This window comes from Clytia hemisphaerica, unplaced genomic scaffold, assembly GCF_902728285.1.
Source record: "Clytia hemisphaerica strain Z4C2 unplaced genomic scaffold, Clytia hemisphaerica genome assembly, whole genome shotgun sequence".
NCBI lineage: Eukaryota > Metazoa > Cnidaria > Hydrozoa > Leptothecata > Clytiidae > Clytia > Clytia hemisphaerica.
The window spans coordinates 29693-165173 of NW_027104309.1; the positions used below are offsets into that span (position 1 = coordinate 29693).

A 135481-nucleotide genomic window follows, 5' to 3' on the forward strand; every position below is an offset into this window, starting at 1 on the left:
GTAGTACTCGGTGATAATCTTTAACTGCCCCAATAGAATGTTCATAAAATTCTACTGCCGTGATGTTACTAACACATTTGTTAGCACCTTGGTGGACGGTCTTTAGTGCCAGTCCAACTGCCCATTCTTCTAGTTTGTTCTCAGGAGCATGCTTAAGATTTAAAACTGGATCCAACATTTGCCCAACATCAGCAAATACCACCTTCCTGCCATAATTTAGGTTGAGATTTACCGTTTTGCTAGTGGTGCTTGACGATGATTCTTTATTTCCTTTCGTTGATGATCCAGATGACTTTCCTCCGTCTAAATTGAAATAAGATTTTCTCACTAGGGTATAAACACGGAAAAAATGTTAAAAACCCAGGCATGGGTTCCAGTTTTGGTTGGGAAAATGGAACAATCACAGGCCATTTCCCAGGCCTGGGATTTTCTGCCTTGAATAAAACCAAGCATAGGAAATGGCCTGTGATTGTTCCATTTTCCCACCCTAAACCAGGCCTTCTAGGTTTTGAACATTTTTGTGGTACATTTTTTGAAAAGATTTATGGAATTGAAATGAGAAGTCAAATAATATATACCTTTTTTTGATGTTTTTACTGGTTTGCAGATTTCACTAATCGGGATAAAACTTTGTGGTTTTTTCTTCTTCTTCGGAACAGGACTCTATGAAAAAAATACATATTATAACAATATTACAATGAAAAACATTATATTCTTGCTTTCAGGACCTGTTAGTTAGTTAGTTAGCTCGTTAGGGATCCTTAGATTGGTCCTCACTGACCCTTCAATTTTTATACTTTATAAGCTTATTCTATATACATAAGTAGAGAAGACGTTTTAGAGGAGCTTATTACCTCAGCCACTCCCTCCTTTGGTTTGTGACATTGGTTGTAGTGAAGTCTTGGTCGTAGAAGCATTCTCCTTGCATTAATCACAACGGTTTGATCAGGTACATTGGGCAGTATACATCCAAGGATGTCTGAATTATTCCAAGACAATCCAAGAGTGTCCCACTCAGCCATTAGATTCTCTACTTTCTCCTCACCAGAAAGTTTATCTTGATATTTTTCCCACAGTTTTGGTTAAAGTTTCTTCTTCACACACGTGACAATAAAGGTGGTGAAAAGATTCAAACTTCTTGTCATCTAAATTTGAGAGGTTAATATTAATCAAAAATAAAATAAATAATTTCGTTTCCTGGCATTTATATCCATGATTTATTGTGGAAGGCAATCAAAAGAGTTTTAGTAGGAAATCCATCGAGTTTATTATAAGAAAATGTGTAAATATGTTACAGAAAACAATGAAGAACTTACCATCAAATGATACCTCTACTTCAAATTGACCAGAAATTTTCTTTGGTGACTTGGAAATAGTCGATTACAGACACTGGAAGGGAATCATAGTTCCTTCCTGCAGCAGTTTGGAGTTTGTGCAAGAAGTCTTCCATCCCACAGGGTAGGGGAGTCTTGATGGTAAAGCAGTCATCCTCTAGACTCCACGTTAATCTGGCTGTTCTTTCCTTTATCCTAATCTTTCTGTCCCTCCTCCAATCTCCTTTATGTGGGATCCTACTCAAACTTTTCAGTCTTTGTGGAGTTTGTGATTCAGAAAATCCTGTGACATCCGATCTCCTTTTCTTTGTTTTTTCTTTATTATTATCACTCATTTTTCACATTTTACACTAAAGAAGAAGAAGAAAACCTGAAAATAACTTGCAACAGAATATAAGATTAGCAAAATCTGAACTGTTGATCCCAACATTCCAAACTCAAAAACTTTTAGTACAAATAATACTGTCTCATAAAAACCTTAAAAACTATGATGAAAAGATCCTACATGGAACGAATCTTTGTCTTCATGTTTCATGCAACCTTGATCAATTCAATGCCAACAAAAATGTTCGTTTTTCCTGAAAGCGGGAAATTCGAACGTCATTCCAATATTCGAACGGAAAACATAAACAAATATGGTAGACTAGAAGTGATTAGTCAAAATTCGATTATCAAATAAAAAACAGAAACAAATATGGCAGACTAGACTGTTTTGATAGTACATATTTTTTTAACTTTAAAACACAAACTGTGACAATTTGTATTTGATTAGAAAATTGACCAAAATTTCCAAACCCCCCCTTTTTTATTTGACCCCCCCCCCCTACATTCCCATCTCCCCTAGTTTTTTCGGCAGATCTCGGTACCCCCCTACAAAGGCCCTCCAGAAAGTTGGCATCCCCCCCCTATTAAAAAGGGGGGTGCAAACTATGAAGGGGGAGAAAGAGTCACATCAAATATATCGTTTTTTACGTTCCCTGACAATGCAAACAGAGTCAAATACTGGTGCTCTCGTATCAAACGTGTAAATGGTAAAGACAACTTCAAAGTAACCAAAACAACTGTACTGTGTGAAAATCATTTCAGACCAGAAGAAATATATCGTCCTCCAGGAGGTACAAAGAAGAGACTTTCAAATAAAGAGACTGTTATCCCTTACTTTTCTGAGGATGAAGCTTTAGATGCCAGCTTATTAACAAACACGACAAATTCAAAAAAGTGAAAGCCACCAACTTCAAGAGCATCCCCACAATAAAAGTGTAGAGAAACCCAAGAACCTTTTCCTGCTTTTCCTGAGCCACAACAGGATCCAGTCGTTGAACCAGAAATGGAAGAATCAATCGATTGGAAGGCAAAATACCATGAACTTTTAGAGGAACACAATTTATTGAAACAACAGTTAAAATCGAGTCAGTTGTTGAAACGTCGGTTTATTGACCACGTTGTGGGAAGTGACAAAATGTGTAAACACTATACCGCCTTTCCGACGGTGGAGATTCTTAAATCAGTGTTTTTCTCACTTAACATGGGAGAGAGCATTATTCTGTACAATAACCAATCTGTCAAAGGCGTACTTTATCTGCTTTTGAAAGTTTTCTTTTAACCGTTGTTCGCCTTAGAAGGAACTTTGATGTTGAACATTTGAGCTTGTTTGACATCTCAGAGGGATCAGTCAGCAATACTGTGATTACGTGGATAAATTTTATGTATTCGCAATTCAGTTCAATCTGTATCTGGCCAACGAGGGCCTAAGTTGATGCCACAATGCCAAAATCTTGTAAAGAAAAATTCCCTAAAACAAGGGTTATTATTGATGGTGTTGAATTTAAAGTGGCAGTACCCTCTTCACTGATTAACCACAAAATGATGTGGTCTGACTATAAAAGTCATACAACAGTTAAAGTGCTTGTAGGGATTGCTCCAGGAGGAGGATTCACGTTTATTTCATCTGCATTTCCTGGGAGTATTTCAGATAAGAAAATTGTAATAAAAAGTGGACTACTGTACCCAGAACTATGGGAAAAAGTGGATGCAATAATGGCTGATCGGGGGTTTACTATTGATGACTACTTAAAGCCCATTGGTGTTGATTTAATTATACCTTCTTTTTTGAACGGACGTGAACAGTTGGATGCAGAAGAAGTGGTTCGAACTGAACAAATTGCTAGCGAGAGAATTCATGTTGAGCGAATGATTCAAAGGTTAAAATGTTTTCACATCTTTGATCGGGTTATCCCTGTGAACATGTTGGGATCTTTGAATCAAATGATTTCTGTTTGTGGTTTTTTGTGTAATTTTCAAGAACCTATTTTGAAAATTTTATAAAGATTTTTACAAATTTTTCCTATATGTTAAATATGGATTACTTTTTTAGAAAAGAAAGAAATATTTTAAGCTACTATGTTAAAAAGCAAATCTACTGTGAAAACTTATAACACTAGAAGGCTGCTTTCATTATCTCAAAATAATGCTGGAATGTAAATAAAGAATGATTTTGCAACTTTCCTATCCTTTTTAAACTTGTAGATCACATGAATTATTTTATTATTTCACTCTTTGAGATACATATTTCTTGGTATGAGAGGGACTGTCATTTTTTAACTAGGTTATATTTATTATTATATTTTAATTTTGACATTTTTTCCACTGTATAACTAGCTATTTTTTATTTTTTCATGTATCATTTGTTTTCTTATTGTATATATTAGTATAGTATTAGTGCTCATTATACCAGTCAACTGAGGTCCTGGAAATATATTGTTACATATAATTTGTATTCAAGTTGTCTCTCTTTACTTGCTGGGTCTAAATTAATGATTTAAAAATAAGCTATTTTCAATCGAATTTTTGCCAAAATTTCTTCACTTTCAAATTGGCTTTTCCCAAAAGGCTTCTTCCAGGAAAAAAAAGTTCATCTTTTATAAATGTTGTTTGACCCTGGATCTAATAAACCTCAAACATTTTAACATAATAACAAAGACTTCGAAAGACTTTCTTCACTTTTAAAGGTTTTTTCATTAGAATGGGAGCATACCGTAGTCTCTTGGAGGAACTGGAGAGTAAGAATCTTGATTCAATGTTAACTTTCTTAAAATACTAAAATAGTCCTGAAGTAAATACCCTAGTGGAATTAAAAATAGAAAATGTTTTGCAAAAGTTACAAAAATAAAATACTAGATTGCTCCTTATATAGTAAACCTTACGCTATTTTCTCATTTTTAAAAGTCAGAATATGAAAAAAGAACCTTTTCTAGAAGAAGTAGAGAGAGATCCAAACACTTTTGTTTAAAACACCAGGATAAAGCTCAAAGTTTTATCATGTATACATAAAAGGAAAATGATTTTAGACTGTTTAATTTTACTTTCAAGCCCAAAAGACAAAAAACCTATAAAAAAGAAAAATAATATCTATGAATCTACAATTTCAGGCAACATACGTAATATGTACGGTATATATATACGATATATGTAAAATAAAAATCTAAAATCTTTTTTTGTAATACTTCCCAGTACAGGGGATCAAATTTCACCATGTCAATAATCAGTCCTTGAGATGTATATAAAACAAAGTCACGCCAAGTCTGACAAGTAAGTGCCAATTGCATCTGTACTTGGTTATAGTAAGAATGCTCCTTACTAATTCGGAAAATACCGTCTTTATCTTTTATCACCATGGGGTTTGGCGAAATTACACATATTGCTTTTGGGTCAATATCTTTGTACTGGTCAGAACAAAAACCCCATTTCACCATCACAAGTGACTTTACCATCAGGTGTTGCACCTAGAATGTAATTGGTCTCATCCAACACTAAGCCAGAAGCCTCGACATTGATTTTGAAACCAGAAAGTTTCATATAAGTTTCATAATGTCTTATGGCTATCGGTTCATCAAAGTTTTACAATTTTGTTCACTTCCTTTGGATGGACAACATTTTTAGCCAGAGTTGTCTAACCTCTGGGGGTTTTCGGGGCATTTCTCCCTGTAAGGCGATTGCACAACGACGCTGTAAAACGATTTTTTCAATATTCGAACCATTTGGGATTACTGGCTTGCTCTCTGGTATCCTCTTCGATTGATTCACTCTCTCTCGCACTGATCTTTAAATTTTCCAAAAGAGTTATTTTCTTTATTTCAACAATATGTATGTCCCCTTTATAACTTGCCATTTTGTTATTTATTTCTTTAAACGGAAATGCTGGATAGTAAAAATTTGGCTCACAGTCAACAGGTTCACGTTCAATGCTACAATACACCTTAAAATTAGGTGGCATCAACGGGCATTGGTAACTCAACATTGATCCTGATGGTGCATCACCAAAGGTCGTTTTGCGGTAATATTCCGGGCTGGCATTAATCAGTTTTGGACCAGGAATGTCGATTTTTCCACCTAATAGGTTAGAGAGGACTGCAAGATTTGGTGGACATGCAGCAGGGTGTTTTCGAGATTTGTACAGAGATGAAGTTATCCCTTTTAATTATTTTGATGGTCCTGGCCCCTCCTGGTCATCCTTATTGACAGATCTCTTACGCTTTAAGCATGGCGGTGATTTAAATGTCAGTTCACTAAGTGGCATGCGATTGATATTTTCCTCGTGTTTCCTCATTTGGACCTGGTTCCAAGCACATCGTTGCGAAGTGCAAGCTTTCTCCTCAGGGATTATGGTGCAGCGATCAATAACCCACTTCAAAATTGTTTTCATTAGTGCATAGCTATGTGAACATGTCCCAGCTTTTCCAGCAACAGAGGCACAACTAGCAAATTTTATCTCCCGATCTGTTTTTGACAGAGCGACAACAGCCCAGGGACAATCTTTTTTCAAGCAAGCGCCAATTATAGTTTTTACACAAAATAAATCCTCGTCTGACTTGGAAAATGTAGAGGGTAAGTCAATGAATCTCTCCTCTGAAAATTGTGTTCCTCTAATGAAATGTTTTTTGAATGCTGTCGATTTTTGACAAAATAATTTGGTGATTTTTTCATTATACGCCTTGATATTGTCAACCGTAAAATTTGGCATACCATCAAGAGATTTGGACCATCCATCCATATTTGTTTCAGCTGCGTTTAGCTTTTGATCAGCAAGTATAGACGGTGTAGATGGTAAAGCCTTAACCTTCCATATGGGGCTCAATATCACTCCCATCGAATCTGCTTTCTTTCTGATCCATTTTTTGTCCGTTGTTGGATCTATAATTATGCCGTGCGTATTGTTTTCAAAATATTCCAAAACTCTGACTTGGGCACTTTTTAATGTTTCAATGTTGTGGAGTTTGTCACCACGATAGAGCAGCCACCTTTTTAAATGTTCAACCTTGTATTTTGATAATACTGACATGTCGACATGACCGTGTGGATCGTCAATATCTACTTCAGTCAACTTGATAGACTCAGCATCTGTAAAAAAAGAGAAAAGTAGTGTTTGTGTTATGTACATCAGTCAAACAAACCTTACCCTGAGAAAAGAATCAGATCATAACATTAGAATCAGAGATCATTCAGACAGAGTCCAGAGGAGGGGCTTCCCTTACGGAACTTCCACGCGTTTTAAATGCATCGAATTTGTCATTGAAATTTGAGTTTAATTGCAATTTAATGTAGTGAAACCTGGACCTAGACAAAAATGTTAAACGAATTTAAATCGCATTGCTAGAGTAAAAACTTTGTAAACAAAATGCATCATGGAATAGCATACAGTATGCACTTTAATTGCATTGAAATAACATTTGAAAAAATAGGATATATAATTCATTAGGATTTCATTTAAAATGCATTTACTTTTTTGAACAATTTTTTAATTTTATGGTACTCCAAAATTGTAAATACATTTTTTCTATGAAAAGGGGAATTGTGGAAAATGTTAAATACATTTTTAGAACGGCGTCAAAATTAAAATGCACTTTAAATAGCGGACAAGATTTCAAATGAACTGAAAATCCAAATTTAAAATGCCTTTTTAATATCCGAAATATTTCTTATAGGAAAGATTTTTCATAAAAATTTAGAATTTGTAATGCATTATTTTTCTTTTCTTTGTAAGAATACCACTACCAGTATTCGGGTCCTTATCCCTATAATTTATATATATATTTTATCGGGGCATTTTCTGATTATTTTCCGAGGTTTATCGATGCTTGTGAGGGGTATACATTGTTGAGCTGTATTCGATGGGTTATTGGCTAATATTCCACGAGTTTACCTTTGCGGCAAACAAGTTTCTGTGTTCAGAGTTTTGTGTTTTGAGTTTTAAGCATTGTGTTTTGTGTTTCATAACATTGTGTTTTATGTTTTAATACATTGCACTGCGTTCTGTGTTCTGAGATCAGAGTTCCAGACAAATTCAAGAGTAGAAGAAAAAATCTTTTATATAATGAAATAAAAGACCAGACAGTAAGAAAAATTACTAAAACGTCACAAGTAAACAAACCAATATAACTGAAAAAGAAACGCCCTGTATAATAGGCCTAATAGGAGGGCAGGGTCAGTCGTCAGTTGGGTTTTATCAAATTTTCGAAAAACATATCTCGCTTCCTAAGCTCCCTAGTATTGCATCGGTCGGTCATAACTGCTAACTTTTCCTCCGTACTCTTTTGTGCTTACTTGAAGGAGTTGGTGGAATAAGCAGGTGTTAGGCCCCGTGTTAGGTTTACTCCTCGAGAAAATCTTTAGAATGGGGGCTCATTATAATGCTTTGGGTTGATCTTTTCCCTTCAAGCAAAAAAAAAAGAGTGTTCACTTCTTTTGATTTGCCATTCGTCCCTATTCTATTTTTTTTTGGCAATTTGGCATTCCCTAGTCGTCCCTATTGTATTTCATAATAAGTAAATAGAACGTTCTGAAAGTGGCGAAAAACGTGAACAAAAACATGATGCCTTATTGGGGAAAAATAAATTGGGAGTAGTCCGGGAGAAATCTAATCACCTCAAGTCATTTTTCTTCGAACAAAAAATATAAATTTGTTAAGATATTCCTCTTGCAAAGAATTTCTACCCCTTCGAAAGCTTAGATTTCACTAAATTAAAAAAACCCGACTTTTTTTACCCGTAACTTTAGAATTCAATAAAGTTAATGGTGGATAGAAAAGAAGGTGTAGGCTTTTATAATTTTTATAAAATTGTCAAGGAAAGTCAGGGAAAGTCAGAGAATTGTTTGCCCAATTTTCGTTATCACAGGGGAACTCGGGGAATTATATTTTCCAGATTCCTCATTGTAGAATATCTTCATTTCAAGGTCTGTAGTTCCTGATTCACAAATACTTCTTCCTTCCGGGCCAACCATGGTGGCCTCTAAGTTCCCTCATAATTTATTGGGATGCATCTATGATGTATAATAAAAATGTTGTTTGTATCAAATTTTATGTGAATATTGGGGCCAATATTGTGCAATTTTATATCTACTCAGGAAATTTATTTTTTCAGGGAAAATAATTTTGCTCCAAAACTAAGGGGAAGTCACTCATTGATTTTTGTCTGAGCCCTAATATCAGAATTCTGAGGTTGAGACCCTCATTTCTGGTATAGCCCGGTATATCCAAGGTATACTATAGTTTCAATGTATCTGGGCCAATCCAGTCAAAATCCACCTTTATTAATATAATAAAGCTCGACAGTCACTTTAACTAAAAAACACATTTAACCTTACAAGTAACCCTCTTTAGGAGGTAAAACGCCCAGTCTGAGCTAGAAATCGTGATTTTTGGTCAAAGTTGTAGGAATGGATGGGATTGTGCCTAATGGTCATGAAGGAAAAATTTCAAAAATAATTCTTTTTGGCAAAAATTTTTGCTTAAAATAAAAGAAAAAAAAATGCTTTTTTGAGACCTTTTGAGACTTTTTTTAACCGTCAACGGGTGATCCAAAAACCTTAAAATTTGGCCCTGTTTTAGTTTATTCTGTCCTCTAAGCGAATTGATTTGACTACCACTCGGCACCTCTCCGTTAATTTAGGGATCTAGAGCTATTCTAGAGCTTCTAACTCCCTCTAGTTTCCGGAAGATTCAAAGGGTTTCAATTTTAAGCTAGTCGATTAAAAAAAAAAATCCGGTAGTTAAAGGGTTACAGTAATGGCTTTCCTAGTTAAAATTTATCCTGCATTTTTCACCCTCTACGGTTCTACGGTAATGCATTTTGAAATTTCCATAGATTGGTTCTATCGACAAAAAGCTCAAACGCTCCGATATAATTTCATATTTCATCAATTCCAAAGCAACTCCCAGTAAACTTTTAAACTTTATTGGGGCAATGAGACATTTTAAGTTCATACAGTCGATTCTCCGTAACTCAAACCTCCATAACTAAATAATTTCTCTATATCTCGAACGATTTTCTAGTTACCAGTGAGTATCTTAGGCTATTTTACCTATCTACACGTTTTTTTCTTTTTATTAGAACACCTTAATTTTGGCTGAGCCTGGATGTGCTTATTTTTATGGCAATTTGGGCCTTAAATGTTCTTACTAGCGTTCTTGAAATCAACTAGCTCAAATATACAAAATTAATTTTGATATTAAAAATTGGCCTTAAATTCGATCAAATTTGCTGTAAATTAAAGTTGATAAGTAAAATAATTATTACAGCTTTAATAAAAATTTCTCATGAATTCAGATAATTTTGAGCAACTTTAGTTAATTTCTTAGATTTTCATGCTGACCATGTTCTTACGATGTTCTCATTTTTTTCCCTAATTTCAGCTTAAATATTCTTATAAACTGGGTTCTAATAAAAAGAAAAACGTGTATTACTCGAACTCTCTATAACTCGAACTCTTTTTAACTCGAAGGAATACTTACTCCCCTTGACGTTCGAGTTACAGAGACTGTAAACAAACCCAGAATTTCTGCAATCAGTAACTGTAAGTTTGTAGTTTTGAAAGATAACGTAATTGGGCTGGAATTTCGGTATTACGTAAATCGAGCAAAAAATTACTAAATGACAGAGATCAAACCGAAACGAAACGTCTATCTACATATACTTCTTTAAGTCACACATATCTTAAAGAATTCAACATCTCAGACACGCAGTTGGGGAGGGGTACTATAAGAATTTAACCCTAGGGGGTACTAGGTTTGCAAGGTGTCTGAGCCGAAAATCGAATTTGAGAGACAAAGTTTTGATTTTTTTTGGACCCTTTGAGAGACTAAATTTTGGTCTGATTTCTGGTCGAAATTTCTAAAATGTGTGACCCTTTGAAAGAAAAAATTGATCTTCGTGATTTTGGGACCTTCTGATAGGGATCCATGTATAAAACACCTTCATAACATTTGATAGGAACATTTTCAAGGCATGTTTTATACCTCAATTTACATCAGAATTTCAACCACTTTCTGCTGCTACTATCAGTTTTTGAATATTTTCAAAAAAATTATTTTTTGCCCAGCCAACTGATGACGTTATCTGGCAGGTGGCCAGGTGACATAATTTGGTGTTACTGTTTAAAATTAAGTTTTTGACCCTCTAAGGGTCATCTCTACCAAATTTCACGCTTTTATCACTATCTGAAGTATTTCTGTGCTAACAGACCTCACTATAGGTACACCCCCGGATTAAAGAAATCCACCGGAGTTTTTGGATCGTTAGTATACGTGTAGAATGTACGAACCCAATGATACACAAATGAATCCCATGAAATAGGCTCGTGTAACCAAGGAGAAAGCACGCTTAATAACTTAAATGCTAGGAGTCAAATCTACTATCTTTCCCGGGCAGAACAAAGAGATTTGAAAGCAGCCACTGAGTCGTCGCCTTAAAAGGATAACCAGATAAAAAAATGAAATTCAGCCCAGAGATTCCTTCCATAGTCATTAGCAAAACCTCCAAATTTTATTGGCTAATTATTTTTATTTAGGTTCGTAATTAAAAAAAACGTGATGATTGAAGCACTGTTCTATCAGCACTACCCCCGTTTCTTGTCAAAAGTTAGAGATTTTATCTTTCACAGAAAAGTGCTACCAAGGGGTATATTTTTTTAAATTTTTGTTAACCTGAAGATGGCATAAGCCGAAAAGCTTAGGTAAACAAAATTGAAAGTTATTGTTTATTCCTTTTTTGAATTTAAACTTATATATATCTTGATAATTTTTCAATAGATTGCAGTGAAAAGTTTTATAAAAAATAGTGGTTAAAACTTTGATAAATTACAGAAGAAATGATAAACAAAAGATAAAGAATTACCTATTTACATGAAGATATCTACTCTAACTCATCTTCAGTAGAACTCTCGTCGGAAACAAGATCGCTTAGACCCGGAATAAACATAGGATTTCGTGGAATCGGAGTTTCGCAAGCTTCACACGCATGTTTCTTTCGGCAGTTTGGACAAGCATCTAGACGCTTGATACAATCGAAACAGCCAACATTGATCCCACAAAATAGACAGTTGATAAATTTGGACGGTTTTCGTCTTAGACACATCATGCATTTAAAAAGCGGACCGATAAGCAGGCCGATTTTTATTTTTACTTGTGTTTTCGTCAAACTTTTCTTTAAGTTGGAAGTCATTTCATCGAAGACTTTTTTCATGTCTTCGACGACATCAGCATTACGAGAACCAGAAGAACTGCTTTGGCCTTCACGATGAAGCTGGTCATTAATTGACGGGATATAAAGTTCGTGATCGTCGAGTTCGTCGAGGTCAACTTCCAGCTCCGGGTCATAAATCTCGTAATCTGCTGTCAGATATTTATACGAGACAGGATTATAAATTTTATAGTCTCGGCTGTCCATCGCTTTGTACTGCATTCTATTATTCCAACAAACCATACCTGAAAGAATTATACATTTTATAAAGCTATATGTTGGATTTTGAATATTTTTAAATGTGAATGGTTTTAAATATTTGAAGAAGTCTTTACTACCAACAAGACAAAGGACTACTGCCTACCGGACTACCTCCAAGTAAGGCTCGCTCCTTTCACAAAAATGCCAGTCTTAGTCTGAGTAAGCCTTAAGTAAGTTTGAGTACGGAGGAAAGCTGAACTATTGAACTATATGAAATTTAAATATTACACCCTCAAACAAAGAACATTTAGGCTGAAAATCGACGTAAATTTAACATCGTAATAAAAGAAACGTCCGTACCTTTCGCGGACGATGAATCGGAGACAGCGGTGCCCGATCTGTGGAGAATTATCAATCTCCCGTTATGTCTTGTTTCGGATTCAAGAAACCTTGCAACATCGACCACGCCAAAATCTTCTTTTTGACGAGCCAACGCTGTCAATGACATTTTCATATCTTTGTTATCGACCATCGATACAACGTCATCTTGGACCTTGATTTTCGTCAAAAGAAAAGACTTGTACGTGATATCACTAAAATAAAAAGTAGAAATACCAATCAAACATGAGTTCATCACTCCATGCTATTGTATTATTATACGTCGTAGTATTACAAATAGTAATAATAAAAGTTTGCTAAATAACGAAGGCTACACGTTTTTTACATAACCTGTAAATTTTTGTGAACCCTGAATATGTTTATGCTATATGCTTGTAGTACACACAGTAAATTGACTCAAATTTGTAACGATGATGTGATATTGTTCAAAGTTCAAACTGAAAAGGTAAAAAAAACTTATGTTTAAATAATTGAAAAAATAATGAAAAAATGACAAAGTCTTAATTGACAAATGAATTTGAGGCTAATTGAAAGTCCTAACTTAACCTAAGACACACCTAAAAAAAGCAAAACAAAATGGCTGACACACACAAAAACAAACATGAACCTACCAGGTGAGCCAAAGTTGAAAGCTGTGTGAAGTGTGTGTGTTGATACTTGAAATTATTTGAAAGTTGAAAAGTTGAAAAGTTGTTTAATCCTTCCAGTCTGAATGCATAATTCTAATGCACATGAGGTGTGTTTGAAAAAATGATTTTTTTATAAAGTATATGAAATTAATTAAAAAATACTTCTATTCCCTAGAGGTAATAAAAAAGTGATGTCATGAGAATTGACAATTCATAATTACCCTAATTAAAAACATGATAAGCTAGTTGTAACAAAAAAGACAAGTCACTTGAGATTGAAAAAGGAGTGACAAACAAAAGAGCAAAAACCTGAAAAAACACTGTGAAGGAGAGACTGAAAAGAGACAAATGAGGCAACAAAAACTAAAAGGAATTTTTTTTTTGATTTTCTAATGAATAAAATAGCCAAGGCCAATTCTGGTTGCACTACATTCCCAGCCAAAATCAACAAAAAATTGCTTTCTCATTTGAAAGTTCATGAAAGTTCAATTGTTCAACTTGAAATCAATATCGACATTTTTAGCAATGTCTCCCAGTTCTTTCATAATATCACAATCATCCACCGAGTGGATTAAAACCAAATTACGTACCGATCTCCTTGTTTCACGTGAAACCTTTTCGTTTTCGTTTCGATACTTGACAATAACACAACGAACTTTGCCATCATCACCAACTTCAACGTTTGATATGATTCCATACGTATACGATTTGGATAGCTTTGAATCGATCTTGGTGAAGAGGACAACGTCACCAATCTGAAGGTTTCGTTCGTGGTTGAACCATTTCGATTGTGACATGAGCTTGGGAACGTCGTTTAACAGCCATGATTCGAACCAAGCATCATAGATTCGTGCATTTCGGTCCAATATTTTTGTTGGGTTGGATGAGATGACGAAATTGCCTGATGGGCTTCGATCGTTGTTTCGTCCGAGGAGTAATCGATTTGGTGTTAGAAGATCCATATTTTCGACGTCGATGACGGAGCCAATGGCGATTGGTAGATTGTTGATTGAGTTGGATATCATGGAGCAGACTGTCTCCCATTGGAGGATTGATAATCTTTCGTTGTGAACAGTCCTTTCCAATGATGCGTTGACTTCCTTGATTTTGCGCTCAACTTTACCGTTCATATTGTGGGAGCCGACAGGACATGTTTCGAATGTGATTTGATGATCTCTGTGAAGTTTTGACTTGATGTCTGTGAAGCTCAATCTCATATCTTTGGATCCTTTGATTAGTTGTGTTCCTTCATCGCAGAAGACTTTGTTTGGAAAACCATATCTTGAGGCGAATCTTGTGAACGATTGAATGAATGCAGTGGTTGAGTAGTCATCCATAATGTTGATGAATATTGCTGATGTGACGCAGCAACAATAAACGACAAGCCATACTTTGATCGTTGTTCTCTTGTTTGACGGATTTTGAGCTTTGTATGGTCCACTTAGATCGAATTGGGTGTTGTAAAATGAAGGAGCAATTGTGATACATGCTTCTGGTAGTGGTCCCATAGCAGCTTCAATGGTTCGCTTGTTGAGGAATCTACATCGTTGACATGACTTTTTGATCAATTTGACTAGTGAGCGTCCTTCAATGATGTAAGTCTTTTTCATGATGTGACGTAAGGTTGTCTCGATGCCAGCATGTTGCACAACTTTGTGATTCCAATGAACGTCTGACGCGATGCTGACAGCAACTGGCGAGTTCTTGTCAATAACAGGAACGCAGAATGTTGATGAAATGAGGTCCAACATTGCTTCTGTGTATCGACCAACAATTGTGATTGAGTTGCTTGGTAGAATTCGACCATTGTAGAGTAGGATACCATCCTTTGATGTGGTGATTGGTTCAAATTTCTTTGGAGGAAGAAATTGTCGTACTTCATCGGCTGCCTTCTTGAAGTAATAGTGTTCAGCAGCAGATATTTCCTCGTCAGTGAGTTGTGGCACTTCTTTGATGACGATGTTTGGAGTTGATGTTGAGTACTTCTTTGAACGTAGATTTTTGAAGTAGCGGATGACGTAAGCCATGATTCTGGTGACTTTGGTGAAGCTTCTGTAGTTTGGATCTAGAAGGTAATTTGAAAACGTATACCTCTTTTCGAATTCTTTCGTTGGGCACTCTGCATGATGGATGTTGATTTGGACTTCTTTCTGCACCTCTTCCATTTCACGTTCAGTTAGTTTGAGCTCCTTGGCTGATTTGATTGGAAATGAGTTTTGGTCGAGATGCATCCAGTCGTGGCCATTTATCCATTTGGAATCTTTGTCGACTTCGTTGAGTTTGGATCCTCTTCGAGTTCCGATGTCTGCTAACATGTTTGATGTGTCGACGTAATGCCATTGATCGTTGGATGTAAAACGTTTGATTTCGACGACTCTGCTTCTGACCCATTTCTTCAGAGGTTTTTCGTCATTGTCAATCCAGTGTAGGACGATTTGGCTGTCAGTTAACTTGATTGATGAGCGGTGCCATTTGGAGATGGATCGTCTTACTATCTCACCGGTGTGACAGTTGATGAGGGCAGCATACAGCTCGGCTCTTGGTTGAGTAAGATCTTTGACCGTTCTTGTTCGAGCGAATATCAGTTGGGATGAGTATTCTCCATTTTGTCGAAGGAATCTGGCGTATATTGCAACACAGGCCATTGATTGACTAGCGTCAGCGAAGTCGATTGTATTGATATCTGTGTTGACGGCGTCTTCAGGAATGATGGCTCGTTTGAATTTAAGTTGACCAATCTCTTTCATCATTTCGAAATTGGATTCCCAAAGAGGTCGAAGGCTGTCTGGAATTTGGTCATCCCAGTCCAGTTGATGATGTAGTAGGTGTTGAAGATCTATCTTCATTGATGCGATCAGTGGTGCAACCTTGCCAGTTAAATCAAAGAGTTCAGCTACCTTGGAAGCACAGTGACGACGAGTGAGACGAGAAGGTATGATGTTTTGTGAATTTAAAGGTTTCTTACCACGGTTCTTCTTGGCAAAGTTGAGTTCTCCGACATGAAGTGATAGCATGTCTTCTTTGACGAACCATTTCATGCCAGCGACAAAGATGGTGTTGTTGTCTTCGCTGAGTGAGCTTGGCGGTTCCTCCCCCGAGAAGGCAACACCTTTGAGTTGAAAACCACCACGATTGAGGACGATTTCCAATTGATCTGATCGAGTGTGGGCCAGTTGACGAGTAGCTTCTCCGGTGAGGCAGTCATCAACATAGACTTCCTTGTGGACGATGTCGTGCACTTCTGGATATTCTGATTGTGAAACTTTTGCAACCTGACGAAGAGCATGCTCAGCTTGATTGCCAGATGATTTTATGCCATAAATTAACGTTTTGATGACTTTCTCCTCTGGTTCCTGTCCTGGTTCGAGTGTTGGATGCCAGAGATAGCGTTGATACGTCCAGTGATCTTCATGGAGTCTGATTGTATTGTACATCTTCTTGATGTCAGTAGCAATGGCAACAGGTTGGACAGTCCATCTAAGAAGGATCTCCTGAAGTTTGTTAAGATTATTGGTGCCTTTTTCTAAGATATCATTGAGACTTTCACCGGTGGACGTTGGTTGGGATGCATCAAATACTATCCTACATGGGGTACTGATCGAATTGCCTTTCCAGACTGCTCTCCATGGGATTGTATATTGGACTTGTTCATTTTGAAGATTCGCTTGAATTCTAGGGGATAAGTTTGTGACGTAATCGACATACCCTAATTGATGTAGCTTTCCTTCTGATTCAAGGATGTCTTGCTTGTCTTGGAAGTTCTTTGGATTGTTGAGCTTTTTGATCTGTTGTTGGTACACTTTCATTGCCTTCTCACGGTTGTTGGAGAGACGTTTGGTTGGGTCAGCAGTGAATGGTAGATGAGCTGTTGTGATGCTTTTGTCGAAGTCGATTGTTACTGACTTGTTGATGATTGTTTGTTCGACTTCTTCTCTGATGCTGATGGTTTCGTTTGAGTCGTGCTTGCAGTCTTTGCATTCTCTGCACTTGGGGCATCTGTAGGATATTTCACTGCCAGCTGCTTCTACTTCTTCGAACACTCGCATTGCTGTTGACAGGTGAACTTCAGTGTTGATTGGTTGAGCTGGATGTGTTGGTTTGAATCCAAGAAGAGGTGAATCTGGTCGACTGCGGATTCTGATGAACTGATCTGTGAAGAAGGTTGTCATTGATGATGACAGGAAGTTTTGATGAATGGCTGTGAAGGTTGGGTGAGGTCCACCAACGAGTCCTCGTCCACCAGAAGAATTGAAAAATTTGGATTCGTAGATGACAAGTCCAGATTCAAGTTGAAATTTCATAATGGGATGAAGTGAAAGATGTTTGACACCGATCATTAGATGAACATCTCCACCGATGGATGGTGCAAGCTTTGGAAGGTTGCCAGATTGATTTGATAAGCTGTACTGATGATTGATATCTCGTTCAACTTGGTCCAATGGATACATCGGAAATGTTTCAGTGATTTTCTCAAGGCAAGCCCCAATGAGTGAGACTTCAGTACCATCGTGGTTCTGTAGAAGGTAGATGCCTCTCTCATTGCAATCATTGTTGGAAGCTTTGTAGAGGTGAATTTGACGAGCAAAAGCTGGTAGTTTTGGGCTTTTGATGAAACGATCTACATACCTCTTGAGCAGTTGTTGATTTGATGGTAAGGCTTTGTGATCTTCGCAGAGTAGGACGTGCTTCTTGATTGGATCTTGATGATGTGTGGGATGTGGACAGATGAAATCATGTTGGCATCTTCCATCTTGATGTTTACCTGTCGTTGAGCTGGCTCCTGGGAAGAGAAATTGGATACAGAAGCCTTTGTTGTTCAGGATCTTCAGACGTTCGGCTGGAGACAGTGTAGCAAACTCTTTGCAGGTGTAGTATTGCATGATTCTGGTTGATTTCGGACCAGATGTTGATACGTGCTCGTTAAATCCTTCAGGTGCATTGCAGATGGTGCAGACAGGATCTGTTGGTGGAGTTGGAAGGTTCGAGTGATGAGATGATGGGCCACGCTTCCCACCACCTTGACGGTTGTCTTCCTTCTTGGCTGGATCATTCTTGATTGATAGCAATTGTTTCTGTTCGAGGACTTTCCTTTCTTTTGTCAGAAAGTCGATGAATTGATGCCACGTCTGCTTTGGTGTGAGTGTGTCATTGCAGATGCTTGATATGAAACGAGTAGATCTCCCTTCACCAATTAATTGATTGATCTTTCCAAAGGTGTCCCCATAGTATAGGTATTCCTCAATCTGGTGCTTCTCGGCTAATGCTGATACCTCCTTCATGATGTTGATGATTTTGCTCAAGGTGGAAGGTAATTTCTTGGTATCTCTCTTGTGTGTTTCGAGTGAATCGATCTCTTGGACTTTCTTTGATAACATGAGTCGTGGATTGCCAAATGCATCTTTGAGGCGTTGCCAGATTTCAGTTATTGATTCGAGTGATTTGACCATGGTGAGTGCTTGACCTGCCAAATAATTGTTCTTAAGCAGATCTGGTAAGAGGTTAGATGGTGTTTTATCATTGTACATTTTGTCAAAGTTCAATTTGAAGGTGTAGTAATCAATTGGTCCGTCGTAACCATGTTGAGTGATGCTTTGTTGAATTCTGTAAGTTTGTCGAGTTCACGATCTTTGATTTCTTTGACCAAACTGTTGTTGTATTTTTGTTTCAGTTCGTCAAGTCTCGAATAGCTTGCTTTGGTTTTCGTCATGGATGCACGAAGTGTTGCACTTGAAATTGGAGTTTCGAGACATTTTCTGTAGTTGTCCCGAATCTTTTCGTAGGTAGAGTTGATTGATGGAGTTTCGGTTCGCCAGTTGAGAAGTATGTTGGAATCAGCAGTTTCAACATCACGATTGAAAATTGTTTCAATTTCTTTGATGGATTCATTAACACAATCAAGAAGGAAGTTAACAGTTTCCTCCTTTACGGTGGCTGCACTGGCTTGTTGGGTTTGGTTGATAGATTTGTGATGTTGAGTTTGGACCTCATAAACTTTGGTGTGGAAGTCCTTTATCGATTGTACTGCAGTGGTGACTATCTCGTCGAATTCGTCTGGTAAGACTTCTTTTCTGAGTTTGATGGTGAGTTGTAATCGATTCATGTCGAAACGAATTTTTTCGACTTTATCAAAGATAGCAGTGACCTGATCTGGTTCCATGGTTTGAATTGGAGTTTCATTTGTTATATCCGTGACAGCTTGAGACATGAGGACCAGCTCGACGGCATCTTTACTGGGGTCGGCCATCTCAATTGACTCTGTTGATGAGGTATCGTTGATTAAGTCTTAATTGACAAATGAATTTGAGGCTAATTGAAAGTAAAATACATGAAAAGAATTTAAGTCTGAGTAAATGAAATTTGTGAAAGAGAATCTAAGTCCAAAGTAAAGTTGAGTAAAAAAAATGATGAGAAAAATGAGTGAAATATTCTAAGTCCTAACTTAACCTAAGACACACCTAAAAAAAGCAAAACAAAATGGCTGACACACACAAAAACAAACATGAACCTACCAGGTGAGCCAAAGTTGAAAGCTGTGTGAAGTGTGTGTGTTGATACTTGAAATTGATTTGAAAAGTTGTTGAAATTATTTGAAAAGTTTGAAAGTTGAAAAGTTTTTTAATCCTTCCAGTCTGAATGAGGTGTGTGAATGAAAAAATCTTTTTATACACTATATGAAATTAATTAAAAAATACTTCTATTCCCTAGAGGTCATAAAAAATGTGATGTCATGAGAATTGACAATTCATAATTACCCTAATTAAAAACATGATAAGCTAGTTGTAACAAAAAAGACAAGTCACTTGAGATTGAAAAAGGAGTGACAAACAAAAGAGCAAAAACCTGGAAAAACACTGTGAAGGAGAGACTGAAAAGAGACAAATGAGGCAACAAAAACTAAAAGGAATTTTTTTTTGATTTTCTAATGAATAAAATAGCCAAGGCCAATTCTGGTTGCACTACAATGCTTATAATGGTGCAAAGCACATTAAATAATTTTAAATTTTGTAAATTGAGGCTCAGCATATGCGTAAGTTTTTGTTAGATTTGAGCCTGGATATGCTTATAAAATGAAAACTTGTACGTGGGTGTCGTGGGTTTAACTTGTTCACGAGTCAAAATGCCTCGTGGGTCCGTAGGTTCAGAAAAGTTAGATTTCCTTATAAAATTATTTGAGCTAAACGTTTTTATAAGAACAAACTATATAGAAACATTAGACCTCGATAAGAACATTTTAGGGTTTGAGAAAGATTAAGAGCAACTAAATGCCTCATCAGAATTTTTAAATTTTCGTATAAGAAACCCGGGGGGTACTAGGGTTGCGAGCTGACCGGTATGTGCCGTCTGAAATTATCAAAATTGCAACACCATCCACGAACCATCCCTAAGCGTCCTAAGCCCGCTGAATCGAAGTAGTAAAGACTCGGTTCCGTAGAAATTTATCCTATTCTTAATAAAAAAACCACATTGTAGACTTGATAGTTGAGTTTATATGATTCTCTTCTTTGTTTTTTTTTTAAAAGCACAAGTTTTAAAATTCGATTACTTTATATGTTCTTAAACATTTTTCCGAGCATTTTTCTTTTTTACAAGAATAACTGTTATAGTCCTCATCGTGTTCTTAGCAAGTAAAAGTATATTAATAAAAGATCAATAGATTTTATGACAAAAAAGCAAAAGGGAAAGTACTAATAGTCCCCCCCCCCCGTCTTTTAAAAATTCAACAAGTGAAGGAAAGTTTTTTAAAAACACCTGTTATGACGTTAAACAGTTTCCCTCTTTTTCACTCTTCCCTCTCTCTATTTTTTTCGAGACCACATTTCAACGAAAGATCATATATCCTTGACATTACTCGAATAAACTCTCGTCCGACTTTCAACCCTCGGACCCTTAGCGGGACTAAAAAGGAGGAAAAATAGGAATTTTTATTGAATATTGCAACCTTATTGGAACTAATTTGACCAAAATTCGATCTTTCAAGGAGCAAAAAGTTTAAATTTTCCTATTTTTCCGACCCTTAGTGGGACTGAGATTTAATTTTCTGATTTTTCCAACCCTGCCAGGTTCCAAAAAAGGCACCCTTAAGGGCGGCACATACCTGACCTGCACCCTTCGATTGCCTAAGTACCCCCCCCCGCCCCGGGGGTAACATGTACACTAACCTATTAACTGATGACTTTCTCTTCGGTGGAGGAGCGTTTGACTTTAAACTTGGGATTGACCGCTTTCCATGAACGTTTGACGGTGAAAAAAGCGGAACTGTGGCGTTTCCACGTCTTGAAGAGGACCACTTCTCCACAACTGGGGCCGTTTTTTTGAGCGATAATGGAAAACCAATCTAAAAGGATAGAAAAATAAGAAAATAGTTTCCTTAAGCCATGTGTCCACTCCGGATAATTTTCAACGGATCGGAACGGTTTCTATTGTTCTGGGGATTATCTTCAACCCATTTGCTTCATATTTGTTTCACGTGAACGGTTCGAATGTTCACGTGTTTTTGGTCCAAACGGATAGAAAAAAAGTTGGATTTTTTCAACTTTTTTTGCGATCCGTGCCGGATCGAAACGGTTCTATTGATTTCAAACAATAGAACATCTGTAGAAGATTAAACTAATTAGATTTTCATTGTATAAATATTGTAAACGAAGTGGATATTGCAAAACTGTCCGGATCGGTTTTCCAAAATATTCCGAACCGTACCGATCCGTTGAAAATTATCTGGAGTGGACACATGGCTTTATACTATTTTGGCTAAATTTATCTTTATTACGGAAAAATAATTTAGTTTAAAATCTTGCAAAATTGTTCTTATTGGCATATCGTAGGTTCGAATAAAAATATTGTCCTTTCTCTACTCGCCCAATTGATAATTCTTACATTTGGAAATGGGTTACGTCACTTTTTGGACCCCCAACATGGACCACCAAAATGGACCCCCATATGGACCCCTTTATGGATCCCCAAATGGACCCGTGGAAACGAAATGCATTGTGGATCTTTCCAAAGTTTATAAAAACGAGGTGCAGTAGCTAGTCTCACGCACGGGGAATACAAGTTTGTTCGAGTTATCGAGTGAGGTTTATACGGCATTTTTTTTAAGAAACTAGTTTTACCACCAAGCAGCCTTAAATGTTTCTAAACCTTTTGACATAAATGCAAAGAAAAAAAGCATTTGTTTTGATTAGAAGGTTCTGAAAAAAAACGAATTAAAAAATGTTATTTTCTCATTCTCAGCCTCCGCTTGTTTCTTAGTTTTTAGACATTCTGAGCCTCATGTTTCTTAAGTGTGTTTCTTATAAAAAAAAGGTGTATTTCGCGGATATGCAAAAAATTGAAGGATTGTCAAAAACCAAAAGACTACCTAAAACCGTCTAAAACTAAACGTCAAATCATCCATAAAATCCCAGCAGGTCCCAATGGACGCGAAATTTCCAATAATTGAGAATTTTCAGGGTACTGTCCAAAAGGGTACAAAACTCGGCCTCTTATCCACAAGAGAGTGGTACCCGCAATACATAATGGAAAGGTTGATGATTTATATTGCTTGTATGTAAAATATATTTTCCTTTTTAAAACAAAATTTTGTACGTAAAAATCGGTTCAATAATCGTATATAAGGTAAAACTTTCTGATGCCAAGGATCTAGGGCCTAAAGCAATATAAGACTATGTACAGATAAAAAAAAGGTAAACATAAAATTGCTACTACTACGTACTAGAGCACCTCATCGAGGGAGTAGAAACGATATGTACAGATAAAAAAAGGTAAACATAAAATGGCTACTACTAGAGCACCTCATCTAGGGAGTAGAAACGATTTGTACAGATAAAAAAAGGTAACCATAAAATGGCTACTACTAGCGCACCTCATCCAGGGAGTAGAAACGATATGTACAGATAAAAAAGGTAAACATAAAATGGCTACTACTAGAGCACCTCATCCAGGGAGTAGAAACGATATGTACAGATAAAAAAAGGTAAACATAAAATGGCTACTACTAGCGCACCTCATCTAGGGAGTAGAAACGATATGTACAGATAAAAAAAGGTAACCATAAAATGGCTACTACTAGAGCACCTCATCTAGGGAGTAGAAACAATATGTACAGATAAAAAAAGGTAACCATGAAATGGCTACTACTCGAGCACCTCATCTAGGGAGTAGAAACAATATGTAAAGATAAAAAAAGGTAAACATAAAATGGCTACTACTAGCGCACCTCATCTAGGGAGTAGAAACGATATGTCCAGATAAAAAAAGGTAAACATAAAATGGCTACTACTAGCGCACCTCATCTAGGGAGTAGAAACACAATATGTACAGATAAAAAAAAAAGGTAACCATAAAATGGCTACTACTAGCGCACCTCATCTAGGGAGTAGAAACAATATGTACAGATAAAAAAAGGTAACCATAAAATGGCTACTACTAGCGCACCTCATCTAGGGAGTAGAAACGATATGTACAGATAAAAAAGGTAAACATAAAATGGCTACTACTAGCGCACCTCATCTAGGGAGTAGAAACAATATGTACAGATAAAAAAAGGTAAACATAAAATGGCTACTACTAGCGCACCTCATCCAGGGAGTAGAAACAATATGTACAGATAAAAAAAGGTAAACATAAAATGGCTACTACTAGCGCACCTCATCTAGGGAGTAGAAACAATATGTACAGATAAAAAAAGGTAAACATAAAATGGCTACTACTAGCGCACCTCATCCAGGGAGTAGAAACGATATGTACAGATAAAAAAGGTGATAAAACTCAAAAAATAAAAGATTTTCACTCGAAGAAGTTGTAGCACTGTCGTTTGTGAGGATTAAACAAATAAACAGTTAATACAGTTAAAAAATGAAACAGATCTTGTGACGATTTACAAGAAGTTTTGATGATGAAAAAGTTGTTTTTTTCGACGGTATTTAACTTGATACACGTTTTTGATAAGGACATCAAATTTCTCTTAAAAGAATTATAAAGTATTAAATAAAATTGCGCTTTATTAAAAAAAAGCTGTCCTGAACCTGAACGCCCTTAAAAGTTTTGCAAGAAGACTCTAAGAAATCCAAGAAATTGTAAAAAAAATAAAAAAATGAACAAAGAAATATAACGAAATACTGTATAAATGTAACGAACATTGAAAATTACAGCCAGCCATTATAATAATCTTTCTTTTAAAAAAGATTTGACGGAAAAGTTAATTTGTTGCTTTTCGAGGTGGTTGGTAAGTACATCATTGACGTTGAAATGGGGGTTTCTACCTTGCAAACAAAGCTTCCAAACATGGTAGTGCTTGTTTTCCATTTTCGGGATCCATTCGTCTCGGTGCTCAAGATAAAAATGGTCGGCCTCTTTGTGCCTGATACAAATTTTGCGATCGAACTCGTCAGGCATTGCCACCGCCGAAGGACCATCAGCAAGATTTCCCCGACAACCAGCACATTTGGAAATATTTCCTTTAATATCTACCAAGCAGAATGGTGTCGACTTCGTTGGGACAAATTTCTGTTTTTTTGATTTTCGATTTCTCTGAAGTTTCATCTTGAGATTGCTGGAGGTAGTGATGCCGTATGACCCCGTTGCGATCTAAGAAGAAAAGTAAACTCACGATTAAAATTCTTTCCTAGATAGCTTAATAATAATTTCAAAATATTACAAACTTTCATTCAAATTGAAAATTTTTCTATATTATTGGTAAGAAAAAGACCAGAAAAGACAATATTTTATCAACAGTACAGCAAGAAATTTGATGTCACGAACACAACAGTATTATAAATTGGAGACATCACAAAATCGTCAAAAACTGTCACCACTTGATTGGACCAATTAAGATCCACTCTCCAGAGCAGCAACAAGAAAATCTTAAGTTTCAAACCCTACCAAGCCTGATTATAGGGAGATACCTAAATCTTTTTCTTTGAAAATCACCCGAAAAGCTCTTGCATTTTGATCTGCTGAAGGCCCCAAAATAAATTTAATCAAGTATCACCTCTTCATCACCAGGTGTGTTTTGCAAAATCTCTCCAAGTGTTTGTCGCTCATTTAGGGATACCAGTGGTTCAGTGTGTTTTCTTTTGGGTCGTCTTTTGGTGTTTGGTTTTTGTCCTGCATTTTTAGACGAGCCAGATGTTGCTGATGGGGTGAGCTTCCTAACTTTCGTTTTTGCAATTTGAAGAAATTCCTGAAGACAGTTGTTGTCAATCGCAGTGGCAATGGTATGTGAACAAAAGTGGTATGATTTGTAACTTTTGCACGGACAACTGAAATCGAAACCATTGTTGATCGATTTGACAGTCAATATTTCATCCCCAGTGCTAGGAACAATCCTTGATTTCGGTCCATCATATCCAAGTCTCAGGTTCCCTAAAGTAGAAAGTAGAAGTAAAATCAAGGCGTATCAGGACACTGTATAAATCAAAATATATTCTTTTTATTCACTAAGTTTTTTTATTTGCCAACCAAACACTCCTAGCAAGGAAGAACATAATGTTGTCTGAAGATAATGTCTAGATTCAAGACAGACAAGCATCACCAACTAATTTCTGTCAGTAATGCTTGTCTGTCTTGGGGAGTTGATAACCTGTTGTAAAGGGTTAAAATACAGATTATTTTGACACGACTTGAACCAATTTGCTTGATTTTTGGTACCTGTCAAGAATCAAACCAAGATCTCCCAAATTGACTTAACTGGAGCAAAAAGATAACCAAATGTCAATCCTGTCAGATAAATTTCTCAAGACTGCCCTGTACTCATATTTTCCCAAGCCACCAGGGTTATGCACATCTTTTTATTTCGGCATAAAAAATTTGTTACCTTTAAGTCTTTTGACTTTCATTTCAAGATTCTTTACAAAAGTCTCAGAGACAACGCCGTGTAGTTGTGTGAGGTTGATATCTTCAGATTTTGAGGCAGATTCTTCAATTGTAGATGTCAAGCCAGTTGAGGGAGGAAAGTCAATTGGAACAGAGTCATCTTTGAGTGGTATCTTATTTACTTTGGCCAGCATACGTTTCTTCTCTTCTCCTGATCAGAAGTAATATAAATCAATAAGTATATTAATGATTTGAAGGAAAGAACCTTAGAAGTCAAATATCAACAAGCCATGCCTTTTCCTGTTTATCTAACTTTCCAGAAGTTAAATTTAAAAAAACGAATTCATTATCAAAGGGGATAGGAAGCATCAACAACCTCGTGTAGTAAGATTTTAAGTACCTGAACTGTCCCAATAGCCATATTGAATGTGCTCACGGTAGAGCGGATTCACAATTAGTTCACAGCTTTGATTGAGAAACGGCTTCTTCATTCCGTTTGTTTGATGTTCGACGAAGTTCTTAACAGCAACGATAAATTCTGCCATTTCCATCTCTTGATGCTCTTGCCATCCCTTGACTGCCTTATTGATGCTTTCTGTAGCATTTGTTGTGAACTTCAGCAAATGGTGGAACACATTAGCGTCAACAAGAAGCATCTGTCGGCAATAACTATACAATATTTCTGCTTTATTTTTAATGAAGTATTGGAAGAACTGAGGTTTGTCGGATAGTTTGAGCTTCTTCCTTTCTTCGGTCTCCAATTCATTCCATCGTGTCTTCAACTTTGCTAAATTGAGGTCAAATTCAGTGCGAGAGGGTGAATGGTAGAGACCTTCAGCTGCTGAGGATCCAAAAACATCTTTAACTACGCAACTGTAAAACGAATCACCCAAATGTAGAGTTGATTTGATATATTCTTCAATGTTGCGGGCAATGTGAACAGAGCATATGAAGCTCCAGGCAAATGGAAATTCATCAATATGCGCATCTAAAATGGCCTTCTCCCCATCTTGTCCGAAGGCACGAAGGGTTGTCTTCAGTTGAGGTAATTTGTTTGTAATAGCTTGAAAAAAAGACAAGTATTGCTGCTTTGTCTTTCTCTTGCAAAGCATCACAGGACCCATCGCAGTTACAGGGCGACCAGTTCTTTTTGAAAAGACCATGAGGTTGCTATATGTTGTTATTACAACCCAAAAATCTCCAAGTTTGAAGGTCATGTCACATGAAAATATAGAAGCCTGCTGATTCCGCTCAGGTGAACAAAACTTCTTTACATTAGCAAGTTGCTCATCGGTGAATAAAACAACCGTTGGAGAGCTATCTTCAATGGAGACCTAATAAGGAGAAAAATATTGATAGCTGTCAATCACGGTTTGCAGATTAGAGTATAAGGACAAGTTTTTAAAATAAAGAAGTTTTTGTAAGATTTTTTTTCGAATTCTAATTCGGGTCATACTTAAAAGGAAAGATGATGATTGAAATAAAAACTTAAGTTAAACTGATTGATTTGATAATTTTTTAGGGCAACGACTTAAAGGGATTATACGGTGTTATATACACCCGACTCGTCTGAAACTGATGTCAGCAAAATTTTAATAAAAGAGTCCTTTCAAATTTGTAAATAAAAGGAAGAAAAGAATCTTGCTCCACATTTTTCTTTATTCATTACAAAAGATTCTATTTATTTCAATCTGCTGAATCAACATACATTATAACTATGTAAAAGGTCAATGGCTTTAAATCGTTACAAAGTTAAAGCTAACCCAAATAGCTTTTTTTTCAAAATCCCCGGACTGAATTTCAGACATCCTGAACACCAGAATTCTTCAAAAAATTTAAGACAACTTTATAAAAAGCAATTTCTGAGTAACTCCCACTTACCTGTCTAATGAATTTAGAATCTTCTTCTTGTTCTTGTAAGTGGGTGACTTCAAGGAAAGGATCATATGCTTTTGTTTTTGTCGTCTTTGATCGAATATGTCGAACTTGTCTTTCATTTCTGGGAAAATCGCCAGGTGATTCAGCAAGAAGACCACCACTTTCACTTTCCAACGTGTGAATGATTTTTTTGTTGGACTTTTGCATTTTTACTTCACTTGAGAGTCTCTCCAACACACTTTTTTTTGTTGGGTAATGGGGTGTTGAGCCTTTTGAATTTCCATGAGGCTTAAATTCGACTGGATGAGGGCAGCCATCGAAGCGGTACTGAACAACAGCAAGTTCACTTTTCACATTATGGTTATTTTCAACTGTGATTATTAGTCTGTGAAAGTCTTTAGCTGATGAGTTCACTGAGCGAACCCTTGTCACCTTGAACCAATTATTTATATCTTTTCCAGGTTGTATTTTCCCATCTTTGTCAACAAAATAAAACTTGTGCGTTGCTCCCTTTTTCATGCGCCAAGAGTATCCATCGTACAGACTGTCAGCAGTGTTTTCATTGGTTTGCATGTTGAGTAGAAAGCAAAGATTCGATTGGGGCCTATAAGGTAATGCATCTCTTCCACTTGATGGGTCTGCTTTGATGATCATATTCAAAGCTTTCATTCCGTCAACAGGAACAACAGGGGCGTCAATAGCAGTCCTAAATTGAATTAATGTACTTTGTATTATACTAAGATAAAGTAATACATTTGTTTTGTAGCAATAGGGACAGTGTTGTGAAGAGGCATTTATTGGTAAGTAGCGCAGGAAAAAGTCATCAGATCCCACAGGTGGGAAAACCCCATTTCCAACCTGGAAAATTGTAAAATTATTTGTTCCGGGTAAATTTTCTCAAGCTGTGAAGTGGAATTTTTTAAGCCCTAGGATTCGCAAAATCACAATGCGGACTTTTTCCAAAAGATATCATAGTCTATGAAGTTTAGACGTGTAATATGGAAATAAACACTTCTAACTACAAAAAGTACATCACGCGAGTGTGAAACGTAATTTCCTCCATTGGAATTTTCCAGTATAAAATTTAAATCTTTAGGATTTCTGATTTCACACCCTGGACTTTATCTGAAATATTTTGATACATCGATACATCGGTATTACTAATATCATACTGCGGAATTCCCTTAAAAGTATATTTGATACATAATCTTAGATGTGAATCTGTGTGAATTTCAAATAAACACTATAGTCGACCAAAACTTACACTACAAAACTCTAAAACGTTGAAGGTCAAGACGGACAAAGGAAAAAATCATTAGTTCCCACGGGTGGGAAAGTCGAATTAATAGGGTGTGAAAGTCAAATTAATAGGGTGGGAAAGTACAATTAATAGGGTGGGAAAGTACAATTAAATACCCATACTTGTACTACGTATGCGTAAAAAAAACCACAAGTGAAAATTGGGTCAAAACTGTTCAGATTGTATGCAAATCATTAACTTTATAAGGGTGTATTCGATCAGTGTGTAACACAACGCGAAAGGTGAGGCGTCCCGCAAGGGCGGCCTTGTTCGTTCGTTCCTTGTTTATTCTCAAAGTAGCGCAAGTACATGACAGAGCGAATGGGAGCTATCGAGCCAATGCTCACGAATGATCGAATACATTTAACAATTTATCAAATAATTGGTAATAGCTAGGTGGGGAATTGAAATTTCGGCATGTGATTTTCGATTTGACCTTTTGATAAGCTGGGTGTGAAGTTCAAATTTAGGCGTGTGATTTTCATTTTAACTATTCTCAGCACAATGTCGACAGCAACCACCTCTTGCATGTTAATTTAGTTTTAAAAATTTGTTTTTTCAGCGTGGGATTTTATAGAGTGGTATTTGGCACTTCCCACCAGAGTAAAACATTGCAGGGTCCCACGCGTGGGAAACATGTACTTTCCTACCCTTTTAATTTGACTTCCCCACCCTTTTAATTTGACTTCCCCACCCGTGGGAACTAATGACTTTTTCCTGTACTTTCAGCTTCTTGAGACCTCAGTAGCATGTCTCTAAGAAATATCCAGACACAAGCTTTTCAATTGAAGTTTCATTCAAGAACCCATAATAAGAACCCATAAGAAGTACCCAAGCCTACACAAACGATTTAAGTTCGGGAAAAACACAAATATAGTGTTCAAAAATTGTATGCTGATTACAAATCTGCAAATCCAGAAATAATTTGACAAAAGAAATAAGTATGATAAATAAAATACCTTTCATTCAGATCTTGCTCGTCATTAGGGGAAGAGCTACGAATTTTAGCAGGCTCCTTTTCATTTTGATTCATATTGAAGTCGATTGCCCCATCAGGTTCCTTGTCCTCCCTAATGTTACATGCAATAGCGAGATTTATGAGGAGAAAAATATAGGCGTATTTGATGATTTGCTAATCCCTTGGTATAAGGGAATGAAACCATTCAAAAATAACAAAAGATGGAGAAATAGCTGGTAATCATGGGCTAGAGTAAAATCCTCAAAGAAAAAATATCTAAATACGACGAGGTAAGCTTGGACAATAGTAGTACTTACACTTCATTGACGTTAAATTGACAGGCAGGGTCAAATGACTGGAAGAAGGTTCTAGAAAAAAAACAACCAAAGTTTTATAGGGGACCATTAATACAATAAGCTTTGACAATAGTATGTCCATTATAAAACTGGTGTGACAAATTCTTCCTTATGAACAATTTATGTGTCAAAATAAAGTGTCTATTAAAAAAAAACCCATGAAAACAATCATGACTGAAATTCAATTTTGCAAAATTTTAAGCATTCAGGCATTTCTCACTCAATTCTCATGTCCTTGTACACTTTGCAATATTAGTGAATCCGATTGTATAATATACATCACACATATGTACATACCGTAAGGAGTTCTGGTCACTGACTTGTATTCCATCAGAATTTATGCTACAAGGAAAATATAAGGAAAAAATCAATAAAACTGTTTATACTCTAACAAAATCGAATTCACAAGGAATTTTATCCCTTAAACTCTATTTTAACTGTTTGGGGTGGGGATTAAAAACATCTTCCCTGACAAACTTGTGTTCCTAGTTTAGGGACTTCAGCTAATGCCTTGAAATGTCAAAGATTTTCCTAGTAATTCGCAGTTAGCTTCACTGTCAGGGAAAATTTTTTCGTTCCTATCTTCCAAAATTTGATGACGTCAGCAATTTTTCCAAATTGATTGAAATTTTATTTAGCTAGAATATCAAAACATAATTAAAAAATCATCCCTAAATTAAGAGTTACAACCGTTTGAAGCTGGGTCAATGCTTCACATTTTTTGCAAAATTTCTTATTAAAACTGCTGATATCATAATAGATGTACCAAAGAATTTTCTTTGAGTTCTATAACAACCTTTCCAATCATCCTACCAAGTTTCATGACTATTAAAATTTTTTAAAGATTTTATGAAGGATGGGATGTTTTGTCCCCTGGACTACGATGATTTTTTAAAAAGACTTGGGCTAGGTAGGGTTAAAGAATCTGAGTATCTGTACCTTCCTATTTTAGCAGAGATTTCATACTTAATCTTAAAAAGTTTTATGTTAACTATCCAAAGAAGTTTCTGCTATAAAGGGTTACACAAATGTATAGACGGTCAGATTCAAGTTTAACTTTGACCAAGAAAAGTCTGATGTATAGAAAAAGTTTTGTAAACAAAATATTTCTTGACAAAAAATTCTCAAAGTTGACTCACTCGTCATTTGATGGTGTTGAAAACATCTCATCAAGATTGATGTCAATGTCATCTGATTTACTAAAATATTGTTTAAAAATGTTATTCAATATATGTGTTTTAAAATTCTATTGGAGCATTTACTTAAAGCCAATTGCAAGAAATGTTAATTTTCCCTAAAAATTACAAAATGAATTTCCCCAAATAAGAAAATCTGATTTAAAAGGGCTATTGCAGGGCTATTGTCAGAAATCAGAATGAGTCAGCAAAAGTTGTGAATTCATAAGGCAATAGAAAAGCTTTATTATGTAAAGTGCGAAGCTATAGTTATAACTATAAAAAATGACGAATGAAATGATGTCGAAAAATTACCTTTCACAAGGTAGAGACATTTGAAATTGAGACATTTGCTGAAGGTTTGTATCGATTGGTGGCTTTTCATCTGAGACAGCTGATGTACTAAAAGGAAAAGTTATTTTGTTAAAGGGTATCAGAATATTCAACAAGAATATCTACCAGACCAAACTATAAAGGCAGGGAAGCATTCCCTACTTTGAAAAGGCTTTTTGTGCAACAATTTTTCGTTTTTTAGGCAGAGGCTAAAATGCAGGCTTTGTCATTTGAAAATTCCAGGCGTGTGGTCAATTGCACTCCTAAAAAGTACTTTAGGCGAGTGATAAGGAGTGCTATGCATAACTTTACATGCATAACTGTAAATAGTAAAATCCAAATTTATGGCGTGTGATTAATCACTCTCCTCGAAGATTTTAAGTGTGTGTGGAGGTGTGCGCGTGCTATCACACGCCTCAAACGATGCAGCCTGAAAATGCCACGGTAGATTATCTGTCTACACAAAGTAGTTACCTCACCTGTTTGTTTTAATAGCATCTGTTTTCCTGTAACGACTTTGACTGATAATAACTCTACAGTCATCTTGTTCTTCACTGAATAGGTAAAAAGAATAATTTTATATTCCCTATACCTCTATTCTTTTCCAATAAATACTGCGCTCAATTTCTTTAATTTTACTCAAAATTCTTCTGCAATGGCATTTTTTTCTATTGAGTTGGCATTTGTACCAAGTTTTAAGTTGATTGCATCATTTTCAGGAAGTTATGGATAGTAATTATAAAAAAAAACAAAAAACGTTTTGACCTCAACCGGTTCCGCCACTATGAAATCTTGACTTCTTGTTAAATTTGTGAGAATAGTTACAAAATTAGAAGTCAAAAACTTACTTCTACAAAGTCTTATTGTCTTTTGAAAATATAGTTTATTTTCCCCAATTTTATCAAGTTCTCAAAATATTACAAAATTGTTTGTTACGTTATTACCATTGATAATAATCATAAACAATAATACATACCCAAGGCTGAGTTGCTGCTCTTCGTCATAATTAAGCTGGAGAATGAAAGAAATAGTGATGGTTATACTTTTGAAATTATTATTTCTGACCAGATTGGTTTCATCATTAGGATTATTTAACAACCCTGTCGTTACATACAGTGGGCAAAATTTCAACCGAATAAAACAAACTTTAAAGTCTCCAGCGTGCCCCAAAGCTTTTAGCCCCGCTAAAACTTGTGACCATGCCCCTAAAAATCAAAATTATGAAAAAAAGTTTGAACGTGTGCAACGCACTGGGCTTCAAATTAATCATAGGCCCAATTGTAGACCCCCAGATATTCACCCAAGAAACAAGTGTGCAAAATTTCAGCCAAATTTCCGACAATTTTGGAGGCCTGTAGGCTGCTCCAAAGTTTCAGCCTCGTTTTGGCAAAAAACTCGTCCCCAGGCCCCAAAAATCAAAATTTTTGAAAAATGAAAAAAACAACCCCAGGATATTTACCCAAGGAACAAATGCGCAAAATTTCAGCCAAATCGAACAATTTTTGAAGTCTCCAGGCTGCCCCAAAGTTTTAGCCTCGTTTTGGCGAAAAACTCATTCCCAAGCCCCAAAAATCAGACTTTTTGAAAAATGAAAAAAGCACCCCCAGATATTCATTCAAGAAACAAGTGTGCAAAATTTCAGCCAAATCAAACAATTTTTGAACTCTCCAGGCTGCCCCAAAGTTTTAGCCTCGTTTTGGCGAAAAACTCATCCGCAGGCCCCAAAAATCAGAATTTTTGAAAAATGAAAAAAACAACCCCAGGATATTTACCCAAGGAACAAATGCGCAAAATTTCAGCCAAATCAAACAATTTTTGAACTCTCCAGGCTGCCCCAAAGTTTTAGCCTCGTTTTGGCGAAAAACTCATCCGCAGGCCCCAAAAATCAGAATTTTTGAAAAATGAAAAAAGCACCCCCAGAGATTTATTCAAGGAACAAGTGTACAAAATTTCAGCCAAATTGAACAATTTTTGAAGTCTCCAAGCTGCCCAAAAGTTTTACTGTAGCCTCGTTTTGGCGAAAAACTGGCCCCCGCCAGGCTCCAAAAATCAAAGTTTAAAAAAAAATCCCACATATTCACCCAAGGAACAAGTGAGCAAAATTTCAGCCAAATTGAACAATTTATTACACACACACAGAGATTCTCAGATTCTAGCTTAACGTAAGTTGAGAATTTCCATTTTGATTTGTCAAAATTTATAATTTTTACCTATATTTTGCCCACCAATTACCAAAATTTTGTCGAACGCAATCGAATCGCAATCGAATATTACCCAGGATTTGCTATCCGATTGCTTCGATTACGTTCGATTGTATTCGATTACGTTCGATTGTATTCGATTACGTTCGATTGATTCAATTGTATTTGTATTAGATTTTATTCGCTTTGGTATATGGTACTTAAAGCGCTCGGCCGCCCACTCTAAAAAGAGATCCAATTTAATTTAATCGCAATCAAACTCATCGAACATAATCGTAATCGAACGAAATCGAAGATTAATCCAATGTAGGTAATTGATAGGCTACGTCATATCTTCCTTCATTTCGAGCGTAAAACTCCTACTCTTCGGGCTATGAGCACTGCTCTTGTTTTGAATATTGAAATTCTCCAGATAAATCGCATGCGCACTGAGGTTTTAATGAAACAATAGAGAGTTTCGAAACCTAAGCCAATCAGCTGTGTTTTAAACATTCTTTTATTTAAAATCTCTATTGATAAACATCTTTTGTGAATGTTGTCTATTATGTTTAAACCTGTTAATACGCAATTCCCGGTGGGGGTCACTAGTGGCCGCCTATAGCAGTGCCTATAGACCAAGAGTAAGGCCTAAAAGCCTGGATCTGTCTATTGTGTAGACTAGGTAATTGACAAATCAAACCAATCGCACATAGTCAACTATCAATCGAACCAATCTAACCTTACTCGAATGCAATCGAACACAATCGAATATTACCCAGGAATCAGCCGTTCAATTGAGATTCGATTACGTTCGACAATCGAATCACAATTATTCGATCGCGTTCGATTACGTTCGATTGGTTCGATTGCGATTTTTGTTCGAAGTTGTTCGATTGACACCGTCTGGGCATGCACCAGAGCTAACCCTAACCCTAATAGTGGTACACGTTGACAGGGTTGCATTATTTACTACTTATGCAGAGAAAAGGAAAACAAAGTCTTCTTATAGGTATCTATGTAAGGGGAAGTGTCCTGTCAGAAAAAATTTAGAAAAAAAATCATATCATATGGGATGTAGGGTCTTGTAAATATTGAAGCGTGACATTTCCAACAGCAGGCGGGCATTCCACACCAGGAAACAACGTAAACCAGTCAGGGGACAACTCAACATCATGGTCGAAAATGATCATATTAGGCTGGTATACATTAAGTTTTTCAGCTTCTTCAAGAATGATACCAAAGTCAACTCCATTGTGTACAATGTAGTAGTTGAAGTGTTTTCCCAATAGAGACTTGTCCACATAGCGATGAAGAGGACCAAGTGGTGGTCTTTGCAGCTGTAAAAGAATTTTTCCATTTAAAAATATGACAATGAACAATGTCTTTAGACAAATGTGCACACTGTACTTGGCAGCAGCTCGACCTTAAATTTTGTATATGAATGAAATAAGACATTATTTTCAGAAAGGCTGATAATTTCTCGGAATTAAGTTAAGTTACTCATGTCTAATAATTAGATGATGACGTACCTTGTCCTTAGCAACTTCTAATATTTTTTCCATGTAGTCAATGTATTGTCCTCTCCGTGACGCCATGACTTGACAGCACGTGGAAAAAGAACGTTTATAAGACGTTCGCCGAATTTCAATAACTTGATGGCTTGTTCGGCTTCCGTAAACTTCGACTCTCGGCTACCGTATGCTTCGCCGTTTCCACGGGTCCATTTGGGGATCCATAAAGGGGTCCATATGGGGGTCCATTTTGGTGGTCCATGTTAGGGGTCCAAGAAGTGTCGTAACCCTTTGGAAATATTTAGAAAACAATATTTTGACTTCACCATAGAAAAAATACTTTGAAGAACCAAAAATATCATACGCTTTTATGAAAATTAAATAAAAGCTATGCAATAAAAAATTCACAAAATAATCACGAAAAAAAATCATCACAAAAAAATCACGTAAAAAATTAAAAAAATCACGACAAAATAAAAAAAAAATCACAAAGAAAATCAAAAAAATCTCGTAAACCTTTATTGGAGTAGTTTACCCCTCGTGATAGAATAGATTTCGAAACAGGTAAAGCAATATCTGTGGAAGAGGAATAAAAATAAATAAAATATTAAATTCTTACTACGTAACAAAATTCGCCATCTCCTGTGTAGAAAATGCCATCATTATCTGGGAGTGATTCTCTCCACGCACCATTGTCGCGAATCTTGAGGTAAACGCCCTTGCGTTGCAGGATAAACAAAGCAGTAACGTCGTCGATACTGACACAATCTCGTGGAAGGTGTCTGGCCGTGTTTTAATATCACGGTCGTATTGTCCGACATGACTACGTAGTCGATGATGTCAAAAATGTTGTAACAAAAACACACGAGGTCTGAACACTTATACGGGATTATATAAACCTCTTTCCCAGACTGGTGAGATTCTTCTCATTCAGTCCTTCAAGTTGTTTTTCTCCCGAAGGTTTGGGGACTAAGTTGTATGATGTATTGTTCGTTTTCCATTTTCCATTGTTTCTGTTGGTGTTTTTCTTTTGTCTTCAAAAAGTTTTTCTTTGTTTGTTTTTCAGAATGATAAAAGCATGGTCGACGGACATTTCTTCAGACAATAGGTAAAACACAATGAATCAATGAATGAAATGAGGGTAGAATTTTTTACTTCCCATTATGACGCAAATGTGCAAAAATTCAACAAGAAAGGTTGAGCCAAACTTACGTTCTATTTTAGTCAAAGGGTTGAAAAGTTTATTTTTATGCCAGGGGGAGGGTACGGGTATGTGCGCACGGTACACGTTTTTCTTTTTATTATAACCCAGTTTATAAAAACATTTAGGCTGAAATTTGGGGAAAATAATGAGAACATCGTCAGCCTAAGAATCTAAGAAATTAACCAAAGTTGCGCTAAATCCCAGGGGGGGTACTAAGTTTGCGAGGTGACAGGTATGTCCGAGCCGAAAATCGAAAATCGACCCTTTGAGAGACAAAATTTTGGTGATTTTGGGACCCTTTGAGAGACTTTCTCCTAAAATTTGGTCCATTTTTTCCAAATTTTGGTTTGATTGTCACCAAATTTTGGTCAAAATTTTTGGAATTCGTGACCCTTTGAGAGAGAAATTTTGATTTTCGTGATTTTGGGACCCTTTCAGAGACTAACTTTTGAATTTGTACCCCTTTGAGAGACTTTTGAGGAATGAGAAAAGGTACCCTTATGGCTTGCACATAACCGGCACCCATTTTGAATTCATAAGAAATTTTTATACTGGTAGTGATTATTTTACTTTAATCAACTCTAAACTACAGCAAATTTGCTCGAATTGAAGGCCAATTTCAAAACAAAGGTCATTATTCATTTTATATACTTGAGCTAATAGATTTCAAGAACGCTAATAAGAACATTTTAAGCTCAAAAATTGCCAAAAAAAAAGCACATCCAGGCTCAGCCGAAATTAAGGTGTTCTAACAAATTAAAAAACGTGTACCTTTTTATACCTCCAAAATCTCTCTACGGATTACAAAAAACCGATCGATTCTCTGAAAGAGAAAATGCGGTCTAGGAAAAGATATATTTTTATTTTTTTTTGCCTGTTCTTACGTAAGCCTAGTTTGTACCAAATTCTTACTTACTTCACAGAAAGATAACGCTCAGTAGGGTTTGTGACGTTTACGTAGATTCCGTGACGGAGATTTCTACACGTTTTTTTATAAAAGCAAACTGCATTGTATATAAGAATATAAGGTTTTGATGGCCAAAATATTAAGAACATTTAAAGGCTTTACGGACTCATAAACACCCATTTAAGAAATGGAAATACTCACAAAATGACGAAAATAAGAACATTTATAGGCTTAAAACTCAAGGAGTCAAGAACATCCGCAGGTTTCATAAATTTTTGACGTTCTTATAAAAAAAACGTGCATGATCTAAACCGACTCAACTAAAGTGACGTGACGTCAATTATCAAACCTCAATGCAAAAACTTCCACTCCCACCCCTACCAATGCTTTCCCAAGAAAAGTTGGAAAACGTGTGTCATGAAATCTGGCTAAACCGAAACAGACCAACCCACGGCAAGATTTTTCAAAAATCGGTTCGAGTATGCGGGGTGGAACAGTCTAATTTACCCCTGCATTGCTACAGTTTGACCCAAGTAGTAATTCGTAATTCGAACTTTTTTATAGAACCCCGTTTAAATGGGGGTCAATTCAAGGGTTTTTAGGACGTAACAACACTTTCTGGGAAGACAATGTGTTTAGCGAATTTTTTGAGAGAGGTAAATCTTAAAGGCCCGGCAAAAATCTCGATAAGTTCAATCTATGAATAATATAAACGTTAAGTCTTACTATTTGAAATATGAAGCCTTTTTACTTAAAACATTTTTACTTTGGCCATTTTTTAAAAGTACTGATTGAGTGAAAAAAATTTTCTTGGAAAATTAAGAACAATAAAAAGTTAGGAAAACTAGGAAATTTCTAGGCAATAGCTTAAAGTAATAAATCTCCAGGAGAAAGAATTTGTTTTATATTGCAGGAAGAATTTTATTTTTGAGATGAATTCTATGGCAAATCTAGTTCAATGCACTTTTTTATTTTTCCAGTCTTCGTAACTTAGGGCTCAAATTCGTGAAAAATTAAGAATCACGACGCTCATCTCAAGTCAATTTATGTAATTTTTATTTAAAAAAAACTTAGCTAAAAAATTGAAGCACCACTTTTTTAAAGGTTTTGAGAAGAAGAAGGGTTTACAAAAATTTTTCGGAAATATATTTTGAATTTGGCTAAAGATACACCAAAAACGCAAAAATTTGTTCTTTCCCTTCACTGGTGCTTAGCTCCTTAAGTTGAATTACTCCTCTTAGGAAAAGTTTTCATTTCTTCGTCATTAATTTTTTATTCGTTGTGATTCTTAAATTTTCAGACAGAAGGAAAATAATTAACCAAACAAAAAATGTATAAATTGTTACAGTTCCTCTATTGTCTAAGTACACGGAACAGAAATTTTCACAAAAACGAAGTTTTTTACCTTTCACTATTTACACAAGATCAAATTACAAGGTGATCAGAAGAAAAAAGAAAATGTTAAACTATTTTGCCCTTGTCTGTAAACAGATCCGATATCTACGGAAATTTCAAATTTCATTTATGTAGAGGTAACGCTACGTTTTACGTGAGATACACTCTGGTACAGAGTAAGCTTGTCCGGGCGGGGCAAAAGTCACTTTGTCCTACCCCCTGGATCACTAAAAATTGTTATATCCTCCACTCCCATACACGTTTCTTTTTTTATAAGGAACACGTTTATAAGGAACTCGAGGCTGAAAGTGGTTCAAAAAATAAGGAATTGTTAAGGAACTGCCCAGGCTGAGAATAAGTGGATTTGAAAATAATGTACCTTATTGGGACTAATTTGACCAAATTTTGATCTTTCAAGGGGAAAAAAGTTCAAAATTTCCTATGTAGTAAGGAACTCGATAAGGAACTTTGAGACTGAAATTCTCTGTAAAAATAAGGAACTCCAGGCTCAGAGCAAAGTTAAGGTTCCTTATAAAAAAAAACGTGTATACAATATTTTTTCTGGAAGACCCCATTATACGTTTTTGATCATATTTTTCCTAGCCAAAGTTAGTGTGAAATTGGTTGATGGCACCATAACATGGGTTTCTAGGCAACCACTTACCCTCCTGTAACTTCTTTTGAAGTCTGAAAAGAGCTGAAAATTTACATGTTTTGATACAATTTTGATACTTTTACGTAATCGACAGAGCGAAACATTTTTTCTTTGGTAACCCTTTAGTAACGAACACATAGAACAGGACCCTATAGCAACAATTGAGTCTTTCCCCATAGCAAACCTCTTAACTTTGACCCTTTGACTAGAAAAATGTGATCAAAAATGTTGATTAGAATTTTGTGTTCTTTCCCACCTCTAAAGCATTATGAAAATTTTTTGTTTGTCCTCCAACTATTATCCTCCCGATGAGCCATTCGGTTTTTTCACTTTCCTATACCGATAAAACGAAGACTTTATTTAGTCAAAACCAAAACAATTTTATTTTTTTGGAAGTTGATTAGACTACCCTATGCAAACACTCAAGAATATCGTTTTCAAAACACTACATATACCATTACAAAATTGTTGTTAAGTGGTGGAATAATCTTAAAGCGTGTTCCAAGCTTTCATAATCACCATGGACAAGATCTGAAAAAATAGTTTGAGGGGGCGGAGTATTTGCCACAAAGATTCTTTGACGAGACTGATAGAGGTCTGCTGTAGCACAGAATGGGTCAATACCAAACTGTGGATCACGAGTAAGTTGACCTCCCCTTTCTTCGTACATTCGAACAAGCTCAGGGGTCGATGGAACCAAAAATTCTTCAACTTGCGCCATGTGCATGGATTGCTGCTGCATGTTCTCTGCGGGTATGCAACCATTGAAACCGGGTACTCGATGATGGTTCCATGAATTGAGCAAATGTTCCACTGCGTCTTTTGAAACATACAACGTAAGCCAGGATAAAAAAAACTTCAATACAGGATCACTTTCATCAAGAGTGTCCGTGATGTCATTAGCTATAATTGTGTTCAATAGGATAGTTTACGCGCGCATTCATCTCGGGCCAGAAGCGTTCAATTACGTTGTTTTCCGTCGAAGTTGTCATGCGAAAAGGTTCAGAAGTACCCACAAGTCTATGATGTGACATAAGAGTTTGAGCAAAACTGACAAGACAGAATTCTCGACCATGGTCCATACGTACTTGTTCCCATACACCATAAGTCACCATAGCTGGTCCAAAAACAAATTCGTAAATTAGTATAGGGTTTTTTAATGGCATTGAAACGCAGCCTGTTATAAAACGAGAACATCCATCGATCATTGCTACGTGCGTGCATCCGTATCTTTGACCAATTTTCTCGTTTTGGTCAAAATGGCATTTGAAGCCAAAGTAAGGCGCAAAGTAGGGCACAGGATTCGTTCTATCAAAAGTATCTCCTGCTCTAGCTTCAAAAGCGACTGGTGCAACATTGCGCAATGCATTTGAAATACGTCTTTGACTAGCAGCACTAGATAATATACCAAGCTTGTGTCTTATGCTTCCCTGCATCATTTTACGACCGTATGAGTGCCCGTATAAATTTACAAAATTTCTGACTATTGATTCAATATCTTCATCTGATATCAAGTGAATGTCATTTGTCTTGCAAAAGCGACGCACGCTTCTCGGGCTCAACCCTCTCAAACCTGGATACAAATTTTTATAATGTTCAGATATTGTTTTATGACTTTCGCCTCGGTAAACCATATAACGAATTTGTTCAACATCAGCAACTCGTTCAAATGAAGTCATACCAATAGATTTACTGAAGTTTAAGATATTTTGTGTTTGTCATCTAAAAATAAGAATTTATATATATTTATTATATTTAAGGAACTAAGTTATGGGGAATTTATATGTTTTTTTCTCAAAAGTCTAAAATTTTTGGCTACGGTATACATCTCTCCCTCTATCCGTAAAAAATACTCGCAATATCTTTGTAAAGACTTTCTCTAAAATAAAAATAACACACCCAGAAGAAAAATAAATCTAAAACTAGAGAGAGATAGCCAAAATGAGACCTTTTAGATCCAGCCACTGTAATAAAATGAACCGTTCCCGGGATGGAAAGAGATCCAAGGTAAAAATCTTAAAAACGATCATAAGGAAGAAGGTAACTCATTGCGAGTTAAGAATGTTTGAAAATATATACCGTGAGTGGTCCTAAATATGACAGCCCTGCCTAAAGCCGACGTGATCTTTCAAAGATACAAACTAAAATAAAAACAAACCTTTCCCTGTGACGCAACAACAACGTCACAATGTTTTGTTTCGACAGTTCTTGCAATAGTTTATCGTTTAACTTGGAGAGGGAATGTTTGTAAACATAAAATTTTTTTTCATAACCGTTATTTGGGGGGGGGGGTGGAATTAGGCAGGGCTGTTGGATTTAGGACCACTCACGGTACCAAATGCAAAAAAAATACAACTTATATTTTTATTTTCAAAATTGCTTGCAAGTGTCAAAATAGCACACCTAAATCAGACATTAGTATAAATTTATTCTGATCAATGAGATACAGAAAAAGTCTGAAGAATGTTCCTTCTAGATTTGGTTAAAACGCAATGACAAGACTTAGTTAGACAAATGAAACCTCACAACCAACCCAACCAATACCAGCTACAACTATCATCATGAGTTCGCTCAGACGGGTGGCCTCAGTGTAGAGTAGAGTAGATGAGTAGAGGCCGAAACTCTGTCAAATTTCCTCCTTACGACATGATGGAGGTATCCAACCAGCCACGTGCTGGTCAGCAGGTAAACTGTTAAACTTCATTAGGGATGCTGTTAGCATGCGAAACGCTTTCTTCATTGCCCCTGAAATATCTGACCAAAGTATGTAGTTTTAAATTAAAACTTACATCAGGATGTGAACCAAGTGCATTGCCAAGATGGTTGGTAGGCAATTCCGAAAGATCAGAAATATGTTTGATCGCAAAACAACCAGCATCTTTGAGTGATGAGGTATAGCCATCTTGAAATCTGAGCTTTAACTTCACATCAGTTTCTAAAATTTAAAAGTTAAGATTCAAGATTAATACAATTGAGTTTGCTCTTTTATGGTATAGCTTTTTTCTCGATCCCTCTGGTGACCATGAAAAAATGTTCGGGTCTCACCACCTGCCCGCCCGACATACAGCCGCAATAAAAAAACCCAGGAATTTTTCCGTCCGTCCCCACATACATTTTTTGCGACGCCCGAACAGAGCAATTTTTGGATGGCCGCCTAATTCTGTCATCCACAGACTATGTATAAAAAGGGCTAGCTGTCAAAAAAAATTTCCGACATTATTGCATTGCGACTCAGCCGACTGGGAAATTAAGTTTGAAAGTGAGTCAGTCGGGCAAAACGCAAACATAACATATATATTATTGATGGTAGCCATAAGCAAAAAGCTTTTACCCAAAAAAATTAAAATTGATAAAAAACGATAGTCCTTAAATCTTCAATTAAGTCAAGACAATCTCAATCGAGCGGAATCGACGATCGAACCAATCCGCAATCGAACCACATTAAAAACACAATTGACCGAATCATCGAAACTCAATCAAATATTACAGCAATTTTCAGATTGAATTGGTACAGCTTTTTGCTTATGGGCTGGTCACGTTATCGAACTCGTAACCCATATTGATCAAACTTGATGGACACAATTTTTTTCACAATTTTTAAATAAATCATATTTATATAATCACAGTTTGTTCGTTGTGCAGAAATACTAACCTTCAACAAGCTCAATGCGACGTTTGACGCGAATTCGTTTACTGCTGCTACTACTGTCGTTGTTCATAATACTAGTTATTTAATCAAAAAGTGAATATTTTAAATATAAAAGATCAAAAAGTATACAGTAACGTAACAGTTTCCTTCCTTTCTGCTTTTGCCAGTTTTGACGACTGCGATTTTGTAACGCGGGGACTAGAAACCAACAACTAAAGTTTCCCGCCGTAAGAAGACAAACTACTGGTTGACGAAAATTTGCGAAGTGATATTCTCGAAATGGTAGACAAAGCTGCAAATGGTCAGATGCTGAAGGAATTCCGATGCTGAATGATGGAGCTGGATTGTAACCAATTTGACCGTGAAAGCATCTTCGATAGCTATTTAGAATCGATAAATTAACCTTTGTTTCAGGATGTTTTACCTTCTAATGATGTTGATTTTGATATGCAGGATATGCATATGCAGCACCAGGAGGAGGGGGAAGTTGTTCGAAAAGAAGAAACTGCTAACAATGATGATGATAAAGTTGATGATGATTATCAAGATGATAATGATGGCAACAATATTAACAATAATGATTATAATCACCACAACAATTATCATAACCAAAATGACGATTTTCTTTTGACAAAGGAACCATCTTGGGATAACTTGACTGCAAACATAGAAGAACTTCATGAACATGAAATGAGTAAGTGTGTGTACGCATACCAAAAGCAAATACAATTATCTACAGTATAAGTATAGCAAGCATGCATGCAGTCTTGCTCTGCTGACAGTCATGCAGGAGGTGCTTGGCACTATATTAAATGTAATGTCACATCGTGTTGGCAGTATGTTATAATGTATTGCCACATACATTAGATTACCAATAACAACAATTGTTGCACAAACACTTGTAATTTATGGGCGCGAGCACCCTGTTGCTAAGAGGTTGGCTTGAAATCGAAAATGAAACCACTGAAAATGAAAGTAAAATTGGCTCGCACTCGAAATCCCGTAATCTTGATATACTAGTTTCCATTCCACTTGTCCGTTAATTTTTTTAATCAAACTTTAATCGTTCGATGAAGTTAGATTAGCTCGATGGTTCGATTGGTTCCACGTTTTGATCGGGTCTGGTTTAGTAGGTCTTTACTGTCTGGACGACCCTGTCGGGGCGCACTGGACAGTCTGGTGTTTTTGTCCGGTGCCAAAAAGTATCCTTTCTTTACACCGGGCGGGGTGAGTCCAGTGTCAAATGCCGGGAGCTCTAGGCACCGGACATGCGTCAGAAGAAAATTAATGCGCACCAGACACATCGGACTTCGGACTTCCATAAGTCCGGTGTTGGGGTTGTCCAGTGGTAAAAAGTATTCTTATCTGACACCGGACATCCACTATGTCAGACGTGCCGTCGAGTCCGGTGCGCCGGCAGGGTCGTCTGTCTGGAAGTGCGAAAAAACAGCACTTTTTGCTCCAGACGTTTCCAGAGGGCACCTGAGGGTCCTCATAACGATAATGTACCGTGAGAAAGGGTAACTTGCAACAGTGGAGGCTAAAATGCAAATCAAAGATCTCGTTAATGGTCATTAAAATACAAAGTTAAAAATCAAAACAAACCTGATTTTAAAAATGTATACCGTGAGAAAGGGTAACTTGCAACACTGGAGGGAAACATGCACATACTCCAATTAATTGACCAACTAAATCAGTAAAATTTCAAAACAAATGTTCCGCTCACTGCTCTGCTCTACCATTTTAGAATCTCATATTTTGCCGCACAAGTATTTTTTCAATAAAATCGCAAGTAAAAAAAACAGCATGGTTGGATAATAAAAAATCATAAATTTTCAGATGGCGGGAGTTCAAATGTTTCTCAATGGCTGCTGGACATGCAATCTCCAGTTACGAACATTTGGCGCGAGTTCCTGTATAATCTAGGTAAAAAACGTTATAAATAAGAAAACATAGTAAGTATAAGCAGACTGTGTATTTAATTGCCTCTAAAACTCTTTGCACTGGTAGAAATTTCTCAAACTTTCAACAATGAGGTCTTGATTTAGAAAGGGCTGTGCATTTTAGCCTCCACTGTTGCAAGTTACCCTTTCTCACGGTATTAGTCTGTACTTTGAAAAATATATTTAAATTTTTCCTGTTTTTCAGGCAAAATGTTTGACACGTTGAATGTTAATGTTGATGATTGTGACATCAATGAAGAGGACTTCTTTACTGAGACAAATTCATATCCATACGACGAGCCAAAGCCATTGTGCAGAGGAGTAAATATGTCACTTGAAAATTCGCTGCTTCTTCACATGGCATTTTCCAGGAGGCACAATCTTACAAAGGCTGCATTGAAAGATCTGTTATCCTTGACATCATTGCATTTATGTAAACCAAATGGATTCCCAACAACCGTCGATCAAATGTATAATGTACTTGGTTTGCAAGAAAGTGAAGTAACAAATGTATATTACTGCAGTAATTGTAATATATCGTTGGATAAACCAAGTGACAAATGTATTCATTGTCCAAGTGAAACAAGACCATTTTGTATACAATAATGTTCAATCCCAACTGAAAAGGATTTTAAAAAGTAAGGACTTTTGTATTTGTATCAAGATTTATGTACTGACTTTACATGTATGTAATGGGAAAAACTTTCGTGAATTTGAATAATTGGAGTATTTATGAATTTTACATTTTGTGAGGATAAATTTTTGATTGTGTAATAGAAAAATAAGGTTTCATTAATTATATTTAGAACCAGGTGTAAAGAAATCGTTGTATAAGCCAAAAATAAAAACACAACCAATTTACAGAGACGTTTATGATGGAGAAACATACCAGAATCTCATCAAAGCAGGATATTTTAACAAGAGCCTGAGTTTAACATGTCAAATGAACACGGATGGTGTTAGTCTTTTCAATAGCAGTTCTTTCTCTGTTTGGCCAGTATATCTCCGCATCAATGAGCTGCCACCTAAAATGAGGTTAGAGTTTTAATAAATCAATTATGATTAAATTGACTTTTCAAAGATCCTCATTCTTTTAAGGTTTGAAAAATATGTATTTTTTTATCATTGCTTTAGCCCAGGTTTAAAGTTCCCCCTAAAATCGTTTTGTGTAATTTACGATGCCCAATCCAACGATTCACGATGCACGATGCACGATCCATGCATATATTATGTTAATTATTCAAATTATGCATTTACAGGTTTTAGTAATCACATATTTTAATTCCTTCTTTTGTATTCCTGGAAAATCAATGTAAAATATGCGTGTATATATATTTTAACCTCAACAATCAAATCAAATCAAAACATAAACTTTTTTGCCCATGCTTTGAATTGAATATCTTGTAACCTTTTTATTTAAAAAAAAAACGTTTCTCCGATTAAACCAACCAAATGCATTGGATTGAGACAGGGTTATAAACAAAAATTTACAATGTTGTGGTAAAGTAGGGAAGACGTTTTTTAATGAAGAGCACGTGTATAAACTCACTTTTTTTGAGAAAGATCAAATGAATTAACTTGATCATCAAACAAAGAAAAAGATCAAATAAATAAGGGCACCAGTTGCAATTCAGTTGGTGAAAGGCTTTTATAAGAACATGCCAAAAGTAATAATGTAGCCAATGATTCCTTATTTACATTATTCACTGTTCTTAAAAAAATAATGAACATACAAAAATGAGTTTGTGTCTTACTAAATTTTTCGCGCCAAAACTTTTCTATGACGTTAAGGCTTTTTCTTTCATTTTAAAAACGAGTGAGGCATGCGGCGAACATTTTCTTTCTCTCGTTATATCAATTTTTGTTTTTTTCTACACAGAAGATATAAGTTATTTTAATCATTCTGATTATGATAAATTATTTCCCCTTCTTTTTTTAATTTTTTTTTTCGTTATTGTTATATGATGTTTGTAGCTAGCATTATGAAAACTTATTCGTGCATAATTAGAATGATTAACATAATATATGCATGGGTCGTGCATCGCGCATCGTGAATCGTTGGATCGTGCATCGTAAATTACACAAACCGCCCTAAAATTTAGTCGAACCCTTATCGTATTTCCTGAATAAGAGCCACTGTTTATTTTAATAATTTTAGGGGCGACACTTATTTTGAACTTGAGATTTAACATTTCTATTTTTCTTCAGAAAATCAAAGAAGTACAGAATATTTGCAGGTCTTTGGTTTGGATTCACTAAACCATACATGCGCACGTTCCTACGGCCATTGGTTGACGAAATTAAAAAACTAACATTTCAAGGTGAAAATCTGTTTGTTTTCTCTGAAAACAAAATTGAATCTGAATTTGAGATCAAACATGTTTCTGTCTAAAATAATTAAGTTTAAAGTTAAAGCTAATTTATTGAGAATGATTTGAGATATTATGAGATTTTGTTTTGAAATAAAATAACAAAATGATGTAAGCACAATTCAAATAAAATGATTCCATTAATTTTTTTTTACTAAGTGAGCAAACAATCTTTTATCTTAGCAACAGTAGCCAAGCAATTAGAGTGTTTCCCTTGGTGGAACAACCCCAATTGGGGGTTTGCCTTGCGAGTTCAACTAACGGTTTCAGCCCCAGAAATCTGAAGGCCCTAGCCAAGTTTAGGGTGGGAGGTATTTTGTTGCACTTTTGCACTTTTAATATTGATTTTAGATATTTATATTTTTTACCCACAGCACTCAGCTTCTCATCCAATTTTGATCCCGTTTCCCGTTTCCTTCAACATCATCTTTTGCTACATTTTTCAATTGTGATTGTTTTGATTTACAGCCACCATTTTTTAACATAATAACAAACCAAACCACCCCAAAATTCAGAGAAAGGAGTGGCGCTTTTCACTACCTTTGGGCAGATAGCTATCGAAAAGAGAGCCTTTGGGTCGCCTCAACTGTGATCGTAAACTTACAACTTACGTTTGTTCAGGCTTTTCAGTTCAGATTGATGACGAAGAATTTGATGGAAAGTTAACCATTATTGGTGGATTATTTGATTTACCAGGTAGTAATTTTTTATCCTGCATGATTTGAATAGCTTGCTTTCGTATCGTTTTCTTATATGAGATGAAAGACTTTTTACCAAATCAAACATGATTAATTTTTGTAGGTCTTTGGATCTTTAAATTGANAGTGAAGCAAGAATGAGTAAAATTGTAAATGGGCCAAATGCATTACTGAGTATCAAAAATAACCTTAAAGGTATAGGCTACAGTATATTTCTTTATCATGTTACACGCAAATTTTATAAGAATAGCTTCTACAAGAACATAAGGGTTAAGATTGGCCAAATCTTAATTAAACTCTAGGAATACCCCCAGGGAAACATTTATGGAACATAGAGTATATTCAATTTGTAACAAAAATGCCTGAGCTTTTGAATACGTTAAGCATAGTTCACCTTGGATTTTGTCAAATTCTTTAGAATACTTTATCCTAAATCTATATTATTCTTATAAAAAAAGAGTGTATCAAGTCTCAGAATTCTTCTCCAGTAGCAGCCTTCGAATAGCCAACACCGGACAATTGCACTCTTTTGATATCGTGCGAACCATCAGCTAAATGTAAAAAGCATAAGTCTCAGTGGAGTGGTAAACTGTTGTAGGGTATTTCAAAACATTTTTTCCCGAAGAATTTACTGGAATTTTCTTTAGGTAAAATCGACAATTTAAAAAATCTTTGGAGTTGTCTCGAAAACTTAATTTACAATTTCCTCATTATTTCTACAAAAAGTTTTCAGACCCAAACTATTTCTTGTAAGTTTTAAATAAAAGGTGAAGAAAAACTTGAAGTATTGCTTTACCTCTGGAAGGAAAAAATCTTTTAATAATTTGGCATCTGCATCGGGTAGCACTTCCTTTAATGAACCTTCTACATAGTCAATCTGAAAATACAAAGATACACAGCTATGATAAAGGTTCCAAGAGTTCGAAATCGAGTTAAAAATACGAAAATTTAGAAATAAATCAAGCAAAGTGGATGTGATTAAACATAATCGAAATATTTCAGGGTTTCTCAGAACTTTTAGCAGGATTAAAAACCCTGAAGTAAAGAAAAACAGTTATGTAGATTATAGAAAATTGAATGTAACTATTCTGTCTATTTTATTCGAAATCTTTCCAAAACATTCGATGTGCCTTGGAACAGTTTGTCAAGAAGCAAAAAAGCATTAAATAGTCTTTTCCTGATACTTACAATATATGGTTTAAACAATGGTAATATGCTCAAGGACAGGGACTCATGATATCCATCATTACGTTGCAATATCTAGAAATGGATTCAAAACATGCTTTTACTAAAGTCTTTCCAGATATAAGAATGGCTGTAACTATTGAATTTGTTTGAATGAGAATGCGATTTTGTGACCGTTAAAAAGGTATTTGCCAGTAGAATATTATCAAGTGAAATTTGTTTGAAATCTTCTACTATTGTGCTATTATCACCATTTTTATGAATTTTCAAACTTTGACCATTATCACTAACACCATTTTCAAAAAAACTTATTCAGTCAAAAATAATACAGCTCACAGTTGATCACTGGTTGACTCAGAAAAACGAAAGTCAACCAGCCAGATATCTAAAGCAACAACAATGATAATTCTCATTTCTTTCCTAGAAGTACAATATTCAATTTATATATTTATATTGAGACAGACTTTAGTAACTTACTATGTGTTTTATGCTTTCAAGGTGAGTTCTTAAATATCTCTTTTTAAACTCAGCGAGATCTTCCAACCAAGATAGCCTGTTTGAAATCAACACAAAACTTTCGTTATACAACTGCAGCAAATAAAATTTAAATTTTAGCTTTTTAAAATGATGACTTTTCAATTTTTCATTCTTAATAGTCTCCTAGCTTTAGGGCGATCCAATAAAAATTATCCTCTTCTACTTTGAGAGAGATTTTCATTTAACCCCTTGTAAACCCCCCCTCCACCTTTCGGTACCAGGGCTTTTTTATCAGAAAAAAACGCGATGGTATACGCGATGGTATAGTCACACCAGAGACTTGATTTGAGTTTCCTTGCAGAAAAATTTTACAAATTTACCCTTATCGCTCTTGTAAAATCTTTTTCAGGAAATGCAGCTGTGAGATGAGACCTTAGGAAATCTTTCCCTCTCAGTCTAATGATAGCCCTTACTATGAGAGGAGATATCCCCGTTGTCAAATTTATAAGATTGACCATAAATAAACACGTATATGAAATTAAAATTATAATTAAAGTCTCAGGAACCTTTTCTTTTTAAAAGCCTCAGAGGTACACAATTACCGTTTATGCTCTACGATCAGAGGTGTGATTAAGTGACATCCACATGATCGGGGTTGTGACGTCCCAAGCTCCACACATTTACTATGAAAAGTCTTGAGGCACTTGTCACAAGTAAACGTTTGGGAGTATATCGGTTTAACTGGTTTCAGACAAAAGTCTTTGCAGCAGTCTAAAACAAACAATCAACAAATATAACGGACGAGGGATATCTTATCGGAAAGGGATCGGTTGTTCAGTAAAAAATATAGAGTGTCAAAGAAAAACTGTGACAAGCAAATATATACCTTTTATCAAAAAGTATGTAAAAACTTCGTAGATTGAACCACGAAATAAATTTTTTCAATTTTCAAGAAAGTTCTTTAGTTAGATCTATCGTATTAACCTTTTGGTAATTTACCCTAATAAATTATCGAAATGTGCGGTGAAAGTTTGTTTACTTGTTTTAGTGTGAAAGCTATTTTCTTCAGCTTTCTTTTCTTCTTTTCTCTTTTTTGCTAAAATAGGATTCAAATATTGTTTTGATTACAGTTTGTCAACGAGAAGTTACAAAATGTAAATCTGTTACTTGCCAGCTTTGATAATCTACTTCCCATCCTATTAACGTTTCCAGAGCAAGTACAAATTATCTCTACAAATTATAGAAATTATTTTGAATTTCAGTCATTATAACAAGGAATTTTTTCTTATTCAAGTGAATTGCTGATAACATTTTCTGCAATAAATCATATTTACTTATTTCAGTCGAATGGTGATTTATTCCAGTTTTCCTTTTTGTTTTTCTTTCTTTTTTAGTAGCTGGAATATAATTATTACAAGAAATGGATTAACTCAAGGATTCTAAAAGGATTACATTACATTATATGAAAGCTTAAAGATTTTAAAGAGAAAACCACTCATACCACAAATATTTGTTTTTCTTGAAACTTTCTTCACTTCCAACTTATCTGTTTAGTAGAAATATTGTAATATTACAAGGGAGTCGTTTCTTTTCTCCTATCCTAAATTTGATGATTACTATTTTGCTATGAAAAAACTTTTTATTTTGCCAAAACTTTAAAGAAAATATAAAATGGCAATAAAGAATTTTACATATGCAGAGTTTCCCAAATAAAGCGGTCAGAATCCTTTTCCAGCCAATATTTTCAAAAGCGGTCAGAATTCTACCATGCATAGCAATCCTCATAAGCCATTTTCATAACTCTACTTCTAAATATAGAAAAGGTAAAAAAGCACCAGAATTCAATGGAAAGAAAAATAACCAAGAGTGATCAAATACAATACCTGTGAATGTACAATATTCCTTTAGAATCGTCAGCACTCGTTCGTCATTTAGAAAATTTACCATTGACTGATTATTACCTTTGAAATGAAAAATGGATTCTTGGCTCAAATAAAACAATTATAATCATATTTTGATAATGCTAATGTAACGAGAGGAGGTGACGTCTGCCCCCCCCCAATCTGCCGTCAGGTTTTAACTTTAAGTTGTAGAACAATTTTGTTGTTTTCTTTTATGAAACGCCGGATGATTGACAAAGGCAATATTTTACGACACGGTCCACAAACCATTTAAGCAAGTCGGTAAAAAGTTAAGAGTTTGAATCCTACCACTATAATGTATTTTTTCCTCATAAATTGCAACAAATCCAACTGTAGTTTTGCAATAAACATTCCATTCATGAGCCTGACGAAAATAGTTAACATAAATTTAAATCAAAGAAGGTTAGGAAAATTTCTCCACAACCACACGAGTACTTTTTTTCTGAGTAAGAAAATTCGGTAAGTAACACAAATTTTTAAAATAAATGAAACTATGCCTTCTAAAAAACTTCTGAGTAGTGAGTCACTGAAGCTGTCGTCATTTTTACCTTCGTTTTTACTTGTTCTATGTAATCTCGGTTTCTGCGATTACGATCCTTTTTGGATTCAATCAATTTTACCTGAAAAGAATAAAATGGCCAATTTACGGAACACTACAATTTTTGGATATTTTCTTTCTTTTTGGCTGAAAACCAGTGAAAACTGCTAATTTTAAGATAAGGGGCGCCAAAATTAGAAATCACAGACGCCTTTTGGTGCCCCTTGTCTTTCAGCGTCCCTAAAAAATCGGCCGCTGTCCAGTAAATACAATCCAAATTCGTTAATTGGCATGAAATATATTTGCTGAGATTCTATTTTAAATTATTTAAAACACAACACTGCAATTCAAGGCAGTGAAATAGGAAAACAGTAATAGAACCATAAAAAATACTCTAACAATCTTGTAAGAATCCAAAATCAGCCTGAAATTTCTGATGAAACAAAAATAATTTAGTTAAACTTCAATATAATTATGGACTTACAGTTTTATTCCAATCAAGCCCATTGCTTCCTCTACGTTTGGTTGACATGATCTATCAATTCCTAATATTTAACCTTTATGTATGTTTCCTTTAACAAGAAAAGAGAAATGAAACCGATCAATGTTACAAAATATAACCAAATACCTTATGACTGACTCCTTTTAGAAGGTTAAAAAGATTAATCAGCAAGAATATCTAATTATTATGATTGTGTCAGAACGTGCCATCACGGTACGATTTTAAAAGATTGAAAACGAAATTAATATGACTTATTAAATATGATGTATAAACTTTCTGATTTGTATGTATTTTTGTGGTCATTAAAGAAAAGAAGTACTTGATTTTCGACAAATCATTGATTGATTATTGACTATCAATTGGTTGAATGTTGACTATCGAATGGTTGCTTTTGATTAAAAGGACACACTAAGTAGCTATAGCTAGTTAAATTTAAGTGAATAAAAATCAAGGTAAGCAAAGCATCGCATAATTTTTCATTTCTTTGTTAATGTTATACTGCGAAATAATAAACACTGATGAAGCATTGACGATTACCATTTTCCCAACTTTTTAAAAATGTCGAAAATGATTTGACTTACCAGTTGTTTGGTTTTGATATTTTTAAGTTTCTTCCTACGCTGGGCATAGATTTTTCCTAATAATTTTTGCTTGATTGTTGGATAAATTTGGTGAAAACATAATGTTGAATTAGAAAAGAATACTATTTGAGCCTTTGAGCAGGCTTTCAAAGTAAATCAGGTCATTACATGGTGTCCTTAGCTATTATATAGAAAATTATTTTGGTAATAAAGATATGGTTAAGGAATAAATCATTCTCTAAATTTTCATCAGTGCGAATAAGTAATGAGGCAAATAGTTCGATATTATATTGTTGTGTTGAAGTAAACAAGTTTTTACATTGCTGTGATTACGTGAATAACATTCTCCTTGGTTGTTTTGTTTAGTGTGATTAATTTTTTTGGTGGTAATTGTGTTGGTAAACCATCGGGGACATGTCCAACTATATGCACGTGCATCCCTGAAAAGTAAGAGAATAATGAAAGTAAACTAGAAAAGCACGGCTTACAAAGGATTCCTTGTCCTTTAATCTCTATTTGCCTCCTATTTCACTATGAATTAAGTCACACCGTTGCTCAGTACTTATTTTACTTTTTTGTTTCTTAGCCTGTAGGTCTACGTCAGCTTTACTTTACTAAAAGGATTCAGTGTTTTCCAAGAAATTAAGTCGAGGAATCCGAAAAGGTCCTATCTGAAAAATCTGAAAGTGAATGACCACTTAAATCTTCTTTTATTTTCGATCAAATTATTTGCAATAAGGGATTCTTTCACTCCTATATTTCCTCCTGGTTAAGGGTGACATAATCAAACAGGGTAGCTGCACAGTGTGTTATTGTTTGATAACATTTTCTGGTCAATTCAAAAAGTATGATCAAAACAACCTGACTTACAAAATTGTAATTTCAAAAAAACCTAATAAAAGTAATGTCATGCATAAATCAATTGCATAATGATTTCTCTGATATTGCCTTTTAGCAACTTCTGAGTGGTAACTTCACCAAAATCATTTGTGTAATTTGAAAATAGTTGACCAAGAGAACAATCATTATTTCATGGAACTTGGTTAAATACACATTCTGTTTAATTGATATTACTGCTTTGGATGGTCTGGGATTAGGAGCTGATGATCATTACCCAGAGTGTATAAAAGTTACCTCAAACATAAGTAAATAATCCTTATATATATGTAAGGAAAACTAGACTCAAACCTGAAAAATCCTAAACATTTCCAAACCATTTTTACTTTCTGACTGACAAACCATTTATTATACTTCCCAACAGTTTCAACAAGATACTACCTTCTGAAGCTGTCTTTGAATGTAAATAAGAGATATACTTTTCTATTTCTATTTGGTTGAGTTGCAGGAGGCTTTAAGGCCTATTTTCGCAACTATCGACACTTTCAATGAGCGCCCCGTCAGCACCTTGGATGACTACCCAATTCCCCTCACATGGCATGGGTTACCCGGGCGAAGGTTCATTCACTTGCCAAGTAAACCCCAGCGAGTGGGAATCGAACCTCAGTCGCCTGTGTAACAACCAAGGTCAATGACCACTATACCACAGCTCCTTAAACAAGAGAAGGAAAGGAAAATTGTATCCAAGTTAATAATTCCTATTGTATGTATCCTATTATATGAATTAAATTGGTTGCTACCATTTGTTTTAGTAACAGCCAAGAAGATGACCAAAAATAAATTAAAAAAAAAAGATCAAAATCAAATGCCGGATGTGGGACGGATTGATGAACGACAAACAACTATGATTATGCATTTGAGTCCAATCAAGGCCATCCAATTAATCAATTTTAAAAAAGAGGGAAAAACTTTTGATTCATCTGAAAAAAGCATTTGTATTGTATTATATTGATCATTTAATGGAACCTTTTCTAGCAGATGGTGTTGCTGGCTGGATTACATAAATTTCAGGATTTAGTCAAATGTTTTCCTTTTTTTTCCCTTTTTGGTTTAGTTACAGGAGGCTATCAGCCTATTCTTGTAAATGTGTAACACGATTAAGCATCCTGTCAGCAACCCTGGGACTGGACTACTCAATTGCCCTCACATGGCATGGGTTGACCTGGCTGAAGGTTCGTTTATATGCCGTTATGAGTGGGAATCAAAATTTGGTCTCCCGTACAGGAATCAAGGTTGATGAGCACTGTACCCCGGCGCCTTTTTAATAAGATAGGACAAAGGTTGTCAATATAAACATCAATTAAAGTTTATCAGAATTATAAATTGCTAATTACATTACATAGTAGTTGGTATATTTCACATTCATAAATCAGAATTTTTTGTTGTACTGTTGTCAAAAAAAGTAACCAGGCAATGTCAATCAAACTGTTTACCATTAACTAATAGAACTTTATGGAATGTAATTGAAAGATACCATGAAAGTGGGTAACTTGCATCATTGGAGGCTAACATGCATAGCCCTCAAATAGACCTTTTTTCAAAGAGGCCACCCTGTTGAATAATTATGTAGTCCAGCAGAAAAATAATGATAAAACCATGCATACTTATTACAATATGCAATGATACAGTAATTTTATGGCTGGACTACATAATTATTCAACAGGACGTCCTCTTTGAAAAAAGGTCTATGACTGACCAATCAAAGCAGCAAAATTTCAAAACAAATGAATTACGCAGCTCAGCTCGCAGCTCTACTCTACCATTTTTGTTTTGATTTAACTTTGTATTTTAAGGACCAGCCAGGTCATTCATTTGAGGGCTATGCATGTTAGCCTCCACTGATGCAAGTTACCCGACTTCACGGTAGGTGTTCATTTCAATTTAGCTAACTGTATTTTTATACAACATTAGGCCTGTAGGTAGGCCCATTTTCGCCACATAATTACCAAACCAAATTGAAGAGTAATTGAACCAAGAAATTCTGGTAAAGTTCCATTGGGTTTGCAGAAAAAAAAGCATATTATCCCCTAGTGGATGACACAAATTTTAAAAATCACATTTGTTAAGTAACTTCAGCCAACTTTTAAGCAAAAGATATCAGAATTCCATAAATTTCACCCAATTTTGTGGCCGAAGTATCGGAATTCCATGAATTTTTAGGAATTTTTGGGATTTTACAACAGAAATTTTGCAACTTTTTCTAAACTTTTTGCTAAGGAAATTCCATGTCCACTAGAGGATAATAAGCTATAACTGGAACAGCACATTACTGTTCGATAGTAATCTGATAACAGTTCTATTGGTTCGATATTTATTCAATCAGATTCAATCGCAGTTCGATGTGTTTGATTTTGATCACCTGAAATCCAGATTATGATTGTTTTCTGCCCTACATGTTGAAGCATGAGGCTTTCAGCGGCACCTCTGATCACGCAATCACATCAATTACAATTAATTTTTAATATCCTAACTGTAATACAACTAAATCGAATCAATCAAGAGGTTTTTGCGGTAAAGTTCGATAGGTGTTCGATCTGGTTCGGTAGTTGACCATCTGTCGTTCCCAAGCGTTCAAAAGAATTTGATGGTCCAATTACAAAAATCAGTTCAATAAGGTTCAAATGACATCACCTGGAAGTAAATAAAGGTGAACAATATAAAATACAGTCAATATTCCAACCCCACCCTGGCCGATCAAACCACTCAGACATCTGATGCTGACCAATCAATATTGCATCATTCAGAAATGAAATTTAATTACAACTAAAATATGTTCAAATGAAATCACAGCAGAGCATTTGAAAGAGCAGTGATGTGACTTGACTAGTGATTCAACTGGTGCCATTTTTTTATTCATTTAACGCAAACGCTCACTGTGGCAAATGGCAAATTGACCATATATGGAAAATAGTCTATATTTAGCACAGCAATAAAACGAGCCGTAACACACCACAACGAAGGTTTGTTTGCTATCAAGCACCTGTATAAGTGTAGTGAAAACTTTTTGAAAGGAGGTTAGACATCACACCTGACACTCTGGCTATCAAAATGCAAAAACAATTGTCTAAATTTCATGTTTCATTAAAATCAATCCTTTTATTTTAGGTGGGGAACATTAAAAAGTACGACTCTGCCGACGCACCCAATAGTCGGGTGCTTGAAGTAAGAAACTTTTACACCCAACAGTTGGGTGTTCATTGTCGGGTGGTTAATATTGGACGCTTTAATAGCACCCAACAAATCCACCAGACAATCTCAATCGAACGGAATCGACGATAGAACCAGTCGAACCAAATGGAACGCAATCGACCGATTGAAATTCGATTGTCGAACGCAATCAAATCTCAATCGAACGTCAAAATTCTGGATAATATTCGATTGGTTCGATTGTTGTTCGACTGGTTCGATTGTTGTTGTTGATTGTCGTTGTTGTTGGGAAACGTTGCCCGGTTCAGAAGCGTATTGTTGATCGGACCATACTGCTTTCTAACCGTCAAAACAAAGATGGCTGCATAAAATAGACAATCAACTCTAGACGATCTCAATCGAACGCAATCGAACGCAATTGAACATCAATCGAACGCACAATCCAATATCAATCCAATCTGAAAATTGCGGTAATATTCGATTGAGATTCGATTGCGTTCGACAATCGAATTTCAATCGGTCGATTGCGTTCCATTTGGTTCGACTGGTTCGATCGTCGATGCCATTCGATTGAGATCGTCTGGAAATGGACAGCGACGTGGACAACACGGGCAAACTACACTGTATAAAAGTATAGCAGGTGGATGGAAAACAGCAAAAGTTTCTGTCAAACGCCTATGGAGCGATGTCGGGTGTTTTTGAAAATTTAGAAATTCTAGCACCCCACAAAACACCGACAGCAGCACCCGACTGTCGGGTGTGCGTCGGGCAGACCAGAATGTCGTTGGAAATTCAACATTCAGGTGGCTGGGAATTTCTCGAGAGTGGACCTGAATTTTTAGGTGGGACCTTGATAACCAATCCCCCATTGCACACTATGGCCCCTTACAGACAATCAAAGATTTACAGATAGCTGCTTTGACTAGTAATTTTCATTCTAAAAGAAGAAATTTTTAAACAGAAAGAAACGTACCTTCCAGTCGGGTTCAACTGATCTTGTTAAGGGCATTTGTATTGGATATTGGTACTGTGAGTGCCGACTGAGCAGTCTGGTTTGTTCACGGGATATGCGGACCGACAAGGACACACCTATTTAAATCTGATTGGCTATTTTTCCGAGTGCGGAATAGATCATTTCTCTAAGTCCATCATGACATATCAAATGAAAGCTCTTTTTACGCCCTTTTCGGGCGTCTAAGTCAATACCGCCTTTTTTCCCCGGGATTTCTTAATATGACGTAATTAAAGATGGTAACCAAAGAGGTGGTATTTTCAAAAACATTCACATTTTGGAGGCAATCAGCTGTGTTTTTGACATGGAAACTGAGCTTATGTATTGTTTTGGATTGAATTATGATATTATTGAATGTTTCATTTCATTTCTCACATCTGGGAAAGCTTTGGAAGCCTATAATTTGAGTGAAAGCAACAATTTGATTCTGCGAACTGATGTTTTCGAGCAGTAAAACTTGTACACCGAAAAAAAACTTTTCAAAGTGATGGACTATAGACTATGAATAAAAGGAACCAAACGTATTCAATGATGTATCCATTGTGAGTCTTAAATCCATTGGAAATCTAGTCTTTGATGAATCATGGCGCCAGAGGCGATCCTGGAGAATTGAGTAAAACTATGCATTGCATCATGATTGACGTTCAACCCGCCGAAGACACGTTTCCCTAAGATCAACACTGAAATTCACCTGTAAATGATATAAACAGATTTGAGAGAGCACAAGGATGATATATTTTGTTGGCAATATGTTTTTTGATGAGAAAATGCACTTTTATTGACTTAAAGCCATGTTTACGCGTCGTACGCAGAGTTGACGCAGAATACTTGGAGATTCCCGGAGCATGGGGAAGGCCATTTTTTTCAAAAAATTTGGACTATTTTAGTATTTCCAGTACCTTTTCAACATTGAAAGTAATGTGTCAATCCATTTTAGTCAACCACAGCAAAAATTTTGTAAAACGGTCTATGTATCGCAGAAAAATTGAGAAAAACCTCTATTTTCAACTTTCTGCGCCGTTTTCTCAAAACACGTTTTAGGGGGTTTTCGCGGACCTTGTCAGCCTTTTCTCAGGATTGAGAAAAGCTATCGACTTGAAATTTTCAGGGTAGTTTTCCATTATGGTAAGACTCAGGATGAATGAAGCAGTTTTTAAAAAAAATCATTTTTTGACTTTTAAACTGAAAAAGTACAAATTTTAGGTTCCAGACCCCCTGGCTTGAAATTTTGAAAAAATTTTCCACTCATTCTGGAGACTTTCATAATACTAACCTTCCCCAAAAGAAATTTTTTGAATAGCTTTCTTAGCTTTTCTTAAAAGGTTGACACAATATTTTTATAGCTTTTACCCCCTGGACGATATTACCCCCGTCTTTGCTATTTTTAGAATTTTTTTTTAATTTTTCAAATCCTTTATAGTTGTGCTACAATTGTGGAAAGTTTCATTGAAAAATATTTACTACTTCAGAAGATATAACAAAAAGTTTAAAAAATGACATTTCAAATTTCTCATATGACTACCCCCTTAAGAATTTTCAAAGACATTTACTTCCACGAAAAAGGCCAAAACTCGTGAAAATCCCGAAAGTTTCTTCTCGTGAAAGTTTGTACGCCTAAAGTAGTCTACATAACGCCTTTACTCTTAGGTTCCAACCCCAAAATAAGGTAAATATAGGCTAAGATCAGGCTATTTAGAGCAAAATAAGGGACCTTATCTTTGACAGCTGAAAATTTTCTTAAAAATTAATAAGCGGGGGGGGGGGGGTTCTAATAAGGTCCGCCGGGGAGGTTGGAAAATTTTCGAAAAATTAACAAGCGGGGGGGAGGGGCGTTTATTTGGAACCTAAGAGTAAGCTATACCTCGGATACTTTATCGGGTATATGAGATACACGTTATGTGAACGGATTTTGGGCCATTTCAGACCATTTTAGTAAGGAGTCTTTTTTAACGAAATTATAAACAAAATATTTTTGAAAAAAGGGGTTTGCATTGAAAATTTACCTAATCATAATCACATTTCCGATTTGATTGTGTGTTTTTTTCTGGTGACTCTAGTAATCATAAGAAACCTTGCCAAATTTTAACCACCTCTTATTTTTCCAAGGTTTACACTTTACACTACCATTTTACTATCATGGACTAAAGGCAGTAAATGAATCAAAAGACAAGAATTTAAATTTTTCTATAATTTGATAAAAGAATCTTTTAAGTACCTAAATACGGATCTAAAATATAATTTACAACATTTTATATCTACAAATATATCATATATATGTATGTACATCAGAGCATTGATTACAATGTTTTAAGAGCTTCCGGGAAGAGGAATTGGGCAAAGAGAGGTACGGATCGTGTAGTGTGCCGAATCCGCTGTTGCCGGACAGGGGGGGGGTCACGATTGGATCACGAAAAACATTTTTAGGGATTTGAGTCTCGCTCAGATTCCCTTTTAACGGAAGTATTGCTGAAGATTAAAAAAAAGTACAATGTATGGTAAATTGTTCAAACAAGCTGTTTATCCCTCCTATCCGGTTTATAGGCAAAATAGAAAAAAGAGATAAACCTCATCACAAGCAAACCTTTCAATAAAGAATCAGACCTTACTGGAAATAAAGTATGTTGAACTGTTAAAAATTCCGATACTTAGATTGCCGATACAGCTCTTTACTTAAAGCATTATCAGGCATTATCTCATATTAAGTATAGGGAGGACTTAAGAGGGTCAATGATAGGATGAAAGGTAAAAAAAAATAATAAGAAATGGAGAAACATAATAATCAACATAAACGGATTCATCTAAAAACCAGAACATCTTTTTTACCAACATAATGCTCAGCAAAAGCTCGGCCATTAGGTGTTGGGTCAGAGAAAGCCAAATTGTTCTTTTCGATCACGCATCCGTACAAGAAATTACGTCTGAAAAAGAATACATACACATTCTTGACAAAGTTTCCACTTTAGTGAGATTGCTTGAAAGTGTTTTAAGTGGTTTCAAGTGGTTTAAGCGTACAAAATCGGACGTCAGATTTTTAAATCAAAAATATTAAAAATTCGTTTACGCTCTTAGTAAGTCGTTTTCAAAAATTTAGACTCGGGTTCGAATTTACTGTTATATTTTATACTTCTGGGGCTAGAATCTAAAATGCAGAGGTCATCCATAAAATACGTACGCATCAGGCTATGAATGTATTTTTTCTACTGTTCTCTGCAAACAAGGGGCAGGGCTGTTGAATATTTGAAAATCTTTGCATACATGATATATGATGACCCCGTATTAAAGGTCGGTCATCGGAAAGCTTAGAGCTTCTTCTTAGAGCAAATTTGGTAGCCTTCAATATTGCTTGTTGAGGTTCAACTGTCTAAAGTAATGATAGCTGAACGTTTCAATAAAACTTTGTGTAATATAACGTAATGTCTATATAAAGGTCCTACTATATAATTTCCAAGCTACCTAAAATATAGAGGTGGTGTTTATTAGACGATCCTATCGTCTGAAGAAGATCATCACCAAAAAGGGACTAGTTCAGGAGGCGGGATAAATTTGAAAACGGTGGTTAGTCCGGGGCGGAGTAAGCAGTGGCGGAGGTATTTACAGTGCGTTTATTCCAAACTCTACCACCACTTTTTCCCCCGTAAACCGCCCTGACTCTGCGCATATATCTTTTCCCGCGTTTACTGACCCTCTAACGGACGATAGCATCGTCTAAGGTGTTTATATGACTTTCAAAAGATAAAAAATCTTTTACCTGATACATTCAACAAGCCTAGTTCCAATTTTCATTCGACGACTTTGTGAGAAAACCCAGATTCTACTGATCCCACAAATTGCTTTCACTGGTTGCGTGCTAGAAAGGTGGAGAAGAATATGAAAATTTCATTGAATGATAACTTGCCTTTATATAGCAATTCGCTACAACCAAAGAGCAAAATCGAAGCCTAATACACATTTTTTATAAGAACAAACCATATAAGAAGATAAGGCTTCGATGGCCAAATTATTAAGAGCACGCTATCGTTAAGAACATTTTAAGACTATTTTATAGACTCTGAAACACCCCCATTCCTTAGGAAAATGGACAAAAATACTCACGACATGGCGAAATTAAGAACATTTTCAGGCTTAAAGCTCAAAAAGTCAATAACATCCGACGGCTTCAAAAATTTTTGATGTTCTTTTTAAAAAACGTATTAAGTATGATCTCAGTAAAATATTTCCCACAACTCAATATCTTACCTGCAACACCACGATTGAATTGGTGAACTTTCTTCCGTCGCGTTCGTATTTTCGTCCGTCAGAATTGGGAAACCCTGTGATGGGAAAACAGATAATTTACTTTTAAATTGGATAAACTTTCACGGGGATTAAATTCCGCGGATTCCGCAGATTTGGGTGTCATCCACAAAAATCCGCGAAATTAAGTCCCAATGGAAATTTGGAAGGGCCTCAAGTCTGAAAGATCATAGTAAAAGAAGGGGATCTAAAGTCTATCATGCTAGACGACTAATTCAGACATATGTAGTAGAAAAGAAAAAAATGGAAGGGACTATAAATTGTAGTTTATACAAACTGATATTATCCATTAACAATTATCATATTATCGTATAACACCCATATTACTGTATTACTTAGATTATAAACGACTCCAGAGGAGAGTTATTTATTACTTTTTCGATATCTTGATGACGGATGGGGGAATGAATAGAGCAACTTAAATTTGGCGGGAATTTAATTTGGGGGATGACGGAAAAAATACAAGCAATATGCTGAATGGACCTACCTGATGATGAAACTTAGATAGCAATAAGGAGAAAAACAATCATTTAGAAAATATAGCAGTTAGCGACGAAAATGCATTAAATTTTATCATTGCCCCGCAGGGGCTTTTGTTGCTTCACGTAGCGGACTTGCTCGCCAGAAAAATATTCATGTTGTTTCTTCAGATTTTTTTCGTGATATTTTTTTAACTTTCGTGCATTTTACACAGAGCACTTGTGAAAGCGAGAAATCGAAAGTCCCGTTTGCGTGTGGGGAGACGATAATTACAAGGTCTCAAAAGAAGGTTGTCTATTGCTCATTCCGACATTTTAAATTTTCCGGGGGGTTTTGTTGTTTGGAATTGATTGCTAGTAACGGCTTGTGACTGTGCCGGGTGCATACTCGGCACCTTGGGCCCCGCAGGGTTGCTAGTAACGGCTCGAATTTCAGTCAGGTTAAAAGTCGATGTCGGAATGAGCAATAGACAACCTTCTTTTGAGACCTTGTAATTATCGTTTTCCCGTTTGCACTGCCAGTCTACACAGCTTTAAAGGTTTCACAAACAACAAACAGCTCACAAGATTTTTGCTTGGTTAATATCAAACCTTATACGATTGTCAGAAATGGATGACATCTTCAATGTACAATGACAGTGTGTTTTACACACACAGTCTGACAGTGTCTGGACAGTTTTATACGCTGCTCTACCGAAACCCTACTGAACCCAGTACCCTATATGGATATTGCATGCGCCGAAAGTAATTTTTCAAAGAGTAATCCTTGCGCCAAAACGTGCCAAAAACTGGTACCAACATTGAGTTTCTTACAGAAGGTTTAGTGAGTGAGACATGCCAATGAGAATATACTATGACTAACATGAACTGATTAATTCTCGTGGACATTTGAAGCACAGTGTTACAGCAAAACAAGCCGTATATATATAAAAGTTGCGAAGCGATCGAGGCAGGTCACTAAATTCGCAAGTTGCAAGCAAAAAGATAGAAAGTATTGAATGAGCCCGATAAGTTCTTTTTTCTAACGTTACAGGGGTCTCACCAAACAAAAATGATTTATACCTTATTATATGAATATATAAGTATGGAATTTAACGGCCTTGAAATTAGCATGAAATTTCTCAATTCGTGTTAATTCACTTAATTACACGTCTCCTAATACTCATGTAAGGTAAGTAAAAAATAATCGAAGAAAATTTTAAAATCGCGTCTTTTGTTCGGGAAAGCTTTTCCACCTAAACCTAAAAAGTAAATTATTTTTAATTTTGGTTTTTATTTTGACTAATTTTACTTCCGGTTTTAAATTCCTCGTGTTCGAAAATCGAACTTTCGAATTTTTCGAATTTCGTATGTTTCAATAAAAACGAACATTCGAATCCCCTCCTGCCATAAATAGTTTTTTATTTGTTAGAATTCCAGGGTAGACAGACTTTCCTCAGTAAATGATTGGTGATTCGATGATAGTATTCATGGTTTCGAAGATTTTTACATGTAAATGTTGATATCAAATATAGTCTTTACCAAAACCCAATCAAAACTAAAGAATCCTCGGGGTCAAGCACTATCCGGTTTAAACACCAGTCGGTCTATTGAGACAGGGATGTGAAATACTGTACTGAGGAATTTAATCTTTAATAATCATACCCAGTTACGAGTTAGAAATATTGTATCAAGTTACATCATTATTTACACAAAAATTTAAAAGTTTAAGTTCTATAATTATAATAAAACTATTATAGTGGTATAAAATCCTAAAGATAAACATAAAGAAAAACCAGAGAAAAATAACTAAAATTTAAGAAGATTCCTACAATTCCTTCAACAGGGTTTGATTCAACAATCAAGCAAAAAACCTCAACATTTTTATAATGGCTGAATTTTCCAAAGTGGTGAAGCCTATAGGGTTTTTAATCTTAAATCTGCTGGAGACAAATGTTTGACAGTCTCACCATTGATTTAGGAGCAAATTCTTCACATTAAAATAATTTTATCAGCCGTAGTACAGAAATTTAAAACAGTTAAAAGTACATCATAGATATCCATAATATCATGTTTTGATAACTGTCAAGATTTGTTCATGGACACATATTTCGATATTTTACAAGTCATTTTCATTTCCAGCAATTTCTAAAATCCTTTTTACAATCATATGTTTCGTCAATAGTTACTTTATCCTGGCCATCAAATGCATATTTATAACAGCAAGCAACCAGAGCCCACATATTTTCGAGCAGCCAAGTCAAGATTTCAAGAACAACGACAAACAATCAGTTCTCTTTTCCACTGAATAAGAGGAGGGATAAATTCTTCCAGATTATCCATAACTTGAATATGTTCGTCCCCATTTCAAAGCATGTAAAAAGGCCAAGTTCATGTTCTTGCTCACTCTCTTATAGTTATATTCGCTTTGCAAAAAAGGTTTATTCACCACGTATGCAGGTCATTTTCAGCTTTCCTTTTCAAGAAAATGACACAACAACTCTGTTGAGCCTGTCTTGAAACCAGACGAAACAGTAAAAATTTCCATCTTCTTTCTTCTGGTCTTTCTCTTTGCTACAGTTTCAGCTTTTTCTTTTCAACCAACATCTTACACCTCTTCAACTTTTTCAAAACATTCAACGTTTCATTTTTATTTCTCACAAAAAAGTAAACATTCGAAAGTGTCTGTGTTTTCAATGCTCGAGTTGTCGAGTCAATGCAGCGACTTCTTAAAAGGGAGCACCATGAGAGCAGAGAGAGAGAGTTTGAGTTTTTTGAACGCTTCGATTCGACCGCGCGCTGGTTTTCCGAACCAATCAGCTTTCTGATATTTGAACGTTTTGACCGCGCTTTGGTTTTCCAAACCAATCAGCTTTCTGATATGGAGCGGGAGTAAAGAAGCTAAAAATGTACGGGAACGACGGAATATCTTTTATGGAAGTTGCCCTGACTCGGAGATTTTCGGCGCCGTGGAGTGGTTCTTTTTCTCGACGAAGCAATCCTAAATACAATCTACCAGTCCGATATTGTAACGCCTCTTACCTGGACGAAAACAACCGGGATCTGAATACTTAACCCACATTTAACAGATAGGAACTAAATTTTCGTTTTCGTCTTGCGCTCGAATTTAAAGGTACATGCACACTATAGCAAAACTGCTTCGCTCATGTATATTCGCTTCGCAATAATGGTTGAGCATGGGCAAGTTGAGCAAACTTTGAAAATGACGTTTATGCCACTGTGCCAGAACGGTACTTCGATGTGTATGTACGCCGAAGATTTTCAGCCCTAGTTACCTGAATTCCAGACTGGGACAAAACATTTCAAGCTTCTAAGAAAAGCTTATTATTACACACGCTATTGGAGTAATTTCAATTTGAATTGTTTTGTCACATATTATGAACAGACTCGAACACTCTCTCTACTATTACCACCACTGCACACTGTACCGTGTTGATGTTAAACGTAGGAGCGTACTTTGCTCAAATCAAAACTGAACAAACTTTTTGACTTTTTAGAACCAGACGTCCAATAAAATACAAACACAATGTTGTACCCACCTGTGAAGTGAAAAGGTTTTAACCATGTTGACAGTGGTTACAACGGGACACGGTGTCTGAAATAACAGTCATTTCGTTGAAGAATCTCCTCTTTATTGCTTGCCAGGGAAGTGGAAGTGGATTACAGCGGTAGAAAAAAATTGTGTACAGTGGCGGATTAGATGATGTTTTAATATTTTCATGGTGACCAATTTTTGCTGAAGGCCCCTTTTCAGATTTTCTTAGGATTTTATTTTATGGTCTTTTGTAAATAAGAACAAAGGCTGTGAAATCCGGCAAATTTAATCCCTGAAAATTAATACCTTTATTAAAATTATTTGATTCAACTGCCAATTTTAAGAGCAACTATCAAATTTATATCTTTAGTAACCATGAAGAAATTTTATTCAAGCTAACTGAAAACTTTTTGCAGAAACACGTATAAACATTGTTAAAGTTTTTCAGATAATTTTCAGTAACCTTTGATACAAATAGATTATATCTACAGTATGCCACCAGTCCAAAGTTACTTACTTTTTAAATTTCAAATCAAATGAATGAAATTGTATTCAATTTCATTTTGGAATTCACCTTTAATCTGCATTATGTATTCTTTATGGGAGGGAAGCACTTTCAGTTTCACAGTACACATTCTTATGTTTGGGTTTTCAAAAGATTTTTATCTGGTGATTGAAGAAAATCAACTTTGATATCATTTTAGGTCCTAACATGTTGCGAAACCTGTACAGTAATGGTTTTAATTCAGGTCACTTTGCATCAAAAAGTGTAGATTTAACATGTTTTTTTTTTTGGATTAACACTATCGTTATGTATGGATCTTATTGAGGAAATTTTAACCGCATCGGCTCGTGTTTCTTAACTTTAAACAGCTCTAGTAACATTGAGCACTTTCTATGAAGACTCATTTCACCAATTTATAGTCTTCATGGCTAAGTTCCTCTGGGCTAATATCTGCTATCAGCGGGGCATTCATAGCGACAGCTACTTGCTAGTTGATATTTGATGGGGGGGAGGGGTTTAGGGAAAAAAGAAATAGAAAGTTCCGGTTGCAAATTTGCAAAGGTTTATGTTGACAATTGAATCATGCTTGATGGTGTCATTGTTATCAATAATTTTTTTAAGTGAAAAAACAAAGAAATATATGGAAAAAGCCCAATTCAAATCTGCAAAAACGGCGATTTCCGGCACACTTCCGGCATGACAAGATTCTCAAAAATCCGAATCAGCCACACTTAGGGCATTGCTGATACACATCTTCATGCAAAAATCGGGAAAAACGATTAATGAAATCTCGAGAAAATGGCAACAAACCGGTTTTGACGGCATATTATCGGCATTTTTGGCCGAAATTTTTTTTCTTCAAAAATCAGGCTCCGTCACATTTCAGGTATTGCCAATTTTCATCAGTCTGCAAAATTTTATGAAAAAATATAAATTACAGCTCGAGAAATTCAAGAAAAACTGTATTTCCGGCGATATTCGGCTATTCCGGCGGTTTTTAGAAAGTCCGGCATCAAAAATCAGTTTTATTGACAATTGAACCATGCTTGATGGTTGGCATTGTTATCAATAATAATTTTGCGTGAAAAAACAAAGAAATAATAGGAAAAAGTCCAATGAAAATCTGCAAAAACGGCGATTTCCGGTATATTTCTGGCATTTTCGGCAAGAATAGAACTTTTCTCAAAAATCGAACTCAGCCATGTTTTGGGCATTGCTATTACGCATCTATGTGCAAAAAATCAGAAAAAACTAATGATGAAATCTCGAGAAATTGCCAAAAAAACGGTTTTTCCGGCATATTTCCGGCATTTTCGGCCGGAAAAAATGTTTTTCGAAAATCAGGCTCCGTCACATTTTAGGTATGGTCATTTTGCATCAATGTGCAAAATTTCATAAAAAAATATAAAGTAGAGCTCGAGAAATTCAAGAAATACTGTATTTCCGGCGAAAATAGGTTGTTCCGGCGATTTTTAAATAGTTCCGGCTTCAAAAATCAATTTTATTGAAAATTAAAACATGCTTGATGGTGGGCATTGCTATTAATAATGTTTTTGAATGAAAAAACAATCAATTATAAGGAAAAAGGCCAATGAAAATCTGCAAAAACAGCGATTTCCGGCATATTTCCGGCATTTTAAGCCGGAAAAAATTTTTTCTCAAAAATCGGACTCGGCCATGTTTTGGGCATTGTTAATACGCATCTTTGAGCAAAAAATCAGAAAAAACTAATGATAAAATCTCGAGAAAATGCCAAAAAAACAGTTTTTCCGGCATATTTCCGGCATTTTCGGCCGGAGAAAATTTTTTTTCCAAAATCGGGCTCCGTCACATTTTGGGCATTGCCATTTTGCATCATTGTGCCGAAAATCAGAAAAAACTAATGAGCCAATCCTGAGAAAAGCTGGCAACAGACGAACGAACGGACGAACGAACGGACGAACGAACGGACAAGGGTTAATTTAAAGGACTACCTTAGGTAGGTCCAAAAATTTTCTTTCTTTAATCCCACCTTTAATGTACTCTTAGGTGCCAAATAAACGCACCCCCCCCGCTTGTTAATTTTTAGATTTTTTTCCAACCCCCCCCCCAGACCTTATTAGGACCCCCCCGTTTATTAATTTTTGAAAAAATTCCCAGCTACAAAAGGAAAATTCCTTGTTTTACTCTAAAAAGCCTAAATTTAGTCTATTTTGACCCTTTTTAGGGTTTTTAAAGGTCCACTTTCCAACCCCCCCCAGTAATTAGGCCCCCCCCCGTTTATTTAATTTGAAAAATTTTCCCATCCCCCTCACCCATTTATTCGAACCCTCCCGTTTATTTGGCACCTAAGAGTATTCGTACTATTTACAGACAAAGTTTTAGTCCGCACTTCTTTAGAATACTATTGCTCGAGGTTTTGAGTAATAAGTAAATAACATAAATGAACGTGAACAGGGCATTTAACTGTTTTCATTGATTAGAATTATATTAGAATTATATACTATCATTGCTACGATAAAGATGAAGAAAAAAGCGAAGAACATCAGAAACACCCAGTGTACACAGAAAATCCTTTTCTTATCAGAAAAATGACTGTCTCGTAAAAAGTCAGTAGGATTTTTCAAAAATGTTTTTCCTCTACTTTTCCAAATCGACGATTCTTTGTCTTGTAGATTATGTTGCTTTATACGAGCGACGATTCGATCCATCCAATCTACCACTATTTTATATTTATGGTTGATAGATTGTATTGTTTGTGCCGCATGCCCTGTCGCAGAGAAATATCCAAATCCGAAATATATAATGCAACATCCATTTAGCTTCTCATTACTGTCTAACTCAATTAATGCTAGATCGCTAATGTACAACAAGAAATCAGCTTCTTCGATTTGTGTTCCATCAAAATGGGAATTAATTCGTACCAAATTCCGAAACGGTCCTTTGACATCGTCTGTATATTTATGTGACAACAACTCCAGCGTAAATGTTTTGACACCCGTAAATTTTTTGGCACCAGCTTTTGATACTACCATATCATAAATCGTTTCCATAATTTCGAAATATGTAAAGGCGAGACAAGACAGAATAGCGTCATCATTGCTAATGCTAGTCATAGTGAAGGACAAATCTCCCCGATCCAAATTGGGCATATTTGATAAAGATAGATTCCTAAAGATCTTATTTATTTCATCTAGCTCTGCTCGCTTGATTAATAAGCATAAGTTTTGTCCGGGAATAAAAAAGTTTGATATACACTCTTGTTCTATCATTCTCTCTACATTTTCACAAAGCGTTTCATGAAACTCTTGTGTATTCCATTCTGTTTGAGGGTGCTCTTTTTCATAAGTAGCTGATAAAGATAAGAAAATGGTTTTCAACAAATAGGTTGGTATCTCTTTAGCTGACATCAGGGAATGTTTTAAATGCAAAAATGCTTTACGTTGATAGTACGGTAAATGGAGTAAGATCTCCAACTCAACTAACGAAAATGAAATCCTCCATTCTAACTTGGTAAGTGAGCTACCGGGAAAACTCTTAGCAATAAGAAATAAAGGTACATTTTTTAGTTTGCTTTTAAGCTCATGTATGGGGAAACATTCCAAGAGCTCTTTCGGCCATTCAGCCAGTCGTAAACCAATCACATAATCTTTGTCAGAGTAAGTAATAGCAGCATTTGTTTTAGATGTGTCTTCAAAATTATACCGATGCCTCTTATGAGGCTCCTGACCCGTCAGAAACAAAGGAGCCAGTTTCTGCTGGACAATATGCGAATACAAAAATCTCCCGTTCGTATCCTCAATAGTATAAAAGCCTGGGTTCTCTGTGGGCTTCCAATAAAAATCTCCTGTTGGATCACCATGGCGTTTCTCACGAAAATCACGAACCAGACCAGGACCAATTTCATAAAGATAATCATAATCTGAACGATTTACGTAAAGAAATTCAGCACGACTTCCTGTGAGATATCTTTGCACCAGGGTAGGAAATAAAACATGAGAAGGTTCATAGCCCTCTACCATGAAAAGGATAGTTTCTGATCTCTTCAGTGTTTTATATGCAACTTCTGCTTCATAATTATCTTGTCTTTGCTCTGGTTGGTTAGTAAGAAGAGGGGTTGCTTCGTCTGCAGTCATAAACATTTCTCTCTCGTAAGCCATGATCACTACTCACTACCCTCCAACAAAGTGTACAAATCTAGCGTTTATTGCTTGTACTACAATAAACTTTGAAATAAAAAGGGTCTGTTTATAGACACACGTCTTCAAAACACAGTTCTTACATCCTTCTTGTTATAACATGTCTGATGGCATTGCAAAATTATTTGATCATCGACTAAAGTAAATAAGAGTCAATTGACCATCAACGGTCATAACCATTTGATAACAAACTACACGTTCTTTTACAAGAACATCCAAAATTTTTAAAACCTTCGGATGTTCTTATCTTTTTTAGTTTTAAGCCAAAAAATGTTCTTAACATGTTCTTAACATTTTTTAACATAGTTTGTTCTTATAAAAAGAACGTGTATTTAAAGTGTTTTGTTTGGCAAAATAGTTTAGAGTAATATTGTTTTCTTTTTTGGGTATCTAGCTAGATACAGGCTTGAAAGACTGGCGCAAATTTATACCCAGATCCATCCATTGAGTTTAATAAAGCCCCGAAGGGCTAAAGAAAGAAGAATCTTCAAACTTTCTCAAGCAAGAAAAAGTAAAGCATTAAGATTTACGCCCCATTTAGAAAGACGTGTTGATCTTTCTTTTCGCGCGACATATTTATCAAAATCTGGTAATCAATTTTACTTTCAATCTGACATTTGTGTGAAAAATACGCGGGTCACGCGTTTTAAATGGAAAATAAGTGGCTTTATTTCCAACCCAAGAGTTTTAGATGTAGCTCCTTCGGGGCTTTGAAATCAATGGATCCATCGTCCTCCCCTATCCCCCTCATGGCCATTGTAGTTTTTTTACGCTGAAGAAACATTTTTAGTTCCTAACAAAGAAGAAATGACTGACCTTGGTTATAGGAACAGCGATGACACAACCAACCACTTTCTTTGAATGGATGAACAAAAACGCCTAAAATGAATAACATTTCGTTATACAAAATACTGCAAGGTTTCAAGCGTAATATAATCAGTTTAAGAACTTTAAGCAGTGCAAAATCTTTCATAAGTAGATTTTTTTTCGAATTTCGACCTCGAGTGCATTACACGAAGCATCATAATAAATACAATAGCATCAGTGGTATCAAGAAATGAAAAATATTGAAAACATTCAATTCTAACAAAGCTCCCAATACTGATATCGCGAAAAAAATGGTCAAGACCATGTTCAAGAAAATGACATATTAACCCTATTCTTCGCCACGACATGACGTCAGAACTGGGGTACAGCAGAACACTTACTAAAGATTAATTATGTGTTTTCAGTAAACATAATCTTTTAGTGAGTTAAACCATAGTGTTTTTCTCAAAATTATTAAATCTTATTGGTTGAAAAAGATGTCACATGACTTTCTGTGGCAAAGATACTAGGCTTTTAGGGGCGTGGGGGGCGGGCTGTTCCTGTACCACCCCTTAATCTAGTTGGTCTTTTTGATGAAATTTGGCACACATGATCCTTGTCATATAAGGTAACTTTTGACAAAAAATTTTTTTTGATGACGTCATTCATCATGCTAAAAGTGAGCAAAACCCGAAAATTTGCTTTGCTCTTATAAATAGCAATTCATACTATGCAACACTGGAGAGTCTTCTGAGAATTTTCAAAAAGTTCAACCAAATTCGTCACTCAAACAATAGAAAAAGTGACGTGTTGGGTCGAACTTTTTAAAAATTCTTGGAAGACTCTCCAGTGTTGCATATCACGAATTGTATTATAACAAAGGCTTTAGAAGTCCAAAATGCTTATTTTATCCTAAATATTCAATAAATTACAGTTCAAACGATTTGACATAACTGTCAAACTTAACCTTACTGTCAGAAATGTTCAATTTTTTTTTATTTTGAAGCTAAATAAAAGTTGGGAATTTACAGAAAATTTCATGCCAAAAGCTCTTATTACTTCAGGAGCTATTAACATTAATTTCAACCCCGAACAGAAACAGCCCCCCCCCCCTCTAGTACGAATAGAGTCAATGCAAACATAATAAACGTAATAGCCGAGTCTAAAAGGTTTCCTACCTGTTCATATTGACCAAGGCTCCTTTTTTCTTGTGAAGATGCAAACCCCAACTCACCGTCTACCACTTCTCTGATCTCGTTCAACTGGAAAGATGAAACGCAAAATATCATTATTAGAAAACTCAGTGGTCAAACCAAAGTTTGAGACGGAAAACGGATTTTATTAAATAGCAATTTAGCACATGATTCTGAAACTTCGGTGGATTAAACAGAACTTTGAGATGGGAAAAGCTTCTTTATATACTTCACTGAGACGGAAATCCGTCTGAGACGGAAGAACTTTTACCGCTGAAAACTGGAGCCTTAAGAAGTTGAGTTGGTTTCCAATTGGTTTGTAAAAAAGGTTTCATTGAAATTTCAAGGATGGACTAACTTTGTTTTAGATATGACGAAATTGTATAATTCTCACATCAAGAAATTCAGAGCTAGAAAAGTTACATCTTATGATAGCTCCACCGCCGTATTAATATGAAATGGAATTCATCTCCAAAGGTCGATAAAAACTAAACCTTTTTCAAGTGCATAAAATTGTCCGAATCTTTTATTGAAATGATTCTGCCGTCCGGAAATTCTTCGAGAATTCTCTCTGCCTTCCAACCCTAAAAGCGAAAAAAGCAGTTGTGAATCCGTTTACCTTATCGGGAAAAAAAATACCGGAGTTTTATTTTGTCGGGGTCTTTTTTCGTTGGTGAAAATTTCGTCACCTAGAGGCATTTTCGTCACTTTCCCCCGACCAAAATTTCAATTTCGTCACTTTTCCCCGACCAAATTTATAATTTAGTCACTTCCACCCGACTAAGTTGTCCAAATGAAATGGTTTCCTTCACTATCTCGAAAATAGATCTTGTAATTCGACGTTTGAAGCACTAATTTCGTTTAATAAAGGCGTAAAATATTTGGATTTGAATTTTGGTTAGGGGAAAAGAAATCGAGTAAAAGTTTTGGTCGGGGATAAAAAAATCAGGTTAAAGTTTTGGTCAGGTGATAAAATGTCGGGGATAAATTTCGTCGGGGAAAAATTTCGTAACCCCCTCAAAATTTTCGTTGTTTTCCTCCGACGTTTTTTTCCCCGATAAGGTAATCTGTAAAATTTTTGAGAAACACAACGTTAGATTTTAATAGAGGAAAACACTCAACCAGGTGAGGTGATTGGGTATCAGAACTCTCTCTACTGTGGCCTAGGTAGGCCTGAATGAGAGTGATCTAACAATCTTAAATGTAAGAGGGAATATTTTAAGATATTTCTTTGGGCCAATAATTTAATGGTGAAAAGAATAACCAGAAGCATTATGTTTTTATTTAAAAACTATATATTCTACCTTCACTACAAGAGGTCATCATCAGAGTGTAAAAATCTATCAACAAGAAAAAAAATTTAAAAACATTTTAAAAACAAATCTATGATTGGTTAATAAAATTACAATGAAAACAGTTTTGAAAAAGACAAAGGAAAATTTTATTAGCCAATTATAGATTTATTTTTAAATGTTTTTAAAAGTTTTTTTTTTCTTTCACCATTAAGAGTGGATAAAAAACGAGAAGATTAAAAATCGGCTTACATTGAAGCGAAGTTTCTGCACAATCTTTTGATGGTACTTAGCATGCTGTTCTTCATCTTCTTCTTGACTTTTAGTGTAAACCATGCCACAACTTTCACATTTGACGTGGCCGAAATCTTTTTGACCGACATCCTTTAAAAGAGAAAGGAGAGGAGTGAGCGATGGTTGAATAGACGATATCGACTTTACCGAATTCTCCCCGAATGATTACCCATGATGCATTGCGCAAAGAAATTCACGGACGATAACCCAAACCCTAACAATGCATCATGGGTAATCATTCGGGGAGAATTCAGAAAGCCGATATCGTCTATTGTCCAAAGGTGCCAGGACCACAAGTGAATGGACAAGCCTGGTCAATTGGAAAAGAATAATGAAGCTTTTTGAGTGTATCGGGAAATGAATTGTCTTACAATATACATTTGCTCTTTGGCAGGTGTCACTTTCTTTTTCATTGGCTTCTTACGGTTTTGAGGAGTTTTTCGGACGGACGTTGGTAAATCAAATAATAAGTTGTTCTCATCGCTAAAAAGAAAAAGAAGAAAAAGTGAAAAGAATAAGAAATGCAGTGGCGGATCTGAGGAGGTTCCAAATCTATAACGCAGAGTTTTCATTTCCTTATTTCTAAAAGGAACACTCTCCGTCGTAAATTTTGATCCGCAACTGCAATACACACGTATTATACTCTACTGCAAGTTGTCCATACAGGTTTTCAATGCGCTCCTTTTTAGAGAGGAGCAGGCCAGCTCCAAATTAATATTTCTTTATACATCTTATGCAATATTGAACCAACTGGTCGAGATTTAAAAGATAGCCCCAATCATTATCAGTAGCCAATAGGCTTATAAATCTTAATTCATCTGACAAGCGCTAATGAAGATTCCTGAGCAATCTATAGAAAAAAATTGAAGCAAGAATCATACTCATTTTGGATTTGTGGAGAGAGTCCAGTTTTCGAAAACTGCATCTGTCGCTTATTGGTCTTCTTTTCATCAGCAGAATTATCTCTTTTTGGAGTCTTCTTTGTACTGTTCTGTTTTCCAGGATCGTTCGTCCTTTCAACTTTCGAAAAATAATTTAGTAGTGTTTTCTCACGATGCTTTTTCGGTGTCTTTTTAGACGGTGAATGACCGGAGCTGGACTCAGATAAACAACTAGTGTCCATTTGACTTGAAGTGTCCAAACTAAACATCTGATACGGCTCTTCCTCACCACCATTAGCGCCGTTGTCGGAAATGGGATCTTCACCTTTCTCCATATCTTTGTCTTTGGAATCAGGTGTCAAGATCACTTCACATGAGTCATGAGTTTGAGGTGATTTTACACCACCGCTTACAATATGAGTAACTGAACTTGAAGTTTTTGATACTTGAGTTTTTTCGATACTATTTTTTTTCAGTGACTTTTCAGTGCTTAAAACATTAACAGTTGATGGAGTCACGGGTTGCCGATGATGGTGATTGATAGGATCCTCATCTTTCATTTCAGTGGATTCGTTAACGAGGTCTGCCACCTGTGAGGGATCAACGAACGGTGACGAGCGAGCGGACATACGTGGAGTAGTGTTAGCAGAATCTGTATCTAAACTTGGCGAAAAATATGTTTGAGTTTCTATGGTTTTAAAATTATCGTTCGTTTTCGATTTTAAATTTCTTGGTGAGGACCAAGTTTTCCTCGGCGACGAACGAGCCTTAGTCGGCGATAAACGAGTTTTTGTCGGCGATGAACAAGTTTTCGTTGGTGATGAAAGACTTTTACTCGGTGACTCATTTTTACGTTTCTTGCCATAAATATTTGAAGTCCAAAACATATCACGTTTATAATATCTCCGTACGGGTGGATCTTTACAAGGACTATTAAAAGGTGACTCCCTATTTGTACTTTCGTCTTTCTTGGGAGAGTTTCCATTAAATTTGACATTGTTTCCTGTAGAACTCATGAAATCATGTGAATTCGTAGATATTGAAGTTTCACTATCCTTACATATATTTTTGGAATTTTTTTCTTTAGAGCCGTTTCTACTGTCTTCAGACAACTCCTTTGACTTCTCATCATTGGAGGTGCTATCAGCTACTAAAGAACATTTTTCCTCGGTCGATTGTTTTGGTTTATATGTAACAGCTGCAGTCCACCTGGAAGGTCTGTTCCCATAAAAACTTCTGACGCTACATTTGATTTTTGTGTCACTGTTACATGACTCTGCAGTAGAATCAAGAACGAGTGTTTTCGAAGGTTTTTCATCATTTTCCTCTCCAGCACTGTCTCCATACATTCGTTTTACCATTTGCAGAAAATACTAAATATATTTCAACTGTTTTTGTTTGTTTTATTTTTCTATTCTTTTGTATTGTATCTAAAATGACAAAAAGGTGAGAAAATTTCAATAACAAGGCCAAATAAAAAAAATGTCATCAACCGCACCACCATCATCTCAAAGATTTCCCTAAACGGATAAAGAAAGTCAGAATTGATCAAAAAAATAACTTACAGAACGAGAACTTAAATATTATCAATTATTTGGTATCTTGTTTATTTAATACCCAGTTAATGTTCAATATATTTCATGACAGACATTTAAAATTCCGACAAGATTCAAGCAATAAATTAAAATTATTATGCAGTTTGTATAAAAAATGTTGAATAAAATTTCAACAAAAGTCATATCAATTTTTTAAATGCAATTAATTAAAAAAATTAAATTAATTTAGGTTCCTTGATTTTTGGTTACATGAAACAGTTAAAAAATAAAAGAAAAATCGGATAAAGAAGTTCAAGATTTATGTATTTCCATTGCTTGAAAATCAGTCAATAATATTTGTTGAAAGTTTTATTATGATCAACATATGGAAACTTGGTCAAACTTGATAAAAAAATCACATTCAACTGTTTGCTGTTTCTTGTGGTGGGTATGTAGTCGGTTTTCGTTTCTGACAAAAACATCCTTTGATCGAATCATCATTAGCCTGTAACAGTGATAAATAGACTGGAGTGTCAGCTCCCTCTTCTGGAGTCTGGTACCAGCTCTTTTCATGTTTTCCTCGAGTCATGTCCGTCTCCACAAGACCTGGACAACACGAGTTAACTTTTATATTTCGATTTGGTTCTTCAGCATCAAAGCTTTTTTGTTGAAGTTGTGTAAGAAAAGAGACACCCATTTTGGAAACTCCATATGCACTTGTTGGCCATCCAGTGGCTTCGAAAGTGTCCTGGTCTTCAGTTGCGGTAATAAACTCGTTCATGAGAATGCTCAGTGCTGAAAAGAAAAATCATAGGAAATGTATAGGATGATAGTTTCAGATGATTTTTGATATTTGGCTTACTCAGAGATACCTTTTATGGTCAGGAGAGACACCTCTCTCAATTATTTTCCAAAGCTGAGATATTCGACTTTGAATTTTCAAATTTTTACTTGAAAACAATAGAAATTTAACGTAAAGACTGTGTAAAGACTCATTTTTAGAGATTTCAAAGTCAAACATCTCAGCTTTGAAAAGAAATTGGGTCAAAAGATTTAGAGGTGTCTCTCTGGACCATGAAAGGTATCTCTAGGCCAAATATCAAAAATCATCTGATAATCCCTTTAAATAGATGGACGAATTTGAGATTTCAAAGAGACAAAATCCTTCCATTTTCGGCAATTTTTTTCCCCTTTCCTTTGTTGTGTCGACAAAAGAACTAAAACATGTGAAGAGCCTTTTCAAATTAGCCATTGCAATGATATTAATTAAAAAATAACGATTGAAAAATGTTCATACCATCTACAGTCAACCCAGAATCACTGAACCTTCGTTTCAAACCATCCGACAACCGTTTGTACGCATGGACACTCGAAACACTGGAAATATTAACAACAACTCCGTTCTGTTTCAACAAGGGAAAAAACGAATTAAAAATATTCATCAATCCAAAATAATTACAGCCGACAGTGGTCTTTGCACCATGTAAAGGGGAATCTCCTCTAAAGGCGACACCAGCATTATTAACCAATACATTAAGTCCACCATGCTCACTTTTCAAATAATCATGTAATCTACCAATACTGTTTTGATCGGTAATATCCAGTTGATGAAATCTTGGTTTCAAACCATTTTGTTCAAATTCTTTGACTGTTTGTAATCCAAGCTCTTCATTTCTTGCAGTGAGATAGACAGTCTTTTCTTCTTTATCTTGTAATAATCGTTTGACTATTGATTTTCCGATACCTTTGTTTGATCCAGTTACAACAAAAACTCTAGGTTTGGAATCCATGATAGTTATTTGAATATACTTTTATAGCTTATGATAACTTAATCTGCCTGAAACACAAAAATTTGGAAAATGTTGATGACTTTAGGAATATCTAAAAAACTTTTAGATAATAACAAGAAATGGAAGCTTTTTTCAGAAAACAAGGATCGGTAATTCCTAACAATATAAAATCTCATGATGACTCTAAAACTCCAGTAAAATGCGACCCTATTTTGATTCGTACCAAAATCTCTAGAAAAGATTGCATAATTGAAAAATTAGGCAGGTAGTATTCAACGGCCTTGAAAATTGCACGATCTGAAATTAAGACGAATTTTTCTGGTTTTTCAAGGAAACAATGGCTGGTTTTAATTAAGCAAGGGGGTTTTTATTAACACGAAATTTTTCAATTTGTAAATGTAATATTCGTGTAATAAGGTAGTTATGAAATGGTATGAAATGGTCTGCTAAAAGATGCATCTATTTGTTGACATTTCATAAAGAACATTTTCATTCAATTGGTTGGTGGAAATGCCTCAACTTCTCTTGACCTCAAAAATTTTCCTCTAGGTTCTTTTACATCAGGAGAAAGAAGAGCAAGATATACAGGGGTATCTGCTCCCTCGTCAACTGTTTTTTTATTATTAGCAATCATATGTTGAGTCATGTCAGTATCTACAAACCCTGGTGTACAAGAATTAACAAGAATATTTTGCTCGGGTTTGTTACTGTCAAATTGTCTTTGTTGAATGCTAGCCAATACTATTTGACCGAGTTTGGAAATACCATATGCATTCTGTTTGAAACCTTTCTCAGTGACTTGATTGTCTCTGGCAGCTTGCACAAATACATTGATCAAATCTTTCAGATCTAAAAGAAATTAATGCATATCAGAGATGGGGTGCAGCATAAAATAATAAATTTTGAACACAAAAACACTGGCATGAAAGTCCATCATTTGGAAGAATTTAACAAGAATGAAACCCAATAAGCGATAAACATTTCTGCATGCAATATCATCAAATACTATGACTTCAGAGAAAGAAAAATGACATATCATTATCATAAAAATAATTTACCTTGAATAGGGAGGTTAGGGTCACTAAACTTTCCTTTCATCTCCGCTGACAAGGCCTCATAACCCCTGGTACCAGCCCCACTTGATACATGAACCACTCTAGCATTTCTACGCAAAAGTGGGAACAGTGCCTCACATACACTTAAAGTTCCAAAGAAATTGCATTTAGTTGTTGTGTCTGCTTGCTCACCAAATGGTATAGTACTTGCATTAGAATATGCTATTCCAGCATTATTAACCAATACATCAATGCCATGATGCTCCTTTTGCAAATGATCACGTAATCTATCAATACTGTTTTGATCCGTAATATCTAGTTGACGAAACCTTGGTTTCAAACCATTTTGTTCAAATTCTTTGACTGTTTGTAATCCAAGCTCTTCATTTCTTGCAGTGAGATAGACAATCTTTTCTTCTTTATCTTGCAAAAATAGTTTTACTATTGATTTTCCAATACCTTTATTCGCACCAGTTACTACAAAAACCCTCGGTGAAGATGACATGATAATAGTTTTTCTTTAATTTCCTGAAACAAAAAAGAATCATAAAGAATGAAATAAAAGTCTTCTGAATTTTTCAAAACAGCGAGAAGTGAGAAATTTACAAATTGTGGTGGTTCATGCCTATTTTAAAGGTAGAGAAAAATATTTTGAAAACGAACTAATACAATATTATAAGATATGTAGACATAAAACAAAAAAGCCCCTACAAAAAATACAAAATATTGTGAATTCTACGTTAAAGTATTATGTGAATGAAAAAAGTTCAAGAATATCAGGATCTAATGCTTCGATATTATCTGATATAATCCTTAACTTCAAATCATGACCTTTATGCGTAATTACAACGTACAAAGGCAAAAAACTCCCATTTTGAAATGAATTGGTGCTGTCTTTGAGTTTACAAAGTTATAAAAAATTGAATTCTGAAAAAAAACTCCCACGGTTACAATTTATTCAGTCAGCTTGAAGGTGGAAATGGGCAAACCTTACGCAATTTACAGAATTTCCCTCTTGGTTCTTTGGCGTCAACTGGTATAAGAGCAAGGAATGTTGGTGTGTCAGCCCCTTCGTCAACTGGTAATGGATTTGGATATTTTCCACCTGTCATATCAGTATCAACCAGGCCAGGACAACAAGAATTGATCAGGATGTTCTTTTCAGGCTGTGTAGCATCAAAGTGTTTTTGTTGGATCATTGTCATTACTGTTTCACCGAGTTTTGACATACCATAAGCACTTTGAGGGAAACCTCTTTCAGTAGCTTGGTTATCCTTGGCAGATTGAACAAAGGTATTGATCAGCTCCTTTAATCCTAAAGTTAATAATCAAAGATAATATCTAGTTATCAAAAGAAGTTTTTAACAATTTTTTGTACTTTATTAAAGGTTGCTTACTAAATTAATAGTATCAATTAAAATACCGGGTGCGCCACAAAAAGGTTTCTCTCTTTAAAACTAATTTTCTTGATATCTAAAAAAACTAAAAGAACCATTCCTATTCCATTGGAAAGAATGAAGAAAAACTTAAATTTTCAGGGGTCATTTATCAAATTCGCTCCATTAGATCAAAGGTTATGGTCAATTGAATAAAAAAGTTACTTTCTGAAAGTGCTCAAAAACGTTAAAAATCGACCAATCGAAGAAGCATAAAAAGCATAATTACATGATACATCAATATTTTCATTTCAGTTATTAAAAATGATAATTACCTGTCTCAATGACCTTTTGTTATATAAAAGATGGTTGAATTTCAATAAAATGAGGAAATTTGTCCAAAATAGCCAAAAAATTTGGTGAAATTCATAAAAATACATTTAGAAAATATGGATTGCGAGGTACATCCAGCCTTACATAGACTTAATCCAGTCTAAAACCAAAAAGCTGAGGAAAATGTCAGTAAAAGTAAATTAAATTGATTTTGATGAAAAATTTAAACCCTTTTGACCCTTGAGTTTCAAAATTTATGTATTTGATTACTGAAAAATGATCCTCATCATGTAGGCCAAAATTAAAATTTGATAGGTCGATTTTTAAACGTTTTCGAGCACTTTCTGAAAGTAACTTTTTTATTCAATTGAGCATAACTTTTGATCTAATGAAACGAATTTAATAAATGACCCATCAAAATTTAAATTTATCTTTCTTCTTTCTAATAAAATAGGATTGGTTCTTTTGAAATTTTTAGATTTCGAGAAAATTAGTTTCAAAGAGAGAATCTTTTTTGTGGCGCACCCGGTATATTAATAGGACAACCAATCTTATTCAGGATCAATATTGAGTTTTTCAAGTGTAATAGAACTGTAAAAAGCTAAAAATCTTTTATTGCGGCTATTTAAAAATAGAGGTCAATAGACCTGCGAAATATATTGCTATAAAAAAAGAATAAAATAAATTTAGGACAGATTTTTATAACTAGAGCTGTAAAGCCAAAACTAAAACATTTGATGTGTTTGATTATAAATAATAAGAAGTCCTCTTTCAAAACAAGCATTGTTTTTGACTATCTTACCCTCGATGGATAGGTTTTCATCAGTAAATTTCTGCTTCATTTCAGGAGAGAGCTTTTTGTAGGCATATTCACTGGCCATACTGCTGACATGAACAACTCTGGCATTCTTGCGTAGAAGTGGGAACAATGCATCACAGACATTCAATGTTCCAAAGAAATTACAGTTATTTGTCACTTCTGCTTGTTCAGCAAAAGGAACTGTACTTGATCCTTTGTATGCCATTCCAGCATTATTGACCAGAACATCAAGTCCAGCATGCTCCTTTTGCAAATAATCACGCAAGCTTTCAATACTGTGTTGATCAGTGAGGTCCAATTGATGAAATTTTGGTTTCAAACCATTTTGTTCAAGCTCTTTTACAGCTTTTTGTCCAAGTTCTTCACTTCTTGCAGTAAGATAGACAATTTTTTCTTCTTTATCTTGTAGTAGCAATTTAACAATGGATTTTCCAATACCTTTGTTTGCTCCAGTAACTACAAAAACTCTTGTTAAAGTCATTTTATTTTGTTTTGCTTTTATAAAATCTATAATGAAAGACACAGAGATAATTTTTAAATATACAAGTAAGGTTAGATTCAAAACAAAGGGGCAGTGAAGATCTCTGTATAATGATGAAATAAATGGGTTATGAAAGTAACTTTTGAAACTAGATGCTACAATTAAAATATTAAATTATTTAATTTTCCATAGTGAAGATCTAAAGTACAAACAAATTGACACAAAAATACTTGATGGTGAATAATTTTAATTAATTGGCTTGTTGTGAAAAAATTATCTTGTGAAGCTAAATTGAAATAGAAAAATATTTAAAACAAAAATTAGATAAACAAAAATTATTTAAAAACAAGCAACATGCTGAATGGACCTACCTGATGATGAAAGTTAGTTAGCAATGCGAAAAGAAAAATGAAAAAAATCAGTCAGAAAATATAGCATTTAGCAAAATACACAACACAATAAATTCATCATTGATTGTTGATGGGGGGAGAGAGAAGGGTTGTAGGGAAAAAAAAAGGAAGTTCTGGTCGCAAAAATCAGTTTTATTGACAATTGAATCATGCTTGATGGTGAGCATTGTTATCAATAATGTTTTTGTGTGAAAAACATAGAAATACAAGGAAAAAATCCAATGAAAATCTGCAAAAACGGCGATTTCCGGCAACCGGAAAATTTTTTTTCTCAAAAATCGAACTCAGCCATTTTTTGAGCATTGCGAATACGCATCTTTCTGCAAAAAATCAGAAAAAAAAAAAAATGAAAATTCGAGAAAAAGTCAAAAAACTGGTTTTTCCGGCATATTTCCGGCATTTTAGGCCGGAAAAAAATGTTTTTCGAAAATCGGGCTCCGTCACATTTTAAGTATTGTCATATGGCATCAGTGTGCAAAATTTCATAAAAATATGTAAAGTACAGCTCGAGAAATTCAAGAAATACTGTCTTTCCGGCGAAAATAGGTTGTTCCGGCGACTTTTAAAATAGTTCCGGCTTCAAAAATCAATTTTATTGAAAATTGAAACATGCTTGATGGTGGGCATTGCTATTGATAATGTTTATGAATGAAAAAACAACCAATTATATGGAAAAGTCCAATGCAAATCTAGAAAAACGGCGATTTCGGGCATATTTCAGGCATTTTCCGCCGAAAAAAAATTTTTCTTAAAAATCGGACTCGGCCATGTTTTGAGCATTGTTAATACGCATCTTTGAGCAAAAAATCAGAAAAAACTAATGATAAAATCTCGAGAAAATGCCAAAAAACCAGTTTTTCCGGCATATTTCCGGCATTTTCGGCCGGAAATGAATTATTTCGAAAATCGGGCTCCGTCACAATTTAGGTATTGACATTTTGCATCAGTGTGCAAACTTTCATGAAAAAATATGAAGTACAGCTAAAGAAATTCAAGAAATACTGTCTTTCCGGCGAAAATAGGTTGTTCCGGCGACTTTTAAAATAGTTCCGGCTTCAAAAATCAATTTTATTGAAAATTGAAACATGCTTGATGGTGGGCATTGCTATTAATAATCTTTTTGAATGAAAAAACAACCAATTATATGGAAAAGTCCAATGAAAATCCAGAAAAACGGCGATTTCCGGCATATTTCCGGCATTTTCGGCCGGAAAAATTTTTTTCTCAGAAATCGGACTAGGCCATGTTTTGGGCATTGTTAATACGCATGTTTGAGCAAAAAATTAGAAAAAACTAATGATGAAATCTCGAGAAAATGCCGAAAAACCAGTTTTTCCAGCATATTTCCGCCATTTTCGGCCGGAAATTTTTTTTTCGAAAATCGGGCTCTGTCACATTTTGGGCATTGCCATTTTGCATCATTGTGCAAAAAATTAGAAAAAACTAATGAGCCGATCCCGAGAAAAGCTGGCAACAGACGAACGGACGAACGAACGGACGAACGAACGAACGGACAAGGGTTAATTTAAAGGACTACCTTAGGTAGGTCCAAAAAGAAGTTTAAAATCAGCTTACATTATATACCTAGATCCTAAGTGAATGTGAATTGTGTAAAATGTGAAATGGAATTAAATAGAAAATAAATCATGCCTATGTATCAAAATATTAAATAGCTGTATCCCTACAAAAATAAATGCATTAAAAAAATCAAACCAAATCAAATCAAATTAAATCAAATCAAATCAGTCAGATGGAGGGTATGGCACCACTTTTCTCAATTTGCAAAATTGCCCCTTGGGTTCTTTAGCATCAACAGAAATCAATGCTAAATAAGTTGGAGTATCAGCACCTTCATCAGGGGAAACCATTCCCTCATATCTCCCACCGGTCATTCCAGTATCAACTATACCAGGACAGCAGTAATTCACCAGGATGTTTTTATCAGGATATTCAGCATCTACTTGTTTTTGTTGCAAGATTCCCATAAAGGAAACACCAACTTTTGAAGTAGCATATGCAGATTCAACCCAACCACGATCCTTTAGTTGATTATCCTTTGCAGCGGTAACGAAATCATGAATTAACAATTTCAATCCTGTAATTTTTAAAAGTTAGAAGGCTTTTATTAGAAATCTACCTCTAATATAGCAACAAACAAATTTCAATTTTCATGTGAGGAGGGAAAATTTTTATTCAATATTATAATCAGAATCTCAAAATAAAGGGAATTCAACCACCATACAGTTCAAACTAATCTCTAATGAATAGAAATGAATTATAGGATGATAATATCCTGTAGTAACTTGACTATCGATTTTCAAATGTAAGACCAGATAGTAAAAAAAACACCAAAATTCAAAAAGCAAAAATCACAAAAACATAAAAATTACCTTCCATATTTAAATTTGGATCTGTGAATTTAGCTTTAAGTTCTTTGGAAAAGCCTGAGTATGCCATCTCACTTGTGAAACTTGAAACAAGAACAACTCTTCCATTTTGTTTGAGGATGGGAAAAAGCGCTTCACATATGTTCACAGTTCCAAAGAAGTTGCAATTGTTTGTCACTTCTGCTTGTTCAGCAAAAGGAGCTGTACTTGATCCTTTGTATGCCATTCCAGCATTATTGACCAGAACATCAAGGCCAAGATGCTCATTTTGAAGATGATCACGTAATCTATTAATACTGTTTTGATCCGTAATATCTAGTTGATGAAACCTTGGTTTCAAACCATTTTGTTCAAATTCTTTGACTGTTTGTAATCCAAGCTCTTCATTTCTTGCAGTGAGATAGACAATCTTTTCCTCTTTATCTTGCAATAGTAACTTCACTATTGATTTTCCAATGCCTTTGTTTGATCCAGTTACAACAAATACTCTCACCATTTTGAATTTTAAGATATTTATAACTAATTAAATCATAATAGAGAAATATAAAATAGAGTTCCTTAAAGTCTGCACTCTTGTCCTTACGTTGAATGCAAAACTAACACAGTCAGTATCTTAAAATGTAGCCTATTGAAAATGTTTTTGATCTTCCCTTTTTGTGATTTTTACAAAGGGCATCATCCCGGTAGAAAACCCCTCAATCAGCAGACTTTTTCTAGGTTAATACCTTGTAAATAAAGCTATGTGTTAACACTTTATGTAAAGTTATTACCAGGTTTTCCAAGGCATTGCTTTCGTAGTGTGAAAGTTTATTCATGACAGACAAGACCCTCCAAAAATCATGAATTTCCAGGCCTTGCAATTTTGCCTGGGAACTCAAAAAATCGCCATTTACTCGTTACTTGCACGATAATATCGTGGAAACATTTTGATTTTGGAATCTACATATACTAATTCGAGAGTTTCCATCGAAAAAAGTGGAATCCAAGAGGTGTATCACGAAAATCATTTTCTAGCCACTTTTTTCGACCTCAGCCACGGGACTATTGTCAATATTATGGGTTGATAATTTGAAATGTCTAATTAGGATATTTGCTATACAACATTTCAATACCATATAATATTTTAAGAAACATGAATTATGTTACGAATGCGTTACAGTTTTCCGGTCTGTAATTTGTTTGACCTGTGACCAAATTTCTGCTCACAAAAATTTTTCAACTTTTTTTTTAAATGTTTGGTTCTGTTCAGTTCATTAACAAGCGCTAGTTTATTTTTTCATAAAACCCTTTAGAAGTTTTGTGGCGCATTCTTTTGCATTGTGTTAGAAGCATTTTCAGAAAAGATCAACCTCACAGATGGATAACACTGATTTAATATTATCCATCCAAAAACTGTATAGTTTGTTAAGTTTTGACATTTGGAAGGGGTCACTACCCCCTAGTCTAGAGTAACCCCACCCAGCCCTACTCTAGGTTCTAGTTCTACTCCCTTTCAAAATTTGATGGAACCATCCCTCAAAATTGGGGTGTCATTGGGATTTTTTCCCCCTCTTTCAAGACATTATAAATAAATATTTTTAGTCAATCGGACATCATGTCCGACAGAAATGAAATCCTGTCGGTCATTCAGTGTATATATTTTTTTAAAGTTACGGAGAAAGCGAGTAGGAAAAATAAAAGTTACCTTTGAACAGTTTGATACTGTATATAACAGAGAAATTGATTCGATAAAAGTGATCTTAGAAACACCCTTGGAAGTTACGAAGAAAGCAAGTTGATAAAAGTTAACTTTGAAACACTCTTAAAAGTTAAGAAGAAAGCGTGTTGATAAAAAATAACTTAGAAACACTCTTGAAAGTTATGAAGTAAGCAAGTTGATGAAAATGGTCTTAAAAAAACTCTTGAAAGTTACGAAGAAAGCGAGTCGATAAAAGTTTAACTTTGAAACACCCTTGAAAGTTACGAAGAAGGCGAATTGATAAAAGTGATCTTAGAAACACTCTTCAAAGTTACGAAAAAAGCGAGTCGATAAAAGTTAAACTTTGAAACACCCTTGAAAGTTACGAAGAATGCGAATTGATAAAAGTGATCTTAGAAACACTCTTGAAAGTTACGAAGAAAGCAAGTCGATAAAAGTTTAACTTTGAAACACCTTCGAAAGTTACAAAGAAAGCAAATTGATAAAAGTGATCTTAGAAACAAAGAAGGTTACGAAGAAAGCAAGTTGACAAAAGTAATTTAGAATCACCCTCAAAAGAGTTACAAAGAAAGCGGGTTGATAAAAGTGATCTTAGAAACAAAGAAAGTAACGAAGAAAGCAAATCGATAAAAGTTAACTTAGAAGAGGGGGTTTATTTAAAGAATCCTGCATTTCTAAAAACAGACAAAAAGAACGACAAATTTCATAAAAAACAACATATTTTGCCGTCCACAACCCCGATCGAAAGTGACTGTACCACCCCTAGCAATTCATTCCCTTTCATTTATCACGGGAATTAACTACATGTGGTCTAAAAGAACGACAAATTACGCATGCGTTTTACAATGCAGGATCCTTTAGAGGAACAGACTGGAAACACCCTGAAAGCTACAAAGGAAGCGAGTATTAAAAGAATAGGCTAAGTAAGAGACAGGGGTGTAAGAAATTTATTTTCAACTCTCAACTTAATGGTTTATTCCTTTTTTCATTCGGACATCATGACCGACACAAAAGATTTTCAGTCGGTCAAATAGCTTTTTCAGTCGGACATTGACCGATGACCAACGCTTATTTGCAGCCCTGTCTCACTCATATTAATCAAAATGATAGCATATTCACTCTTGAAAAAAAGTTGCTTTTTGAGTCTATTTGCAGTATCCTTTCTGAAAATTGGTTAAAATGGATTACGAGTGAATTGATCAAGAAAATTTTTAAGAATTTTAACCCAGTTCAAGACTACATGATTGTGACATTCCATAGAAAAAGGATCAATGGACTTTTATTGATAAGGATTTAACGATCCCAAAATAGCAATAGAAAATTAGGGATAAGAGCTTTATGGATGAAAGTTTAAGTTACAGCACCTGACCCCAAGAATGTAGGTGAAATTTGAATCAGACCTGAAAGATGTAGATTTGCATTTAAAAAATATTGAATTTTTTCAACGAAATTTTGAACGAAATCCTTTCCTAGGGGTCAGTTTCATTACTTTTGATAAATAGGCTAATTTTTTGGTCCTTGAAGTTGACTCCCATTTTCTTTATTTAACCCCCAGAATGTAGGTTTGGTTTAATGGCTTTAAGTCTAGTAATAGTAAAATGTTGATATTTTTTCAATTGGATTAATTATAACAGCAAATTTTAGAAATATTTTGTGCAAAAACAATATTCTAAAGAGCATTTTCTTATTCTGAAAATTGGATTTTTTTGCTTTTTAACCCCCAGAATGTAGGTGAAAAGATTCGGTTGTTGAGAGCGGTATTTCAGTATTCATTGGAAATTATTGTTCTCTAAGTGAAATTCATACTTTCGAAATATACTCTAACAAAAATTTAATAAAGATTTTAATTTTATCGTGCTACAAAGGAGGAAAAGTAAAAGAAAGGGCGAAAAGAAGAGACAAGAAAGTTGGTTTTATTTTATAGGTTGAAAATTTTGTGTTAAAATATATGTGAATAATGTAACAACACCCCTAACCCAAAGCCTTGGTGGAACTTTTTCCCACAGCGGGGATAAAAATTTCTACTGGGGTCCCAGCGGGTCTAGGACATGTCGTTATAGCTCAAAATGTCAACATTAATCATCTCTCAGGTAGTACTTTCATGTAACAAGCAAGTTTTATATAATTTGACAGACTTTTTATGTCAGGAAAGCCACCAAATTGTAGGTCAATTAACCCCAAAAGGTAGGTCAAACATTTTCGTCAAAATATATATTTTGTTTTGTTTATGTATCTTTTTTTTTTCTTTTTTTTTTTTTTTTCAATTTATTTGATGTGTTTGCTTTTGTATTTGTCCCCATTTTGTATGTATTTTGATGAACTTACGGAAGTGTGTTTATCAAAAAAGTTTTTTGCAATTCATTGTTTCTCCACTATTACTTTTCTTCTATCTTTATTTGGATTAGGTTTTTCTTTCACATACCACTATTTAAATTCCCTTTAACTTTTTGCTAAATTACCCTCTGTTTCGGAATGATTAAAAAATAAAAAATACCAAAAAAATCGTAAATACACACAATTAACAAAAATATTCTTAACTTTTTTCGTTTTTATCAGTTTGAGTTATTTATATATCAATACTTTTCTTTTTCTAAAATGACAGATATTACATATCTTCACTATATATATAACTTAGAACAATAATTCATTAGGCGTAAGAAAATATCCTATTATCATAAACTTAATTCCAATTGTTTTCGATTTAGAGTGGATTTATTTTCAAAATGTCTCAATCAACTTCGATTCAGATTTTCATTGGAAAAAATTAATTCAAGTTAAAATTTTATGTCTAGAAATATTAAGTAATATGTAACAGTATGCTCTGAAACAACTTTTTATGAAGTTCAACTATCGTTAGGGCTACAATGCTAAAAACGAGAAACCTACATTCTCGGGGCTTACTTCATTCTTGGGGTCAGGTGCTTAAGTGTTTTTAAGTGTCCAAACTTTTACAAACAAAAATGTTTAAAGACAAAGTAGGTTGCCTGAGAACGTACAAAAGACTTTTTACGAAACTAAGAAACCCCTGTCTTTTAGCCACAACTTTTTGCTTAGCCAATCTGTTTGTAATATTAGAGATTCTCTAAAGATTTGTTGTTTTTATAAATTTCACCACTCTTGTCTCCCGAATAGAGGGGGGTCCGAATAAGCAGGGGGTAGGAAAATGGAATAAGGGGGTGGAATAAGAGGGGAGGTAATTTGAAGACAGATTTTTTTTTAACTGATATCAATTTCAACAACAAAAAAGAAACTTTAACCAATGAACACGTCGAATAAGAACAATACTAACAAAAAGGAAGATTTTAACAAGTTTAAGGTCTATCTACACTGTAATAAAATATTGAATTGTTCGAATTTAATTAGCGGCGGGGTGTCTTAATAAGAGTGGGGGGGTGGAGTTTTTCTCTCTTATAACAATTAGCAGGGGACGTCTATTCGGGAGACAAGAATAGTGTTTCAAATGCACTTTTATCAACTTGCTTTTCTGAGAGTTTTAAAATGTCAACTCTTTTTCTACTTATGCTTAGTTTTTTTGGAATTTGTTTCTTCTGTAACTTTTACAAGTGTCTCTTATGCTTACTTTTATCAACTCGCTTTCTTCATAACTTTCACCAGGGATATCCCTGCTTTCATGAGTGTCTCTTGTGCTTTGTTTTATCAAGCCGCTTTCTTGGTAGCTTGTACAAACATCTCTTTTGTTTTCTTTTATCAACTCGCTTAAAGCTAACTAATTAAAAATAGAAATACAAACTTTACTATTCCAACATTGTGACCAATTTCATTGTTAAAGCTTTATTGTTTTTAGAGTTAGAATTTATCAATAGAATTGTTTAAGAATAAAGTGTTATCGATAAAGACTTTCAACGAAAGATTTTATCAATATCCTTTATAGCAAAGAATTATGGATAGAACTTCTTCATTGATACAAACCAGCTTATTGATGAAGAATCTACAGATATCATCAGTGATTCCAACCTGTAATTTGTATCTCTAAAATTGGGTGTCGGAATTAGAAGAGGGATGTTGACATTAGACCAACTTAGGGTACCCCACCAATTCAGGCCCAAAATTATCTGCTCTGTATTACGGAAATAAAACCCCAATACTCGCGCTAATACTTCATATGGCTAGTTTGAAATGCAGGTCACAGGTCAGCAACAACTTTCTAACAGAAAACTTTTTCAAGTTATAAAAATTTTCAAATTTTTTCAGAAAAAGTCATCCAAAAAATTAAACGACCGACCCCCCCTGATATGATAGCGATTGTGTAATATAGCTATTTTCTGTCAGAGGACTCTGTTTGGAGGTGAGATTTTAATATTTTTATTTAAAACATGTGTACTTTATTGACCGTGAGATTGGGTAACTTGCAACAGTGGAGGCAAACATGCATAGCCCTCAAATGAATGACCTGGCTGGTCATTAAAATACAAAGTTAAATTAATACAAAAATGGTAGAGTAGAGCTGCGAGCAGAGCTGCGTAGTTGTATTTTAATGACCAGACAGGTCATTCATTTGAGGGCTATGCATGTTTGCCTCCACTGATGCAAGTTACCCGATCTCACGGTACACATTTCGGAACCTAATACATTTTTGGCTTTGTCATTTATTTGCCTGCCCAAAGTCCTCACCTGTCATGCACTGTTAACAACATTTCAGAGCTCTGACTTAAAAATTAACAGTAATTAGAGTTGACCTGTGTTATGACCTGTTGACCTGCTGTGTGACCTGTGACTTGTTTGTGTTTTGAACTAGCCTGTACATTCCATACATTATAGGACCTCGATTCACATGGTTTGTGGGTGCTTTTTCAGGAAAATGTTGGGGTGCTAATTTGAACAAAACTTATTTATAGGTATATATTTTTCTAATTACCTAAATTGATTTGTAAGATAGTTTTGTTTTTAACTGGGCCAGGCCCAATTATTGATTGATTGGTTCGTGTCCTAGAAGCTTTGAAAAATGGGTCGGTCGGTAGCTAAAACTGTAGACTGGCACGCCAGTCGGGCTGGAACGGTATCACGCTTAGGAGTTAGGTAAGCGTAGGAAGAAATTTTGTCGGCGGCAAGGGCTGAAAGCCTTAATCGGCAGCCTCTCACCAACTTTTGCTCGCTCTCCTACGCAGCTCATGTTCTAGCAAACGCCCGCCGCCTTTATGTTCCCGCCCTCTGACATGATTAATTAACAGACTAGTTTGCTAGTCTACTAAAACTGGAACCTTTTTTTTATTTTCCCACCAAAAACCTCAATTTTTGAAATTCCTCAAGCAATCGTGCAGTCCTGGAATCCAAACGCGAATGTAAAGAAATAGCCTAAAGCCCAAATCCATTAAGGCACGCACCGCGATCACAAGATAACTTCTAGTTGGAGTTTAAGGCGTTCGCGGCGCATGCTTAAAGGAATACGGCTGTGACTCTCTGCTTTTAGGTGCTAAATATTTGTTTTAAAGTATGGGTTACACCGGGACATTTTCTGTGCGCGAAGTGGATGTTGTTTATAGAAGAATCAAAGAGCAGTCCGTTAAAAAAGAACCGCAGAGATAGTTATCTGATATTCCGATGGCGTATTGACGGCCGCCCACGCTAAAGCTCTAAAGGAGCGGGCCAATATCCCATCGGAGAGGGATGGTAGTCATTCATTGATGTGCCGACATAAGTCTAGCCCTCATTTTGGGGGCCATGCTGAACGCTTAAAAATTGATTTTTTGAGATCTGGCACCTCAAAAAGACCGTCAAATCACTGTTGTCAGTTACCACGTCATGAGTATGTTGGCAAAAATTACAAACAACATGGCTGATGTAATTTTTAAAAAATGTGTGCTGCATGGTTGTTCTGCATCAGTCAGGACCTCATTTCACTTTATCGATATTACGCAAACGGCAGTGTGCGCTAAATAATCTTGGTTTCGCTTTCGATTTCAAGCAAAGGTCCTAGCAACAGGGCACGCGGACATAGCAACGGGGCTGGGTAGAAAAATCTAAACATAGAATTCAAAAAAATTACAGATCATCGTATAGAGCACTAAAAAATACCCCCTTTCTATGTTTAGTTTGTTCTACCTTGGATTATAACTGAAAACATCTTCAAAAAACCTTCGTCCGCTATCAGCCCGCGCGGTAATCTTTGCCCGCTTCAATTCTTAGATAATGAATAAGAGAGGTGCGCTTAGCTAAGCCGTGCTCGCGGGCGATAAATTTATGTTTACTGATCTTGTATATTTTAGTGGTATTTATCCAATGAAAAGGATGTTGACAAAATATGCACGGCGCTGACAAAATATGCACGGCATTGATTATGACATCATTAAATATGTCAATGTCGATTCAACGCCCGTTGAAGAAAATAATTCATAGTTCTTTTTATCTTGAAATTTAAAAACACGAACAAAAAAAGAATCAAATTTAATATTTGTTTCCTATCTAGATTATATTAGCGTTAAAGAATCGGTAAATTTTCACGAAAAATATTTCGCGATGGCGGTACGCCCAATGGCGCCCACGGGAAAGTTCCAATTTTTAATTATCGGGAAATCGGGGAAAACCGGTTCACCACGTGGATAAAAAACGTACGGAATGAAACCTGACAGAAGGTTTTCAACCAGATTTATTCAGATAAAGCTATAAGAGGTTCATTACTTGTGGATTTTAAAACCTACATAAGCAAAAACGAAAGTTGTTGGGAAGGAAAGAGTAAACGCAAGACAGAAGGTTTGGTTGTGTTGATCAGGTATGTTTTTATTCTACCCGAACTAATTGTTAAAAAGACCAAAGAGGTCCTGACTGTTCTGCATGGTTGTTTTTGGTTTCTTTTGATGGATTTTTTGTAGTTTAACTGTACTTATCACTCCCTGAATATTAATTTTAGTATCCAGTGTAATTTCTGTATGTGCACCAACCCAAAAAATGTGTTTCTACCACAGAAAAGTTGATTATCATAACTTTTGTTTTTGTTTGTTTTGATGGCTGATCTTTTCTGCACTTTCTCAAATTTTATACCATTCAAAGACCAAAGAAACTAAAGCAGGTATGTTCCTTATGGGCTTTGGCTTTTATCAGTAACTTTCATGTTGTTATCTATCTTAGACAGTCCTCCAAATATAACTGTTGTCCACCGGCCGACAACCGAAAAACCGACTTCAGTGTTTCAGAACTGAAGTTTTTTGGATAAAATCTTTATCAAACTTCACAAAAGTGTTCATTGAGGGTTAGTATTCATTTTCTATAGCTTTAGTTTTTCTTTTAGTGTTATTATAGATGATGATTATGACTTTTCTCTTCTTTCAGGCTTTTTTGTGTACAGTACAATGTTATTTCTATTTTGTTTTTGCTTTTGTGATCAGAAGGAAAAATAGATAGAAATAACAGATCAGAGAGTAGACGGGATGCCAAATCTGTCCGCAGAATTCTATTGGCTGTTAAACAATTTTTGATATCATGTGATATTATTGTTTTGATTGGAAGTGCCCGAATCTGATTGGATAACACCTTATCAACGGCGCTTTTTTGGCACGAAATTCAAACCAAATGTAAACAAATTCAAACTGGGTCAAAAATACCATACTCTCAATGAATAGCTTTTGATGGGAGTTTTGCTTATGTGTTGTAAGTTTGAATAGAGAGTATGGATCTCCAGACTAAATTGGGCCTGGCCCTGGGGAGTGGGATGGAGACGTGGCTGGAGAGCAAGATTGGGATTGGACTGTTGTTGGATTGGCTGGTCAGAAAAAGTGGAAAAAGGAAAAGAAAAACTTTTTTGCTTCAGCATAATGAAACAATTAAATAGGCAGACACTGTTCTGATACGAATACTTATGTAAAAATAAAACCTTTAATACCTGTGTTAGTGTATCGCTGTCAGTCTGTCAGTTCATTACATTGTCAAGCGACCCCAGGGAAGTCATCAGGTCCCTCTGCGGGGGTGGTGGAGGGCATACTGTAAAAGTCGGACCCGGACCTTGGACCCTGACCCCGGACCCTATTTCGGACCCCAAATCGGACCCCCATCTAAAAAAGTCGGTCCCCGATCTAAAAAAGTCGGACCTCCATCATCTAAAAAAGTTGGACCCCGATCTAAAAAATTCGGACTCCGATCTTAAAAAGTCGGACCCCATCTAAAAATGTCGGACCCCATATCTAAAAAACCGGGGACCCATATGGCGCTCTATTATTCTATAACTTGGGATAGTCTGATAAAACATGGGACAGCAATTCGGCCATCATTTTACCGAACCTCCAAAGTCATTTAATTAACATAGTCGCAAATCTCATAGAAAACAAACTTGTTGTCAAGAGAAATTTAACAGTAAGTGAAAATACAGACCAGAAAGTCAACCATCCCATGATATGACCACTCGTCCCAAGTTAGACAGGTTAGAGCTGTTGACGGTAATCATTTTGGCGTAGTAGAGTATTGGTTATCACGCTTGACTCCTGTCTGGGAGGTCCGAGTTCGATACCCACCGCGGTACTATGATTCACTTGGCAAATGAATGTACCTTCGCCCAGGTCAACCCATACCACCCATACCATGTGAGGAGAATTAGGTACCACTACTCTGATACAAGAGTCTGGGTAGATACTTCCAGACATTGTGACGTGCTGCAACACTCCCTACAGGTTCGGTCTTGCAATGAACATCGTTCTCCCAGTGTCATTCGAGTGTCAATGTATATGCCATAACTCACGTAAGCTCGCACCTGCAGGGTTGCAATGTCTGTCTACGCAGTGATTCCCACTCCTCCTTGGTGATTAGGACCCATTCCGATCGCTATCGGAGGGCATATATCTATATCCATCAAAATCAAACTCGAGCCACCATATGACAGTTGTCCTTGGCGGACAAAGCCTGTACATTGATTGTTTTCTAAAACAATGGAACGGCAATGGTTTGCTCTCCACATTTTTATTTGATGTTTATCCAGAGTTCTATTGATAAATCCATGCTGTGAGGGAGAACAGTGGGTTTCTCTTTTATAGGTTTTTTTATTGTCATTTTACAAGGAGGTTGTTTATCACCTTTTTCTTAGCCATAAGCAAAAAGCTTGTACTCATGTCTTTTTTTAAGATGTTAAAGCATAATGATTTAAGTTAAGTTGTTTTTTAGGGTCCGACTTTTTTTGATAGGGGTCCGACTTTTTTAGATGGAGGTTTAACTTTTTTAGAATTAGATCGGGGTCCGACTTTTTTAGATCGGGGTCCGACTTTTTTAGATCGGGGTCCGACTTTTTTAGATGGGGGTCCGATTTGGGGTCCGAATTAGGGTCCGATTTGGGGTCCTATCTTGGGTCTGAAATAGGGTCCAAGGTCCGGGTCCAACTTTTATAGTATGCCGTGGTGGAGTGGAGAAATCTTTTCGCGGGTTTTTTGCTTCCCCGATATTTCCTATTGAAACATAATCTTTACCCCCATAGTGTTTTAAAGTGTTTTTATCCAGGTAGTTTTTCTATTATCTCCACAAGGTTTGGAAGTCGTATAAACAAAATGATATCAAATATAAATCGGATTTAAATCCGATAAACCGAAAACTTCCAACAAAAAGATCCGCTCAAAGTCAAATCATCTGCATCATAATCAGCTGACCCATCAGCTCGGCCTTTCGTTCATTTTTGTTCCTGTTTTTAGGCTGATCAATTAAAAAAAGGGACAACTAAGAGGAGCAAGTATTCTTACTGTAGGTATTAATTCTTGCTTACTTCTCAACAACACAGTCAGACAAATTAAAAAATTCTGGAAATTTTCATTTTTCTTCTTTCTTCTACCTACCTACCGTGAGAGTGGGTAACTTGCATCAGTGGAGGCTAACATGCATAGCCCTCAAATGAATGACCCGTCTGGTCATTAAAATACAAAGTTAAATCAAAACAAAAATGGTAGACTAGAGCTGCGAGCAGAGCTGAATATAGTTTATTTTAATGACCAGCCAGGTCATTCATTTTAGACCAGTGGCTAAATCTTCATGATGCACCGGCCTTGCAAGTACACCACGCGGGTGCGCGCGGGCAAAATATTGTGCGCGTAGCGCACAGGCGAGCGCAGCGTTTTGTTAGGGATAGGCAGCAGGCTGGCGAAGTCAGCCTGCTGCTCATCCCTAACATGCACCCAGACGGCTGTGCACCCTCCCGGTGGTGCACCCGTGTGTGGGGTCTTCCTGGAGGAATGGCGATCATAACAGTTAGCCTAACTCGTGAGGTCTGTTCACCCGTATATACTATATATGTCACTCTATAAATAACCTTGAATTTCGGAAAATCAGCAGCCGTTGTGGCCCAGTGGTATATACTTCGTGTTTCGTAATCGGAAACATGTAGGTTCGAACCGGGGTAAAGTATTGAAAAGTTTCAAAAAATTTTCTAAGTCCCCGTGCTTGTCGGTGCATCATGAAGATTTAGCCATAGGTCATTTTAGGGCTATGCATGTTAGCCTCCACTGACACACTCTCACGGTACTTCCTTTGTGTTGGCAATGGAGAGGTGTACTAAGCAACTAGGGTTGAGAGCTGACAGTGGTGATGGCTTCTTCTCTCGTATAAAAGCGAAAAAGACAAATATATTTTTCGGACAGTCAGGAGTTCTATCCTAATTAAGCATATTTTTTTCGATCGCACGCCCCACGGACTTTCTTAATTAGGATTGATTATCCCTTTGTTTTTCAATCCTAATTAAGAATATGATTTTTAAAATTCAGATTCTTCACCAACAAACAAAATCCGCAAATTCTAACTATGAGGGCAATATTGCAGTTTACTCCCAGCCCGGGAGTGAAATTCGGTCCCGGATTTTTCGACATGAAAATTTCGAAATTTTTGAATTTTTATTACACTCGTTCTTCTCGGATCGAAAATGATAAAAGCCTCTATATAATTATACTACTTGCAGTTCACTCCCGTACAGAAAATCATATTAGTATCTTTCTATATATACTTGCAGTCCACTCCCGGATTGAAAATCGTATTGGGTTTCTCTATATATACTTGCAGTTCACTCCCGGGTTAAAGATAACGTAAAACCGACCCGTAGAGAAACCTGGGAGTGAACTGCAAGTATATATAATAGTAAATGGTTATTCAAAGTTCGTTGTTTTTCAATACAAAAGAAGGATTGGAGGCTTGAAATTGAAATCAGGGAAGTGCGGGGCAGATGTATAATTATACGTATAATTAACACTCGATAAACGACGAATTTTAACGAAGAAAAATTTCGTTTCCGGGACGGGGCTAAAGTGCAAGAATGTCACTATGAGCAATAGATAGAGCAGGTCAAAGATGATATATTTAGCCAAAAATCAAAACAAAATTTTGGGCAGAGGACTTCAAAATGATGCCATAAGTAAAAATCTGCCTAATTAGGCACGTTAGTTCTAATTAGGAATATCAAAGCCCGTGCTACATTATAAATGTTTATCTAGTGCGATGTAGGTAGGGCAATACACCCGCGTTTTTGTCGCGGGTAATAGAACATTTTTCTAAATGTCATAACTCAAGACTCCATCCATATTACTGTATCAAACTTTCAAAATCTGCTCTACACACTAAATTCTTTCATTGGAGGCTGATAAGAATCTGCAGAAATTTGTATTTTTGTAAAAAAACTGGAAATTCGATATATATTCTTAATTAGGATTGAAAAACAAAGGGATAATCCTAATTAAGAAAGTCTGTGCGATCGAAAAAAATATGCTTAATTAGGATAGAACTCCTGACTGTCGGATCGGGCATGCAGAAATAGTGTCACGACCTACAACCAGAGGGTGTCAATCGAACGAATCGAAAGCCGAATTAATTGAACGCAATTGAACACAATCGAATAATTGCAATTCGATTGTCGAATTTGGACCTACCACAAAGCAGAGGTCTCCTTTAATTCAACTTTGTTTGTCCATTCTTTTGTTCGTCCGTTACCAGCTTTTCTCGGGGATCGGCCCATTAGATTTAATTTTTTGCATAAAGATAGGCAGGAGTTTAAGTTTAGACTGTTTGTGTGAAATTGCTTTTGTTGTTGAAATTGTTTTTGTTTTTTTTTACATAAATGAAGAGGGCAAAGTTCTTTAAAAAGTGGTTGAAACAGTTTTTTTTGGAAAATTCTTTTTGGCCGTAAAAATTAGATTTTCTTATTTATTATTTTCTTATTCCTTTTTATCATTTTTAGGGAAAATGAGTATTTCTCTCGATTGCATTGGTAATTTTTTCTGATTTTTTGCATAATAATATAAAATGGCTGAAAATGGTAATGTTTAAACTGATTGAGCTTGCTATTCAAAAAAAATATTTTTGGGCAAATTTGGACCAAAAAGTGCCTAAAAATAAGGTTTTTTGGACTTTGTTTGAAATTGCTTCATCAGTTTTTGGATATTCTTATTTGGGGAAATTCCCTTTTCTCATTTTAGAATTTCTCATGACTGCCTCGGCATTTTTGTCTGATTTTTTGCACAATGATGTAAAATATAATGTTGAAAATCTGATGGAGCCCGATTTTAGAAATAATAATGTTTTGGGCAAATTTCGGCCAAAAATGTTGAAAAAAAGGGTTTTCTTGACTGTGAAATTGTTTCATTAGTTTTTTCTGATTTTTTACACAGTTATGCAAAATGGTAATTCTTAATATACAGTATGAGACTTCAAAATTTTCAAAAGAAATATTTTTCAGCCAAATTTGCGCCAAATTTCGGATTTGTGGAAGTTGCTTCATTCAATTTTATCTTTTAAATGCAATAGAGTTATCTTTACAGGAAAGAAAGCATTGTTTTGTTTCTGTTCAAAACTCCTTGGGGCTCCTTAGCTCTAAAACATTGGAAATAAAGCAAACGCGAAACAAGTTGCATTATTATTTTAAGCTTACGCATCTCTATGCTATGCTATGCTGTTATCTTTTCTTTTTTGTTCAAACATTTTCATTTTCACTCAGCATGTTTCCGACTAGCTATATCTTGTACGTCCATTCAGCATGTTGCTTGTTAAAAGAATTTTAAAAGAATACATAATTAAAAGTTATTTGCTATAACTTGACATGGTCAACTTTTACAGGTCTGACTTTAAAAGGCCAAAAAAACATTTTATATATTAATCTTTTTGAATTTTTGGCTGTAGTGGAAATCAGAACTTTGGGCTTCTGACCATAGAAAATTATAGCATGTCTCGTGATTATAGGTTATATTTTCAGAAGAAACACTTCTTCTTGAATTTTCTGACTTTGTCATTTGCACACCACCTTTTAGTAATCGCTACAAAGTAAATGAAAGGAGAAGGTTTTAGAAACACTTTTGGTGAATTTCTTTTTCATTATTCTTCAAACCTTTTGCCAAAAAGAGGTAACTGTCCAACAATTTCCCTCAGATTTGAATGAGAGTTTTTAGTGTATAATTGTATTTCTTTTTTTAACAGAAAAAAACTATTGATAAATTTATAGAAAATGACTGCTCCACCACCACCTGCAGGCTATCCACCTCCTGAGAATGCAGGGATGCAAGGTTATCCCCAACCTCCTCCTTATGCCCCACCTGGTCAATTTCCACCACAGCAAGGTGGTTATCCTCCTCAACAGCCTGGTTACCCACCTCAACAACCTGGCTTCCCAACACAACAGCCTGGCTACCCACCACAACAGCCAGGTTACCAGCAACATCCTGGCTATCCACAGCAGCAACAACCATATCCTCAAGAAGGATACAGAGCACCGCAAACTGTTGTCTATCAACAACCTCCTCCACAACAAGTTGTTTACACAGAAAAGCAAAGAGATACAACTGCTGAAGATTGTGCCCTTGGTGCCTTGTGTATGGCTTGCCTATGTTGCTGTTTAATGTCCGATTAAAAGAAGGAAAGAAAAAATTTGCCTTTCTAGTGCATGAGTAGATTAAATGTGGCTATGCTAATTTGCAGATATTTTTGAGCTAGCTGGAATCGGACAGGAATCGGATCGTCCAGGAGTATAATACTGGCATATTTAATTTCTACTATTTTGACAGATTTTAAATAAAGCAAACACTTCTGCATAATGTCAAAATATCTTTAAAAAATTGATTGTCGTTTTTAAAAAATCATTTGCTGTTTTTAAAAAATCAATTAAAGTGGGGTTTTTAGTTTTTATCCTCTAATCAATGTCCTATGATTTGATCTGTTTTAGGGGTTAAAATAATTGGCCTTTCACATCATAAATAGGATAAAAATCATTGTCAAATAATATTTTTATAATATTTACTTTCAGTTTCTTTCAATAATGTTTTATAACTAAATTTATTATCAATGCTCGTAAAAAATATTTTTTAGCCAATTACATTATTATCACTTTTATATAATTTGAGACTTTTTTTGGAATGTGTTTGTGACATTCCTTCATTAACAGGAGTGCTTTCTGCAATGAAAATTTTATTTTTTATTTTTCAAAAAGCCTAGCACTAGTTTAAAACTATCATGGGTTTTATCAAGCTCCTTTGTTTTGCTGAGAAAAATTCTTTAAACAAAAAATGATCAATAAAGCTATTTAAATGTATATAATAAGCTTTTTTATAAAAAAAAGTTTTTTTAAAAAGACAGTAACACTGTTTAAAAACAAATCTATAAAAACACCCACTGTCTTTAACAGCTTTCTTTCCCTTGAGAAATTTATTCCTTGTTATCCAATTATTCATACTAGGCCTTCTTTAATGTTTTATTTAAAGAATATCATAAATTATGACTTGTTTATTTATCGTTATAATAACTGTAACTATTTTCTTGTATTTGTAGATCTATTTTTCTGTAACAAAGCTGAAAATAATGTTGCCTATAAAACATTTACCTAAAAGAAAATACTTTACTTTGATTTTTATGCTTATCAATAAAATTTGTTTGAAAAGTTAAATACTAATCGTTTTCTTATGAAAAAGAGGAAAACCTTAATCTAATTTATTAAATGGGAAAGTCCTTCAAGTATTGATAATTTTTTCTGGAGGTTTTTCCCCTTAATTTGATATTAATATTCTTGAGTGTATTTTTCTTATAAAAGGCACATTTTTTTTGAAGACTTCACGTCTATTCCCTTCTGACTGAGTGCGATTCTTTTCTCTATGAAAGGAGCCCTAAAGCCTAGAACTACCTAATACTGTAGAATGGGACCCTTGGTCCAGTCATTCACGTTCCTGCTCTGTTTTGACTCTTCCATTATTTCTTAGCAGAAAATCAAATATCAATTAAAATGAATGAATCAAATTCAAAAGAGAATACGTCACACGAATGGATTATCGATACCTGGTCAATAAAGTATGGTGACTTTTTCTTCTCCTACCAATCAAATTACACGTTTTTTTATAAGAACATCCAAAATTTTTGAAGCCTCCAGATGTTCTTAGGTTTTTCGGTTTTAGCCCAAAAATGTTCTTAACATGTTCTTATATTCCTCATTTTTTGAGTATTTTTGTCCATTTTTCTAAGAAATCAGGTGTTTTAGAATCCGCAAAGCCTTAAAATGTTCTTAACTTGTTCTTAAGATTTTGGCTACCGAAGCCTTATGTTTTTATATAGTTTGTTCTCATAAAAAAAAGGTGTATGAACAGGGGGGGTTCAAGCAGTTAATCCAAAACACTATGCCTGTTTTGACCGTGGTGGTCCATTTTCAAATTTTGAAAAATATAGTTAATCTAAGAGTGGATTAACTGCCAAAGGGGTGGTCTCTGAAAGAATTCTGGGAAAGAAAAGTGGACTAACTGCATTTTCTGTCATTCTGTAAAATTCATTTATTCTGATTCATGCTCGTTTTTGCCTCTTCTTCTGTCTTTAAAACGTCAAACTGCATCAAAGTCTTGCTTTAACTTTCTCCTGCTTTGTTTACAAATTCCGTTTTCACTAATTTTCAAGCTGTTATAAAATCGGGTGATTCGCCCCTTTTTTTGTAAAAATCATCAAGATTTCAGGAATGAAAAGAGAACTAAAAATGTCAATTTGAAAAAATTATAGGGTGAGTGGGGCACCTAACCCCAAGCAAGTTCTACATCGTTGGGAACACTTAAAGATTGGGTTTGCAGCCTAGTTAAAACCACAAAATCTAACTAGATCTAACTGACTTTGAATGTTGATTTAAAAAATGAGATATTTGAATCTTTTTTGAGGTATGCAATAACTTTTGCTATATTTTGTTACTTACTGCCTTTTATCATTTTGCTGTTTTGATCTATTTTCTCACCTGTTCATACTAGATTTAGATATTTTTTCTTTAGATTTTATATTTTCATAGCTATTCATGTCTTTAAAAGAAATGCATTGAAAATTACTTAGAAAGTCGACCAACATCAATTAAAATAACTTAAAGCATGCCAAAATGCCCCGGTGGACTGTTTTAGGTCAAAGATTGTGACTGAAAAACAGTAAATCCAGTGTGGATTAAGTGTCAGAATGGGTTGGTGGTCCTAAATATCATCCTAAATCAGTTACTACGGATGATGTTCTGGATTAACTGCTTGACCCCCCACCCTAAAAACTCCCTAAAGGAGGATCTTTTACTTTGATACACTCATTATTAAGTCTTTACTTGTAATCGAACGTGCTCAATTTTTGGACATCCTTGCTAAGGTCTCTCCTTAAAACCTTTCTCTAATATGAAGAAGATTCGTGATCCCTGAAAAGAATCAACTGTATTATAGGGCTACTTAGACTACACAATGTTCTTGAACATTATACGACAAAATTTGGATTTTTATCAAATTTGTATTAAATAAAAAAAGTGCGCTATTATGAAAACGAACTTTCTTTCAGTGATCAATGTCCCCTTTATTGTTGGAATATTACAAATCAAGCTTGTTTTGAATTGTGGACAACACCTTTTCAACATATTGTTATCATTTTGCAATATATATCCAGCACTGACCAATATACTCTTGATAAAGACAACTGGTGCCTGCAAGAATTATATTTAATAATTTATATATTTTGTCGATAGCCAAAAAAGATGGAAAAACAGCGAAAAGAAAACCTTATGCTCCAAAAATCATTCTCTGAGCCATCAATCAATCAATCAATCAATCAATCAATCAATCAATCAATCAATCAATTAATCAATCAATCAATCAATCAATCAATCAATCAATCAATCAATCAATCAATTAATTAATCAATCAATCAATCAATCAATCATGCAGCCTACAACTAAAGGTACGAGTTTTTTTCATGCAATAGTAATTTTTCAATTTCTGTTGTCCTGCCTGTTAAATTCATAGTGTATAAGAATAAAATCACATTTTGAAGGGTTAGATAGCACAGGATACAACAAGTTAACGGGCACATATCCTTGTTTTACATCTATCCGCAGACACGTGTTTCGTCCTTCCCAGGAATCATCAGTGCGGCTTGGGTAAGCGAGCATAGACTGCTGTTGTCACCAGAGTGCTCAAAACACTAAGTGTTGAGCTTTTCATAGTATCCTCGTTTTATACAACTCTGAAAAGCTGAAAAAGGTTTATTAAACCAGGGCTCTGTCGTTTTTGCAATATTTCACAGGAAATGAATACACCTTTTTCCGGTTAGCCGTTTCGTATAAAAAGTCACCAAAATTTCGAGTAAACAAACCATCTTATTGGCTAAAATCAAAAACATAAACAAGAAAATGTGCAGAGAATGAGAAAAATGTGTTTTCTGTGCTCTAACTCTGGACATTTTTTTGTTTATCTTTTTGCTCTTAGCCAATGAGATGGTTTGTTTACTCGAAATTTTGGTGACTTTTTATACGAAGCAGCTAACCGTAAAAAGGTGTATTTTGACTAATATCAATGTCTGATACTATATTATTTCGAATAAATTTCATTAGATATTTTGGTTTTTAGAAGGGGAGGGGTGTTTATTCGAAGGGGTATTTATTAAATAATTTATAACCAAATCACTCTAAAAATTGGCTGCCAAATCTTAGCAAAAATCGAACTATTCTATTATGTATTCAACACCCCTCTTTATTCATGATATTCATAACATTCATGACGTATTGTTCTCTACGAAAAAAACCCTTATTTTGCCTGTAGTGGCAAATTTTATACAACTTTTGTCTAGCATTTCCGTAGAAAACATTACGTCATGCATATCATGAATTCATCCTTTTGTCGTCATGATAAGGCTGGTTGTATATATGGTCAGCTATTTATAATTTCCCCTTTTCAATTGATGTGGTTTTCCCTTCATACGTCAAACAGTTCAGTTTATTTGATATTATTTACCGACTTAATGTATTATTGATATATCATTCATGCAGAGCATCATGATTAAGATTAAATCGGTTAGACTTATTAAGGAAAAACAAGGAAAGATTTAGTCGGAAGAATACGGCTATGAAATACTTTTACTGTTTGATAGGGGCAATAACACGGTCTTGCCATGTGAACAATCCAGATCTATTTTCTGCTCGTCTGCCTGCCTGTCTGTATGTCTCCCAGTCTTTTCGCAACTTTATCAAATGACTGAAGAATTTCTGCAAAAATACATGAGGTTATAAGTAGTAGTTATCGCACAGTACAGAGTACAATATGGGCTATATTTTTCGAGTTCAGATTTTTCGGGATTAGATACAAAAGTAAAGTAAAAAATTTAATCTCTCGCTTACCAGATCCCCCCCTGAAATGTTTTGAACGCTGTCTTGTATTTGTACGATACAATATGAAATACAGCATTTATGTACGCGTTTTTAGCCAATCAAATTGCTCATATTTTTCATGTTGACGATAATGTTTTGTATCTAAGAAAAACAACAATGGGGGATTCTAAGTGGAGCCCTGATCGCTTTCTTCATTATTCTCTACTGTCATTCAAAATAGAGTTCCTTAGAGCTAAATTGACTTGATTTGAAAAACAGGAAGCTCAAACAAGCTTAAAAACCCATTTAGCGGCACTTTAATGACTGATAAAATTTTCAAAAAAATCACCATTTAATATATTATGAGTAAGATACTTCATTGTCATATTGTACTGGTATATGAAGATGAGGAAGGAAATCCTCATTTATTTATTTACTATCGCATAGTAATATTAAGTTTTGCCCGGTAAACCCAAGACAATCTGGGGAGGGGGGCTAGCATGAACCAAATTTTCTGGGGGGAGCTAAGTGAAAAGGGGATGGAGCTGAACGTTTTTGAATTTTCTGGGGGGGCTGAGAGCCCTGGGGACACCATGCTACGCCATACTTTGAGTGTATGAAAAGTGTTTTTGGTTACCCTCTATGTACTTAAGCAATGCGAACCCAGTGGGTGGCGTCATTTTGATTTCAATGTTCGCATTTCCAAGTAAAGAAGCTCACTCAAAATTTCTGGCACTGAATACTGTTTTAACTAGGTACTTTTAAGTGAAAACTGGTGAAAAGCTTTTTTTCCATTATCAAATCAAAAAGTATTCGTAAAAAAACAGTTAAGAGTAACAGACTATACCAATTTCTTGCAAATTTTGTACACTGCAAGGGTCTAATCATGGATTTAAATCCATGGTCTAATGTAAGCCTTATTTTTGGTCGACCATGTGTTTTAAAATAGAAGGAAGGGTTTGGAAGATAGTTTTGGAGAGGAAAGTTTCTTCTGCAATTGGAGAATGTTGTTTGTGGCTTCCATTTTTATACTTTCTAAAATCCTCATTTAGGCCTGGTTAGACGATGTTATCGTCCGTTGCATTGATAGTAAAGGCGGGAAAATATACATGCGGAGTTTACATCCGTTATGGCGGTATACGGAAAAGAAATCTTTTTTCATAGATAGCGGTTTGTCTTAGTCTAGGCGGCCTGGTAAAAATGGGGGCGGCATTATCCTTCATATTATTGATGAGTAAAATACCTATCTTTTTCCTTGCGAACGAGATTTTAAGCTTTTTTTTCAATTTAGAATATATTCTTGTCTGAAATTAATTAAGTAGACATTGTCATATATTCTTAGTTCATCACATCCTTTCCAAAATTTGTTGAAACACGCAAAAACTATTAGCTTCAAAATTTTCATCGGAAATATTTAATTTCATTTAAATGAGCTCATCAAATTTGACTATATCCTTTTTTATAAGAATTATTAGCAAATCATTTTTGTCGAAGCTCGGTTGATTTATTGTTTGCCATTTTGAGCCTCAATTTCTTGTACTCAAGTTTGAATCCTAAATAATATATCCTTTATTTATCTTTTACATGCTTGATTTGCTAAAAATCCATACATTTAGACGTTTAGAGCCTGTATTGTTCTAATAAAGAAATATTGAATTTCAATTGTACTCATCACATATCAACCTATATCTATGCTACTGTAATATGGTAAGGCGGAAGTTAATTGCTTTAATGAGTCTTTTTGTTACTAATACCTATTTATGGTATATTGTCTTCCTCTCGTCACTGTTTCAAAGAAAAGGTTCTGGTTAATATGCGAGTTGATGTTAGTTTAATTTTTTAATGATTTTTGGTCGTGCTTGTTGATTTGTATGGAGACGCGATTTAAATTATCGGGAATTGTGTTTTGATAGTGTTTTCTTATAATTTTTATTGGCAAACGGATTAACCAAACATTTGGCAAAGATGAAAATCGCATCGATTGTGTTACTTACTTTTTTAATCATCAAAATTGTTACCCCCGGACAAATTATTAAGAATAAACCGTTTCCAGTTGCTATTTTAGTACCAACACCAGACGAAGACGGGGGTTGTACTAAACGAATCATTGAAAAAGCGATTCGTGAGATCAACGAGCAGGATTTCTTATATGGGACTAAATTGAATACTTATTTCAACCAAACACTAAACCAAACCATTACTTCAAACATCACAACGCAGTACTATATCCAGCCCTATTTCAAAGAAGTACGGGATGATTTTATCAATACAATGGAACAATTTAATGATTTGTTTACTAAACCACCGTTAAAATCAGTTCTTATCGGAACCCCGCATCGTAGTCAAGCACCATCAGTATTCGATTTCGCATTACAGTACGGTTATTTACAATTCTCCTACGGTAACACAGATATCCCTTTTAAGAACTCTTTACAACATCAAGTCCAAACTCCATTACTACTTAATGCTTCTTTTGAAGCTGCAGTTAGTCTGTTTATCAAATTAGGATGGCGTGAATACAGTCTAGTTTATGACTTGGATGATAGTTTTCATCAATCCAGTAATGTTATATTGGAGAAAATTATAAACACTCGTGTTGGGTCAAACGCCTCAACTTTACTCACCAAAGGTACCATTTTCTCCAAATCGCATGAAAAAGAAAGCCGTGAAATGATCGAAAAACTTAAACGAACCAAATCAAGAGTTGTGTTCGGGCTATTCAGCATCGCAGGTGCTCGCAATATGTTTTGTAATGCGTTCAAGACCAAGATATATAAACAACGTATGATTTGGCTTCTGTTTGAACGTTTACCACAAGATTGGGCTTCTGCCGCATACGATTCGCGTCGAACCGAAGATGGAACTTTTCAAAGAGAGATATCTTGCAGCGAAGAACAATTACACATAGCTGCTGATGGACATTTATCATTCACAAATACCCTATTGCGTAGAGATGATACAATATTAGTAAGCGGTGAAACTGTTTCTCAGTTTAAAAAAGATTTTGATATGATTCAAAAAGCGTCTGGTCATAAATGTAGAGATTACAGTACAGATGTTTACGATACTGTCTGGGCATTGGCTAAAACGTTCCAACTTGCTGGTAAAGATCGTGATTTCTTAGATTGCAAGTGTACATTAACGGGAGACTATTCTAGAATTGTTGATGAAAGATTCGCTGCTCATGTAACTTCAAAAGCATCCTCGGTCCGGTTCGAGGGAGCTACAGGGAGTGTTGGATTTTCCAAACTTTATCGAAAAAAGGACCCGGTGTCACGTAGATACGGAAGTGTAGACCTGTCCGTATTTGATCTGCGTGACGGAACACAATTCGTGACAACATACGACGTTAACCAGCGGAAAATTCACATTAAAAAAGATACGTTGACTAGATTATTCGGTTCTACCGTGCCACGAGATAAAGCCAAAACCGCTCACATCACGCTTACGTTTAATTTCACGCTCCTTATCGTGATTTGGGTGTTAGCGATCGGTGGAATCGTGTTAACCTTCGTGTCACTTATCACGTCTCTATCCTCTTCACTCAAAGGCAATTTCTTTCAACATTTTGAAACGTCTTTTGATAGTGTTGTATTCCTGGGTTGTGTTTTATGTTATAGCGCCGTAGTGGTATACGGCGTAGATACACGTTTCGTTGGTGAGGAATACGTTGGTACGGTTTGTTATGTTTTCATAGCGAATCTCATGATTGGATTTTCACTGACTTTTGGTTCACTTTTCACGAAGATTTGGTTGATCTACAAACGCAGAGTGGCAACAGGTTATAAATTGGAGAAAGCTTTGAACGTGAGTGACATTTCTTTTTTGTTTCATCTGAATTCTCTTTCCATTAGGTTACTTTCCATTTAGGGGTTGCAAATTACTAGAACTTCTTTATAAAATATCGAATTGATAAAATTCGTTTTCATAAAAAATTTTCCTAGCAAAATACATTAAAATATCTATGTATAAAAAACAATTGTATTGGAATGACCAAAAAATCATTCTGATTACCGAGTTTTCACTATCATTATTACAATTAGCGGAAATATGCAAATTGCTCTCTTCTATAAATAATACTTTAAATTATATGCAGGTTTTAGCAGTGAAAATTATCATCCTGCTTTTAAAGAAGAGGGCTGGAAAGAGACCACTATTTCCTTCCCTTGTAAATAAAAATGAATCTTTTTAACCTACGCAGACAGTTATTGATATTGGTCCAAGATAATTAATTTTTCTGGATATTCAAGATCTGATTAAACTTTCCTTCCCTCAAATCATGGAGAAGTGATAAATCAAAAAAATTGTATAGTTCGAAATTTTAAATTATACCCTCAAAAGGCTCTTGAAAACTTTCTCTTCCGTCGAGAATGGGCTTTTCCAGAAATACAGTAGTCCGTGCCCCCCCCCCCCCTGTTGAGGATATTGGATATCCAGGCGTTAAAGATTTTTATCCAAAAGTGGATATCCAGGGGGTTGAATATCTACAAGGGAGCGGATATCCAGGGAGTAAAGTGTCTTTTTAAGTAAAAACTACGATATCCAGGGGTAAGCATCTTTATAAGAGAGGATATCCAGGGGGTTGAGCATATTTTTAAGAGTGGATATCCTTTACTAATAATGTAGGATATTCCAGGGGTTTGATACTTCGAAAAATCAATATCCTCAACAGTGGGGCTAAATATTTTTTTCTGGAAAAGCCCAATGTAAATTAACGTTAATTCTACAGAATAGGGGCCAATGAAATGCTTTTTTATATTAAAAAAATGGGAGAGTTTTGCAAACTTATAACTTAAACTGGCTTTAGAACACAACCTCTTTCCTCCGGATTTCGTCTTATTCTACCTACGCTCATTAATCTAAAATAAATTTAAAAACAGACTCATTAACCTCATGACCTCAATTTTCGAAATGCGAAAAAACAGCATTGTAACTTAATAAATCAAAGCCTCGTTGTGGTTTCATCTTAATTGTTTAAGAATGTCATTAAAATCTTATAACTGGACTTGAAGCAAACTTTGGGTTTTTAAAGTACCACCATTAAAAAAGGTTTTCGAATAAGAGTTGGGCAAACCCCCCTCCCAACCGCCTTAGAAGTATAAAAATGCAGAAAATACGCAAATCTTGATCAAATGATTTTGCTTCTCTCTTCCTTGCAAAAAAAATTTGGGACCGCCTTTTTGAAAAGGCCCGTCAAAGGGGAGGGGACGTTTTACCTCTCCTATAAGAATAACGGCAACCTCTGTAATGACTCAGGTGGTTTTCTTCACTTTATTCTTCTAATTTCTTCTTTTCTTAGAAATATCCAGATTGGATGCTATATGTTTTCGTGATTTCCATGGTGATATGTGACGTCATTATCTTGGTTACCTTAGCAACCTTATCCCCAATCACGCTCACGAAACCAATTTCATTAAACACGTATAACTTTAAAACGGACACGAACGAGATTGGTCATATTATATCGTGCACGTGTCAATACAAGACAGAATACACAATCGCGATTTATTGTTATAAAGCACTCCTATTGCTCTTTGGTGTCTTCTTTAGTATTCAATTGCGTGGATTAAGAAATTACAGTAAAGAGGTATAGTTCTTGTTCCTTATTGAGAATATCCATGGCGTAATTATTTCTACGAAAACACTCCAGTTTTTACCAGTAGTGATAACCTTCCGTTTTTTAGAGGTCTGCGATTCAGACTAGCAAAAACCGGCCTGTTTCCGCGTAGAAACATTACGTAATGAATATCATGAATTGATGAATTCAAGGATCGGAAAAGAAATGAAAAATTACGACCTTTTACGGTTTGGATATCTACGCGAGAAATCAATTCTGAAAAATACAATATTCACCGAAAATCTGTCAAAAACTCCTAGGAAAATGAAATAATCACGGTAAAATGTGTTCAGCCGTAAAACTTTAAAAAACGCTGACTTCACACCCTCACACCTCGAAAAATTAGTGTCAAATGAGGGAATCCAGCCTTAAATCGATGCTATTCTTTCATTCTATAGGTCCATACAGGGAACACAACATTTGCTATTTACAACATTACAGCTATTGGTATTGTTGGAGTGATTTGTGTGGTGGCCCTTTCCAATACTACCAACCATCAAGCCATGTATTCGGTTATAGCTGTCTGTATACTGATTGGTGTCACAGCTTCTCTACTCTTACTCTTTGGAAAATCAATTCAAGGATTATGGGTAAGTTGCAAAGGATTATGGGTTATTATAAGGTACCAACTAAAAGAGTTAAGCATGGGGATGGAAAGTTTAATTGTTGATAAACAGTAGAATTCTTCTTCCGCGAAGGAAAGGAAAGGCCCATTGGCCTTTATAAACCCTTAAGAACCCTATACCCTAGTCTGAATCGCACACCTCTACAAAACCACAGGTAGTGCAGAGGTTTATAAGGAGAGTGAATCCGTTTAGTGGATGCCAGAAGCCTAGCCATATCCACCAACTTTGAACGGAGTTTTTAGAAAAGTGGTACCCTAATGTTAGCATTTCTCGACCTGACTGAATTTATAGTTCAATGAAATTTTCGAGAAACTGTGTCCAGGGTATATAAAGGTCAATGTTAAAACCGAGCTATTTAGAGTAACATAGCAGGGTTTTCTTTTGACGGTCAATTTGGGTGACGGAGTGATGTTTGATTATCCTGTGATTCACAAAATGTAATTCTCCGATCATGACATCATGATTTCTCGTATGTGGTTTCTTTATATGGCTTTGGAAATGATTTTCTTAAAAAATAAATTAAGGAAATTTCAAGTTGCTACTGGACAAAAATACATAGGAAGAAATAATCAGCGTTAAGATTCAATTTAATGACTTCTAAGTGTTACCGTTGTCATCATATTTTTAAGGAAACTGTCAAAGCAATTCGATTTCAAATATTTTCAAGTCGTTAAAATTTCTATTATCAGGCTTCGATGGCCAAAACATGAAGAGCGAGTTAAGATCATTTTAAGGCTCTGTGGACCCCAAAACACCCGATTTTTAATACATAGGAAGAAATAATCAGCGTTAAGATTCAATTTAATGACTTCTAAGTGTTACCGTTGTCATCATATTTTTAAGGAAACTGTCAAAGCAATTCGATTTCAAATATTTTCAAGTCGTTAAAATTTCTATTATCAGGCTTCGATGGCCAAAACATGAAGAGCGAGTTAAGATCATTTTAAGGCTCTGTGGACCCCAAAACACCCGATTTTTAAGGAAAATCTTTTGACGAGCACACTTCTCTTTTGCAGTACTGTTCACCTTTTAGTGTTTGATAATTAGGTGAAGCTGATTATTGACCTGGAATTTTAAATTATTAATCTAGATCTAGACAAAATAGTGAAAATAAGAACAAGTTAAAAAGATTTTTAGGCTTAAGAAGTTAAGTTAAGAAGATCCGAAGGTTTCAAAAACTTTGGAGATTCTTATAAAAAACGTATATTCTATATTCTCTATGAAAATAAGAAGAATGACTCAAAACTCATATTAAAGTTTATTTATTTTCTAGTCCAAAGACGCACGTGTAGCGTACAAGATAAGGCGTGAAAGCACCACTCCGCCCAGAAGTATGAAATCCGCCCATTCTATTGATCGTGGTATATCAACAACAAGTATTACCTCAATCGAACTCTCATCCACACAATTTCAACGTGATCGTGCGATCTCGGTCATATCATTGCGCGATCGCACAACTTCCTCGATGACGCTGCCGAGTTTCTTGTCTACGACCACATTAACGACTGTTTCTTCGGAGAATGCTCTTCAAGACAATAGTGTCAATAAAGATGGTATCCTAGCTTTAAATGGTATTTATGTTGGCGAGGAAATGTGCACTGAAGGAGATGTAGAATGTGAGAATAGAACTCAGGTAATCTCTGATGAGGATATCAAAAAGCAATCTGAAGCTGTTTGATGATCAGGCTCTATGGATGTTTCAGTTGTCAAGGATATTAGACATTGACCTCTCCTCAACTGGAAAGAAATTCCTGAGCTGAATTGGAAAAATGTAGCCTCGTCTGCGTGTATAACAAGCTTTATTACACAATTGACGGACGCACGTCGGTTTACGTCGAGAACCGAAAATGGTGCGTTTACAACGAGGTTGGAAATAAACAACAACTTGCCTGTACTATTTTTTCGAGTTTAACGAGTTTGTTTGAATACGAATATTTTTAGAGTAATGACATTTGATTGGTGTCCACACCCATTAAAGCTTTCAAAACTGGTTTCCAGTCTGTTTTTAAATGGAGGATTTGTCAGACAAAAATAATGTCGCCAAGACCACGAGAACAAGACGTCAACCAGCACAGGAACCTTAACTTAACTTTCAGACACTAGACCTATACACCTATGGATAAAGGTGAAGTTGACATTACAAAAGGTTGCTTTTGTAGCTGTTTTCTACAATGTGTTTCATTGTATCTTGAGTGACCTTTCGATAACACAGGATGTCTGTCTTTACTTTTCAATAAAAATGAAGAAAATGAACAGTTATGAAATTTTTCTGGAAGAACTTTGGTAGTAAATGGTAAAATAAAATTTTGAATATCGCTGTATGAGAAAAAAGTTGTGAAATGGAGACTGATTTTCAACTAGCCTTGTGATTTTTATTTTTGTATTTATTATACTGTTTGATTTGCAAAATAATTTTGTAAAATTTTAAATCTTGATTCTTTGTTACTTTGGAGTACCTAATAATGTTTTAGTACTACAACCACCTTCAAAGTCTTTATTATTGATATGTACGAGATATATTGACCATTCATTAAATGGGATCATCAGAAATAAAAAATCAATACTACCGAGATGGGAGCTGGGGGTGATGTGTTGAATGACAAGTTGGTGAAAAATTTTCAAAAAATAATCAGGTGACGATTATAATTTCAATTTATAAAAGTGTATTTATCAGGTCTATTGTTCTATCAAATAATTATACATCTTTACAATTTATAGATATGTATCGTTCCATTCGTTTGTCAATTCTAGTTTGAATTTCTCTACGGACGGTGCATTTACAACATTGGTTGTCAAATTGGTTGCTTATAATTAGTACCTGTGAGTTCTTTTCTGTCTTAGTCCCTATACAAATGATGCTACTTTTTTTGAAATTAACTAACTTACAACTTGTTTGATATTGATTTACACTAAGTAAATTGGAAGTTAACACCTTTTCCCATTTATCATAAAAACTCGTACCGCCATACCTCTAAAAACTTTTTTATGATTCTGATAGAGCTTCGCGAAAGGAGCTGGTACTACGTTCAACAACGTAAGCCAAAAATAGTGCAATTTAGTATTGGGTAAGAGCTTGTAATGGATGTTGGATCTGTTTATGATTCATTAAAGCTAAATATTATACGTTTTCCATTTCAAAATTTCCAACATTAAAGCTCCTTTGAAGGAATCCTACTTAAAAATTGGAATTCATGAAGAATTTAGGGACACCCCTGTCTCAGTAACCCTGTAGAGTTTAAAGTTCACCGGGGATGATTTTTGACTGAATAAAGTCGCCGGGTTGGAAAATTTGAGGTAAATTTTCAACGGGGTACAGTTTTTTTATATAAAGACTAGTCTAGCAAGCTAGACGACTAATTCAGACATATTAGAAATAAAGCAAAAAAGTAAATTTTAGTCGTCTAGAAACCTTTGTGCACTAACTCCAAACAAAAAAAAAGTGTCAATATCGCAATTAAAATGTTTTCCCGCTCAAAAAAAAAGTTCTTGAAAATAAAATGTGTGTGGATTTGTGTGTTAAAAATGTTTCATTTGAGTTGATTTTATTTTGAGAGTTTTTGAGAGTTGAGACTTTTTTTTTGTTGCTTGATAAATTGTTATGTGGCGCCAAAAGGCTTTTTAATACCAACTTTTTTTTTTGATACCAACTTTTTTTTTTGGTACCAACTTTTTTTTTTTGGTACCAACTTTTTTTTTTTGATACCAACATTTTTTTTCTGATACCAACTTTTTTTTTTTGGTACTAACTTTTTTTTTTTGATACCAACTTTTTTTTTTTTGGTACCAACTTTTCTTTTTATACCAAATTTTGCCTCGATGTTTAATTGTTCAAGTGTAGAAGGGCCCTTAATTTTTTTTCCGGGGAAATAAAGTCGGGCGAAACCTGATAACTGGAATAAGTTAAGGCAAGACACGGGAGAAGATAGACTAGGTATTAGTCGGTTTTTATAAAATATAGCTAGGAAGATAACCACGGATCGAAAATCGTTAAATTTTCTTCCTTCGCCCGTACTCTCCTCCCATGCCACCCCTTTAAATAAATCTCGGCAATTTCTCAATCTTCTTTTAAAAATTTACAGGCTAGTTTACTAGTCTAGGGAGAAGAGAGTAGCGTGACAGGAAGAAATAAGCTTCAATAATGAATGGAACTAAAACAAATACAGCATTTCTTTGGTAATCGGGATGGGCGACTACTCGAATATGACGGAAGGGAATACCTTATAGGAAAGATATTATCGCAGAATTAAGAACAATATTTGCACTTAAATAGTATACTTTAGGTGTTGTTATTTATTTTGATTTAGCAACACCAGAAAAAATTCGAAAATAGGTCCAGAACCCGTGATTAGGGATTTTCTTAATCATATTGTCAATCTTATTAGCTCAAAAAAAGCCCGGATTCTGAAGTGAATATAATAGGGAGGTTTGAGTATCCGAGTATCACGATGACGAACAGGATTTTTTCTACAGGATGGTACGGCTAGCAAGGTAGATATGACATCTCATTTGTTATAGAACGAAAGTTTTCACGATTTTCCGTTCTAGAGCCGTCTAGCCTTGGTTCTTTTACATATTTACGGGATATCTACTGCAGGTTGCAGATCAGAACCCGTTCGTCGTCGTGATTTTTATACTTAACCTCGCTAATGTTGCTCAAACTTTGCACATAGTTTCCTTAAGGTGTTAATATTCACCAGAAAAAGTCCCATGCGCGCATTTTTAAAGCCCCATCTACATCACACAAAAGAAAATAGGAGTAAACGATAGACAATAATGTTGATGTTATAAAACAAGGTTAGTATTACGTCGGTATTACGCCAGTACTACATCGGTATTACGTCGATATAATGTCGGTATTATAAAAATAAATTGGCATTGTAAAAAAAGTTGCTATCAAAAATAAAAAAAGTTGATATCAAAAAAAAAAGTTGGTATCGAAAAAAAAAGTTGGTATTAAAAAAAAAAAGTTGGTATCAAAAAAAAAGTTGCTATCAAAGTTGGTATTAAAAAGCCTTTTGGCGCGCCATAAATAGTTTTCTCACTACGCAAGTTTCTGCGTAGCTAGGCCCGGTATCTATAAGGCTGGAACACCGGATTCTTCCAGTCGTTTATACAAACTAAATCCCGTATCATTATTTGTGTTTATTATTAGTATTACATGCATTATAAACGACTCCAGTCTATATAAAGACCAGTAAAATCTTTTGATGCTATCACTACTATTTTTATTTTAAGCCTCAAATTGTTCTAATGCTTTTTATACTCCCTGCTTGTAATACTAAACCTCAATTTGGCTAAGATCAAGACCCCGGTCAAAAAAGGGAAATGCTTATCGCCCTGTACCGAAAAATTGAAAAATTGAACACGGATGTTTATTGGAGTTATTTTTTTATCAACCTATTTCAATGCTTCCAGTGAGTCTACATTCTAAATACAATGTCAACCTGAAGAGTAGTTCAAGATTTATGGCTAGTTTTCTGTTTAATTAAATCATGCGAAATTAAGACAGTTTTGCCATGAAGGTTGCAATGCCCATAATATATGAAAATGTCGAAATTGACAAACTAAAATGTATTTTTTTCCAATAAAAAATCGCAAATACAAAATAATATCTTTGCTAGCGAATACGTGTACCAAACGACCCATTCAATTTTTCAACAGTTTTCAGTAAAATTACATTAAAACCCAAACGCTTTAAAGTCTAGTACATTGAATATGTGTAAAATATTCTCATATAAACAATCTTAAAAACTCCAATAGATATCCGGATTCAATTTTTCAATTTTTCGGTACAGGGCGATAAGCAGTTCCCTTTTTTGACCGGGGGGTGACTTAAAAAGGATGATATTTGACCGGGCCTCAACTATTAATTTCTAAAATTTGACCGGGTTCAAATTTTTGAATATTTTTTGACCGGGGTTACCAATTTTCCACCGGGGACAAAATTTGGCCTGTTTTTAGGCATTTTTTTCACCGGGCTACTCACCGGGGTGGATCTGACCGGACCACTGACTCAGGCGGGTGTTTAGGGGCTACCATAAGCCCCTGACTCAACATTTATGCGGATATAAGGGCTTTTTTACCTCAAATTCTGTCATTAGAGTATTATTGACGTCAGTTTTTTTCTAACATGAATAGCGAGTGACAGAATATTGAATTTTGACGGTATTTCATTATTTGGCTCGAATGAGAGACATTTTTTGCTCGGCTGGGATACTTATTTCTTAGATAGTGATTTATCTAACATTAGCATTAACACTATAGTATGACATGACTTTCAGTTTTTCGATTGATTTCACGGGGTCCGCGGTCAGCCGATTGGAATGCCTGCTGGATGAACTCCTGCATGAACTTAAATGAGAAAGCTATTCATGATATACACCATTGCAATGTCTTCCTAGGACCCAACAGCTGATTGGTTGTAAATGACGTAAAATCAGTCAATACATCACTTGTAACCAATCAGATGTTGGGTCCGCGGAAAACATTGCAATGGTGCATATCATGAATTCAAAAATATAGTTGGATTCTACCATGAACATTCTACTAACATCGTGGGTTGTTTTTCCCTTTAAAAAATCAAAGTTTGCCAATATACTATGATTTGTTTGTGTTGAAAGAACATTCCTACAGACCAATTAAATGCGGAGGTGGTTTAGTTGCGTCTGCCAAAACCATTTATGGGCTTGTGTTGGAGTGTATTTATCTGAAAACGTGATTGAATATTTTGTAAACTATTTGGTCAGCCCCGGTGACCCTTCAAATCGGTTCAGCGGTTTTTTTCCAGCCGAGTCGCCATCATCATGGTGGGATTTGGATAATCAGCTTCAATTCCGATTTTTCCGATTTGACTTTTCGGAGAAACGGGATAATAATGATATGTGTGCGCCCGGTTGCGCTACTTATTGCATCAGCCATTTTATCTCCCAAGTTGAAATTCTTTATCTCCCTTATATTACGCCACTACTACGGCAATCAGTATGGCTTATAGACATATTGCGAGGACGTCTTATAATATTGGCAAGGATTGCTCAACGGTTGCAGTAAAGTTAAGGAATGCTAACGACGTTGTGATTTTTAGGGACGTTCTTAAATACTAAAAGTAGCCTACTGTGAAAAATGTGTTTGAGTAGCTTCGCAATACCTGGCTAAGTTGTTTCATCTCATTGCTGTTGACTTGGACGACATGAAGAAGATTGATTCAAAAGCAGTCTCAAACTTTCATCTTTCATCTTGAGGTGAGAGTTTTACTGATTTATTTTAAAGTTTACTGATTCCTTTTCAAAGAAGATAGCAGCAAGTGTACACTGGTACTATCTACCTCACTTGCAAGTTATCCTAAAGATAGCATTAAGCTTGTCTGTGATATATATCAGACAAGCAGCTACACCCTTGGCCTTGAGAGGTTAAAACCTACAAAGCTACAAACTTGAACTACTTGTCACACTTGTCAAACTTGTCAAACTTGAATAACCTGCAATACCTACCAAACATTCGAAACTTGCGAAACCCCCCAAACGTTCGAAACTTGCAAAACTTGCCAAGCGTTAGAAACTTACGAAACCCGCCAAACGTTCAAAACTTGCAAAATCTGCCAAGCGTTAGAAACTTGCGAAACTCACCAAACTTTTAAAACTTGCGAAGCCTGCCAATCTTACGAAACTTCGGAAACTTGCTGCGAAGCCCTGAGTCACTTCCAGAGTCATATCCAATTCAAAACCATGTCAAACTTGCCAACGTATCAAATTTCAAAAGTTGTATTAGGTTCATTTAATCAAGCTAACGAGGAATTATTTGGCCAAACTGCTGGGACTCAATGTAGCGTTAATTGCCTGTATGCTATCTTTTGGTCTAATTTCCGCCGTGTTAATGTTTGGAAGACAACAGACCTTGATAAAATCCTAATAGAAGGAGACAAGTTGTACAAACAACTCGATACAAATTGCCATCTTTCTGTTGATGAGATGCCACGTTTCATTGAAATAAATGGTGTCATAACTGATTTCAATTTTTTGAATTTTGCAAATGGCGAAGCAACGTTAATTAATGATTATCCTTTCCTTCAAATCCCTCTGAGTGAATCTGAAAATCTAGAATTCAATGCCCTGATGATCATCAATGGTTTTACAATTGCAATTATGAGTCGGCCACAGGGTTACTTTATTTTTGACTCACATAGTCGAAATGAACTTGGACTGCTTGCTCCCTCAAACGGAAAGTCTTGTCTCTTAAAGTTTGATAACATTTTTGAACTTGAGAAATATGTTCAATATTTTTATTTAAAAGAAATGGAGAAAGAGAGTACTTATTTTGAAATTCAATTTATTCAAGTTTGTGAACTAAATGTAGAACTTAAAGATATCCTCCAACGAAACTTTTTGGCCTTTTCAAGAAATTCTGCAAAAAAACGCAAAAATAATGGTGATGATGGAAATGATTCTAGTAAGCGTAAAAAAAAACATGAAGAAAGTAATAAAGTGTGGTACCAAAAAAACAAAGAAGCAATTCTTGAAAAAAACAAAACCTATCGTTCTCAAAATAAAGACAAAATAAATGAAAATAAAAGAAATTACAATTTCCAAAACAAAGAGAAAATAAGTGAACATAAAAGAAATTACAATTTCCAAAACAAAGAGAAAATAAGTGAACAGAACAGAAATTACCATTCCCAAAACAAAGAGAAAATACATGAACAGCATAGAAATTACCATTCCCAAAACAAAGCGAAAATAAATGAAAATAATAGAAATTACCATTCCCAAAACAAAGAGAAAATACATGAAAAGAAAAGAAATTACCATTCTCAAAGCAAAGAGAAAATAAATGAAAACAAAAGAAATTATCGTTCCCAGAACAAAGAAAAAATAAAAGAAACAAATAGAATCTATTGTGCTCAAAACAAAGCAAAAGTGAATGAAAAAAATAAAATCTATCATCAAAATAACAGAGATAGTGTAGGTGAAAGAAAAAAATCATTCTACCAAAAAAATAATCCAACTGCAAACAAAGACAAAAAAAATGATCTAGTGTCAAAGTTTTTAAAACTAATTTACGAAGGTCCTTTTTACATTTGTGTTTGCTGTAATAGATGTCTCTATCGACAAACAGTTGTTAAATATTCACCTGAAAAGTATGATACACCACAAGAACTTTATTATTCTGAAGTTTTTTCATTTGATGGCCAACTATATATTTGCAAAACGTGTCATAGCAAACTTAAAAAAAATGAGTTACCATGTCAATCTGTCAAAAATAAACTTGGCCTTGATGAATTACCTGCTGAATTTCATACTCTTCGCAGGCTTGAAAAGATTTTAATTTCTCGTAGAATATTATTCAAAAAAATTGCAATAATGCCAAAAGGTCAGTTCCCCAAACTCAAAGGATCTATTTGTAATGTACCTATTGATGTCGAAGATATTGCTAATACTTTACCAAGAAGAGCAAATGATAATGGATTAGTCATTGTTAAACTCAAAAGGAAATTAGAATACAAAGGACATGTTGTTTTTGAGCCAATCAGACCTGATTTCATTCAGCGTGTATTAAATTATTTCAAAGAAAACAACCCTCTTTATCAAGACATAGAAGTTGATGTCAGTAATATTTCGAATGATGAGACCATGATACAGAATGCTGCGGATCTTAACGATGAAGCAAATTCTAATGAAAATAACCTATCGGATGAAAATGTTTTTAGTGACAATAATCGTGAACCTGATGAACCACAGAATAATGCTTCAGATTCTGAAGAGCTTGAGACAACCGACAACCCACTTGATGACCATCGCTCAAATGCAAACGAAACTACTCTAATGCCTCACACTCCTTCTGATGCAGAAGTAGATAATGAAATTTTGTCGTTAGCGCCTGGTCAGGGTAAAAAGCCTATTTCAATCTTGAATGATGAAAATTGTGAAATGCTTGCGCATCCTCATTTATTTCCTAAAGGGAACTTTGGTTACAAAGTTGAACGTGATGTTAAACTAAGTCCATCCAAATACTTCAACCAGCGTTTGTTGAATTACACACAAAAGTTTGCTTCGGACCCAGACTACATATTTTTTGCTAATTTTGTAACTCAGCAAGTATCTTTGACCAATCAGATAAATGTTGCAATGAGAAAAGTTGCTGGCTCAAATTTAAATGCTGGTATGTTAAGTCAGAATTTCAAAGAAACAGTAAGGCAATTCATTGCAAATGATAAAGCTTTTGCCTTCATGAGTACTGTTAAAGGAACTCCAGCATATTGGAAAAAATTCCAGCAAGAAGTTTTAGCAATGGTTAAACAATTAGGACCACCAACGTTCTTTCAGACCTTGAGTTGTGCGGACCTTAGATGGAACGAACTGATCTCCATAATTTACAAACTCAAGGGTCAAAATGTAACCAATGAATTTATCGAGAATCTTTCTTACAACGAAAGGTGTGATTTATTAAATAGTAACCCTGTACTTGTAGCAAGGCATTTTCAATACAGAGTAGAAGTATTTTTTAAAACGATTGTTTTGGACGGCCCACTCGGTAAAACAACTTTCTACGCTATTCGAGTAGAATTTCAAGTACGCGGAAGCCCTCACATTCATTCCTTTCTATGGATTTTAAATGCACCAGTATTGACCAAGGAAACAAAAGCTGAGTACATTGTGTTTATTGATAAAATAATCAAGGTCTATTTACCATCTGTAGAAGAGGATCCTGAATTGTTTAACCTTGTAAAAACATACCAATTACATCGCCATTCAAAAACTTGCCGTAAATATAGAAACACCCCCTGCAGATTTTATTTTGGTAAATTTTTTTCTGAGAAAACAATAGTCTCTGAACCCTTGCCACAAGAACTACCGCATGATGAAAGAGAAGCTATACTTGCCCTGCGAAAAGAAGTTTTGACAAAAGTTAAGACTTACATCAATGAAAACCTGAATCCTGATAAAAGAAACTTTTTCAACCCTGATGGAGAAAATTACAATCCAGTTCCCACCATCAATGAAGTCCTAGCTGAATTGGATATTCCAAAGGAGGATTATGAATATGCTCTCTCTGTATCTGAAGATGAGGATTTTCACATTTACTTAAAACGTGACACAAATGCATGTTTTGTGAATAACTACTTTACAGAAGGTCTCAAAGCTTGGCAAGCAAATTTGGATATTCAACCTGTTTTTAATTATTACAAAGCTGCAACTTACATGTGTGCATATCTTTCTAAAACCGAAGATGAAATTTCACATGCTATGACTCAAGCTGTTAAAGATGCTTTCGAAAATGGTGGTGACAAATATGAACAAATGAAATCTGTTGCACATGCCTATGTGTCAAAAAGAGAAGTGTCAGTGCAAGAAGCAGTTTATCTAAGCATGCCACAGTTATGGCTTCGGAAGCTTTATCCAGGTGTAACTTTTGCAAATACAAATGTCCCAGAAAAAAGATTCAGAATGTGTCTTAGTGAAGATGACATTAATGAGTTGCCTGAGGATAGTACTTCAATCTTCAAAATTAATATGCTGGACAGGTACTGTGATAGACCAACAGATAGAGTTGGGCCTAATAAACCTATTGCTGAGATGTGTTATGCAGAATTCTTGAGATTCTACAGTGTTGTCTACAAAGAATGTGATGAAAATGATTGTCAACCTGATGAACTAGAAGATAATTTGATAGAATCAAACCACCCATCAAGCAACTACCCAAAGATTGTCAAACTTTGTTCAATAAAAGGTAAACTAAAATGCCGCAAAGTTCCACTTGTACTTCGCCTTCATCAACCTAACAGAAACAAGTACCCGGAAGATTACGCCCACCACCTCCTCATGCTGTATTTACCCTTCTTTGATGAGAACGAATTATTGTCCCAAGAACACAATAGTTATACTGCAAAGCTATTGGAACCAGGTGTCATTGAAAGGATTGAGAGAAACAGAGCTTTGATCCAACCCTATGCTGGTTTAGTAGATGATGCATTAGAAAGGTACAGAAATGATTTGATTCTCAATATGAATGATTTTGAACAGCAGGAGAATGATGAAACAAATGCAGAGCTTCAAAGTAGACCAAACAATAATGAAGAATCAGATGATGAAAATAACAATGACACTCATGTCAGAGCTTCAATTCCAATGGAATCAGTTTTGCTCCCAGATAATGAAGTAAATGCTCGTATTAGATCTCTAAATTACCAACAAAGAGAAGTTTTTGATGTAGTTCACAAATGGGGAAGAGATTTCGTTAAAAACCTTTCTTCAAAAGTGCCTAAATGTATTGAGCCATTTCATATTTTCTTAACTGGTGGCGGAGGCGTAGGAAAAAGCCATTTACTCACAACAATCTATCATTCTTTGTCAAAACTTCTTATGTACAGAGGAGGAGAACCCACAAAAGAAAGAATTTTAGTTCTTGCACCGACTGGCGTAGCAGCAATTAATGTCAATGGAACCACCATACACAGCGGTTTGATTATTCCTACTACAGATTTCTTTCCACTGAATGCATCATCAAAGCAAAATTTGCAAAAGAAACTTGCATGTGTGGAAGTCATTATGATTGATGAAATTTCCATGGTGTCTAGCCGCTTGTTTAGAAATATTGATGAAAGGTTACGCAAAATATTTGAAGTAGATAAACCTTTTGCTGGAAAGTCAGTTCTGCTTTGTGGTGATTTATTTCAACTTCCACCAGTTTTTAAAGATTTTATCTACAAACCAGATTGCTCCACAGTACATGGTATAATTGGTTTTGAATTATGGCGTAAATTTCAAATCGCTGAATTGACAGAGATCATGAGACAGAGAGATGATATTGATTTTATTGACCTCTTGAATCAAATTCGTTTAGGCGAGCTAGACGAAGAAAAGGAAGAACTTTTAAAATCTAGATTTATTGCAAAAGACAGTCCAGATTATCCCTCTGATGTAACTCATATTTTTGCAGAAAATAAACCGGTCGATGTATATAACATGCAAAAACTCAATGAATTGCCAACTGAAAAACATTTGATTTTTGCACAAGATGAAGTTCCAAAGCATTTAACAAACCAAGATGTCAGATTTATTGAAACTGCAAAAGCAAGAGAAACAGGTGGTCTTGCCCGTGTATTAGAATTGAAAGTAGGTGCCCGAATTTTAATTTGCAAGAATATTGACATTACTGATAGATTAGTTAATGGCCAAGTTGGAACAGTAATGGAATTTAAATATAATTCCAGTAATACCATATCAGGTGTCTATGTTAAGCTTGATGATGTCTTAGCAGGCAAGAAAGGACCTAATATAGATCATGTTTGCAGAGAAAATGATTGGATATTGATTGAAAGGGCAGAAGCAACCTTTAACACAAGAAAAGAAAAGAAGAAGAAAAAGAAAAAGGAAAAACCGAAGGACTCAATTTCCTTTAGTTTTATCCTATGCATGCACAAGCCATAAAGTCCAAGGACTAACACTACAATCAGCAGTAGTAAGTTTTGACTTATTATCACAAAGATATTTCAATGAAGGACAAATGTATGTTAGCTTATCCAGAGTTACAAACATCAATGGATTGTTTTTGACCGGTGAATATGATAGAAGAGCTATCCGTGCAAACAATGAGGCAGGACTTGAATATGAACGTTTACGAAGAGATAGACCTTTGCATCAAGTTGAAAGTTTTTCATCAGCTTTGACTCCAAGTAAACATGTTCAAATTTCACTTCTTAATGTCCGCTCTTTGAAGAAACATGCAGTTGACATTACAAAATGTAAAACTCTCATGAGCAGTGACTTACTATGTCTTACTGAAACTCAATTGTCACCTTCAAGTGATACAAATGAGGTTGACCAAATACTAGGTGATTTCAATATTGAATACAATAACAATTCTGTCAATCGATTCCAAAACACTGCATGTTGTTTTAATTCTTCAGTTCAAATTTTAGAGTGTGATAGGGCCGCAGGTTACACTTGTATCAAATTTTTAAAGGAAACTTTCAGTAACCAACCTATTAAACTTTTAATATTGTACAAACCACCTGATTATTCAAGAAACAGTTTTCGTGAAGAATTGTTGGAACTTACAATGTATGATGACATAGACATTATTGTGGGAGATTTCAACATTGATGCATTAAATCCTGAAAACACATGCCTGAATGAAGTACTTTCTTCATATGAAATGGTAGTGAATGAACCAACTCATCTAGCAGGTGGTCTTCTTGACCATGTTTATTTAAAGAACAGCTTTACAGATAAAAAAGAAGTCAAGTGTTTTCTAAAGAGCATTTATTTTTCTGACCACGATGGAATTTGTTTCACTATAACAAACAACACTTAGTTTTTCAAACCTATTAACCTACTTGACCTACTTGACCTACTTGACCTACTTGACAAACATTTTTATATGGGGATATAGAACAGGGTGGGGGGTGAAGGAGTTGCAAAACTCCACAATTAAAATTATTTTTGATAAACTGTAACATTCAATGATTAATGAAATATGTACTTTGCTGCTGAGATTTGCAACTCCTTTTTACACAACCATGTGTATGTAAATCTTTTACTCGTTGAAATGTAAAGAAAGCTCATCGAATATATGGCTTCATATATAGACTTGCTCAAATCAAATTTATCTCAACGCTGAAATGTTACATGCACATGGTTGTTTTACTTGGGGATCTAATTTAATATGGATAGTGTGAGGGTTTTGTCCTTCTTGTGACATGTTTGCTATTGATTTTTTAGAAAGAGCTTTTCACACTCTATTTAAAAAAGTGAGCCTAACCAGTCAAGTATTGTTGAGTATCACCAACAATTTTATCTTCCTGTGTTCTGTTGAAAATGTTGATCTTGCCACAAAAACTCTGAATGTCTGTGATCAAAATTACAAAATGATATTCAAAAAAGTGATTTTCCTCACTAATCATACCTTCTGATTATTTTACATATAAATTTGAATTACTTTATACTTTTTTGTACTTTACATTTTAACAAATTAATCAATATTTATATGGTTTTATACAAAAATTTGAATTATTTTCATGCAGGTTTTTGAATTATTTTTATATATTGCATTTCATAAAATCATCTTTTGTACTTATTTTTGTATTTATTTCTATTATTTAATATAAACCTCTATTTTATAAATCATAGAATTTTACAAAATTGAAAAAAATTGAACATTCAAATCTATTATCTAATGACAAAAAATGGACAAAATGTATATATGAATGAATTTGGTGTTGAAATGAAAATGTTGGTAATTCGTTTGTTTATTGTTGTTTAGTATCTGCTGTAACATGTTTGTAGTGTCGAAAAATCCATGGCTTTGCATCGTTTTATCTTGGTATACTGTCACAATCATTCCACTCATCATGGATGGGTCGTATAAATCATTGGTTCGTCTCTGGACACTTGAATACTGTAAAGATAACATAAAATGATAGGTAAAATGCAGTTTTCATTCAGCCCCAGCAAAAGCAAGCAGGCTGGGGAGGCTTCAACCTCCCCACTTTCCCTACTTTTTAGCAAATTAGATTTTTTTTGTTCACTTCTTTTGAGCCTTCAGCCCTTCCACTTTTACCATTGTTCCGCTGGGCCTGTCATCTTGATCTATTGCACACTTTCACATGTAATTCGATGAATAGTTTGCAAAGCAATCTTTTCTACATATTAGTACTAGTAATCGTATGGTTTAGAGTGCCATTAACGATGAATCACGAATAACAAAGGAGAAAATAGTAATTTGCACGAGTCCGAAGAACGAGTGCAAATTATGTTATTTTCTCCTTTGTTACGAGTATGAAATTTAATTTCTACATTGTTTTTGTTGCAGATATGGTACATCAAAGTCCTTTAATGACCAAACATCGTGATTCTTCTTTAACAACGAACATATTGGCTCCTTCTAACACCATGTAATAGTTTGAAGATTGACACTACAGAATTCAAAACAAGGTACTATAAGCCTCAAATTTGACCTAGAATTGTGGTTAATTGATATTTGAATGACTCAGTTTGAATGAATGATGAATGAGTTTGAATTAATGAGCAATAAATGTCGAATAGATTGCTTTACCTAATTCAAAAAATTCAACTCTTCTTATTATTAAAATTTTCTTTATTCTACAGAAATTCAATCGTGAACAATCTGGGACAATCTATTTGCAAAATTTCTACGTCAATGTTATACTGGTATAATTGAAAATTCACATGTTAACGTATCCAAAACAGTATCACGTTTCAAGATAAAATTGACCGATATTCATTTTTCAATGCTTATTCACCATATCTATTCGTTATCGGAGTATCATGCTGTAATGTTAGCTGGTTCATTCTATCTATCCTGTTTCTACTTTGATTTGTCTTGTTATTCGAATGAAATATTACTGTTGGAATTAATGAAATTGATACCGGACAATAAAGATAGACTTTAAATATTTCAATTAGGGGTATTGTAAATTTTTAATATCTTAGAAAGAATTAATATTGTACAATAGTAATTTTGTTAATACCTATTAACAACTTTTTTTTTTTAATTGTTCGATTTCTTAAAATGTTGAAAATAGAAATTGTTTCATGAATTTAGCTATTTACACGACCTTTACAAAGCCCGATGTAGAAATTTTCTTCCCACACGCTGAAGCTCTGAAGGTTTTTTTCAACATCTGGATGGTTTGGATTACGAAATTTCGCCTGACCGCGCAGCGAATTCCAAAGAAAAGTCCTGGGCCCCAGCACCGATTTTCGGTGCTTGTCGGGTTCAACTGACATTTTTTAGCCTCCCGCAAGAAGGGCAGTTGAACTCGACTGGTGAGGCGGCACACCAACGGACGGCTACCATCCATCCCTCACCGATGGGATATTGGCCCACCCCTTTAGAGCTTTAGCGTGGGCGGCCGCCAATACGCCATCGGGATATATCAGATAAAGGAACAAAGGGCAAAGGAACTTTCAAATACATTTTCCCAAAAATTTAATAAGCGGGGAGGGAGGTTGGAATAAGAATGTCCCTGGTGGAAAATTTTCGAAAAATTAATAGCGGGGGACGCTTATTTGGTACCCGAGAGGAATAAAAAAATTATAGGAAAACAAAAATTAACTCTTATAAAAGATATTCTAATAAAAATGCTACCCTAGCTAAAAGTCTACACTCTCCTTTAGTATCATCAGCATCATCAGTCATCACATCCTTTTCGCCAGTTTACTCGTCCACGAATCAAAGTTTCTTCAATTTTTTTGTTATGCCTGCATTTTAGCCCCGCGTTTACTTCTTTTTGTGGAGTTTACAGTATATAATTAAGAGTGTTAGAGTACAACCTGGGATATTTTTAGAGGAAAACAGCGTAAAAGACAAAATCCACAAACGTGTTTATGAAATATAGAAAACCCTAGGCTACGTCATATCTCCTTCGTTCCGCTTGAGTTTTATGATAAGGGAGGGTCGGCCTAAAATGGACCGGCGTTAAATTAGTGCCGGCGTAAAAAGGGCCGATAAGGTACGTAATTCTGGGAACATACGCGTGATTATGTAATTTTGAAATTTACACATGAGAAGAACATGTGAGTAAGTCATTATCTCCTTAATAATGCGCTATCTATTTTGCATTTTACTTTACACTGTACACTGGTACACGACCTTCTCCTAAATACAATGTTTAGCTGTTTACCGCATTCCAAAAATTTAAGAGATAAACCACACACATGGAACGCCCCTTTTCAAAAACTCTTCTGAAAGGCAGAGCACGTGAATTCTTCTCATCAAAGGTATAATTTTCAAATTTGATTTCAAATATCTTCACTCAAAATGATTACATTTTGCCCTTCATTAATCATTGTTAAAATCTACCACTTCTAAATTAGATTATAGATGGAGAGCAATCAAACCAATTTTGATGCCTTCTTTTTCCCATTTAGATTTGTGAATTTCAACTATGGCAAGTCCAAGCAAAAAACCAAAGAAAAGTAAGTACTCACAAATTTGACTATGTTAACAATTATCTCGTTATAACTCTCCCAGCTACCTTCAGTATTCCATGGCTTTTTCCAAATATTTCTCAGCAAAAAATCAAGAAATTTTTTAAGCATAAACATTTATAAGCATATCCAGGCTCAAATCTTGAAAAAAACCTAAGCGTTGCAAAGCACATGCTAAGCCTTAGTTTGCAAAATTTCAAAGCATTTATCTTCCAAATTACAAAAAACGTCGAAAGTTATATTTCAGGCAGGCTCACAATTATTTATCCTATGCTTATATAAATATCAGCAAAGCTTTCGTTTTTGTACTTGCTTTCAACTTGCCTTTTTTCGTAATTTTAATGTGATTTTTTTATTATTTCGTGATATTTTGAAGGATGTTAAAAATTCTTTGTTATCATTAGCTATGTATTTACAAATTTTTAAAAATGCGTGCAGTATTTTTATCAAATTTTGACAACAATTTAGCCCTCAAACCTTTGTGGATTAAAATTCATTGAGTGAGTTTTAAGCCTGCCCGAAGGGCCTGAGTAGAATCTCTAAGAAAAATCGAAGCCACTTATTCTACTTCTACTTATTTCCCATCGAGAACGCAGCATTATTAATAATGACGACAAATACTAATTTTTTTAAATGTAGCGATAAATTCCATTTGATATTTTTCAAAGATTTTTCCAATGATTTATCCCTTGAATCTGAACTCTTTGAAACCTATGAAAATGACAGCCATTTTTTCAATTACACTATCATTTCTTTTATAGCCCTCATTGATGTTGAAGGTTACATTACATTTGTATCTTCCCCCAGGAAGACTAAAAGATGGGAAAAAGATTTCATAGAAATAAGTATCAACTCTGCAACCAAAACTTTGCGAGGTTTATGCTACGACAAAGACAGGTCGCCTCAATTTACAAAATTCAAAGAAGAAAATAAATCATGCCTCATTGTCAAGGCTGAACTGTCTAATAAAGACGACATTATCATTGGACATGATACAACAATCAAGTCTAAAGAAGTTGACTTTGAAAATAAAACCCATGAGCCACCAACGGTAACCATGGAACAAGTTATAAACGAATGCTCCCTATACCAGAGAGTTACAATTGTGGGCAAACTCATCAATTTAAAACCAGCAGCTTTTAGTGTCTTCAAACGACAACATCTTCGGGAAGGTGTCTTCATTGATACATCAACGTTCACAAGACCAATCACTTTCTTCAACGATGACCTCATTGAAATTGTGAAAGAGAACATTGTTTACAAAATTACAAATGTCGTTATATCTACTTATGGTGGGAAAAAAAATCTGCAAGTTTCTGAGAATTCTGTAATTACCGAAATGGAAGATCCAGGAATCGACGTTCCTGTGGCTGATACCAATTCTGTATCTGGAATTATATCAATGATTGAAACAAACACTTTAGACAAGCAATTTCACTGCAAAATATGCGACAATATCATCACACCCAATGCTCATCAAAACTTTGAATGTTGTGGGAAGACATTTACTGATTTAGATGTCAACATTGTAGAAAATGTCACATTTATGCTGCGCTCAAATACCACAAATAACACTATGAAATTTGCTTGTCCACGAAAATTCCTTGATGCTCTTGTGGGTGATTGTGTTGATGATGAAATGTTCATCAATTTTCTTTTGAAGAAAGCTGTAAATATTGAGTATACATCAAATGCTGATAGTTGCAATGTTGTAGTAAAGATCGAGTCTGGTCAAACCAAACCTGCTAAAGAAAAGTTGTGGTGAACAATTTTATTTGATACAGTAGATTATTTTTGCCATGATTACTGCTGGTTACTTCTGTTATTTTAAACTAAAATCAAAACTTTTTTCATTCAGTGTTTTCATCCAACTATCAGTTACTTTTTTACGATAGAAAAATATGAGTTACTTAGTGAATTCACGATGAATAGCTGCAATCTTTCAATAATAATTCACCGTTAAAATTTAACTGTGAATTGTCAAAGATTGCAGCTTTTCACCGTGAACTCCCTATAAATTCACTATATTTTGTTGATTTTTTCCTGTGTTATCTTTGTTATTTACAGATTTATGAAAGTGTAACACTGGTTGTTGCACTTAAGTTATGTTATTTTAAAAAGAAAACCGAAACATTTTTATTTTAAACACTTTATAATATTAGGGTGGGAAAAATATCAGTGTGACTTAATGAAAATAGCTGTAACCTTCCAATGATTTACAATAACAATGACGCTGTGAATTGTCAAAGATTGCAGCTTTTAACCGTGAACTCCCTATAAATTCACTATATTTTGTTGATTTTTTCCTGTGTTATCTTTGTTATTTACAGATTTATGAAAGTGTAACACTGGTTGTTGCACTTAAGTTATGTTATTTTAAAAAGAAAAACGAAATATTTTTATTTTACACACTTTATAATATTAGGATGGGAAAAATATCAGTGTGACTTAATGAATTCATGATGAATAGCTGTAATCTTCCAATGATTTACGATAACAATTACGCTATGAATTGTCAAAGATTGTAGCTTTTAACCGTGAATTCCCTAAAAGTCACTTTTTCCCTCTGATATTGTTTGTTATTTATAGATTTTAAAACAAAATATTCTTACGTTAGAAATTTTATGAAAAAAAAGATACTTTTACGTTACAGATTTTATGAAAAGCAACACTGGTTGTTCTTTTAAGTCTTTATTATTTAAAAACAAGACAGTTCATTTCATACACTTCAAATTGAGAACCTCCATGAAATATGCTTCTTGTAAACAGGCTAGTTACCTATTTTGGGTGAATCCCAAACAAATTCTTTGGTTTTTAGGCCTGCTTTGGTTGAGTTTCCTTCACAAATTATTATGACTCTCACTTATATTTTTAAGTCGATAATTTTTAAAAAGCTGCATATCTTTTACTCTTTTAGTTCAATTTGAAAAAAAGCCTCCAAATCAACTGAAGAAACACCTAAGTTGTTATTATTCTCTTTCTTATAGCTTCTGCTAGCATCTTGAAAGCTTTGTTTTTTTTTGTTTTTTTTTTTCAAATTCACTGAAATGAGGTGTATTATTAGGAACATACTGTAAACAAGATAGATATAAGCAGATGAGTTCTTTCAGGCCTAAAATTCATATAGTATATTTACGTAAGACAAAAATGTAGTGTCAAAGCTGGGCCGTACTACGCGAATGTACTCCATGTAATGTCTACTTTACCGCCGCTACTCGCACTACCATTTATGTTTACCTCCCAATTTCAACGGATCCATTTTAACGCGATTGTTTTCTTGGAATTTCCGAAGAGGTATGTTTCATGAGTCAACAAATGCTTAAAATGTTCTTAATATTTTGGCCATCGAAACCTTATTTTATTACACTTAGTTCTTAGATAAAACAAATAATATAAAAACTTACATTCAAATTAACCATCCAGTGACATAAAACAATAAAAGCCTGATAAAAGAATTGAACTCTACATTTCCCTTCCTTGGAAAATGGTCAACCAGACCCAGGCTATATAATACGCAAGCTTCAATTGCAGGTCAAATTTCTTTTGTCTGTTTTGTGAAAACCTAAAATGAAATAAAAATAAAAATTATTATAGTCTTGGGTTTTCTTAGACAGAATTCTCGCCACAGATCTGAAAAGCCCCTAGGCTAGATAAACGACTTGTATCGAAAAATGAAGCAAAGTTTGGAAGGATTTCCTACCAAAGTCACGTGACTAAAATATGCAATTTCATCGGTTTGAAATGCGAAATAACGTTTGCCGCCTATTTTTCTATCCTACCCATTGAGAATCCAACTTCTGGATGTGAAATGAAGCTAATGATCCCATCCACCTGCACGAAATTTAAAAACTCAAATTTGTGCTTCACTTTTTTTTTGCTGGAGATTGCTTAAAGTTGCATATCTAGCCTTTCGGGCTTTACAGATCTGTGGTTCTCACTCATTGAACGATGAACTAACATTGTTCCCATGCCATCATTATCCCTTTCACCCCTTCGAAGCTCTAACATTTAACATTCTTAGCTCTTTGGGCTGACCTTCCAGCGCAGCTGGTTTATTCAATTTTCAATATCTGTCGGATGGAGATTTTTACAAGTCAGCTCTTAATTGGTTGTGCGTTAAATGCACTTTCTTTTTATAAGAATATTGTTTTCTGGTTTTCTGGTTTTCTGTAAGCTTTCATTTCCTTTTGGCTACAATCATTCAATTGAAAGCCGATAGTAACATGATACCTGCTTTATTTATTGAATGAATTTTATAAGAATAATGTGCCTAAAAAACGAAGTGTCCTGGAATGACTGAAGTCGAAGAAAATTATGGTTTGGAACCTTGATGCTCTTAGAAAATTGTTCTTGTGAAAAAGAGTGACCACGATTATGAATGTGAGCCTCGATTTTCTTAGAAAACTATCCTTCTTATGAAATATGAAAAGAATGTTCAAAATTATGACTTTGAGCCTTTATGTTTTTATAAAATTGTACTTGTGGAAACATAGTGTCCTCCCCCCCCTTTATAAAGGGGGGGGATTCTGATTTTGGCCCTTTTTTCAAAGTATGGGGGAAAATGAAAAATTTGAAATTTGCTGGGGGATAGTAAAGAGGGGGGAAAACCATAAATTTAGGAGATTTTGACTGGGGGAACTTCACTGATCTCAAGGTGATCTTGTTGCAAAACCTGTTTAAGCAATAAAATCAGCAAATCTTTTGGGATAAACCAACTTTTCAATACAATTTCATTTTTCCAGCACTTTCAAGGCTATTTTTTCAAGCT

At 35.1% G+C, this 135481-nt stretch overlaps 11 protein-coding genes and 2 long non-coding RNA genes across 23 annotated transcripts; 4 read left to right on the forward strand and 9 right to left on the reverse strand.

Annotated features, from left to right (window-relative positions):
* Positions 1-24077: 24077 nt before the first annotated feature.
* On the reverse strand, positions 24078-28437 carry LOC136817497 (uncharacterized). The gene is made up of 5 exons (XM_067073817.1): positions 27772-28437; positions 26291-27224; positions 25892-26101; positions 25067-25440; positions 24078-24663 (listed from the first exon to the last, which is right to left on the reverse strand). The coding sequence occupies exons 1-5, from the start codon at positions 28435-28437 to the stop codon at positions 24235-24237; spliced, it is 2613 nt and encodes an 870-aa protein (XP_066929918.1). The 3' UTR covers positions 24078-24234.
* A 1635-nt stretch (positions 28438-30072) lies between these two features.
* On the reverse strand, positions 30073-31574 carry LOC136817502 (uncharacterized). Its single transcript, XR_010848107.1, has 4 exons — positions 31522-31574; positions 30680-30724; positions 30344-30394; positions 30073-30138 (listed from the first exon to the last, which is right to left on the reverse strand). It is a non-coding gene; the product is annotated as an uncharacterized lncRNA (long non-coding RNA).
* A 298-nt stretch (positions 31575-31872) lies between these two features.
* Positions 31873-32902, reverse strand: LOC136817503 (uncharacterized). The gene is made up of 3 exons (XR_010848108.1): positions 32867-32902; positions 32370-32444; positions 31873-31959 (listed from the first exon to the last, which is right to left on the reverse strand). It is a non-coding gene; the product is annotated as an uncharacterized lncRNA (long non-coding RNA).
* Positions 32903-48533: 15631 nt separating this feature from the next.
* Positions 48534-54007, reverse strand: LOC136817506 (uncharacterized). 8 transcript variants are annotated; one of them, XM_067073825.1, is made up of 13 exons: positions 53926-54007; positions 53008-53095; positions 52534-52605; positions 52274-52349; positions 51947-52024; positions 51565-51609; positions 51398-51460; positions 51103-51159; positions 50666-50834; positions 50064-50139; positions 49590-49661; positions 49198-49278; positions 48534-48952 (listed from the first exon to the last, which is right to left on the reverse strand). In XM_067073825.1, exons 2-13 carry the CDS (start codon positions 53053-53055, stop codon positions 48866-48868), a joined length of 924 nt encoding a protein of 307 aa, XP_066929926.1. In that variant the 5' UTR covers positions 53056-53095; positions 53926-54007; the 3' UTR covers positions 48534-48865. The 8 variants fall into 8 exon arrangements, with proteins under 8 accessions (XP_066929926.1, XP_066929925.1, XP_066929924.1 ...); XM_067073824.1 differs by lacking the exon at positions 53926-54007 and adding an exon at positions 53607-53796; XM_067073823.1 differs by lacking the exon at positions 53926-54007 and having other exon boundaries at positions 53008-53306.
* LOC136817504 (N-acetyltransferase ESCO2-like) lies at positions 53885-77551 on the reverse strand. 2 transcript variants are annotated; one of them, XM_067073821.1, is made up of 9 exons: positions 76120-77551; positions 75610-75721; positions 75197-75328; positions 74147-74236; positions 73638-73721; positions 72469-72531; positions 62899-62972; positions 62411-62509; positions 60481-61580 (listed from the first exon to the last, which is right to left on the reverse strand). In XM_067073821.1, the coding sequence occupies exons 1-9, from the start codon at positions 77478-77480 to the stop codon at positions 61457-61459; spliced, it is 2139 nt and encodes a 712-aa protein (XP_066929922.1). In that variant the 5' UTR covers positions 77481-77551; the 3' UTR covers positions 60481-61456. The 2 variants fall into 2 exon arrangements, with proteins under 2 accessions (XP_066929923.1, XP_066929922.1); XM_067073822.1 differs by lacking the exons at positions 60481-61580; positions 62411-62509; positions 62899-62972 and adding an exon at positions 53885-54046 and having other exon boundaries at positions 76120-77545.
* A 438-nt stretch (positions 77552-77989) lies between these two features.
* LOC136817507 (carbonyl reductase [NADPH] 3-like) lies at positions 77990-79520 on the reverse strand. The gene is made up of 2 exons (XM_067073832.1): positions 78952-79520; positions 77990-78449 (listed from the first exon to the last, which is right to left on the reverse strand). The coding sequence occupies exons 1-2, from the start codon at positions 79442-79444 to the stop codon at positions 78076-78078; spliced, it is 867 nt and encodes a 288-aa protein (XP_066929933.1). The 5' UTR covers positions 79445-79520; the 3' UTR covers positions 77990-78075.
* A 368-nt stretch (positions 79521-79888) lies between these two features.
* LOC136817508 (carbonyl reductase [NADPH] 3-like) lies at positions 79889-81053 on the reverse strand. Its single transcript, XM_067073833.1, has 2 exons — positions 80503-81053; positions 79889-80293 (listed from the first exon to the last, which is right to left on the reverse strand). Exons 1-2 carry the CDS (start codon positions 81002-81004, stop codon positions 79938-79940), a joined length of 858 nt encoding a protein of 285 aa, XP_066929934.1. The 5' UTR covers positions 81005-81053; the 3' UTR covers positions 79889-79937.
* Positions 81054-81117: 64 nt separating this feature from the next.
* On the reverse strand, positions 81118-83532 carry LOC136817509 (carbonyl reductase [NADPH] 1-like). The gene is made up of 2 exons (XM_067073834.1): positions 83011-83532; positions 81118-81814 (listed from the first exon to the last, which is right to left on the reverse strand). The coding sequence occupies exons 1-2, from the start codon at positions 83507-83509 to the stop codon at positions 81462-81464; spliced, it is 852 nt and encodes a 283-aa protein (XP_066929935.1). The 5' UTR covers positions 83510-83532; the 3' UTR covers positions 81118-81461.
* A 520-nt stretch (positions 83533-84052) lies between these two features.
* Positions 84053-86952, reverse strand: LOC136817510 (carbonyl reductase [NADPH] 1-like). The gene is made up of 2 exons (XM_067073835.1): positions 86310-86952; positions 84053-86014 (listed from the first exon to the last, which is right to left on the reverse strand). Exons 1-2 carry the CDS (start codon positions 86800-86802, stop codon positions 85662-85664), a joined length of 846 nt encoding a protein of 281 aa, XP_066929936.1. The 5' UTR covers positions 86803-86952; the 3' UTR covers positions 84053-85661.
* Positions 86953-97566: 10614 nt separating this feature from the next.
* Positions 97567-102477, forward strand: LOC136817517 (cysteine-rich and transmembrane domain-containing protein 1-like). Its single transcript, XM_067073844.1, has 2 exons — positions 97567-97674; positions 101405-102477. The coding sequence occupies exon 2, from the start codon at positions 101408-101410 to the stop codon at positions 101807-101809; it is 402 nt and encodes a 133-aa protein (XP_066929945.1). The 5' UTR covers positions 97567-97674; positions 101405-101407; the 3' UTR covers positions 101810-102477.
* Positions 102478-108120: 5643 nt separating this feature from the next.
* On the forward strand, positions 108121-115202 carry LOC136817512 (gamma-aminobutyric acid type B receptor subunit 2-like). Its single transcript, XM_067073836.1, has 4 exons — positions 108121-110332; positions 111825-112112; positions 112541-112732; positions 114042-115202. The coding sequence occupies exons 1-4, from the start codon at positions 108491-108493 to the stop codon at positions 114444-114446; spliced, it is 2727 nt and encodes a 908-aa protein (XP_066929937.1). The 5' UTR covers positions 108121-108490; the 3' UTR covers positions 114447-115202.
* A 4412-nt stretch (positions 115203-119614) lies between these two features.
* On the forward strand, positions 119615-133214 carry LOC136817514 (uncharacterized). 3 transcript variants are annotated; one of them, XM_067073838.1, is made up of 6 exons: positions 119615-120006; positions 128024-128183; positions 128573-128694; positions 128869-130503; positions 130654-130701; positions 131475-133214. In XM_067073838.1, exons 5-6 carry the CDS (start codon positions 130671-130673, stop codon positions 132476-132478), a joined length of 1035 nt encoding a protein of 344 aa, XP_066929939.1. In that variant the 5' UTR covers positions 119615-120006; positions 128024-128183; positions 128573-128694; positions 128869-130503; positions 130654-130670; the 3' UTR covers positions 132479-133214. The 3 variants fall into 3 exon arrangements, with proteins under 3 accessions (XP_066929939.1, XP_066929942.1, XP_066929940.1); XM_067073841.1 differs by having other exon boundaries at positions 128047-128183; XM_067073839.1 differs by having other exon boundaries at positions 128869-130701.
* Positions 122122-126189, forward strand: LOC136817499 (uncharacterized). The gene has a single exon (XM_067073818.1). The coding sequence runs from the start codon at positions 122122-122124 to the stop codon at positions 126187-126189; it is 4068 nt and encodes a 1355-aa protein (XP_066929919.1).
* Positions 133215-135481: the final 2267 nt, after the last annotated feature.

What these genes read in the sequence shown, in the direction of transcription:
- LOC136817497 (XM_067073817.1), bottom strand. Translation starts at nt 28,437, where the DNA reads ATGAAAGCTTTGAATATGATCATCAAAGCAGACCCATCAAGTGGAAGA. An exon ending in ATTCTAAATTCATTAGACAG is followed by an intron (nt 27,225 to 27,771) that starts GTAAGTGGGAGT and finishes TCTCCTTATTAG; the next exon opens with GTCTCCATTGAAGATAGCTC. An exon ending in ACACACCTGGTGATGAAGAG is followed by an intron (nt 24,664 to 25,066) that starts GTGATACTTGAT and finishes TTTTCTTCTTAG; the next exon opens with ATCGCAACGGGGTCATACGG.
- LOC136817506 (XM_067073825.1), bottom strand. Translation starts at nt 53,055, where the DNA reads ATGTCAACCAAACGTAGAGGAAGCAATGGGCTTGATTGGAATAAAACT. An exon ending in TAGCTTTCACACTAAAACAA is followed by an intron (nt 50,835 to 51,102) that starts GTAAACAAACTT and finishes TGTTTGTTTTAG; the next exon opens with ACTGCTGCAAAGACTTTTGT. An exon ending in CTGATCGTAGAGCATAAACG is followed by an intron (nt 50,140 to 50,665) that starts GTAATTGTGTAC and finishes GATTTCAAACAG; the next exon opens with GCTATCTTGGTTGGAAGATC.
- LOC136817504 (XM_067073821.1), bottom strand. Translation starts at nt 77,480, where the DNA reads ATGGTAAAACGAATGTATGGAGACAGTGCTGGAGAGGAAAATGATGAA. An exon ending in TGCAGAAACTTCGCTTCAAT is followed by an intron (nt 74,237 to 75,196) that starts GTAAGCCGATTT and finishes TTTCGCTTTTAG; the next exon opens with GGTTGGAAGGCAGAGAGAAT. An exon ending in ATTTTATGCACTTGAAAAAG is followed by an intron (nt 73,722 to 74,146) that starts GTTTAGTTTTTA and finishes TCATCTTTCCAG; the next exon opens with TTGAACGAGATCAGAGAAGT.
- LOC136817507 (XM_067073832.1), bottom strand. Translation starts at nt 79,444, where the DNA reads ATGGATTCCAAACCTAGAGTTTTTGTTGTAACTGGATCAAACAAAGGT. An exon ending in TTCTGGGTTGACTGTAGATG is followed by an intron (nt 78,450 to 78,951) that starts GTATGAACATTT and finishes TTTTCTTTTCAG; the next exon opens with CACTGAGCATTCTCATGAAC.
- LOC136817508 (XM_067073833.1), bottom strand. Translation starts at nt 81,004, where the DNA reads ATGTCATCTTCACCGAGGGTTTTTGTAGTAACTGGTGCGAATAAAGGT. An exon ending in CCCTAACCTCCCTATTCAAG is followed by an intron (nt 80,294 to 80,502) that starts GTAAATTATTTT and finishes AATTTCTTTTAG; the next exon opens with ATCTGAAAGATTTGATCAAT.
- LOC136817509 (XM_067073834.1), bottom strand. Translation starts at nt 83,509, where the DNA reads ATGACTTTAACAAGAGTTTTTGTAGTTACTGGAGCAAACAAAGGTATT. An exon ending in TGAAAACCTATCCATCGAGG is followed by an intron (nt 81,815 to 83,010) that starts GTAAGATAGTCA and finishes TATTAACTTTAG; the next exon opens with GATTAAAGGAGCTGATCAAT.
- LOC136817510 (XM_067073835.1), bottom strand. Translation starts at nt 86,802, where the DNA reads ATGGTGAGAGTATTTGTTGTAACTGGATCAAACAAAGGCATTGGAAAA. An exon ending in TCCAAATTTAAATATGGAAG is followed by an intron (nt 86,015 to 86,309) that starts GTAATTTTTATG and finishes TAAAAATTACAG; the next exon opens with GATTGAAATTGTTAATTCAT.
- LOC136817517 (XM_067073844.1), top strand. Translation starts at nt 101,408, where the DNA reads ATGACTGCTCCACCACCACCTGCAGGCTATCCACCTCCTGAGAATGCA.
- LOC136817512 (XM_067073836.1), top strand. Translation starts at nt 108,491, where the DNA reads ATGAAAATCGCATCGATTGTGTTACTTACTTTTTTAATCATCAAAATT. An exon ending in TAAGAAATTACAGTAAAGAG is followed by an intron (nt 112,113 to 112,540) that starts GTATAGTTCTTG and finishes TTCATTCTATAG; the next exon opens with GTCCATACAGGGAACACAAC. An exon ending in AATCAATTCAAGGATTATGG is followed by an intron (nt 112,733 to 114,041) that starts GTAAGTTGCAAA and finishes TTTATTTTCTAG; the next exon opens with TCCAAAGACGCACGTGTAGC.
- LOC136817499 (XM_067073818.1), top strand. Translation starts at nt 122,122, where the DNA reads ATGCCAAAAGGTCAGTTCCCCAAACTCAAAGGATCTATTTGTAATGTA.
- LOC136817514 (XM_067073839.1), top strand. Translation starts at nt 130,671, where the DNA reads ATGGCAAGTCCAAGCAAAAAACCAAAGAAAA. An exon ending in AAGCAAAAAACCAAAGAAAA is followed by an intron (nt 130,702 to 131,474) that starts GTAAGTACTCAC and finishes TTTCTTTTATAG; the next exon opens with CCCTCATTGATGTTGAAGGT.